The 139448-nt window shown below is 39.3% G+C and overlaps 18 protein-coding genes across 34 annotated transcripts in view; 7 read left to right on the top strand and 11 right to left on the bottom strand.

Annotated features, from left to right (window-relative positions):
- LOC113503510 (bumetanide-sensitive sodium-(potassium)-chloride cotransporter) overlaps positions 1–2105 on the bottom strand; it is a 27419-nt gene extending 25314 nt beyond the window's left edge. Inside the window, exon 1 of the mRNA XM_026885533.1 lies at positions 1284–2105. Within this exon, the coding sequence (XP_026741334.1) occupies positions 1284–1673 (390 nt within the window). The 5' untranslated portion in view covers positions 1674–2105. The remainder of the gene's footprint in view (positions 1–1283) is intronic.
- Positions 2106–7834: 5729 nt separating this feature from the next.
- Positions 7835–15060, top strand: LOC113503511 (arrestin domain-containing protein 17-like). Of its 2 annotated transcripts, none has more exons than XM_026885535.1 (8): positions 7835–7909; positions 10763–10915; positions 11199–11413; positions 11717–11899; positions 12195–12380; positions 12649–13419; positions 13567–13627; positions 13869–15060. In XM_026885535.1, the coding sequence occupies exons 2-8, from the start codon at positions 10777–10779 to the stop codon at positions 13952–13954; spliced, it is 1641 nt and encodes a 546-aa protein (XP_026741336.1). In that variant the 5' UTR covers positions 7835–7909; positions 10763–10776; the 3' UTR covers positions 13955–15060. The 2 variants fall into 2 exon arrangements, with proteins under 2 accessions (XP_026741336.1, XP_026741335.1); XM_026885534.1 differs by lacking the exon at positions 7835–7909 and adding an exon at positions 8425–8618.
- A 4032-nt stretch (positions 15061–19092) lies between these two features.
- On the bottom strand, positions 19093–24136 carry LOC113503508 (arrestin domain-containing protein 2-like). The gene is made up of 6 exons (XM_026885528.1): positions 23732–24136; positions 22618–22767; positions 22101–22315; positions 21642–21827; positions 20445–20633; positions 19093–20203 (listed from the first exon to the last, which is right to left on the bottom strand). The coding sequence occupies exons 1-6, from the start codon at positions 23853–23855 to the stop codon at positions 19652–19654; spliced, it is 1416 nt and encodes a 471-aa protein (XP_026741329.1). The 5' UTR covers positions 23856–24136; the 3' UTR covers positions 19093–19651.
- A 330-nt stretch (positions 24137–24466) lies between these two features.
- LOC113503504 (serine/threonine-protein kinase RIO2) lies at positions 24467–28724 on the top strand. Its single transcript, XM_026885515.1, has 8 exons — positions 24467–24623; positions 24708–24849; positions 25339–25507; positions 26344–26553; positions 26821–27012; positions 27598–27769; positions 27972–28091; positions 28254–28724. Exons 1-8 carry the CDS (start codon positions 24558–24560, stop codon positions 28704–28706), a joined length of 1524 nt encoding a protein of 507 aa, XP_026741316.1. The 5' UTR covers positions 24467–24557; the 3' UTR covers positions 28707–28724.
- On the bottom strand, positions 28717–33004 carry LOC113503505. Of its 8 annotated transcripts, XM_026885521.1 has the most exons (4): positions 31768–31908; positions 30625–30726; positions 28972–30499; positions 28717–28934 (listed from the first exon to the last, which is right to left on the bottom strand). In XM_026885521.1, exon 3 carries the CDS (start codon positions 30459–30461, stop codon positions 29007–29009), a length of 1455 nt encoding a protein of 484 aa, XP_026741322.1. In that variant the 5' UTR covers positions 30462–30499; positions 30625–30726; positions 31768–31908; the 3' UTR covers positions 28717–28934; positions 28972–29006. The 8 variants fall into 8 exon arrangements, with proteins under 8 accessions (XP_026741322.1, XP_026741320.1, XP_026741319.1 ...); XM_026885519.1 differs by lacking the exon at positions 31768–31908 and adding an exon at positions 32984–33004 and having other exon boundaries at positions 28717–30499; XM_026885518.1 differs by lacking the exon at positions 31768–31908 and adding an exon at positions 32894–32967 and having other exon boundaries at positions 28717–30499.
- Positions 33005–33083: 79 nt separating this feature from the next.
- LOC113503503 lies at positions 33084–35816 on the top strand. Its single transcript, XM_026885514.1, has 4 exons — positions 33084–33397; positions 33478–33862; positions 34152–34364; positions 34449–35816. The coding sequence occupies exons 1-4, from the start codon at positions 33362–33364 to the stop codon at positions 35774–35776; spliced, it is 1962 nt and encodes a 653-aa protein (XP_026741315.1). The 5' UTR covers positions 33084–33361; the 3' UTR covers positions 35777–35816.
- Positions 35786–39890, bottom strand: LOC113503506 (mitochondrial import inner membrane translocase subunit TIM50-C-like). Of its 3 annotated transcripts, none has more exons than XM_026885527.1 (8): positions 39667–39890; positions 38976–39150; positions 38415–38586; positions 38120–38253; positions 37779–38004; positions 37506–37629; positions 37061–37261; positions 35786–36688 (listed from the first exon to the last, which is right to left on the bottom strand). In XM_026885527.1, exons 1-7 carry the CDS (start codon positions 39803–39805, stop codon positions 37071–37073), a joined length of 1161 nt encoding a protein of 386 aa, XP_026741328.1. In that variant the 5' UTR covers positions 39806–39890; the 3' UTR covers positions 35786–36688; positions 37061–37070. The 3 variants fall into 3 exon arrangements, with proteins under 3 accessions (XP_026741328.1, XP_026741327.1, XP_026741326.1); XM_026885526.1 differs by having other exon boundaries at positions 35786–36143; XM_026885525.1 differs by having other exon boundaries at positions 35786–37261.
- Positions 39891–40272: 382 nt separating this feature from the next.
- LOC113503569 (Bloom syndrome protein homolog) lies at positions 40273–59765 on the top strand. Its single transcript, XM_026885598.1, has 21 exons — positions 40273–40582; positions 41665–41741; positions 41818–41870; positions 42134–42277; positions 42837–43100; positions 43359–44478; positions 44605–44760; positions 44986–45098; positions 45334–45512; positions 46205–46495; positions 46825–46984; positions 47833–48025; positions 48469–48665; positions 49381–49538; positions 50034–50168; positions 50740–50901; positions 51255–51288; positions 56334–56514; positions 57048–57234; positions 59009–59085; positions 59174–59765. Exons 1-21 carry the CDS (start codon positions 40503–40505, stop codon positions 59326–59328), a joined length of 4116 nt encoding a protein of 1371 aa, XP_026741399.1. The 5' UTR covers positions 40273–40502; the 3' UTR covers positions 59329–59765.
- Positions 59619–63932, bottom strand: LOC113503502 (sorbitol dehydrogenase-like). The gene is made up of 9 exons (XM_026885513.1): positions 63683–63932; positions 63547–63607; positions 63058–63091; positions 62790–62923; positions 62374–62564; positions 61902–62086; positions 61191–61369; positions 60454–60575; positions 59619–60119 (listed from the first exon to the last, which is right to left on the bottom strand). The coding sequence occupies exons 1-9, from the start codon at positions 63700–63702 to the stop codon at positions 59975–59977; spliced, it is 1071 nt and encodes a 356-aa protein (XP_026741314.1). The 5' UTR covers positions 63703–63932; the 3' UTR covers positions 59619–59974.
- Positions 63933–65691: 1759 nt separating this feature from the next.
- LOC113503578 (sorbitol dehydrogenase-like) lies at positions 65692–74987 on the bottom strand. The gene is made up of 8 exons (XM_026885617.1): positions 74863–74987; positions 73593–73626; positions 72974–73107; positions 67946–68136; positions 67540–67724; positions 67012–67190; positions 66502–66623; positions 65692–66240 (listed from the first exon to the last, which is right to left on the bottom strand). Exons 1-8 carry the CDS (start codon positions 74914–74916, stop codon positions 66063–66065), a joined length of 1077 nt encoding a protein of 358 aa, XP_026741418.1. The 5' UTR covers positions 74917–74987; the 3' UTR covers positions 65692–66062.
- Positions 74988–75340: 353 nt separating this feature from the next.
- LOC113503579 lies at positions 75341–79522 on the top strand. Its single transcript, XM_026885618.1, has 4 exons — positions 75341–77870; positions 78283–78425; positions 78784–78937; positions 79066–79522. The coding sequence occupies exons 1-4, from the start codon at positions 77568–77570 to the stop codon at positions 79195–79197; spliced, it is 732 nt and encodes a 243-aa protein (XP_026741419.1). The 5' UTR covers positions 75341–77567; the 3' UTR covers positions 79198–79522.
- A 77-nt stretch (positions 79523–79599) lies between these two features.
- LOC113503576 lies at positions 79600–86465 on the bottom strand. Its single transcript, XM_026885609.1, has 7 exons — positions 86125–86465; positions 84970–85941; positions 83846–84896; positions 82155–83347; positions 81872–81989; positions 81656–81789; positions 79600–81566 (listed from the first exon to the last, which is right to left on the bottom strand). Exons 1-7 carry the CDS (start codon positions 86267–86269, stop codon positions 79606–79608), a joined length of 5574 nt encoding a protein of 1857 aa, XP_026741410.1. The 5' UTR covers positions 86270–86465; the 3' UTR covers positions 79600–79605.
- Positions 86466–87024: 559 nt separating this feature from the next.
- LOC113503577 (ral GTPase-activating protein subunit beta) lies at positions 87025–107999 on the bottom strand. Of its 6 annotated transcripts, XM_026885613.1 has the most exons (29): positions 107681–107994; positions 106552–106710; positions 106064–106301; positions 105404–105638; positions 104617–104777; positions 104201–104343; positions 103726–103846; positions 102141–102314; positions 101386–101475; positions 101139–101264; positions 100803–100880; positions 100236–100401; positions 99783–99992; positions 99478–99683; positions 98030–98140; positions 97046–97180; positions 96254–96475; positions 95720–95826; positions 95476–95644; positions 94884–95058; positions 94457–94586; positions 94269–94370; positions 93767–93972; positions 93266–93398; positions 92881–93011; positions 92293–92474; positions 91941–92027; positions 91528–91747; positions 87025–87868 (listed from the first exon to the last, which is right to left on the bottom strand). In XM_026885613.1, the coding sequence occupies exons 1-29, from the start codon at positions 107714–107716 to the stop codon at positions 87754–87756; spliced, it is 4368 nt and encodes a 1455-aa protein (XP_026741414.1). In that variant the 5' UTR covers positions 107717–107994; the 3' UTR covers positions 87025–87753. The 6 variants fall into 6 exon arrangements, with proteins under 6 accessions (XP_026741414.1, XP_026741412.1, XP_026741411.1 ...); XM_026885611.1 differs by having other exon boundaries at positions 95476–95826; positions 101139–101261; positions 107681–107999; XM_026885610.1 differs by having other exon boundaries at positions 95476–95826; positions 107681–107998.
- A 663-nt stretch (positions 108000–108662) lies between these two features.
- LOC113503602 (B-cell receptor-associated protein 31-like) lies at positions 108663–110178 on the bottom strand. Its single transcript, XM_026885652.1, has one exon. The coding sequence runs from the start codon at positions 109939–109941 to the stop codon at positions 109300–109302; it is 642 nt and encodes a 213-aa protein (XP_026741453.1). The 5' UTR covers positions 109942–110178; the 3' UTR covers positions 108663–109299.
- Positions 110179–110663: 485 nt separating this feature from the next.
- On the top strand, positions 110664–115576 carry LOC113503601 (metaxin-1). Of its 2 annotated transcripts, none has more exons than XM_026885650.1 (6): positions 110664–110844; positions 110927–111073; positions 111376–111645; positions 111943–112177; positions 112372–112526; positions 114737–115576. In XM_026885650.1, the coding sequence occupies exons 1-6, from the start codon at positions 110767–110769 to the stop codon at positions 114860–114862; spliced, it is 1011 nt and encodes a 336-aa protein (XP_026741451.1). In that variant the 5' UTR covers positions 110664–110766; the 3' UTR covers positions 114863–115576. The 2 variants fall into 2 exon arrangements, with proteins under 2 accessions (XP_026741451.1, XP_026741452.1); XM_026885651.1 differs by lacking the exon at positions 114737–115576 and adding an exon at positions 113071–114291 and having other exon boundaries at positions 110667–110844.
- A 4-nt stretch (positions 115577–115580) lies between these two features.
- Positions 115581–131353, bottom strand: LOC113503600 (myotubularin-related protein 10-B). The gene is made up of 12 exons (XM_026885649.1): positions 130907–131353; positions 130534–130588; positions 126072–126208; positions 124498–124656; positions 122838–123293; positions 122132–122299; positions 121406–121535; positions 121040–121175; positions 120555–120795; positions 120199–120322; positions 119059–119237; positions 115581–118870 (listed from the first exon to the last, which is right to left on the bottom strand). The coding sequence occupies exons 1-12, from the start codon at positions 130961–130963 to the stop codon at positions 118652–118654; spliced, it is 2061 nt and encodes a 686-aa protein (XP_026741450.1). The 5' UTR covers positions 130964–131353; the 3' UTR covers positions 115581–118651.
- A 402-nt stretch (positions 131354–131755) lies between these two features.
- LOC113503324 (E3 ubiquitin-protein ligase RNF115-like) lies at positions 131756–137222 on the top strand. The gene is made up of 6 exons (XM_026885181.1): positions 131756–131997; positions 132635–132814; positions 134874–134929; positions 135944–136083; positions 136441–136602; positions 136710–137222. The coding sequence occupies exons 1-6, from the start codon at positions 131914–131916 to the stop codon at positions 136877–136879; spliced, it is 792 nt and encodes a 263-aa protein (XP_026740982.1). The 5' UTR covers positions 131756–131913; the 3' UTR covers positions 136880–137222.
- Positions 137223–138962: 1740 nt separating this feature from the next.
- The window catches only part of LOC113503567, a 25889-nt gene continuing 25403 nt past the window's right edge, over positions 138963–139448 (bottom strand). Inside the window, exon 4 of the mRNA XM_026885597.1 lies at positions 138963–139054. Coding sequence (XP_026741398.1) covers positions 138963–139054 — 92 coding nt within the window. The remainder of the gene's footprint in view (positions 139055–139448) is intronic.

The following is a 139448-nucleotide window of genomic DNA, read 5'->3' as shown; positions in this document are numbered from 1 at the left end:
TCCAATTTGCCGCTATTATGATTTATTGGTAGCGTACAAGTAGGCGCCTATGACCTAGACCGACAGCTTCTCGACGGCCTGATCTGTTCAATAAGACATTACCAAGACATAATTTAATGTTATTCCTTTTGGTTAGACTGTTACAATTCAAATTTTGTGGTCATACAGATTTGTTGCGATTGCCGCTTACTACGGCAGCTACATCATTACTTTCAAAAAGGTAACGACGAAATATTTGTTTTCGACAGTTACTAGTTAAAACCACTAGAGTCCAGATAATTTGGTGATGTATGAGATAAAATCTCAATAGATCTCGTGTTTTCCTTTTTCGGGATACCCAAAATAATCGCGGGCGAAATTTTAAATAACAGTTAGTTAGTGAAAGAACTGCTTTAATAGTTATTTGTGTCAAAATGCAGGGTGCCTGTAGCAATTAGCAGAAGACAGAAAGTATAAGAAGAGGATGAGGAGGTCTTGCCCAACAGTGGGATCTTTAACTGGCTGGTTAAAAAGACAATATATATTTATAGCTTGTGTTCATTTATTTATAGTTATCTGATAACTAGAGCTGATACGATACAAAGTTAAATAATAGCTTTGAGCACAAACTACAGATTACACTATGGTATCGTTTCAAAATATTGTGGTATTTGTGGCCCCATTGTCACCATATCAGTACTATCTTGTTTGAATGGGTCATTCATGGCTTATTCCTGTGTTCCGCTTGCCATACATACAGACCCATACATGAATTATTCATAAAGACAAATGAATACCACTCACATGGAGTGGTATGTGTCACTAATTGGATGATAAAATAAAATGTTTTGATTTAACGCACATTTAATGTTAATACTGTATTGTATTGAATAGACAATTAATAATAAATTGATGATTTATTCTTTTTTCCTTCGGGTTAATTAGCAGAGTCTGCAATACATATGAATTATGTAGTAATGCAATATATAATTGTGTGTGCTAGGAAACATTTACCTCACTATGATGGAAAGAAACCATTTTTTTTTATGTATGTGGTATTATTAAACATTAATTTCATTAGAAAAAAAAGAATAGATAAAGATAAAGACTTTATACTTTGATCCAAAATATTTTCATAGCTAGTAAGGAACTTAGTTTTTAAGGTGTAGTGAAATTAATTAACTCTTAAACAGATAAACATGTTTAGTTAAATACATTGCAACGCAACGCAAGTTTTACGCAACGTAAAACTTTGGCGGGAACCAGGAAGTAAGTATGGTTAATCTAGAAAAATCGAAGTTCACCTGAAATCTCGTGGCAGATGGTTGATCCTTGAACCGGGAGGGTTTCTCAACGTCGCGGAAGCTGCTCTTCGTGACCGGCGACCGCGAGTGTACGGCTATCGTACCGTTCGTAACAGAGTCCGGCAGCAGCCGGTCTTTCTCACCCGACTCTTTCGTCCTAAACTGGATGCCAGACTCAGGGTCATCGCTTCTTGCCGGAATATCAGTAGGATACTGAATATTCCCGTTCGTCGCTGCCATAGACTTAGCCGAACTTATCTTCCTAAATCTGCCGATAATCACATCTTCTTCATCGTTTACCGGCGGCACATTTAACTTTTCCCCAGCAGAGCTGGTGTTAGCCTCAGGCTTCACCGGGCTCAGCTCTATATCTTTCTGTGGCGAACCCATATTTTGCAACCGTTTTAAAAAAATATGTAAATGTACATACACATATTTTAAATTTTATAGTCCGGTTCTTATAAATACACAAGAGTACGATAGCGATCAACGTCAGAAAACGCGGAGTATAATTGTAAAACAAAATGTTTTAATTTAGATTTCAGAGCAAAATAATATGGTTTTCTGTTAGAAATATAAGAAAATATGCAGGAGTATTAAAAACACGCGGTAAGCGCGATGGGACTATTTTAAACAAACGCCCGCTTTGCCATCCGTTTGACAACTGAATGACAGAATGATAGAAGCGCTTGCGTGTGCTATCAATAACCTTGACAACCAATCTTTTACAATTTGAGTTTTTGGATACGGACCCTTTGAATCTGTACCTTTGTCGCGTACCGTATATTTAAAATCACTCAGTTGGTACGTTTTTATTTAAATAGACACTTATTCAGATTTTGAGTCAGTCAGTAAATTTTATTTCTTGAAAAATATCGCCTTTTGCCTTACTACAGTACTGCTTGCATCATGCATGGCTTTGTGTTTTTTAACGGTACCGTTGAAAACTCACATTCATTGATTGATTCAATAAAAAAACGTGAGTAATATAGTAATTAGCCATAGTTCTACGTTTTCAGGTAAAATCGCATTTTAAATTCACTAGTTTGCACTGTCAAGTACATAATTTTATTACAGACAGTCTGTGGTGAGCGAATGAACTTATAAAGCTGTGTAGGAAAGACTAACCGATAAAAGTCGAGTATTATTCCTATTTTGAATTTATTTTTATCCCCTTTGATTTAATTAATGTTGAGTATAAGATGGTGTGTTGTATTGGGATCGGTTAGAAGCTAAGGAAAATAGATAGGACAATTTTATGAAATTGAAGAACTAAAGTCAATTTTGTATACTGGTAACTTGGTGTGAAATGTCAAAAATTGGATGAAACAATCATTCGTGTTGAAAAGCGCGGGAAACTTTCAAACTTGGCGGACGCGGTTTTTTGGTTTCTTGGGAAAAAAAAAAATTTTTTAGTATTTTAATCATTTTAATCATCAATAGTAGTAAGTTTATGTACATATTCTTTTCTTCTTAGTGTAAATATACTTTTCCCTTCCATTGGTAAGTCATTTTTAACTAATTACTTAAGATTACAATGAACGACCCGCCTGACCCGGGGGACTTTGTTCCCCCGGCAGGTAATTTTGTGACCATCCAGTCCAATGAGTCTGGAATGGAAACTGATGGGTCCACATCGACCCGGAGTCTAAAAAGACGTATGCATGTGTGCAAACACTGCAATAAGCGTCGTCGGAGGCACATTGGCACTGATTCGGTTGGCTGCGGATGTCAAGATCCCCAAAGTTTTTCCGAGAACATAAGTAATAATACTCCAAAGAACCCAGTTCCGGTTACTCCTCAAACATCCATAGGCAGAAAAAACTACGAAAAAACAGATAGTGCACCATATGTGATACATGTTCAAAAAGAAGTTACATCACCTAACGACGGTACCACATTGCATCCTATCACCTTCGGCAAATTTTTTAAAAAAACATTCTTTCACTAACATAATTAATGGTAGCGTTAAGCGGATAGGGCGAAACAAAATTTCCATGGCTTTTTCCAACCACACAGACGCTAATAATTTTCTTACTAATAAGAGTTTAGAGGCACAGAATTTAAAAGCCTACATTCCGACATTTAATGTCACAAGGATGGGCTTAGTTCGAGGGGTCCCTGCAGAATGGTCTCCAGAGGAAATCGGTGAAAATATTTCAGTACCTTTAGGTTGTGGTCCTATAATTAAAGTTAGGCGCATAAATTTTAAAACATTCATAGATGGCGCTATTACCTGGAAACCTACACAATCCGTAGTTGTCACATTTGATGGACAAATTCTACCGAAACGCATTTTTATTTGCTACAATAGTTTACCTGTAGATTTATATATTTTTCCCACAATACAATGCTACAACTGTTGCCGGTATGGTCATACAAAACTGCAGTGCAGGTCAAAGCCCAGGTGCTTTAAATGTGGCCAGGGCCACACAGGGGACAGCTGTGATGTCGATGAAGACCATGCATCATGTGTTCGGGATATCATTTTGCATCCAACAAATCTTGCCCTGAATTTGATAGGCAAAAAAAAATTAAAACTTACATGGCCCAAAATTCTGTTTCATATGCTGAAGCCATGAAAGTACATCCACCAGTAGGCAGAACTTATGCAGAAACGCTTTTATCCTCTCCGTCAAAAAATTTTTCAAACAAGCCTGTAGTTATTTCTAATCGTATACCTAATACCACCACAAGCTATAAAAAAACAATTTTTATGAAACCCCGATCGCCACCTAAAACCACCCAAGGTTATGACATTGAAGCACACAAAAATATTATTAAAGATTTTCAAGAACCACAGCCATCAAATGGGTGTGCTTTAACAATAAATGAAAATAAGAATAAAAATGAAACTAATAGTAACATGTCTATAAATGATTTCATTACAGCTTTCTTACAACTCCTTTCTCAATTTAATATTTCACCGTCCAACGCTGCCTCTTTTCTTAATACTTTTACCCTTCCCACCAATCATGGACTGCATAATACAGTGGAATTGTCGCAGCCTATTGAGCAAAAAAAGTGACATAATTTATTTACTTAATAGATATAAGCCTTCAGTTTTTGCTTTAGCAGAAACTTGGCTGAAGCCACATAATGTTTTTAAAATTAAAAACTATTTAATTATTAGAGATGATAGACTTGATGGGTATGGTGGAGTAGCCATACTTATCAAGAATTCTATCCCCTTTTCTATCATTTCCTTCCCACCACATAGTGAGGACATTTCAATTGTTGCTATTAAAGTATACAATCTTTGCCTTGTCTCTATTTATGTTCCTCACCCTTCTTCTTCTTTACTTCTTGAGATCAACCATCTCTTCTCTATTCTTCCAAGACCTTTAATTATAATGGGAGATTTAAATTGCCACCACCAATGTTGGGGCTGCTCAATTTCAAGCAACTATGGGCAGGACTTACTTGACATAATAGACCAACATAATCTATGCATATTAAATACAGGTATCGCCACTCGGCGGTCAGCCCCTAATCAGAATAACAGTGCTGTGGATCTATCCATTTGTTCTCCTAACCTAGCTTCTTCACTAACCTGGAATACCCTTTCTTCTACATATTTATTTATTTATTTTATTTATTTATTTAATAATCACACTAATCTACCATTACAGGTTACTTAACCTAATGCGGTAGCTAGGACTAAACAAAGGTCTAAGTATTTATGTGAACTAGGGTTTCAAAGATTCAATTATTATGCACATCGTTGCAGGTGTAGATTCCAGCGACTGTTTTAATATGTAATCTTCTGATATTTCTGATATGCATAGGCAATAAGTTAGCCTGATACACATGCCCATCATTGCTCCTCCTGGAGTTGCTTGTTGCTTCATCCACTTTTCTCCTAGATATGGCAGTGACCATTTCCCAATAGTTATTTCCAGCCCATTCTCTATGCCAACTATTTCAAAGAGACGATCAAACCTGAAACATAAACTGCCTGATAGGAATAGCATTCATTGGGAAAAGTATAGAAGTAGTGCTGACACACAGTTGTCTACTCTCCCGCCTATTTCAGATGGCAATGAAAATGCATGTGCTAATGCTTTAGTTAGGTTAATAATAACTGCAGCTAATGAAACTTTTCGTACTAAAAGTGAAAATGTTACTTTAATTCCTAAACCCCCGTGGTGGGACTCAGAGTGTACAGAGGCTGTTAAAAAACGTAAACAAGCTGAACTTAATTATAATCGTGATATGTCTGATATTAACTTTGAGGCACTGACTAATGTTATTACAGACACCAGACAACTTTTAAAGAAAAAAAAATATACAGGTTGGCAGAGTTTCTGCTCAACAATTTCCCCAAATACCCACCCTACTATAGTTTGGCAAAATATTCGTAAATTCAGGTCCGTTTTTACACAGCCGACGCCTGCTATTCCTGATTCTTTAGTCTCTGACTTCCTGGATCATTTGGCTCCACCATGGGTTCCTCAGAACATTTGTTGTGCACCGTGCGGAACTAATGCCGATAGTTCGAAACAGTCTACAACTAATACATTACACCTCCCGTTCTCCCTAAGTGAATTAAAGGGGATTGTGCAAAATACTGTAGATTCCGCTCCTGGTCTAGATGGCATTCCATACTCATTTTTTGTACATCTGAGTGATAATATTCTTAATTACTATTTGGAGTTGATTAATACCGTAATGACAACAGGAAACATCCCTGAAGAATGGAAACGTCAAATGGTGTTGCCATTCTTAAAACCAAACAAAGCGCCTTCTGATATTTCCTCGTACCGCCCAATAGTACTGTCCTCAGTATTAATCAAATTAGCTGAAAATCTAATTAAAAATCGTCTAGAATGGTACATCGAAAGTGAAGACCTTCTATCCTCTTCACAATATGGTTTTAGAAAAGGTAAAAGTACTATGGACTGTTTAAGTATTTTAACAACTGATATCCGTTTATCTTTTTCTAATAACCAGTCTACAGCAGCTGTTTTCTTAGATATAAATGCAGCCTATGATAATGTCCTAGTATCCGTATTACATACTAAACTAAGTGAGCTTCGAGTACCATTGAATCTTTGTAATTTTATTATTAACATTTTATCTGATCGTTCCATAGATATGCCTTTAGCTGATCATAAATTATCCCGTAAGGTTTGGAGAGGCCTTCCTCAGGGATCTGTATTAAGTCCCCTTTTATATAATATTTATACATATGACCTGGATAAATCCGTAAACAACGGAGTCAAAGTACTGCAGTATGCCGATGATTTATTATTTTATAGTTCAAGTCATTCCGTGGAAAAAGCCTGTTCGGATATTACTTCGGCTTTGACATCATTATCCTCATGGTTACAGTTGAACGGTTTGGAATTGTCTACTTCTAAAAGCGCAAGTGTCATTTTTACACGTAAAAGAAATATTCCTCAATGTACCATTTCCTATAACGGAAATCCTATTCCTTTCAAAGACTATTTTAAATATCTGGGCGTCATTTTAGACTATAAGCTTAGTGGTGTTCAACATTGCGAACATATTATTAATAAATGTGAAAAACATTTAAATATGCTTAGGTGCTTATCCGGAGTTTGGTGGGGCGCTCATCCTTTCTCATTAAAGTTAATTTATAACGCAATAATTAGAAGTGTTTTAGATTATGGTTTGTTTACCCTTGTACCTGGAAGTATTATGGCTTTCAAAAAATTAGACTTAATTCAATCTAAGGCCCTCCGGATTATTTCTGGTGCCATGAAATCTAGTCCGATAAATGCCCTTCAAGTGGAGTGTGGTGAAACTCCGTTACACCTTAGGAGACAATTTCTGTCAGATAATTTTTTCTTCAGGATCCTTCAGTTCTCTGCTCATCCCCTTATTCCTAAACTACACCTTTTAATGTCTCAAGTCCAATCATCCAGCTACTGGTCTCATAAAACTGTTCCCTGTTTGGTCATTAGTTATCAGAAATTCTTATCCCTTAGTTCCCCTACACATCGGTCTAACAAACTCCCGTTATTTAGTGTTAGCTATGATAGCCTACACTTCTCACCTTATGTAGTACACGACTTAATTAGTAAATCTGATCCCTGTCCCCAGTCGAAATTTAATAAGTTGCTCGCAGAACAATTTCATAATTTTCACCACTTATTCTCTGATGCAGCTAAGCCCTCTTCAACCGACTGCGTTGGTGTAGGGGTATACCACTCACAATACAATGTAGTGCAGAAAATTAGGCTTCCCCCAGAGACTTCGGTTTTCACGGGGGAATGCTTTGGAATTTTCAAAGCACTTGAATATATAAAAATATTTAAACTAAAAAATTCTATAATCTTTACAGACTCCCTGAGCGCTCTTCAAGGTATTCAAAAATTTCCATTTCAACACAAAATTCAACTTCCAATCATTTTTCAAATTAATGAGCTGACGTATAAACTTAACGCTAACAATTATAATCTGCAATTCGCTTGGATCCCAGCCCACTCTGGAATTCGAGGCAACGAATTTGCTGACAAATTGGCAGCTGATGCGGTGCAATGTGGTGACTTGTTTCCTTACAAAAACTTTTGCCAAGACCTTCTGTCTTTACCGAAGGCCTTTCTATTAAAATCATGGAAAGCTGAGTGGGACTCCAGTAGCAAACTTAAGGGAAAATGGTACGCATCAGTTCAATCCAATGTCACACTAAAACCATGGCTTTTTAGAGCCAAGTTTGGCAAGATGGAGACATCGACATTAGTCCGGATGCGCCTGGGACATTGCAGCTGTCCCATCCATCTGGTCAGATTAAAAATTATGTCCGACCCGACTTGCGGGTGTGGCAAAGATGTGGGTGATCTTAACCATATATTCTTCTCCTGTCCTCTCTATGACCATAGTTCCTTTGTAAATAGCTTAGTATCCATTAATATTCCTCTTCCTTCTTCCATCCTGTCCTTACTTCATTCTAATAACTTTCATGTATATAAATGTATAGCGTCATTCATTTCTTCGAATACCATAAAATTGTAATTTAATTTTTCAATTTGTCGCTCCAAATTTATCGTCCTTTTATATATTCCTAAGTTTCCCTACCTTTTGTAAATGTTGTCATTGGCCAACACTAACCGTGAAGAGCCAGAAAAAAAAAAAAAAAAAAAATCATTCGTGTTCATATTTTTTTCATTCGTTCAATAAGGCGCGGGCGATCGGCAGGGCAACCTGCCGAACAGACTTTTTTTTCTTTTGCTACAAAGTAACGAATTTCCAAGATGGGATTCGATGAAGGTCAGATAATTTTAGACAGTGATAATGGTGCTTATTTTGCCGGTCAAACTGTTCACGGTCGTGTCGTATTTGATCAACAAAAAGTCAAAACAATACATGGTAAGTGTTTTATAAATAAACTCTCTTGAAAAAAGTATGTACTGATAGAGAATGCAGGAGGCAGAATGTTATGCAGTGCAAAATAACTTGATCGGGTCTCAAATAAATTGGCTATGAATGAAAGTAAACTTTTCGTGTTTTGATTACTAATGTTCCCCCCAAAATAGCTTCTTCATACTACTTCATAGTAATGATACTAAAAAAAATGTATGTTCCGGTATAGTTTTATATATGTGAGAACTTTAGTATGAATCGACATAATATTATTTGCACCAATAATTCATAATGTATAGGTGGTATAATGCATAAGTAAACAAATAGAATTTGTAATAATATTAACTAACTAAGATGATCTACCACCAGCTTTTAAAAATAAAAGTTGCAGCTGTACAAGGGAAAAAATATTCTACACAACATATAGGTTTGTCTCTCTTCAGCAACTCTACCAGTTAATGTTAGATTTGGTGAGTGAGATGAGGAGAGACTCATAAACTTTAAATATTTTTATCTTAAGGCACTAAACAAAGTAAATTATTACAGACTTATCGAAAAGTGACCTCGCTATTGACCTTGATACCAGATCTACGGATTTAAATTTTATTGGTACCCATTGTTCAATCTCATTTGTTTGATAGATAGAAATTACTTGACTGCAAAATTCACTCAGTATTTGTCATTTTTTATATTTAGTTATAAGTCAAATAAATAAATAAAAGTTATAAAAGCCCTATACTGAAAAAGACAACTAAATGAACTTGTGTGTTTTTCATTTCAAATGGAATACCAAAATTCAAATTACTTTAGTATTAAATACATGTGCATAAATGTAATAACACTAAAAGCAATTCTAATTAACTATTATAATCAAGTGTTGTTTGTCTAGAATTTGCAACTCCATAGTAGATTGAATATATACTCTCATATTGTGCTGTTTTTTAGGTTGCCCACTTAATGATTTTATTATCCATTTAGCCTTGAGGCGTAGCAACATGTGAGATGTGTTCACATATACATAGATATATCTAAAAGCATTGAATGTTTGACATTGGGTCTTTGTCTGTATGTCTATAAAACTTTTTATATTATTTGTACATTATAAAAAAATTGGAACAGTTTGTTGGTCTGTTTATTTTGTTACTAAATTATTATTAAGCTTTCAACTGCTGATTTAAAAATTTTTGTACTAAAAAGGAATCCTTTTGTTCTATTAGGCTGTTTTTACAGACTTGTTGACCTTAAGGAACTGAGCAAACACTAGGTTAAGACTAGTAAATCTTTTCTGAACCAATTTGTGCTCAAAACTGTAGTTAATATTTATGCTTTGTTGCATGTAGGAACAACTTGGGGGAAAGCCTAAGTTCACTTTGATAGGCTGAATTGATTCATAGATTAACAAAAAAAATACTTATCCATAAAGTACTATAGTGCAATATTACACTCACTCTAAATACTATAGTAAATAGACAGAAAATATTTTATAAAACATGCAATAACAGTATAATAAAATGCAGTTTATCACATGTTGATAGTATTATATGGATGGGACCATATGAATAATCTGCTGTGAGATAAATAGAAAAATGATTCTTATGTTCACTGCATTTTACACTCATACCAGACAGACTTGTTATGTAATCAAAACAACATTAAACCAAACAATAAAGAATTCATTCACTAACTAATCAACCAAAATCAAAACAGAGGAAATCTAAATTTCAAAATTTAAGTGCTGAACTTTATTGAAAGCATTTGTAATTTGAATTAACCATAATTATTACTACTTGTTTATGTCGACAATTTGATGCATTTATGTTTACTCAATATAATTATTCTGCTCGTAATATAATGACTATAATTATCATGAAAATACCGATCAGAACAACAGATCTCATCTGATGATATGGAGTATAATTATTGTTTTGGTAGCATGTGATATGATTTTATTTGTAATGTTATAACTTGCTTGTCTCTGCTAGCCAGATGCTGTTATAATATCTATGTACATGTGAACATGCGGTAATGGAAAATATGGAATGCATGGAAGCTTAGGAGTGTACCAGACCCCTATTGGCTAAAATCACCGGCATCGGCATGCTTCTCCGTTCTCTTTTTTCTTTCCGTTCTATTTATTTATTTATTTTCAGGTATTTATGTGGATATGAAAGGATTTTGCAAAGTTCACTGGACGACATCGGAATCACGCCGAGTTAACAACCGCACACAGTTCCACACTGTGAACCACGATTCTTACGAGGAATATTTCAACAACAAAGTCTTCATTTTTGGTGACAATAATGGTAAAGCAAATAATACATTTATTCTAAACGCGATCTTACGATCTACGTTGAAACTTAGGAAATAATGCAAACATAAGTAACTGTAACTTTGACTGTAACAATATAAAAATAAAGTCAGAGAAGTTGGTAACAAAAAATGTTATACATGCGCTTGTATAAAAAAAGATTCGAGGATTAGTCATCCTCCTCCCTAGTACTAGGATGGCGCAAGGCATGCGCATTTAAAATTAACAAACATTACTTTCATACTTATAATATCTGATTTTTCCCCCTCTCTTTTTAGGTGAACACCACCTGCAGCCAGGTACTCATGACTTCAAATTCCAGTGCCACATCCCAGCTAACTGTCCGTCGTCTTACGAAGGCGAACACGGACACATTCGATACCGCATCAAGGTTGTCATGGTTACCTCTGGAATGTTCTCCTTAAATAAGGAAAAGAAGGTTGCCGTGAGAGTTCACGCGCCTTTAGACCTTAACCTCAACCCGTACTGCAAGGTTAGTTGAAATATTATATAGATCTTAGTGAAAACACTGTGATACATAACAAATTCATTCATCATATGTATAACTTAAGTTGAGCCTTATATAACGCGTACGAGATGGGTGTACGCAATAGCCCGCGTGCAGTATCCAAATACCACACGATGTTATGAACATTGATAAAATATAATTCTTAGCACCCCTTATAATACAAAAGGAGCAATAGGTTTTGCCGTTTCATTATCAATGGCTCTAAAAACCACGTCAATAGACCTTCTTATAAACATGACTGCTGTAATTAGAGTCCTGCCTCCTCAGGAACCGTTGGAGTACGAGCTACTGAGTTCCTTCTGCTGCTGGTGCATGAGCGCGGGCTCTGCCGAGGTGCGCGTGCGCCTGCCCGTGTCCGGGTACTGTCCCGGGCAAGTCATGCCCATGGAGGTCAACTGCAAGAACCCCAGCAGTGTCGATATCGATAAAATTAAGTTTGCTATTAAAAAGGTAGGTAAACCTAATCACTTTTTCCTTGAGCCTTAGATAGAAAGATGAAATAGTTTATTGTTTATGTCATTATAATATTTTTTAACCTTTCCGTAAGTGATATTTTCTAACGCCACGCTTAAAAGAAAGTGCGAAACAAAATCAGAGGCCATTGCCTCTTTTAAGTCCCGAAAAGCCCTTAGCTGCTATAGGGCAATAGCCTTTACAATTCTTCCATTTATCCTGCTCTATTGCAAACACAGCCAGTTTAGTGAGAAAGTTTTCGTCTTATTATCACAAAAATAATAAAATTCAGGACATAACATTCACCGCTACATCGGTAGCCGGGACGAGGTACGACCACGACACAGTAGCGGAGATCACGAAGGGCCCCGTCCCCGCCGGCACCACCCGCAACTGGACCGTCGAGATGGAAGTGCCCTCCATGGACGTGTACAACGTCGACGCCTGCCGATTTATCGATATCACTTATACTTTAAAGGTAATCCATGTTTAATGAACATTATACAATGTTGAGAGAAGAAGAAATAAGTTCTTCATTCCGAATCTTTATTAAGAATAAAGTTCATGAAATTGGAAGGAAATAAAAGTATGAAGTACAGTCATAACAATTATGGTAGCAAGTTCTTTCCCGTTATTGTTAAAACCGAAATATTCTGTCAACTACTTCTGATAGGTAATCGTGTAACACTGGACCTATTGTAATCTAAGAAGTGATAAATGATTAAACAATTGTGCCTATTTTCTAGATTTCCACTGAAGCCGATGGCTGCCATGAAAACTCTGAAGACATCCGCCCTATAATATTCGGCACAGTACCTCTAGTGGGCTACCAAGACAATGTGCAGAATCCCCTGCATGACCAGCTCCCAAACCCTATAGGGATGCAAAATGTACCGGCAGTGAACTGCTACCCTCCTCCGCCGATCATGAACCAGCCGTTATCAAACTCGCCTTACCCTAACCCTCCTTACCAGAACGCATCTCCTTACCCCACCGCAAACCCGCCTTACCCCACGCCTCCAGGAAATCTGGGCATGCCTAACGTCTCACCATACCCGTCAAATACTCCGTACTCAACAACACCCAATCTTGATAGAAAATCACCTTATCCGGGTGTTTCGCCGTACCCGGCTGCAAACCCGCCTTATCCTGTGACGCCTAATCAAGGCACTAATCCTCCTTACCCAGTGACTTCCCCTAATCAAAGTGCGAATACTCCTTACCCGGGTGCAAACCCTCCATACCCAAATAATACTCCTAACCCGGGAGTTAATCCTCCTTATCCAGTAACAAGTCCTGTGGCAAACCCTCCCTACCCAGTTTCGAGTCCTGCTGCAAATTCTCCCTACCCTCCTTCTAATTCGCCTTACCCGCCTGCCAGTACTCCATACAATACGGATATGACGTCTCCCGCTTCCTTCAAAACAGGCACGTTAGGGTTCACGGTCAGTCCGCTGCAGAAGAGCAATGATCCAGCCAGCGTGCCGTTGTTACCGCCAGGGGCTAATCCGCCATATGTAAGTATATACTTTATCATTTTAAGCTTGTTATCAACAACAACTTATGTAGATCAAGTACACTTTTCCATAGCAGTTTGAAAAAAACTGACTAAAGTACCATTAATTTCGAATTATTTTCACATAATATATTGCGTTATTTTTCAGCCTTCCAATCCTTACGCGTCTGCGTCTGCGCCTGAGCCGTCAACACCAGGCAGTGATCAAAGTTAGTAGTAGAAAATATACCATTTATTTCCTATCTAAGTATGCAGTCCACATACCTATGCCTGATAAATAATTATTTTAAGAGTCTACGACAAAATAGGGATGTTGTTATAAATTAGTGTTTTACAGTTTTTGATTGCCAAACTGAAAAGCAGTTCAGATTTGTTATTTGTTTTACTTAGCATTGCAATTATTTACCAAATCTTTTATGTCAATATAACATGGCTTCTTATTTGTTACAGAAACATTGAATGATTCGTCTGGCGGGAACGATAACTCACCGTACAACCCATCATTTATACCCGAAAAGCAAGAAAACCATAACTAAAGACCTATTGTTACGTAAGTCGCCATTTACATAATAAATGTAAAAGTACAGTGTCATAAAACTTATGAAAGTTCGAGCGAGATGTAAGTACACTTAAGCGGTATGTTAGAAAAAGATGGTGATAGCGTGCTCTAAACAGCGCCAAGTAACACTTTAGTATTTTATAAGCACAAAAAATATAAATGTTTTCTGTCTATTAAAGTAGTCAATATGCGATATTTTTCTAATGAAAAGTAGTATTTTATGGTACTTACTTTTTCGTACAAAAGAAGATATTTACAATTAGTACTTGTAGGAAATATCAATATGTCAATGTTTTATAAAAAAAATATACGGCCTACTTGATGATCCTCTTTTGGGAAACCCGAATAAGTTCGGTTTCCGGATTCCGAAGGGATAAGTTGTGGTCACAGTCTTCTAGACAATGGCTGGTCGTTAACAATTAACCCTGTATAAATGATAGCATTTCCTCTGGATCGCCAGACCACTAAATAAGAAATACTACTTTTATTTCAGTAAGTTTCGAATAGAAATAAAGACAACCAGTTGCATAAAAAGTACACTTAACTACAAAAGACTTTAAATAATCTCGTTAACTTCTTATACAATCAGTTTTTAGCTATTATAACGTACATCTATATTATTATGTAGTTTTAAATGTTACGTCAATAATATACAATTTTTGAAGTACCTATTTTTCGTCCGTGTATCTTTAAAGTGAATTCTTCTATGAGCCTTTTAGATTTTACAATATGACTTGAAAGTAGGTTTATACTGATAAATATTTCTCTAAAATGTTATTAAGATAACTAGATGTAGTTTTGCTATTGAATATATTTTTTGCTTATGAAATGTGTGCTTTATGAAGTAGCCTTAAAAGTGCATAGCACTGCTGTATTGATGCAATCTATAATCGCCTTTGTGTTGTTAGCAGTAAGGGTTTTTTTACAACACATGAACAGATATAATAAATTTTTGGAAAGTTTCAACCCTAATGCTAACAACTTAAAGGCGATTTTAGTTTATTCTATTTTGTATTAATGAAAGTAGGTACACTAAGTTCCGGTTTCTCAAACCTATTATACTAATAATTTACTAAAGCAAAATATGTATGCATTGCATGATCAACACATGAGCTTCGAAAGCTAGTGTTTCTCGTATTAAGGCCATAATAACATAGCAATACATGATTTTCACGTGACTACTTTTTGTGAAATGTGAAAGAAAACAACATTTACATGAGTGCAATTAAATGTAAACTGTACTTAGCTAAGTTTTATTAAAAGTTGCGATTTTATGAATATACAATAAAAGATGTTGCATTTATATTGCTAAAATTATTATATAAATCAATATAAAGCTTGTCAAAATATCGCTTCTCTTCCGTCTACGTATGGTGCTTAAACACAATTTGATATAACTTTTATTTTTTATATTTTTTTACTCATTTGATTTTATATGTTTGTTTTGTAATAGATCTAAGAATATATATATGTTACCTTCGTGGAAATTTGAATGTAATCCTAGTCGTATAGAATGCAATTGTTATAAAATAACTCTTGTGCAAATACTTGTAGAAGTTATTATATAGTCTTCATCGAGTTGCTTGTACGTATAATATTTGAAAAACACATCTCAAAATAAATAGAAGAGCTTGTATAATCTCAAATTCAGTGCCATTCTTAAAGCAGTTCTGTTGCTATTGTAAAAACGACGTGAAACTAAGTTTTGGAAACTTTCTTATTTTATTTGCAACAAAAAGAATACTAGAATGAAACTACTTTTACGGATTTTATCGCGGTTTAATTTTTGATTTAAGTTCCCATTTTAGTAGATAAAATCCGTAAAAGTAGTTTCATTTCAATGTATAACATTCGCGTAAACCTAAGAAACCACTATAAAAAGAATACTGGCAACATCAGTGTCCGCAAAATTCCAGGCGAAATTAACGATTGCTGTTAATTTTCTTCCTATGTTTCTAATAAATGACACTTTGCCAATACCTCAAATGAATATTATCTTAATATACAGTATACTGTATATAGTCCAGCAGTGGACTGCGGTAGGCTGATGATGATGATGATGATGATGATGATACGGTATACTTAAGTAAGGAACTGAGAAATACTTTATACTTCTCATATTTTATACTCTTACATATTATTATAATATACTTGTTGATAAGTAAACGCATTTATTGATATTTTATGAGTATGGCTCAGGGTCCTTTTATTCTCAGATGTATTTCTACAATATGAATGTTATAAATATAAAATGTTATATGGTAAAGACAGTGTGATATGAAGCTTTGATGTGTAATGTAAAAAAGATAATCTATCTGCTTTTACCTCAAATATTTTATGAAATTTACAAAGTTCAATAAATATGTGTTATAGAAACAGTTGTTTCACTATCATTATTTATAAAAAATCGGCTTAAATACTTATTTAAAATTTGCAATTAAATAGAAATAATCCTATCTCCTAGCTAACCTACCTACCTAGCCTCCTGGCTAAACGCACCAGTCACTATACTAAGCTTCCGAGGTCACTCACCAAGAGCCCGCATTTGTCCATGGTGGCTACGTCTCATGGCAGGCTTTCCCAAAATTGTATAGCGCCAGTACTGCCTTTTTTATAGTCTGCTCAAAGCAATAAGCCAGTGATCAACATAAACGAAAACAGCTACTCGAAGCCGTTGAACTGCTAGAGAGGTTCAGTGTATGACTACGGTAAGAGCAAAAAATATGTACTTAAATAGTTGAAATTGTCGATTTCCTTGGCAAATAATTTCTGCCGTTATAGAAGATTTCTTAATGTTTACGACACCAAAAATATTAACTTAATAAATCTATTTAGCTCATGACTACATAATTCGAGTTACTATGCGAGCGCAGTCCGAAGCAGTCCCGTTTGTTTCGCCTAAAATGTAAACTATAGAATGTTTACTCTAAACTTAGCATCTATCAATTCACATACAAACGCTAACTGAATAATAATTCTGAGTTTGAGTGTTAGGCAAACATAAATAAGACAAACCTTCATGATAACATTTCGTATATTTATTATCAGAAATAAACATGTCAAAATTTGTGCATAAGAAAAATTAATAAAAAATATAAGTATTAATATCAAAATAGAAGCTTAATAACTAAGTTGGATGGCGCCGAATATAACTTAAAGTTTCGAAAAGATACACACAGTTACACCTTTAGGGGGTATAGAAACACCTTTTTTAGTAACAATATAGCAATTGAAGAGGGATTTCTTTTAGCAAACCATCACGCTTTTACCCCAGAACCAGACTTACTATTAAAGGTGGATGCAGGCTCCTCAGTTTCATTAATCATTCAAGTTTTCATTCACATAATTAACGCTAAGCGTTTTTACCGTGCGACTAGACCGAAAGTAAATTCAGCACCACATAAAAAAAACATACTAAACTTAATTATTATAACCTACACATAAGTACGTGTGACGAATAGTACGAAAATCATTTAGAGGCAATTTTAATATCATAAAACAAACTTATACAAAAATAAAAATTTACTTCAACACCAACAAAACTTTTATCTTAATATCATAATTTGCAAGGGCACCTTAATATAGTAGGAAACCCTTATTTTATCGTCTTTTGTTTAGGCACATTCAAGCAGCAACAGCGGGTTCACACATGATCCCAGGTGTATAGGTCCCTTGTATTGGATAGATACTCGTTCAACAGACTTTTTTCACAGAATACTTACAGTTTCATTTCTATGTTTATACTTGCTCATGAAACTTCATAAGCCATTAATTAATAAAACAAACGCGTATCCGATAAAACGGGACAGTAAAACATGTATGAACCGGATGTACGATATTATAAAAATGTAAGGCACGAGGAAAAATGTCAACAATATCCAGAATTAGCAGCAACGTGTATATATTTGTACTCATATTATTCTTAAATTCAAGTAAAACTATTTACTAACCGGCTATTCGATAACAGTAGAATATATTATGGCACTCTTTTTCTAATATTCGCATAATTCAGATATCATTAATAACTCTGTCGATAACACGTATATTTAGACGGAAGCTTAAAATTCGATAAACATTATTTTGGAGTTATAACAAGAGTAAAGATAGTTCACTTATTTGGATATTAATGGTCTGTAACAAAGGCTATCGAAGTCTAAATGTTGATATTTAAATCTATTCAACCGTTTTCTATCGTTTTGTAATACAAAATATAAACTGATTGGTTTTAACTATTGAGATTCAGTTCAACTCTTATAGCTTATGAATTAATAATACAGCACTATCAAAACTGCCATACTAACATTGTCCAACAATTAAATAAAATCAGTATAAAAATTGTAATCATCATAATTAACAAACGGGCAAGTATTTTATACTTACACGCTTATATAAATATCAAAAGAAAAAATACAAAAACTAGTATCCACCATTTACAATATCACAATAAATGTTTATCGCGAGAGTACAGTATAAATGCTAGATACATCTCTTTTCATTCACGGGCTAACTTCATGAGAAGAGACCCGGTCCTTTTTAAAGGCTTGAACGGGGACACAGGTCCAACGCACAGAGGCCTTCTTGAGAACTTTAATATACAATGTGATGGGGCATCTACTAGGGATAATTCACCTCCGCTCTATGGGAGAACAGAGATGAAGAATCCAAAGTAGATGCAAAACTATTGCAATATGTATGTAAAACTAAATAGGCTATTATATAAATGAGACATGTTAAGTGGACCAGTTCCTTAAAATGATTCGGAGAACTATGACACCTGCCTTTTTCCACATGGTAATGCAAACAATTAGGCAGGCGGTGACTCGCCGCTCACTAGATGGGCCCCCTATAATACCGTCACGATTGACAGCAGGTGGGCAACACCAGTGCGAGCGGCTAGGGGTGTAGAGAGGTGCGACACCGATTTCACCATCGCGGGTCACAGACCCGGAGCGGGTTTCCTCGTTATTACGCCATTAGACACTTCCACCCCCGAGCATATAGCTCTAGCGACCCCTCTCTAGCCAGCCAGTTAAGGCAAGAAAGAGCTGGGCGTCCCCATAAAGAGTGACCCCCTGGGGTATTCAGGTTCCATTGTGTCGCTACTCACAAACAGCTCGCCACAAGCTGCCCTGCGGATGTATGCTCCTACATAGACCTTCAGATACATTTTTTATTTATATCTCAAGGTTTGGAAAAGCATACTAATGTACCCTCTGGGCATGCGTTATTCCCATGGAGAGAGAGAACGACTAGCCCCGAGGGGGTAGATACTAGATACATTATTATTAAGTACAACAGTACGGTATAAATTGTATATCGTTAAAAACAAAATTGCGCGAAACTCTACAGTAAACATTCATATTAAATAATTATATGCCTCTTAAGATAGTAGTAACTTGATTGTAATGTTGTAGTTACCACATAATATTTTTACTTACATTGTCTTTAAACGGGTATTCTTATATTCTTTATTATTGAAATAAGCGTCCGTAGACTAATGCTACGTTTATATCCATTAACAGTATTCGGGGTGAATACGAAACTTGTACAAATGCTTGTCAAAAACGTACGTATTAGACGACTACGACTTTCGATTACAAATAGGTATTTATGTTATAGTGAATACTTAGCTTAAGACTTACATACCAGAAGGCCTCATGTTAATAAGTACATATTAGTCGGTAGGGGGAGGTGCGGAGGGCACGAAGCCGCCCTGCGTGTGTGGCGGCAGGCCGTTGTTCCCGGCCGCCATGTTTGTCGGGTAAGGGGCGGGGCCCCCTGCCACAGCGGTCTGCGAGGCGTACGGATTAGGAAACATCGGAGTGTATGGAACATTGCCCACAGGAACCGTAGGCGCCTTAAAACCAATCTGATAATCAGACCCTGGTTTCGGCTTCATTTCTATTGATTCGGCAGATTGGAACGTATCCTGTGAGAGATAAGGCACATTCCCGCTTGGATAGGGTGGTGGGTTACTAGGATACGCAGATGTTACGGCATTGTACTGGAGACGCTGGAGGCTGGAAGTAGAGCCATTTAGACCGACGGCGGCGGGCGGAGGCAGCAACTCAGTTGCTGCGGCCACGGGGATGGGTCCCTTAGGAAGCCGGTTGGCTAGTGGATGCGTATACTCGCCTTCTAAGAACCCACTCACGGGCACTAAGCCTAAACAAATTTCCGCCTCGTCATCCAAATCGTCAGTACATCCGGATAGTTTTATTGTGATCTGAAAAAAAAACAACATTACATACAAGACTCCCGAAACTTAAATGTTGAATATTACTTAGAAACTAAACTGTTAATCGATACCATGCCCAATGAATGGAATCATTTAAAATGCAGATCGATTTAGGAAAAATGAATAGATACGACTGGCAAGAGCCTGGCTAGGTGCATGAAAAAAGAGACCAGCACTCAGCAGTCTAGTTTATACAGGGTGTAAGTTAATTATTTTCCGTAAGACTCACCCGAAAGAAGTATCCGACATCGATGATAGTACAGTTCTCAAGATAAGGCGCTATAAAGTGAGGGACTTTCAGGTTGTATGTAAAATTGCGCTTGCTGTGACCCATGACGGGGCCGCTCTTAGCGGACACCAGAAACTTCTCCGGAAGCACGTACTCTGACGCCGGGTGGATGCTGCGGTATAACTCTTTCTGTAGACAATAAAGTTACATAATTCGTTTTTAGACAACAATGAAATCAAATTCGTTTGTAAAATATGAATCGTCATTTATGAATTTTACAAGAATCGTTTTAAAACGTTTCGTTGCCTATAATGTTGTCCTAGTTACCTACATCTATTCGTCAGAGATCATACATTGACCTTTGACCACCGTCAATTAAGTCTTCTTGGATACGGATTATGGGATATTGCGGGTATGAACCTGTGAATTAATGCTCGAGGTCGAACAAGCAAGACATACATGTGAAATACTGGTGGTTCACTGAATACCGATGGCAATATGAATAGAAAAATGAGATGTTATGTAACTCTAGGTATCAAAAAGAAATATAAATTGCTTGTTTGTAAAGTTTTTCGAAGTACCTAAAAATTTGTTCCGTGCCAAAATATTTGATTTTAATAAAAACAAATTACAATAGTAGGTAGATACACATATGGATCGGGATTACACACTTCGGCCCACGCTGCAAACTTCCCATTTAGCGGCCTTGATAAAAATACGGCTACTTCAACAATTATAAAATTAATCGACGGAGATAATCCGTCAGAGTAGTATTAAAACGATTGCGTTTTAGTCTGTGTGAATGTTTGACATTCAAAGATGATTGCTATTTTTTAGAAACTACATAATGTATGCTTTTTATTCATTGTTTGAATTCTGTTTTGATATAACTCCTTATAAGTTATTAAAATTATTAGGTAAATCTACATGCTGGTATATATGTTTTTCGACATATCTACAATTAGGTAAATAGAAAACAAAAACAGCCTATTTTTTTTTTCTGAACACATACTATCTATTTGTAGAACGGTCGCTGTTTAATACTGTTCTGTGGAGATGAGTCTAATGTGTACCTAATGATCATTAACCACCAATTCCACCAAACCGATAATTCGTCGATTTGTTAACAGTGTTAACACACCTTAGATACCCTAAAACGTTCAAGACTATTCTTTAAACTCAGAACAAATAACTCACAGAAACAAGCTGGAATTTCATTTTGGTGATCTCCACATTGCTCTCGTTATCGACTTCGACGGCCACCGGAATGGTTTGTCCGGGGCAGTACCCAGATAACGGGAGTCGTATGCGGACCGTCACAGGGTCCGGGTTGCAGAAACACCCGCAGCCGTGCAACTCCTCAAACTCCAGGTCAATTGGTTCCTATGCATTAAATAAATCATATTCGCAAATCAGAAGATGTGAAGGTTTCAATAGATTGATTGATTAATACGTAACACAGGACGTCACAGACCGTTTCCCGTGCAGGGAAGTAGAATATACTATGGGTAAAGTTTTTACAGAGTAAACTTGCAAATTCATAAAAAATGTGGATGTTGCTAACATTCTAAATCGCGCAAAATGAAAGTATTCACTATACAACATTCTGACTCTGCATAGTATCGATTAGTAATAAAAAGCAACAAAAAAACTCACTCTGATCCTAGGGCTTCCCAAATTTAAATCAAATGGAGCAACAACTTCGATTTCTTTATTCAAGTCTTCCTTGGTTACCCCATCAGGGTACATTAGGTAAGCAGTGAGAGAGTAAGTGATGTGACCCTTCTCTCCTACGAAAGTAGATGGCGCAGTGATCGGTATTTGGAACTTAAAGGGGAGATTGTGACTACCAACTGGTAGCTGTGCTGGACCTGGAATAAATGTATTTTGTTACTAACTTTGAAATATCAATATCAAATTGTTCTTTTAACTGCTTGGTCTTGTGTGAAAATAAAGTATTGAATAGAATAAAAAAGTTTAATAACATTTTATAGACTTCAACTTGTGATAATTAAGCAACTCATCAGCTATTATAAGATTTTTTAGGACTAAATCTTTTTAGATATAAAAGAAATGTTTGTAGTTTTGAAAATCAATAGTAATTTTTTTAAATGTAATTTGGTTTTTAGTATCTAAGTAGTTTAAAGTTTACAAACAAGTCATGATACATTACCTGCCCCTCCTGCCAATGGTTGTGTAAGGTTAACATATTCTTCACGGCCCAAATAATCGACCCTCTTCTCATTCTCAACACCATTTATTCTTTCAGTTTCAATCTCTATCCAGGATACATTTGCTTCACCAAGAAACTGTATATAAAGAACTGCGAAAAAACAAATGTAGTCAATGGCATGTCATTCCTTTTTAATGCATTTAGAAATATAAGCCTTGAAAAGTTCAAACTGTAATTTTCAATTGGCTATATGGTATAAATACTTATATTTTCAGTTATCTATACATATACTTATAACTATACATTTAAGATAGGTTTAATGTTTATCTCTCTTCCTGTGGCTGTCATGCTGGAAAATCCACATGGCCTTACAACATATCTATGGCTATGACTAAGAATCAATACTTGCAAAAATATTCTATACAAGTACTGAAATAATAAATAATATAAATCATTATATTATGGCCTCTGCACATTGGACCTGTGACGCCATGCACGCCATGCACACCTTTAAAAAGGACCGAACTCTTCTCATGAAGTTAGCCCGTGAATGAAAAAAGATACAAATAATATAAATCGCACTTATTTATAAAAAAATATTCCTGTACATCTAAAAAAAATGTTGTTATAGAAAAGGCAATTTGACACTAAAAACTCCATGATATTCTGCTGTTTCCAGCTCACAAATAATTTACAAAAACTAAAGCTGTAAAATTAGGCACCTTTTGTCCTCTATGAAGTTGTGTCTTAAATAAATAAGAAGTTATGAATTACTAATTTAATTGTGTTATGTGTAAATTAGTGGACTAATATTATGGTATGCATAATTGCTTAAATGCCTACCATTAGTTTAATTACCCAAAGTTTTGAGTACTTTCAAAAGATGCATTAAATGCTTTTCAATTATGCCCCCAGTGTTTAGAAACAAGGCGAAAATCCAAAAGCGAATTGGAAATGCCTTTGGTCGGTTAGTATTATTTTTTTAAGTTCCCATTGTATTTGATAGATATAGGTATTTTAATAGAGCAGTAAAATTAAAAATGAGTATTGCGAACATTATCTCAGAGATATTTAAATCTTAGTCCAAGTTAAAATATTTTAGATATATACGTACCCGAAAAGTTTAGCGGTTGCTCGAGGTCAAAAAAAACTGAGCCAGATACAACCTGCCCGGAATAATAAACAGCCGGGTCAGCGTCTACATTTATAGCTCCCTTATAAAAACCACTCACTGCCATTGCTAATATTTCCAAGCACTAATTATCACAAAACACTGCACATTCAGAAAAAAAACTGTATAATACAATTTATTATGTACTAAAACGCTGCAAAAAACACTAATTTATAGATAATATTCATTATTATTCATAGTAAGTTACGTATTCCACTACTACTAAAGCATTCATAGCTCATAAAAGAATGGCTAATGGCTATGGATGGTGGAACATAAAAATATAGGACACCCAATAAAATTGTGAATTTGGGCAACGCCAAAGCAAAGAATAAAATATAATTGAGACAGCAATCAGAATAGACTTTTGTCAAGTGCCTAAACAAGTTATAGATGTTTACAATTTAAAACTTTGCGTGAATCACATAAAGTCCTATTTTGCATGCTATTTGAGTTTCTACAATTTTGATTAAATTGACATAGTCGGCTCAGTGTGACCATCAAATTAAAATCATTTGAAGTTATTTTGTATCACGTTTAATATTGGTTTTTGGATATTTAAATATTTGCTAACCTTTAAGTAAAATTGTTGCATTAATTTATTCTCATTTGTTTTGATCAACAACAAACTCACTGTCATGTGGCTACTGTGTGATTTTTATGGTCCATTATTCCATTTTCTGACACTAAATGTCAGTGTCAAGTATAGAGATCCACGTTTTCTTACTATAGTAAACAATAAAATCGAAAATAAAACAACAATTTCACCATGGGGAAGCTGGACGTTGCAATTTTACGGTATTTAACGGGAGAGGATTTTCGGGTATTAACTGCAGTGAGTAATTATTGCTTAAGTTTAATGTATTTAATTTACAGTAACCTAAAACTTATTTAATTTACTAATATTATGCTTTTGCAGGTGGAAATGGGTATGAAAAATCATGAGTTAGTGCCAGGTTCCCTCGTCGCATCAATAGCAAACTTACGCCACGGCGGAGTACACAAACTGATGAAGGAACTCTGTAAACATAGATTGTTGACATATGAACGTGGAAAACATTGTAAGTAAGGTTTGCAAAATTTCCCACTATTCTCACGGGATAGGGTGATAAATTTCTGGACTATCTCTACGAATCGTCACAGATAAGTTCCACGCTACTAGTAAATATGTTGTTTTGAATGTAGTATAAGTAGGCATGTAAAATTCATAATTCATGGGATTGAAATGTAAAAATAACGAGTTACATATCAACATTAAATAAAATACTCTTTACAAAAGATTCTTTGGTATTAGTGTGTGATATTCCACATCAATACACAATTTGTTAAGGGGAGGGTACTATATTAATACCTATATATCTACCTACTATATTAATATTAATACATTTGAGTAGCCACCTTAGTTTTGATTATTTTTAATTTGTCAAGCTCTCCAATTTTTTCAGTTATTCATGTTTTTTTTTATTACTACCACAGTACAATACAGTCTACTCAATACTCAAATATTTTATGACTCTACAATCTACTTAAGTTTATTTATAAATTTTCAGATGATGGATACAGGCTCACAAATGCTGGTTATGACTACTTAGCCCTGAAGGCCCTGACTAACAGGAAGGTGATAGCTTCCTTTGGAAACCAGATTGGAGTGGGGAAGGAGTCTAATATTTACACAGTAGCTGATGAGGATCGCAACCCTTTGTGTTTGAAGCTGCATAGGTAAGTTTTTTTTTTTAATATTGCTATAGTTACGTTTTTAACTCTTTTATCCACATATTTGAAGAGTTTTTATTTTTATTCAACCACTAACATTGAATTCTGAATGGAAAAGTATTTTCTTTGTTTCATTCATCTACCTTGTCTTTGCATAATTTGAATAATCATCATTATGTTCTATCAACTTACCATCTGTTTCAAATGAGTTGATAACTATAGTGTTCCTAACATATTAGGGTGGGAGACGCTGACGACTGTGACACAGTTCGTACTAGGACAGTCGTCAACGTAATCTCTTAAAGATGTACTATTGTTTTAGTTATTATACTTAGATTATAAGAGAAATTTGTAAATCTTAGGGCCGATTTTTCAATCGCCAGATAATTTTTATTTGATGAATATGTTTGACGTTTTGACAGCTTTTGTATAGAAAATATGTCAAACGGCCATATTTATTCCTCAGATAATAGTTATCTGACGATTGAAAAATCGGGCCAAGGTGAAATAAACTTATATCACTATTAAAAAAAAAACTGTCGTCATGACACTTCAATTTGAAAACGATTATTATACTAATTTAGTATCTTTAAACAATTTCCACAGTAAGGTATTTTATCTATGTCGCCAAGAGTATCACATCATTCAAGGCACATACATGATAACAGAACTGGTCCCTACATGTGGTGGTTGGTAGGCTCCCTTTTCCGCTTAATGGCTCCATGTCGGCCCATTTTTGCGTCGGGTGGATACCATGCGCTCAGTAGGTGTAATGTGGTGACCTCTGCCAATCGCACCTTGACTATCCATACAGTCATAATAAATGGATATATTTGTCTAAGGCTCGGCCGCACCTGCTTCCGCAACATTAAGAGCAAACGAGATTACCACGCTCACCGCAACAATGCCTCCTGGCTCTACCTATCCCGCATTTCGGCGACCAAGGAATTTGCTTACATGAAGGCGCTGTACGACAGAGACTTCCCCGTCCCCAAGCCCATTGACTTCAACAGGCACTGTGTTGTTATGCAACTGGTGAATGGAGGGCCATTGTAAGTATAATCATTTATTTGCCTATATCATTTTCATATTTCATTTCATGTTTGGCTTACGTTATTTTGGTTTATTATTAGAGGACATTAAAGAGAATTAGCACACCTGAGAATTTTTTAAAGGTGTGGTAATACCGCATTAGGGGTCAACCTTTTGATAACCGCATCAGGGGCCTGTTAGTTTAAGCACTCTTGACTTCAGACAGAACATTAACCATGAGAAAAAAAAAACTTGGGCTTAAGACTATTCTTATAATCCATTTTCAGAACACACGTCACAGCAGTAGAAGACCCTGGAGCGTTGTACGATGAGCTGATGAACCTGATAGTACGTCTCGGCAACTGCGGCGTCATCCACGGCGATTTCAACGAGTTCAACATCATGATTGACGAGGACAACCATCCCATCATCATAGACTTCCCGCAAATGGTCTCCACCTCACATTCTAATGCCGAACTGTGAGTACTTTTTTTATTTAGATATCTTATATAACATCACTAAAGGTCCAAAGCAATCTTCAGTTTAATTGTATGTAGATGGGACAAATAAATATACCATAAGTGATTTTAATTTCACTGACTGCCTAGTCAGAAGATTTGAATAGAGGGATTTTTCTTAAAAAAATAATATTAAATTTACAAGATACTAGCTGTTGCCCGCGACTTCGTCCCCGTGGGTAGAAGATATAAGTTATGATTTATGCCTGCCCTGATTTTTTCACATTTTCCATAGTATCTTCGCTTCTATTAGTCGCAGCGTGATGGTTTAAAGCCTAAAGCCTTCATCGATGAATTTTTTAATTTGGTCCAGTAGTTCCTGAGATTAGCGCGTTCAAACAAACAAACTCTTCAGCTTTATATATTAGTATAGATTTAAACCTCATTAGTGCGCTGAAAAGGTGAGGTGGCAAGGCATATGCTCAATGATGGGCCCAAGAATGTTTTGGACGGTATCCTCAAACACATACTTGTCGTTATGTATTATTAATGACAGCTAGGCCACTGGACCCCACATTTTTTATTGTTGACTTTTTATTGCTTCAGTTACTTCGACCGCGACGTGCGTTGCGTCCGCGAGTTCTTTAAGAAGCGCTTCGGCTACGAGTCAGACCTGTACCCCAAGTTCAGTGAGCTGGAGCGTGATGACGTATTAGACACGGAAGTCGCTTGCTCCGGCTACAAGCGCACCAAGGACGTTGATAACGACCTGCTTGAGGTAATTAAAAATAAAGGATCGTGAACATTTATCAAAGACATCGTGTTTATAAACTGCCGCTCAAAGGTAGCGTTCCTGTGTCGGCGTATGGTTTTTTTTTTAAGAAAACCTTAACTAAATGTATAACCTTGGAATGAACCACAATTGTTTACTGACGAGTTTCCCTAATATTAAAAGTTCACCGAAATTATATCATTTGCAGGAAATGGGCATCGGCCTTGAAGTAAGCGATGATGAGGCTGACTCCGAAGACGATGACCAGGATGCGGCAGAGAGCGCTAACAAGTACACAGAACAGGACCTCGATGAACTCAGGAAAGAGGTATTTAGGCTATTTTTGTAGTCTCATCATCAGTCTAGAATAATATCACATTGCTGGGAATAGGCCTCCATTGATTTAGGCCATTCTACTCTATCTATTGCCCTTCGTATTCATCCTATTTTTCCTTCCATTTATTTAACGAAATTAATATTACCCTTCTAGGTGGATGCCTCCATAAAGAATGATGAAACCGTTATAAATCAAATCACTGAAATAACAGTAAACTTTACCATATCTGAGAAAGTCCCTGAACATACAAAAGAAATTAACAGCAAAGAGGATAAAAAACAAATCAACGAAGAAGATGATGAAGTACCAACTTTAGTGCAAGCAGAAGAAAATGGCGACTTGGATAAAAACTCCCAGAAATACAGACTCGCTATGATAGAAAAGGCGTTATCAGATGTTAGGTCTATGAGGACTTATACGTCTGCTAGTACGATAGCCCCAGAAGTAGTTAAGCAACAAGTGAAGAAGAATCTAGAAATAAGACAGAAGAAAATGGATAGGAAGAAGGCTATCGCGAAAGGTGAGGCGAGCGCTGTCACCCGGCACCGCAGGGATAACAGGGAAACTATTAGGGAGAGCCACGGGCTGTGGGGCTGGGATGAATAAAACTTGTATGTATTTAAATCTTCTTTTATTTTTATCTTTAACTATAATGGTACAGTTATATGAAAAAATGCTCATAGTACACTTTTATTGTAGGTTAAAGTAAACATAAAATAGAGGCTGATTTGTTGCCAGAACGAGTGTCTGAGATTACATTTCGAATGCACTCGTGAAGTTTCTTGCCAACTGGCTAACGGGACATAAACATTTTCGTCATCTATTAATTAATCAGAATATAAAAATAATTTATATTCTGATAATATTTACATAACTTACATTTTTAAGCTTATGTCTAATTCTCTACTAACCATAATTCAAATTAATTAATCCACAAGCAACTACTACAATCTCGTCGAGAACAGGCAGAAAATTGTTATCAAAACACATTGGTAGCAATAGATTAAACTCTCTTATTCTACTTCTTATTCGATCTACGTGATAACGTATCTGCTTTATGTTTTCATTTTGGCCTATATTTCTTTTTAAAATTGAATGGACAGTTATAAGAGAACATTTCTTGCCTTCAAACAACCTTGAGATACCCTCAAATTTTTTGTTCGCCACGACCGCTTTGTTAGGAGGTACGTGATCTAGAATGCGACTCTCTTCCACTATACTAACGTCTGAAGTTCCTCCCCCGTACCCTTGGGATACGAAACTTATAAGGCCGTCTGGAGTGTAAGAAATTAAATACTTTACAACGTGGCACTTTTTATTATGAGACCAACTAAGCGATGGATTGTCTGCGTCGAACGGTTTATCAATCTCAATTTCCAGACATTCTAATATTGAAACAACATTCGAATATCTAGCCATAAAGGATAATGGTAGTTTTTCACATATCTTTAATGATGTCGGCCACTTAATTAACTCTTTCATTTTTTCTGCTAAACACACTACACTTTTTGTAATAATTCTACTGATTGTGATCTCTTTGCATCCAAACTGTAATGCCAACAAACCAAGCTTTTCATTTAATCTGATTTTTTTTATTGTTATTAAAATATTTATATTTGGCAAGGCGAGATCTTCACTCAGTTCATTTAAAAAATGCATTGATTTTTGTGATAAGCCTAGTAGCGTTTTGTATTCCCTCTCTAAGATAGAAAAAGTTGTAATGCGCGCTATTTCTTTGAATGCGATTTCATAGTCACCATTTTCATCCTGTATGCGGCCGGTTTGTTCATTGTATGTAATATGATGTTTTACTGGTAAAAGACTAGGGTCGGATTCACAATGTATGTTATCTTCTGAATCTAAAACATCCAAGTGAGATAATGATCTAGTGTAGTCAATTTTAAATCGCTTTTCAACTTTAGTATCTATGTATCTAACCGAAGTAGAAATATTAGTTTCAGTGTCTATCGTGTTTTCCGAAGTTGCAATGTCCGTAAGTGCAGCTGCTGCGGCAGTGGAACTAAATTCTTCGTCAATGTTAATTTCAGAACCTGCACGGTTTGTATGAGATGTTTCTACACTAGAATCAGAATCATATTCTGTTTTAATCCCGGAATCTGGGCTATCCAAGGAGGAAATGGTTTGGCTAGAGGTGGCATTGCAGTCGATTATATTCTCAAGAGTTAGGGCGTCCGTTTGAGGTGGTTCTATTCCAGAGTCAGGAGATTCATAGGCTGAAGATGCATCATCAGACTGCGCACCATTACTCTTAGACAATAGGTTGTTAACGCGACGTTCAAATTTGTTCGGTATACGTTTCTTCAAACGCACTGCTACTTTCCTCCAAGTATGTATCGGCATTACTTTATATTTGATATAGTTGTATATATTTTTTCAATCTGAAAACAAGATATTACAGAAATTAAGCAAACTTAAATAAACATGTTTGAATGTTTAAATTAATAACAAGGTAAAATAATTCAATAATTCGTTGAGAAATTGCTTTTAATGAAAAGTGACATACTATGATCCCTTTCCGCACTCAATGCTCCCCTCACTCGATGGAAGACGATAATGGAGACCGAATTGTGAAGAGTTTGCGGATAAATAAATGATGGCGTACCCACTGCGAAATGATTTAATTCAATTAATTTATTAAATACTTTGGAAATTAAAAAGTTAACAACCACACAACAATTTCCGAATGTTTCTCTAAAGCAATCATCAAAATCGATTCGCAAACGATAAAGTTATCTTTAGACACTCATAAAAAATAGATTTGGAAACATTCGTCAATGTCCGGTAAAAAATAATAATTGTTATATAGTTGTCTCTGCTACTCCTTAACATTTGGCTAAACTGGTTTTGATAAAACTTCGTAATAAATTATTCTTTGGGATTTGAGAAGGAAGATGAAAGTTGTCACAACTGTTTCCCACTGATATGAAGATGATTGTCATATTGGTGGTCACCGAAACCACTAGCAGAATTTGTAACAAAGATTGGGACCAAACCGCAACCTTGTCAACCTCCTGAGCGTATGCTCAGGAGGTTGACAAGGTTGCGGTCGCTGGTCTTCAAGTATTTGAAGACCAGCGAGTTTGCAGGCTTTGTTACGTCGTAAACAGACTAGATAGGATGATGCAATGTAGTGGAACTAGTGCTACATTTCATCTTCTGGTGATGTTAAAGTATCTTATTAACTCTATCTCTCATATATCTCTATTTATCTCTCTCTATCTCTCGTATCTTATCAATCAGTTCTGGCATACCACGAGCCCATATCGGAAAAATCGGGAAATACATACACCCACCTGCTACACACTTAGAGCAAGCCTTATTTTAATTACCGAGGCTCGTTGATTCAACACAGAGCATGTGCAAATTATCCTGTAATTTATTATCCTGCGGTTTCATCGAGAGCAAGGGCGGGGGAACAGAACCGAACCGTTTTATTTACTACAAATTCGACAAGCGGATATCGATGACTGTTATCGCCATTTGGCCCTCGTAGTAAGTAAAATAAACATTAGACTTTCACCTCGACAGCAAAAAAAAGTTAAAAGTCATCCTGTCATCATAATTACGCTTCGTAACCGTCGTACTATCAATTTATGATAAAATGTAACTTTACTATAGATTAATTGTTAAGAAAATACAGACATACTTGCTTGCGAGGATGTTAAGACATGCTGGTACCCACTACTATTATTACACTGACTGATCTACTCAATCGTTTTAAACAATAACAACAATAAAAACGTTTGTGTACTCTAAGTTTGAAACGAAGAGTAACAAGCAAATATGTTACTTACATTTTTTATTATCCTTATCTGTAGCCCGAAAAATAAATGTAATGGTGAATGAGTGTTAAGTACCTATAAACAATTAAAGACCAGATATTTTGTTGCAGCTCTTCGATACATAGATACGATTTTATTAATAGTTATCTTAGATAAATAATATTGATAAAGTTTCTGTGAAAATATATCCAATGTAGGTATGCTATTCTGCCTCTCTATCTTATCAATTAAATTAAAAATATGAATAAAACGTAGGTACGTACATACCATAACGTAGCCGTAGGTACCTACGCATACCGGTTACGTGGATAGGTTTTTTTTTTATATTCACAATAATTTATTGGTATATTTGGTAGGTAATTGTAGGTCCCCAGGTAAGTACCTGATACCTACTTGCCGCGACGTCCTCATTAAGACTATTCCAATTATGAAAATGATTATCTAACCTAGACGAGATGAGTAGGTAGCGAAGAATGTGAGAATAACCAATACTATCCACAGGATACTATCGCCCCATAAACCAGTAAAGCGCAGTCGTAGCTCAGGGAGCCAATCCCGCTATTTCCGCCGATAATTGAATGGAAATTGGATTAAAACGACACTATTCGTAATCTTTCGTAAAATTAGGGCCCAGACTGGATGCGGAGGGTGGAGGACCGGCTGATGTGTCGCAATTTGGGATAAGCTGAGTTGATTTATTGAATGGCGTTTCCTGAGTAACAGCGGTTCGTATGACGACTGCGTGATCTCACTTTCCTCTATAACCGCCACATAAGTAGCGGCATTTGTATTACGTTAGCCTAGCGTATATTTATTTAAGAATCAACCTTGGCTCAGCCTTTGTAAGCATTTCGGTCAGTAAGCAAACTGCAAACAATAGCAGTAAGTAAAAGTAATATGTACTTTTATATTCAAATAGACTAGTGGTCGCCCGCGGCTCTGCCCGCGTGGGATATCGCTGTGAAGCATAATTCTTTTTTTTATACATACCCTATGTTACTTCCAATATTTCCAAGACGATGTCAAAAGTTTGATGATGATTGGTTAAGTATTTTTTGTGTGAAAACGTGACAAACTTACATTCACAATAATTATAATATATTATTTTAAGGACTAAGTGATTTTTCGTCCTGGGTGTCCCAGCATTTTCTTCTTGACTTAGTTGTACAAAAAATAACAACTGTAGTTGCAATTTTAACATTGTGTATAATATGGAGTCTACAACTCATTTTTATTCCGTCCGTAAATTCTGTCAACGAACTATTCATAAATCCAAAAACTAAGATCCCAAAAAGACTACCGAACTGTTATCGCATCTGTCACATCACATTTTGACATTGACATTAAACCAATGTTTTGTGCGCGAGCTGCGGCCCGCGAGCGCGATTTCTGTTCGCAATCTATACATAAAGTAAAGTAAATAAACGACATAAGTATTTAACGAAAATAGCATAAAAAATGGCCAATGACGATAGTAAGATTGACGTAATAAAGGTTTGTAACTGTTTGTAAGTAACCAATAACCAGGTTATTAAGTAAGGTTCCATAAAAATATACGAAACTACTTCTTTCAGAAAAAGAAAAATGCCACTTTCATAGCAAGCAGTTTAGACAACACCGCTTCAGCGGAGAAAATTATTGAATATCTGCAGGCGAATAATAAAAAGAAATCCAAGGTGTACACATTGTACAGTCAAACTGTGAGGCAGAGGAGAACTACTGCAGGGAAGTACCTGGTCAGTAAGCACTTCCAGCTGGCCGGCCACCCACTGAACATGTTTAGTGAAGACTGGGACGGAGGGCTCAACTCCGGGTACTTTGAAACATTCCCACACAAGAGTATGCTACCAAAAATGATATCAAAATTAAAGAACATGGATAAGAAAGACCCAGTCACAGAGTACATGAAGGTGAAAGCAATTTGGCAAGACACCTTGACTGATTATAAAAGGATTATGAGTAAGTTTTGCACATATTCTGAAAATTAGAAAACACACTTTACACCCAATATTTGCAAGTTACTTCACACATGGTGTATGTACAAGTTGCTACCTGTTCAATAAGTATTTATTCGTAGCAAGCATGAGTTTCACCAAACATTTAACTGTGATAAACAAGCTGAATATTAGCCTGGGGCCAGTTCTCCAGTTGTCCATAGTATTGTTGCTTCTTTCAAGGCCTCCAGATATAAAAAAAATGTAGCTTTTGCATACAAAAATGTATTTTCTTTTGTTTATTAATTACCTAGGTCTAATGAGCAAGAGGCATAAATATGAATGGATAAATGATGAACTACTGCACTGCCCCAAGCAGTTGGTGGAAATAGCAGCTCATTTTGAACAGAATCCAGATCCCTACTTTGAGAGTAGCTACAACTGGTACTACGCCGGCCATGGGAACATTCTCCAGATATGTATTGGAGGATTTGATTATTTGGTACACAGTGTATTTAGTTGTGTGTGTAAGTAAAATATTTTATACTTGGATTTTCTAACTGTCTTAAGTTCAGTGAATAAGCATAACATGTTATTATTTGATTTTTCAGATATATCATATTTTTCGAAGTATAGTTTGGCATTAGAAAGTGACTGTGTGGCTAAGTTTGACTGTGGAGAAACCCTAACCATACTTGAAACAGTAGAATCTCAAAATATCCTTGCTTTGAGAACTAAACACAAAATATATGTTCTAAAAATCCTTGAGTCTGGTGTCAGTATAGAGATAGAGAAAATAAAAGAAATGGAATCTAAACTACCTTTCACAGGCATATCATTTGATGAGTATCACAAAAATATATTGTATGTTACAACATTAGATTTTAACCTGACTATAGTAAACATAGATAGAATGACTGGAAGGAGTAGACAACTTCGAGGGAATGTGAAGAGTTTAGTAGATAACTGGAGTAGAGTCATTGGATCTGAAAGAGGTTACTTTACACATATTTCTAAGAATTCTATTACCCTCTATGATAAAAGAATGAACTCCGCCTTCCAACGATGGCGGAATCTCAGAAATATAACTGACGATGTGGCGTGTAACGATATTAGCGCCGCGTGCCATGCTACAGACAAACGCTTGTTGTACTTAGGCACTGATCACCATCTGTTCCTTATGGACTTACGCTATAATAAAAAAGAAAGGAACAAATTAAAAGCAGTACAGAGATGGACACATGGTATGCAATGTTTACCAACCTACATGACAGTTTGCAAATTTGAATACGACAAAGAACTAGTTTGTATGAGCAGTCAGTGGTGTGAGGATATGTGTGTCGTCAGTAACTATGCCGACAGACTTACCCGGCACTCGGACATAAGTAGTGTTACCATTCCGTACCGACCTCCAAGTATATTGCAAACTTTACATGAGGCGAAAGAAAAAATGCTTTGCTGTGATTTACAGAACCCTATAGACAACAGATTGTGCAGTTCGATTACTGGTTTGTCTGTCCTGGAACAAGATGATAAGTATCAAATACTCATGCAGAACTCTCTAGGAGATGTCTCATGTCACACTTTGTGCCCACAGTACATGGCAGACTTCTTTGTTGACACCAGCACAGATCTACTAAATGAGTGGAGTCAGTCTTATAAACGGGAGCCAAAGGAGCTAGAAGTGTCAGCAGTTGTAGATATTAGTAATATTTGGAAACAGTTAAAGAATATACCAGACGATTATGAATTTGGCAACAATCGGTTTGAGAAAAAGGTATGCAAATTCAATGAACAAGAAATATATGATTCATTTGCTAAGGAACAACTCGAGACTGGACTTCTGGATGTATGGACGAAGCAAAATGAGACCACAAAGAATGAATCGAACTTCAGCTTGTTCTTCTGTGAGGATGATGATGATGATGATGAAAAATAAAACAATTACTTTAATTATAAACAACTATATTTCCTACCTATATGACTGCGTTTTTACAAACACCCTCACACACTTCAAATCAACATACAAACATATACACATTAAAATTAATTCATAACATGGCGCCATGTAATGTTAAACCTTTGCATATTCGCAATATAGATACAGAGAGTTTAATACTACGCAGGCGAAGAAACTAGTTGGGAACTATCAACCATTCATACTAACAATTTAACATGTGTTTCAATAAGCAAAGACTACTTACAATGCACATAAATGCAAAGGTGTTAAAGCTTAGCTTTGTAAGAAATAACGTCAGAAGATATCCCATGGAGGTAATTCATTCAGAGTTCGGGCATCCTCGAAACTGGAAAAATAAAGACACAGTTGATATCTCCCAACTATAACATACGTTATGTAACGACTACTAGGAATACTTGTTTAATTTTCACACTTTTAACCAAGTATTTGGATTGGTAGGATTTTGTATAGGTAGACAAAAAATAACCAATTAAAATTAAAACATGAGTATAATTTGACTACAAGGTGTACGCAAGGAATATTCAATTTGTGCGTCGTATATAGCCCACCATACACAAAAGTACATTAAAAATTTTACTAGGAGACTATGTAAAATAGAGCCTTCAAGAATTCGATAATGTTGGGATTAGAAAAAAAACTGAAGAACGTCATTAACAAATAAATATTTTATTTATAGAATAACAAATAAAACTTTGTACAAAATAATCAATCAGGTGGTTCTTTAATGGCTCCATTTCACTACTGTTTATATTAATATTTAATGTTTATTCGCTGGGTGTAGATTGTGGAGTATCAGAGTGTCATATACAGGGGTTACAAAACTCGCCGCGTCACTAGCGCCGCGGATGTATCGGGAAACTCGGGTGCCCTCTGTCGGAGAAAGGCAGAACATGTCATTGTATAACAATAAGTATCTTTGCATAAAATACCATATCTACACCCAGCTAAATACCTTATAAACATCAAATTAAAATGTATTTAAACTATTCTATACATAGATATTAACATTCATGATTTCTATGGTTATTGCATTTTAATATAAAAGGTCAAACTTATGACTACCAGCGCGTTTTCAGAGACGAATAAAACCTCATTTTTCAAAAGAGACTCAGATTGAAGACTTGTATCGGTACTGAAACTTCCCCAGACCACAAATGAATATAGACGGAAGTCCAACATTAGACAGTGATATAGTCCGATTAAAAGTTGATATTCAGAGTTTACTAAAAGGGGTATGTATACCTCAAATGTCCTAACGCCTTGTGAAAGTCCGCAGCCAGTTTCTGGTGAGTGGCTGGTCCGGCCCCTTGTTCTCGCGCTCCTTCTCCTCGAGCTGCTCCATCAGCTTGCGCTGGTTCTCGCGGAAGGCCGCGATGGGGTCGTCGAACTGGCTGTAGTACGTCAACACCTCGCGCACGTCGATTACGTCTGACATCGCTATCGCTGTAGATTAGAAAATATAATTAAATATCATGCGAAAAAAAATACTTATTCACAATGAGAGCTAGTTGAAATATTGAAATCATGCTGATGCACTCCAGAAATGGAATGTTCTTTCCAAGAAGTAAAAGTGACGTAATCACATCTTTTACTTTAAAATGTCAACTGTGGGCCTTATAAATGCCTTATTTGCAGAACTTGCTGAGGTTTGAGTTAGTAAGGTAATAAGGTTAGTGAATATTTTTACTCTGCAGTAAGTTCGCGAGGTCTAGGAGCGCTGTGTCGTCGTCCGCGCCCTTCCACTTCTTTAGGATTAGCGAGTTCTGCGGGTGGAACTTCGTAGCTGCCTTGTTCCAGTCGATCACTATAACCTGAAACGAATCGCAAACTTATACCAAAACAAGGAAGGATCAGCTGACTGGTTTATAGCAAGACGAAAATAAATAAAAGAGAAATTGAAGATCGTAGTGAGCGTCAATATCGTATTAAAAAGAAAGCTACAGTAGATATATTTGCGTACCTTGGAAAGATCCCGATTGAGTCCTTCAAGGTTCTTTACGTGAACGCCGTCAATGAAATGCGTTGAGTCTCTGAAAAGTCTGTATGTGATGAACTTGTTCTCTGGGTCCAGCTTGTCTAGAACCGGCCAGATCATGAACGCGTTCTCCGAGGTAAAGATCACCACTTCATAGTTAGAACTGGCCACTGTCTGCAAGAACTGGTCGACACCTGGACGCTTCTTGAACCTAAAAAATTAAGTTATATTGATCAAAGTTTTTGCATCAGCTTTATAAACCTAGAAATTTCATATTTTTTGGGTTTACTGTATTTTTTTACGTATGTTATTACTAGTGTTTATACCTCCAGCCAGTCTGGTAGGACCAGTCAGGATGTACCAGGACATCAGTGAACTCAAGAACTAGTGTGTAGGTGGGCTGGTACGGCGGCGGCAGCGGGTCTGGCAGCAGTTTCTCACGTGATGGCTCTTTTATCATCTGTAATACAAATATCGGATTTTTTTAGGTATTATGACAGACTCGCCTTCTTGACTGACCCTTCATGAAAAATGTTTTTGTTCTGAAATTAGGTGGCTGGGCTCTTATTGTTAAAAATTACCAATCTTGCACACATACACATAGCAATGCGGCTTCCTAACCTTCTCATAGAATGTGAGTTCTTTCCATGTGCGTCGTAAGTACTGGAGGACTACGGGCATGTGTGAGAACTCATCCTCGATTAATTCTCCGTTGTCCCCGCGACGTGGTGCGCCCATCTCAACCACTAAACAGCCACCCATGACTGTTAGAGCACCACCAAACACAGCAAAACTAAGGAAAAAATTGTATTTTTTTTTTTTAATCAAAATCACTGTAAGATTGATTTTTATACAAATACATAATAGAAAAAATGTTAAGCACATGGATTGCCATATTTGTCATGTCATTGGAGATTTAGAAAGGTCAGGGTGAGAGATATCATGAGAGGATTCATGGATTAGAAATGCCACAAGTTGTATAAACTTTACTTATAGGATTTAGTTGCCAAGCTTTTGGCATGGGCTTTAGATCCACCAGTGATGGCAATTATGTTCTTATCTAGAATCTAGCTTTTTGAACTTAGACATAAAGGCAATCCTTTACATTATAGATTACATGGCTAGATTTCAGTGCCTTTATCCAGTAGTAGAATAAATAGTGCAGGAAAAAAAGCCACATACCCCATCTTCATCCTTCTCCAACTCTTCTCATTTTCTTCTGACTTTTCTTTATTCTCTTTCTCAAAGGATTCTTGTTCCTTCTTGATGGCTTGAGCATCATCGGCAGTTAAAGGACTCTGAGGGAAAAATCTTCCCAAAATGTCTGGTTTCTCAACCTTTGCTTCTTTGGTTTTGTCTGTAAATAATATATTTGTAACTGTTTTCAAAACAATAATCTCAGGCAGAGTTGTGTCAATTAATTAGCAAATAGTAGTAAGAAGTAGTAGAAATAGTAGTTTTTTTTAGTGTTTTGGATAATGGCGATAGAAGCGAAACAAAGGACAAGCTTTACATTCCAAGCTATGGCTTAATATATTTTATCATAACTGACTATGCACATACACTTAAGTTCTCATGACAGTCTTACCATAATGCGATTTTACTGATATCCAACATAAATGCAGCAGAAAAGTAAGGATACAATATTTAATCTATCATTTTTAATATATTAATTGAATCATGTCAGGAACCTGGTGGTATTTCGGGCACCGAAATAGCAGATATTTTATAAATTTATAGATAGGACCGTATAAATAGCAGGGGCTTAAAGAATAATTATAAATCGTTCTAAAACATGTTTATCATTTTAATTCAAATAAATAAAACGTAATTTCAACATTTCCTAGGCAAAAATGGAAAATTAAATACTAACCTATATTTTCGGTTGCGTATAATCTGGGCGAGTTCGTGGTGAGTAACCATATTTTCTGCCTAGAAAAATTGTTTGAACGTATATCTGCAATTCTACAACATGCAGTTCTTGTTAGAAAAAGAACTTTTCTTAAAGACATTCTTTCATTTAAAAATCACATTCACAACAAATGAAGAAACGTCATTGAAGATAGATCTGTCCTGTCAGTCAGTCGGTCGTACAAAATATCGTGCAAGTTATCAATTAGTGATGCTGCTGCAACACGAACACTATTCCCGAATTAAAAATGTTGTATGCAAGTTACTAAACTACCGACTAAAACTAAACCAAACGGATCTCGACTTTAAGTCATATAGTACACTGTGAAACTATTATTTTATAAAATTTTAAAAAATCTTCAAATGATATCTGATGGACAAAAAATGTTACAAAAATTATCCTACAATATTGTGGTCTCTTAATTTTGGAAGCTTAATCATAAAACTATTAGCTATAAGTGAGTAATAATTAAATGAATTTACAAAAATTTTCTCGTGAGAATCGTAAACTATTGTAATGACTATTTTTTGATAATTTAAACCCCAAGTGAAAACGGCGGGCAAAAGATTGTCACAGTTGTCACACCAATGTTTTGACATAAAAGGTACTAATTATCAAAATAGTGTCATTTCTTCTCGTAAATATAGGCACGCGAAGTTCGAAGAGAAATATGAAACTGAATTAGAATATAACGCGAAGCAATGAGATTAATTAATAAACGACGCAAGAAACGATATAGTAAATTTAATATTGATAAGTAGAAACTACTCACACATTTCTTTAATAAAATAATAACGATGTCATCGCAAAGCAAGCAATCGTCTTTAATGCAGTTTATTAAGAAAACCAATGGACATTCGAATTCAAATACCGTCAGGTATGTAGTTTCCAGTATTTTCTGGCTCCCATTTTGATATAAAACTTTTAAAACAATAACGTTACTCTCAACAAAACAAAGAAAATAACAAGATCCTCACTAAAGTGAGGGTATCGATGGTAAATTTAATGTAATCGTTAATTTTAGGAATCATTTTGTTTAGATAATCATAATTTAACAAATAGTGTGTATGGGTTATAGTCTTTTGTAAAAGTTTTGACTCATTTTTTCCTGTTATCTATACTAATACATAAAGCTGAAGAGTTAGTTTGTTTGTTTGAACGCGCAAATCTCAGGAACTACTGGTTCAAATTGAAACATCCTTTTTGTGTTCAATAGACCATCCATCGAGTAAGGTTTTAGGCTATATACCATCACACTGCGACTAATAGGAGCGAAGAAAAAATCATAACTTATATCTTCTAACCACGCGGACGAAGTCGCGGGCAACAGTAGTTTGCACTAGTTTTAACTAGAGTTTTTATAAAATTGCATGTATTTACAAAAGCCACCAATGTTATCAAATAGAGATCATAAAGTGTCTGAGTCTGAGAGTGACATTTTGAATTATAAGACTTTTTTGTTTCTTTAATTATTCTTAATTTTTTTTATTAGAACAAATAATTGGCCCAAATGTTTTATTCACTAAACCACTTTTTCCACAAATAATCATATTTTCAACCACATAAACTGCCCATCGCTTGGTAGATCAAACCATAATCATTAATCAGGGGCTATAAATCTCTTTTTAGCAATAAAAAAAATAAGAGTAAGTAATTGATTTATCCATTTATTTGTTGACCAAATACAACTAAAATTTCAGGATATAGTTCTTAGCAATAATTTGAATATGATATACGGCATCCTGAAATTTTACTTTAAGGAATCTGCATCAATAGCATGTAGAGAATAGTGTTTGAAGCCACCTCACTAAACCCATTGCTATATGTTCAATCCCCAAGTAGCACACACGCATTTGTGTGAATCACAAATGCTGATTGTCTTTCTGCATGTCAGTTGAATATTTCTGAAACTCCTTGCAACCTAAAGGACTAAATTTTATAGTTATAATGTTCTTTCAGTGATTCGAAAAATGAGCAGGCCTCAGAAAAGAGATCAAAGTTTGTATTCAAGTCAAAGTCAACTAATTCGGGTAACTGTAAGTATTAATATTAGAATAATTATGAATGAAATATTCTTTCAATTTTGTTTTATTTTATTTTTTGTATTTTCAGGGACACCACCATTTAAAACACCTACAAATACAGTGCAGTCCCCTGTTGTAACTGCAAGTATAATTATCTGTTTTAATTTTATTGTAACAATGAAATTGTTGCTTTAGTTGTTTAAATATAAACACGCTTATGTGTATGAAAAATTTTAATTTTCATGTTAACTACAGTCTATATCTATTACCTACTAACATTTAGTTATTAACTATACAACATGCTTTATATTTTATCTCTACATTAATGTGAGTCACACATCTATATGTATACTTATGATGTCAAAACAGCTAAACAAGCTATTTTATTAATATTAACATTTCAGAGCTTTAATAATTCGAATAGTATTGACAAGTCACCTTCAATCCTGCCGACTAATAAAGTGTTGAAAGATGCGGCGCTCAGAGCTGCGCTTGACACCTACAAAACAGATGACAATCAAAGTAACGACCTGTTTGATATGGAAGTGGTGAGTGTGTTCTAAGAAATATATGACAGTTGACACAAGATAAATACACCCTGAACATGTTCTTGAACAACAGCCTCTTCTCAAAGTGAATTAAATGAAACATCAATCTTGTCCAACTACTAACTAATAATATAATTGTAGGGATGCTGCTAATGCAGCGATTTATTATGTATAGCATGTTGATAATAATGCGACGTTCAGTTCGCTCCCGACAATTGCACTGAACAAACGTGTGTATTTTTGTAATTGTTATTCCAGTTAATTTTCGCATTATTGAAGATGTGCATTTATTAAATAATTTAAATGAATATTCCCCGAAATAATAAACTCAATACATCATTAGCTTTATTACTCAAATGCAATTCTGGTAGAGACAAAAAACAAGAAATGAATAACCAAATGATAGCCAAAGAGAGATTCTCAGTAAGTCCTGATAGTTCTTTGTGTGGCCCTTCCAAATTTGGGGAGATGACGTTATTAATGAAGCATTGTGTTTTTAATCGCGAATGGAGCGTAATCATCGAACATCGCATTTAAGGAGAGGATTCCATTGTTGCAGGACGATTTCCCAGCAGCATTTGGTACGGAATGCAAAACTAATACTCCAGTAAAGATGAACGAAAGTATTAGAATAAGTGAAAGCCCTACCCCACCGAAGACCAAAGTAGATTCTCCTGCGAAACATAAGATTCTTAAGACCCCGGTGAAGAGGAGCCCTAGCCAGGATAAGGACAAGGATCCCTTGAAGAATTTGAAGTTAGATCAGTCATTGACGAAGTTATTATCCAATATCTCCAAACATCCTGCCTTGGCGAAAAATGGGGTAAGCAATTTTGGTTTTGTTCTTTGTTAGCTATTGCGTCATCATGGAAATAGAAAAATATTTAATTTAAAATATCCAACTGATAACGAAAAATATTACATGTGTCTTCATATTATGACTGTTACGAATGTTCCTGAAATAAAAACATTTATTATTATTATTTAAATATTAACCAATATTTTGTTACGTCGGCATTTCTTTCTAGTGCTCATATTTCTAAGCTAAGTTTTAACATTTAACATTTTAATGAAATTCTAGAACAGTGTAACTCAAGAAAACAGGGAGCAATGTAAAGAATATTATATACACTTACTTGAAAAGGTATTTGATGCTTTTGACAGAATACCAAATTGTATAAGAGAAAAATTTCCTGGATATGAGAAACAAACTTATGCGAAAATAAAACAATTAAAATCGAAACTAAAAAAAATATTTACTCAATCTGATAGTATAAGTACACAAATATCACAACTTTCACCCAACTGCAAAAAACAACTCGGTCGATATGATGACGACATTGATGATTTTGATCTACAGTCCAGTGGAGTAATAAATAAAAAAAGTATTGATAATATTCCAACGATTGTCAAAAATGTAGGTGTTTCAACGTCTACACCAGATTTCGCAAATAAAGTTCCAACGAAAACTATATACACTGAGCAACAAGCTAAAAAATCTTTATCGTTTGATGGATGTTCACCACTCAACAAACCACATGAACCGATAGTAAATTGTCAAAGAGAAAGTATCGATACAAGTTCCTCTGAAAGTTTAAACAAAAGTAAAGGGAAGTTTGTGTTCAAAAAGCCGTCGAGGCTTAGTATGGAAGAAACCAAGCTACCAATTAGAGATATTGTCTCATCTACGGCGGAAAGGATACGGAATGCATCGGAAAGGTTGAAGCCGATGGAGACATCTGTACCGACAAAGTGTGCCCCTGTAGCCAGCAGCTCAGTGGCCTTCCAACCGCCACAGTTCTGTAAAAGCTCCATGTTGAACAGATTCAGTGCTGAATCTCCTAAAGAAAGTGAAGAAGAGAGCGAACAGGTCGATGACTACCAAGTGCCCATCGACATGGATGATGACACAGATATACTGCCGACCTATGAAGATGAAGTCGTAAATATTAGCGATTCTGTGGCAAGCGCCGGCAATGCAGTCACGATGACTACTCCTGATATAACTCTTGATGAAGATGGCTGGCAACAGTACAACCCGGAAGACTTCAACGATAATATTGAACCAAGTCAGGAAACAAGTAATCATCAGCCAGAAGTCGTCAATCTGATGGAAGATAGTATGCTTAAAGACAGTACCACTGCGAAATATGAAGGGATAGGAGATTTCCATGCAGGCACCCCAAACGATGGGATCACGGGTATGTATACATTTATAACTACCATCACTAGTCCTCCTATAAATATTTAGCATTTAACAAGCTCTTTGAATGATGATCTCTATTTCAATCTCCTACGATTGAATAACAATTGACTATATATTGTAGGTGAATTTGACGGCATGGACTACCCTCACACGGTGCCGATGATGGAGGTTTTCAGCGAGAAGTTCGGGCTGAAGTCGTTCCGGCCCAACCAGCTGCAGGTCATCAACGCCATGCTACTGGGACACGACTGCTTCGTGCTCATGCCCACCGGCGGCGGTAACTAACTCTAACCCCCAAATATCAGAGCACATAATTTATACCTTTTTTTTAGAACCTTACTCCGCCACGCTGACTGCATTGTTGGTCCTCACACAGTGAATCAAATCTTAACATGTAGTACAAATAGACCAAAAAGTATTCCCTCAACATTAAGTCACAATTAAGTTTTATTTTGTCTCGAATTTTAGACCAAAAAAATAATTATTTCCTTCTTGTCTGCAGGTAAATCACTCTGTTACCAACTGCCTGCGATATTGACGCCCGGCGTTACAATAGTCATTTCACCGCTCAAGTCACTCATATTGGACCAAGTCAACAAACTGTTGTCGCTTGATGTAAGTTATTATAACTTAATCTTTTGATCCTCCCGATTCAATTATTAGTCCATTCAGCCAAAGTGATAAGTCGAAGATCAGAAAGGGTTTTTGACATCTTTTCTTATACAACATTCACTTTACTTAGGCGTCAAAGCATGCGGGCGATACCCATAGTTACGCGAGAGTATTCCGTTTCACCAAAGGATGTTAGTGAAGTTCTTAGGCTGTATAATGAGCGGTCCATATCCGCTAGATCCCGGCGGCGCACCTGTCGGGCGACGTGTCGGCGGCGGCGTGTGACGAGATCTACCACAAGCTGTCCCTGCGCGAGCCTCCCATCAAGCTGCTGTACGTCACGCCGGAGAAGATCAGCAGCTCGCAGAAGTTCCAGTCCACGCTCACTGCGCTCTACTCACGAGACAAACTGGCCAGGTAACACTGACTGGCCTGTTGGTCTAGTGGTTAGAGACCCTGACTGCTATACCGAAGGTCGTGAGTTCGGTTTCCACCCAGGACAAATGTTTGTGTGATGAGCACGATCATTTGTTCTGTGCCTGAGAGTAATTTCTCTACATTATTATGTATGTATTTAGAAATTTATCAGTATGTTTATCGGTTGTCTATTGATCAAAATACAAGCTTTGTTTAGTTTTATAACACTGTTTGTAAAATGATATTTTGCCAAACGTTTTTTGTTTAACAATAGTAAACCAGTACGTGACACTCAGCTAATTCTAAGGCAAACAAATAGAGCTTATCTACCTTGACTTCATCTATGTTTGTACTAGACATGCTTATGTACAAAATACGTGAAATGATGATGAATAATGTTTATGACTTCACACCACACATTTATTAAATGAATTTTAAATCCTTTCACACTTACGTTTACTATAAAGATTGTGTGTGTTCGTGTTTGTTGCACACTTATAAGGCCAATTTTGATAAAATATGGTAGTGAGATATTTGACAACTCGGATTAATGTAGGCTGCTTTTTATTTGCCGATAAAACTGCGGAGTCTTAATTTTATAAATGTTGCTGCTCACAGCGCACATTGTTTGATCATGATCATCATTTTAAAACAACACTCGTATATGAGACTTAGGGCGTGCGTCTGCCCAGGTTTGTGATAGACGAGGCCCACTGCGTGTCCCAGTGGGGCCACGACTTCCGGCCGGACTACAAGCGGCTGAGCGTGCTGCGCGAGCAGTTCCCGCGCACGCGCGTGGTGGCGCTGACGGCCACGGCCACGCCGCGCGTGCGCATGGACATCCTGCACCAGCTGCACGTCGCCAGCTGCAAGTGGTTCCTCAGCAGCTTCAACCGCCCCAACCTCGCCTACAGGATATTCGAGAAGAAACCCAAGTCCATCAACCAGGAGATTGCCACCATGATCAAGCAGAAGTTTTTCAGGTTTGTTCAACCTAACTTAATATCACTAATTATTTTTGAATAGTTTTAAATATGTACCCCTTTTTCTGCCTTTTCTTTTCCTACTACTGAATCTAACAGACTGCTTTATATGCATGGGCTCAACTGCCAGTTTAAATTTGTGTATAGATTTAACTAGCCAGTATTTTTAGCTCCTATTTCATTTGTAATAGATTATTAGTTTGCTGGATATGGTTAGACGAGGAACACGTAGATCAGAAAAACAATAGCAAAGCAAAAGTTTAGGTTATTAGGGCTATGTCAACCAGCGACTTCAGTCTAATATGGTGCGTTGATGTAATATAATACAGATCATCGGGCATAGTGTACTGCTTGTCGCGCAAGGAGTGTGAGAGCGTGTCGGCGGACCTGCGCAAGGCGGGCATCCAGTCCGCGCCCTACCACGCCGGGCTCAGCGACAAGAAGCGCGAGGAAGTGCAGTCCGCCTGGGTCGCCGACCGGTACCACGTGGTCAGTTACCGCTGACTAGACACTAAACATAATTACAAGTTTTAATTTCAAATAGGTAGAGGAGACACTTTGAAAACATAGTCCCAAAATGGCATAGCAATGGACAAGAACTGGAAACTCCATAAGATACTCTTTAAAAAATACATTATTACAGTAGATTATATTTTTATGTATTTTTGCAAAAACAGTGTAAAATAACAAAACTTATATCAGTATTAGTACCCCATATGCTCCCATATACTTCAGTTGCCTTAATTCAATTCAATTCGTTATTGCATTCCACAATGTAGGCTTAGGTGGTAAACATTTTTTGATAGGTAACAATCGTGGACCCTGTCGGGCACAGCAAAGATAAAAATTATAAATGTGAGTGACTTATCATTTAAGAAATATAATTAATTTAACTTATTTTAAGGATACAGACATTAGTATTAACATTAGATAAAATGAAAATTATAGGTACATTACTATTTTTCTAGTTTTAAACATTTATCATTTAAGTAAGTAAGTAAATCTTTATTGCATACCATAATGTTACATAGGCGGTAAATTATAACCTTATATAAATTATAGCCTTATAGAACACAACAGCATTTTTGTAACTAGTGTATGACTCTGTGACATCAATTATATTTTATAATGTTATTCTGATATTTCAATAACGGGAGAAGTTCATAATAGTAGTCTTACGTACATTTTCATTAAAATGACTATATCTCTTTACTTTCAATTTGACTTCATCAAAAACAGTATGCAACTGCAAAGCACAGCATTCTTTCACGATTATGTCGTTCGGCTAATATTGTATCCAATTTTTTATCGGAGATATAAAAGTGTCTGTACACCAGATCTGCGCTACGATAGCGTTCGGCATGGGCGTGGACAAGGCGGACGTGCGCTTCGTGATCCACCACAGCCTGCCCAAGTCCCTGGAGGGCTACTACCAGGAGGCGGGCCGCGCGGGCCGCGACGGGGACCCCGCCGACTGCCTGCTCTACTACTCCTACTCCGACGTCGTGCGGTATCGACGCCTGCTCGACAGTATGTGCTACACACTATATGATATTAATAATTAACATTATTACTAGCCTGGAATGTCCCATTGCAGGGCAAAGGCCTCCCCACTCTCTTCCACTTATCTCGGATTCGTGTGGTTCGATCCCCTGTCGGGTCAATGTAAAAATTCTTATTTCTACATTGTCTCGGGTTGGGTGTTTGTGGTACCTTTGTTGTTTGTGGTATCTGAATTCCATAACACAAGAGCATGAGCAACTTACATTGGGTTCAGAACAATGTATGTGATGTTGTCCGCATTATTTATTTATTATTTCAAAAATACAACTTGAGAAATAAAAATATTATCTCCATTCCCCTCTATTCTCCTCGCTTAAAATATGGAGATTTTGTTTGTTTTTTTCTTATCTCCTTTTCAATGTCCCTTTCTACTTGAAAAACTGTAACATTACCATTAATACTCTTCGCAGTGGAACGAAACACGACGGCAGAATCGAAACGCGTCCACGTAGAGAACCTCCTTCGTATGGTGGAGCTGTGTGAGAGCGTGACGGAGTGTCGCCGCGCGCACGTGTTGTCGTACCTCGGCGAGAGGTTCCAGCGGGAGCAGTGTCTCAGGAACACACGCACCGCCTGCGACAACTGCCTCAACGCACAAGACCACAAGGTAACACACATTAACTAAAACCTCCTTCTTTTTATTTGCGTGCCTGCCAACTTGCTACATATAGGTATATATATGATGTTATTTTAGCCAAACCAATGCCTCCAGAAGCTATGACGGTATATGATTTTGTGAGTGATTATTTTCTCGTGACTTGTATGAATAATATCAGGGTATTATGGAATCAATATTAATATTACAAACATAAATATTTTGTTGAAAGTTCCTTTAAATAAATAAAGAAAATGAAAAACAGTATTAAGTGCCCGTAGTCCTGACCAGCAAGCATCCAAGACCAGCTAGCGTAGGCTTCAGATTATAGTCTTGACTGTTTTTCCTGTTTTTTAGTTTTGGCATTGTTTACAGTTTGTTCTTTTTGTTCTATGTTCTTTTTAAAAAACGACTCCCGCAGTAAGGAATTTAATCCTTGTGTCCCAGGATATTATTATTATTATGTTATACTTGAAAAAAAACCATGTATATTAATTATGCTTTGTACCTACTTTGTGTTAAATTAAATTGTAGTGGTCAACTAATACAGGAAGTACTAATATGTAACTAACAACAATTTCCTTGAATATTTAGATAAGTGATTGTATATGTAATTTTAATATGTAATAATAAGTAATTTTAACATGTATGAACCGCCTGAAAGAGGTTTACTTAAATTAAAACTTTAGATTTATATTTTGACTGACTTGAAAAAACCTCCTTGCAGTTGGTTGACGTCACAGAGGAATGTAAGATAATTGTTCGTTGCGTGCGAGAGAAGAATAACGAGCGATGTTCGTTCACACTATTGCACATGGCGGACGCCCTGCGCGGGTCCATGCAGCAGCGACTGCAAGGACTGCAGAAGGATCCTATTCATGGACGGTAAGAATAGGGATGATGACACTTTTTTCAGTGCCCGTCTTGTAGTTTAATGCGTAATAATGGATTCGTGTCTTCTTTCTTTTGACCCGCGAATATAGTTATACCCGCGTATATTTTACCATATTGTTACGTCACAAACCTCTCTCCAAAATTTTAAAGCAGTTTATTTTTATCTTTTTTAGTTCTTTTTGTTTATGTAAGTGAGGGTTGAGGTTTTTTACTTTTTATACCAAGTCGTCTACCTTTTTTACGAAACCGTCAAAGATTTACTCATCCTAAATAAATTCTTTTCTGCGAGTTTAGGAATGGAAGTAGTGTATTGATTTTGGGGAGGTATTCGCCCCGATTTGTTTCACCGTACCATTAAGAAATATCATTATATAATGCTTGTTGGAATTTACTGTACAATCAAAATGTCTAACATTATTTGTTGACACATACTCGTAGTTTGTGATGTTTCTGCTACTGGTGCTACATGTAGTGTGTCGTACGTAGCTGCAAGTCGTGGCACCGCGGCGACCCCATGCGCCTGCTGCGGCAGCTGGTCGTGCGCGGCCTGCTCGCTGAGAAACTCGTCGTCAACAACGACATCGCCAGCGCGTACGTCGTGCTGGGACCCAATGTCGATAAGTACGAACTATACTGCTCATCTATACTAATATATAAAGCTGAAGAGTTTGTTTGTTTGTGTGAACGCGCTAATCTCAGGAACTCCTCTTCCAAATTGAAAAATTATTTTTGTGTTAAATAGACCATTCATCGAGGAAGGCTTTAGGCTATAAACCATCACGCTGCGACTAATAGGAGCTAAGATATAATGGAAAGTGTGAAAAAAACCGGGCAGGTATACCTAAATCATAACTTATATCTTCTACCCACGGGGACGAAGTCGCGGGCAACAGCTAGTTAATTATTATTGCTGGAATTAATGACATGTTTGAACGAGCGTCGACACTCGTCGGTATATTGGCCATCGTTAAAAATACAAGAACAAAAATATTGCTTATAATTTTTATAAACATAGTGGAGAACTGTAAAGTGTCTCAAAAGTGAATTTACTGATATTAACTGGAGTACCTTATTTTCAGCTAAAGGAAACTAAGTAGGTTAAAAAAATTGAAAGTTTAATACTGTTTTAATCCTTACGTACTTCATTATCTTTTTTAATATCAAATATTTCAAATTGTTTTTATGCGATCAGGTTAATGTGTGGCGGGCTTCGCATTGTGTTCCCCATGAAGGTGGAACGCAAGGCGAGCCTGGTCGCGCCGGCGGCGGCCGCGGATACACCCGACACGCCTATAGCCGCGCTACTGAAGCAGCTCGAAGAACGCTGCTACGCCGATTTAGTTGAGGCTTGCCGGTATGTAAAGATAAAAGTCGTTTGTGCATTGCACAAGCGAGCTGTGCATTGAACCAAAAAAATGTCTCATCTGCGCAGTGCACTAGAGAAGCGTCATTTGGTAAGACTAAAAACACAGTCGTGATAACAGAAATGTTTGAGTGTGAGTGTCTAAACGTTACCTGTACGGATGTGTCGGATAAAATTAAAATCAAAACCAAAAGTCATTTATTCAAATTAGGCTACTAGGCGGCACTTTTTGAAATTTATTTTACATTGGGCAGCACCTAGTTTTGCCCACCGCTTCCTAAGTGCTTGTCAGTTGTGCGCAACCGCAGCTGTGCAGCGAGTGTGTGACGTGTGTGTCTGGGCAGGGAGATGGCGGCGGCGCGCGGGCAGTCGCTGTCGGCGGTGCTCCCGCAGGCGGCGCTGCGCGGCATGTCGCGGCGCCTGCCCGAGCGTGTAGCTGTGTGTAGCGAGTGTGTGACGTGTGTGTCTGGGCAGGGAGATGGCGGCGGCGCGCGGGCAGTCGCTGTCGGCGGTGCTCCCGCAGGCGGCGCTGCGCGGCATGTCGCGGCGCCTGCCCGAGCGTGTAGCTGTGTGTAGCGAGTGTGTGACGTGTGTGTCTGGGCAGGGAGATGGCGGCGGCGCGCGGGCAGTCGCTGTCGGCGGTGCTCCCGCAGGCGGCGCTGCGCGGCATGTCGCGGCGCCTGCCCGAGCGTGTAGCTGTGTGTAGCGAGTGTGTGACGTGTGTGTCTGGGCAGGGAGATGGCGGCGGCGCGCGGGCAGTCGCTGTCGGCGGTGCTCCCGCAGGCGGCGCTGCGCGGCATGTCGCGGCGCCTGCCCGAGCGTGTAGCTGTGTGTAGCGAGTGTGTGACGTGTGTGTCTGGGCAGGGAGATGGCGGCGGCGCGCGGGCAGTCGCTGTCGGCGGTGCTCCCGCAGGCGGCGCTGCGCGGCATGTCGCGGCGCCTGCCCGAGCGTGTAGCTGTGTGTAGCGAGTGTGTGACGTGTGTGTCTGGGCAGGGAGATGGCGGCGGCGCGCGGGCAGTCGCTGTCGGCGGTGCTCCCGCAGGCGGCGCTGCGCGGCATGTCGCGGCGCCTGCCCGAGCGTGTAGCTGTGTGTAGCGAGTGTGTGACGTGTGTGTCTGGGCAGGGAGATGGCGGCGGCGCGCGGGCAGTCGCTGTCGGCGGTGCTCCCGCAGGCGGCGCTGCGCGGCATGTCGCGGCGCCTGCCCGAGCGTGTAGCTGTGTGTAGCGAGTGTGTGACGTGTGTGTCTGGGCAGGGAGATGGCGGCGGCGCGCGGGCAGTCGCTGTCGGCGGTGCTCCCGCAGGCGGCGCTGCGCGGCATGTCGCGGCGCCTGCCCGAGCGTGTAGCTGTGTGTAGCGAGTGTGTGACGTGTGTGTCTGGGCAGGGAGATGGCGGCGGCGCGCGGGCAGTCGCTGTCGGCGGTGCTCCCGCAGGCGGCGCTGCGCGGCATGTCGCGGCGCCTGCCCGAGCGTGTAGCTGTGTGTAGCGAGTGTGTGACGTGTGTGTCTGGGCAGGGAGATGGCGGCGGCGCGCGGGCAGTCGCTGTCGGCGGTGCTCCCGCAGGCGGCGCTGCGCGGCATGTCGCGGCGCCTGCCCGAGCGTGTAGCTGTGTGTAGCGAGTGTGTGACGTGTGTGTCTGGGCAGGGAGATGGCGGCGGCGCGCGGGCAGTCGCTGTCGGCGGTGCTCCCGCAGGCGGCGCTGCGCGGCATGTCGCGGCGCCTGCCCGAGCGTGTAGCTGTGTGTAGCGAGTGTGTGACGTGTGTGTCTGGGCAGGGAGATGGCGGCGGCGCGCGGGCAGTCGCTGTCGGCGGTGCTCCCGCAGGCGGCGCTGCGCGGCATGTCGCGGCGCCTGCCCGAGCGTGTAGCTGTGTGTAGCGAGTGTGTGACGTGTGTGTCTGGGCAGGGAGATGGCGGCGGCGCGCGGGCAGTCGCTGTCGGCGGTGCTCCCGCAGGCGGCGCTGCGCGGCATGTCGCGGCGCCTGCCCGAGCGTGTAGCTGTGTGTAGCGAGTGTGTGACGTGTGTGTCTGGGCAGGGAGATGGCGGCGGCGCGCGGGCAGTCGCTGTCGGCGGTGCTCCCGCAGGCGGCGCTGCGCGGCATGTCGCGGCGCCTGCCCGAGCGTGTAGCTGTGTGTAGCGAGTGTGTGACGTGTGTGTCTGGGCAGGGAGATGGCGGCGGCGCGCGGGCAGTCGCTGTCGGCGGTGCTCCCGCAGGCGGCGCTGCGCGGCATGTCGCGGCGCCTGCCCGAGCGTGTAGCTGTGTGTAGCGAGTGTGTGACGTGTGTGTCTGGGCAGGGAGATGGCGGCGGCGCGCGGGCAGTCGCTGTCGGCGGTGCTCCCGCAGGCGGCGCTGCGCGGCATGTCGCGGCGCCTGCCCGAGCGTGTAGCTGTGTGTAGCGAGTGTGTGACGTGTGTGTCTGGGCAGGGAGATGGCGGCGGCGCGCGGGCAGTCGCTGTCGGCGGTGCTCCCGCAGGCGGCGCTGCGCGGCATGTCGCGGCGCCTGCCCGAGCGTGTAGCTGTGTGTAGCGAGTGTGTGACGTGTGTGTCTGGGCAGGGAGATGGCGGCGGCGCGCGGGCAGTCGCTGTCGGCGGTGCTCCCGCAGGCGGCGCTGCGCGGCATGTCGCGGCGCCTGCCCGAGCGTGTAGCTGTGTGTAGCGAGTGTGTGACGTGTGTGTCTGGGCAGGGAGATGGCGGCGGCGCGCGGGCAGTCGCTGTCGGCGGTGCTCCCGCAGGCGGCGCTGCGCGGCATGTCGCGGCGCCTGCCCGAGCGTGTAGCTGTGTGTAGCGAGTGTGTGACGTGTGTGTCTGGGCAGGGAGATGGCGGCGGCGCGCGGGCAGTCGCTGTCGGCGGTGCTCCCGCAGGCGGCGCTGCGCGGCATGTCGCGGCGCCTGCCCGAGCGTGTAGCTGTGTGTAGCGAGTGTGTGACGTGTGTGTCTGGGCAGGGAGATGGCGGCGGCGCGCGGGCAGTCGCTGTCGGCGGTGCTCCCGCAGGCGGCGCTGCGCGGCATGTCGCGGCGCCTGCCCGAGCGTGTAGCTGTGTGTAGCGAGTGTGTGACGTGTGTGTCTGGGCAGGGAGATGGCGGCGGCGCGCGGGCAGTCGCTGTCGGCGGTGCTCCCGCAGGCGGCGCTGCGCGGCATGTCGCGGCGCCTGCCCGAGCGTGTAGCTGTGTGTAGCGAGTGTGTGACGTGTGTGTCTGGGCAGGGAGATGGCGGCGGCGCGCGGGCAGTCGCTGTCGGCGGTGCTCCCGCAGGCGGCGCTGCGCGGCATGTCGCGGCGCCTGCCCGAGCGTGTAGCTGTGTGTAGCGAGTGTGTGACGTGTGTGTCTGGGCAGGGAGATGGCGGCGGCGCGCGGGCAGTCGCTGTCGGCGGTGCTCCCGCAGGCGGCGCTGCGCGGCATGTCGCGGCGCCTGCCCGAGCGTGTAGCTGTGTGTAGCGAGTGTGTGACGTGTGTGTCTGGGCAGGGAGATGGCGGCGGCGCGCGGGCAGTCGCTGTCGGCGGTGCTCCCGCAGGCGGCGCTGCGCGGCATGTCGCGGCGCCTGCCCGAGCGTGTAGCTGTGTGTAGCGAGTGTGTGACGTGTGTGTCTGGGCAGGGAGATGGCGGCGGCGCGCGGGCAGTCGCTGTCGGCGGTGCTCCCGCAGGCGGCGCTGCGCGGCATGTCGCGGCGCCTGCCCGAGCGTGTAGCTGTGTGTAGCGAGTGTGTGACGTGTGTGTCTGGGCAGGGAGATGGCGGCGGCGCGCGGGCAGTCGCTGTCGGCGGTGCTCCCGCAGGCGGCGCTGCGCGGCATGTCGCGGCGCCTGCCCGAGCGTGTAGCTGTGTGTAGCGAGTGTGTGACGTGTGTGTCTGGGCAGGGAGATGGCGGCGGCGCGCGGGCAGTCGCTGTCGGCGGTGCTCCCGCAGGCGGCGCTGCGCGGCATGTCGCGGCGCCTGCCCGAGCGTGTAGCTGTGTGTAGCGAGTGTGTGACGTGTGTGTCTGGGCAGGGAGATGGCGGCGGCGCGCGGGCAGTCGCTGTCGGCGGTGCTCCCGCAGGCGGCGCTGCGCGGCATGTCGCGGCGCCTGCCCGAGCGTGTAGCTGTGTGTAGCGAGTGTGTGACGTGTGTGTCTGGGCAGGGAGATGGCGGCGGCGCGCGGGCAGTCGCTGTCGGCGGTGCTCCCGCAGGCGGCGCTGCGCGGCATGTCGCGGCGCCTGCCCGAGCGTGTAGCTGTGTGTAGCGAGTGTGTGACGTGTGTGTCTGGGCAGGGAGATGGCGGCGGCGCGCGGGCAGTCGCTGTCGGCGGTGCTCCCGCAGGCGGCGCTGCGCGGCATGTCGCGGCGCCTGCCCGAGCGTGTAGCTGTGTGTAGCGAGTGTGTGACGTGTGTGTCTGGGCAGGGAGATGGCGGCGGCGCGCGGGCAGTCGCTGTCGGCGGTGCTCCCGCAGGCGGCGCTGCGCGGCATGTCGCGGCGCCTGCCCGAGCGTGTAGCTGTGTGTAGCGAGTGTGTGACGTGTGTGTCTGGGCAGGGAGATGGCGGCGGCGCGCGGGCAGTCGCTGTCGGCGGTGCTCCCGCAGGCGGCGCTGCGCGGCATGTCGCGGCGCCTGCCCGAGCGTGTAGCTGTGTGTAGCGAGTGTGTGACGTGTGTGTCTGGGCAGGGAGATGGCGGCGGCGCGCGGGCAGTCGCTGTCGGCGGTGCTCCGCAGGCGGCGCTGCGCGGCATGTCGCGGCGCCTGCCCGAGCGTGTAGCTGTGTGTAGCGAGTGTGTGACGTGTGTGTCTGGGCAGGGAGATGGCGGCGGCGCGCGGGCAGTCGCTGTCGGCGGTGCTCCCGCAGGCGGCGCTGCGCGGCATGTCGCGGCGCCTGCCCGAGCGTGTAGCTGTGTGTAGCGAGTGTGTGACGTGTGTGTCTGGGCAGGGAGATGGCGGCGGCGCGCGGGCAGTCGCTGTCGGCGGTGCTCCCGCAGGCGGCGCTGCGCGGCATGTCGCGGCGCCTGCCCGAGCGTGTAGCTGTGTGTAGCGAGTGTGTGACGTGTGTGTCTGGGCAGGGAGATGGCGGCGGCGCGCGGGCAGTCGCTGTCGGCGGTGCTCCCGCAGGCGGCGCTGCGCGGCATGTCGCGGCGCCTGCCCGAGCGTGTAGCTGTGTGTAGCGAGTGTGTGACGTGTGTGTCTGGGCAGGGAGATGGCGGCGGCGCGCGGGCAGTCGCTGTCGGCGGTGCTCCCGCAGGCGGCGCTGCGCGGCATGTCGCGGCGCCTGCCCGAGCGTGTAGCTGTGTGTAGCGAGTGTGTGACGTGTGTGTCTGGGCAGGGAGATGGCGGCGGCGCGCGGGCAGTCGCTGTCGGCGGTGCTCCCGCAGGCGGCGCTGCGCGGCATGTCGCGGCGCCTGCCCGAGCGTGTAGCTGTGTGTAGCGAGTGTGTGACGTGTGTGTCTGGGCAGGGAGATGGCGGCGGCGCGCGGGCAGTCGCTGTCGGCGGTGCTCCCGCAGGCGGCGCTGCGCGGCATGTCGCGGCGCCTGCCCGAGCGCGAGGCGGAGCTGCTGGCGCTGCCCTACGTCACGCGCGCCAACTACCACAAGTACGGCGCGCAGCTGCTCAGCATCACCGCCGCATACGCCGTCGAAAAGATGGGTACGTACTCAGTACACGAGCGGGGCCGGAACAAAGGAGTGGGGGCCCCCTTGGTTCAAGTTATTTTCATTCAGTGAAAAATTTATCGACCTTTTTTAGATGCATAGTGTCAAAAATGTGGGCTTCTACCGTGGTGTCATATATTTTTTTTATTTCATCGGGAGTGCTGGGCCCCTAGTCATAATGGTGGACCCCTAGACACTGGCGTAAAGTGCTTATGGATAATACGGGACTGTTAACACGAGCGGAATCTACTCACTACTTGTATTAATTCCTAGTACTTGAGGAAAAGTAGCTTGTTTAAGATATCGTCAAAAATTTTGGAAGTGTAGTTGAATCTGGAACATTTGACAGGCTTTTGAAAGGAAACACAGTACACCGAGCGTACTTGCCAGAAACAAAAAACTCATTCATACGAATGTTGTAGTTAGCTCTAACTTCGATAACGTGATCCTAGCATGTTGACCTTTTCCATTATTGTTTCGTTGATTAATCACCAGCATCTTATTTTTTGTGACTGCTTTTTTGTGTAGGCTTGCTGATGCAGTACCAGGATGAGTTAGAAGCGACGCAAGAGAAGACAGCGGCTGCGGCAGACAACTCTGACTCGGACACGGACTGGTCGCGCCTGGCGCGGCAGGCCGCCAGCGAGGAGGGCGCGGGGGGCGGGCGCGGGGGCAGGCGCGCGGGCGGGCCGCGACGCGGGGGCGTTAGGAAAAGGTAACTACAGTTACTATACTACTAACGGCCGTTCCCAATAACTTATCTATCACCAGTTTTGGCCTACTGAAGATAGAAAATTCTATCTATCATCGGTTTTGATGTCCCAATATAATACTGATGGTTATGAAAACTAATCGCCATACGCTATCTATCGTTGGGAGGGTCTATCTCTTAACGCAGATAGACATTTCTATGAAATTGCAACATTTTGCGTCCCAATATCCTTTTGATAGGTATCTTTCAGTGATGTCAATACTAGAGATAACCAAATTTGTCAATCCGTCAAATTGCAGGGATAAGCATTGTCTATCGTAAACTATCTTTCAAATACATTCGTAGAAGTGCAGTATTTCTAGTAATGTCCGAGTCTAGTGCAAGTGATTTATCCATGTTAATGGAATTATCTGATTGGGACAGTGATTTTGAAGAAGAATCCCGTAAAAACTACAAGACCCGCAAAACCATACGAACTGATTATGTTTGCAGCGTTTGTAGCCTTGCTTGTTATCACGATACTAGCTGTTGCCCCCGATTTCGTCCGCGTGGTTAGAATATATAAGTAAGGAATTTTTCAACGGAAGCCCTCGATGATGAAGATGAGAACGAAATAAATATTAAATACAGTTTTGAATTTTTGATCCTAATCTTCTTCTAATATATAAAACTAGCTGTTGCCCGCGACTTCGTTCCCGCGGGTAGAAGTTATAAGTTTTGATTTATACCTGACCTGTTTTTTCACATTTTTCATTGTACCTATCTTCTCTCTTACTAGTCGCAGCGGGATGGTTTATATCCTATAGCATGGTATATATAAAATATTTTTTCAATTTGGACCAGTAGTTCCTGAGAGCGCGTTAAAACAAACAAACTCTTCAGCTTTATATATTAGTATGGATTCCCGTGTCACGATGTTAGTTACCGTACTCCTCCGAAACGGTTCGACCGATTTTTATGTAATTTTGTTTACATATTGGGTAGGTCTGAGAATAGAACAACATCTATTTTTCATACCCCTAAGTTATAAGGGTGGCTCACACAAAAAAAAAATATTTTGTTTGTGTTTATTTTTTTTATAATGTGGCATTAAAATTACGTACAACTAGAAAAAAAATCACTAAAACGACGTTTGCTGGGACAGCTAGTTATATGTAAAGAAAGACAAAAAAGGAAATATATAAAAATGTCTGATTATACTTACAGTACTCATTATAATGTAAAAAAAACACAAACTTGATAACACACAACAATAAGAGCGGTAGCGTTGAAAATTTTAAACTTGAATAGTTAAGTTGACACTTGACTACGTTTCGTACTTCCTTTTTACGCGCCAAATATGTGTTTGATAAAATAATGAAAATGAAACATAACTATGATGAAAAATCATATATTAGCATAAAAAAATCTCCAATGCTTTAATTCGATCAATTTGTATTGTTTTACGAAAAAGTTTTTTTTTCGACGTTGCTTTTTTTTGTAGCTTTTGTAGTAACAAAACGTATAGGAGGGCTGGATAGTTGAGCTTATCTACCGATGTCGATGTCTCGATAGACGTTATCGTCACTTGTGGGACGTAAAGTAAGGATAGATAGAAGTCTACTACTTATCGTTCGTAACAAGATATCGCTTACTGAGGATAGGTTATTGGGAACGGCCGTTAATCAGTACAGCTTATCAGGCTTTATTTGGCCAGCTTTCCCACGAACTCGGGAAACGATATATGTGATTTTATTTTTTCGTGTAAATCTCAATATTTTCTGATTGTTTCGGTCAGGTATAAGCGAAAGGTGACGTCATCGGCAAAAAAGAAGGCTGCTCGAGGCGCGTATGCTGCGCGTGGCCGGGGCAACGGTCAGTGCATATATTATTCTGTCAAAGTTGCCGGCATTTTGAAAGATGAGGCTATTATTGTACAATTATGTTATATAACTGTTTCCAGTGAGTACAGGGTCTAGAGGTGCGGGGTCATCCCGGGGCAGGGGCTCGTTCCCGGGCGCAGGCTCTGCCCTGGGCAGCATGCCGGTCCCGCGCAATGCGACCACGCTCAACACTCGCCCCGGCGTCTTCAACCCTGGGAAGCTCAACCTCTTGTAAACCCCGGACACAACACCTGTGGAAATCTACCTTAGAATGAGTCTTACTAAACATTCTGGAAGACTGCTATATACGACTTATCTTAGTATTCATAGCTCTTTCTACGCGTTAGGATTTTGTCAGATATTATACTTAATTTATCGAGGTAAAGTTTTTAGTATGGTGAAATAACTCGTATGTGATTTCGTCTTGTGTATATTAATATTATAGATTGATTGACTGGTTTATCAGTTCGGCCTAACTAGATGTTTCCTGTTCATTGTAAATGTTTCAAAATAAATACACATAAATTTTGCTGTTCTTGTTCAAAGTGATTATAATTCAATTCACGTTTATCCATTACATCAATTACAAAGAAATGCAGTTATTAAGTAAATTATCTTGTAATTAAATTCAATTTGTCTGTTATTGTAAATAAATGTTCTTATGTTTTATAACTTAAGTTTTTTTTTGTATTGAGTTCAAAAAACTTGTCTCATGTACGGATTTCTATACTGGCTTACAATCTTACATGGATATGATAACTAAGTAGTGTAGTCAAAATGACTGAAATCCAGAGTTCGATATAAAAGTTTTGTGATGAAACACTGTGCTGCCATCTATAGCGTAAACTTTGCGTGTATATTAGGGAAACTTCTGCACAGTCCTATATATGTATAATGATTTTCATAGCGTCACCGGACTTGGCTAGCTCGAGCGCTTCTTTTGTCTTCTGAAGCGGGTAATGATGTGTGATAAACTTCTTAAGCGGGATCGCACCACTCGATACAGCCGCTATCGCTGGTGGATACCTGCACAATAATATAAAACTTAAGATTATATGTGACGACTGTACAGTAAGCCGGGTTTTTGAGTTATCACGCCAAACAATCATTTGTGTGATCCACGAATGCTTGTTTGTAAACTACTAAATGCCGGAGTCGTTAAAAAAAATCATGATGAAGGTTAAAAAAACATGTTTAAAAAAGGAATTAAATAAAAAGAATGGCGAGTGAAAGCACTATAATTGGAACTTACTTTGGTGTTTCGAGTTTGTATTGTATTAGAAGGATCTTCTAGCACCGAATACCCTTGTTTGGTATACTAGTTGAAGAAATGTAATTAGTAGTTGTTTGCAAGACTTACGTATTAGCAATCCTGAAGGACCCTCGTATGTCGACCTCCCGCAGCAGCGCCTGCGTCAGCGGCACCTCCACTTTGGTGGCCCCTATCCCCACCACTAGCACCACACCCCCTGTCTTGGTCACCTGAAGTTTAGATTTTTTTTTAATGTGGCAAAATTGAGTACCATTATGGTTTCTTAGGTTTACGCGAATGTTAGACATTGAAATGAAACTACTTTTACGGATTTTATCGCGGTTTAATTTTAGATTTTAGTTCCCGACGTTTCGACACCTTTGCAGGTATCGTGGTCACGGGCAGACTGTAGCCGTAAAATTAGTTTCATTTTAATGAGTACCATTACTTTTTAAGCCTTTACTGTCCCACTGCTGGGCTAAAGTCTGTCCCGTAGGTTTCGAACTCTGGTGTCAAGGGCCGGATAGAGGAGATCCCATCTAGCCTTAATCCATGAATCTTTGCTCCGATTCTGCTATCCGATGAATGAACGGCAATTGAATTAAGCTCCTCCCATTCTCTTAACCATTTTGCCAACACAATAATTGGGAAATCATTGTATTGGTCGTGAGTGTTCCGCCCTGTACTTCAGAATTTCCAATTATTGTGTTGGAAAAATAATATGAAAAATTTAATCCAACTTTCATTTATTCATCGGCAAATATGATGATGATGTAAATAGCAGAATTGACCAATATTAACCAATTCAGCCCATAATTATTCCACATAACCACGTATAAAAGTACCATCATAGCAATCCTCTGCGCCGAGGCGTATCCACAAGCATCGATGGTGACGTCAGGCGGGCTGCCCAGCTGTGCTACGATGTCGTCCACTACGTCCTGGTCGGGGGCCTCTCTCTCGATCAGCACTGTGCAGTCAGCCCCCAGCTCCCGAGCTGTATCCAGTCTAGACTGCATGACGTCTGCATATGAGGATAGACCGTGGCAAATATGAGTAAGTGAGTATCTAAGAAATAATATCTTATCAATGCATTAGTCCGGTAAGGTGTAGGTAGCTTTTTAATTTTCTAAAATTACAGTGTGCTACGAATACCACGTATGCTACGGTTGCATCTTGATTTTGCTATGAATGTCGAGTTCTGTTGCATCGAATGCCGATAATGCTACGGTTGTAATTTCGACTTTGCTAGGAACATCGCGTCCCATTGACTACGAATATCGAGGCTCATTGGCTACGAAGGTCGAGCGCGCTGCGGATGTAAAGCTATGATTATGCTTATCCTTCGATAGAAATTTAAAATAGCATATGCTACGAATGTCGATTAAAATTGATAACATTCAAGAACTCGAAGATGTTAATTACGTATGTAAATAACGACGGATGACATTACATAGGGCTCTCGATTCAACATTATTTATTTTGTCAAACCACAAGACCTAAAAGCACGGTATCTAAGACTTGTTGATATTATTAGTATGGATTACACGAATTACCAGTAATGAGTATCTTGCTGGCTCCCATGGCCCGGGCGGTCATGGCGCAGAGGATTCCAATGGGCCCCGCGCCGAGGATTGTCACCGTCTGTCCGAGGCAGATGCCGGCGCGGTTGCACGCATGCATGGCGATAGCTAGAGGCTGCACAGCTGCACCTTCGTCCATGCTCATGTCGTCCGGCATCCTAATGATGTGTTTAGTTCGAATATCACATAGCAAAGACACTTACATAAATAAATAGTCAATTTTAAGATGGACCCACAGTGAGTAACAAGTGAGAGCGGGGTTATTACTCTATATCAACACAAAGAGCGCGAGTGTTCCAATAAGTCCTACGAACATTAATGTTTTGGGATGTTTTTGGTGACTTCTGTGTATGATGTGATGCTCTAAGGACGGTATTTTTTGTGCTTCTTTTGGTACCTTCCCGACTACGGGTTCTTCCGACACTGTGTAAATGTTAAACCTTACTTATGGCAGAAATCTGCAACGTGTTTGTAGTAGCGACAGAGATTGCCCGGAGCGGTCATTGTGGAGCAGTAGTGTGGCTTCACACACAGGTTGTACCGTCCTAGCTTGCAGTACTGGCACGCGCGGCAGGGCTGCGTCGGTTCTATAGACACGCGGTCACCCACCGCCAACGATTTCACTGCCTTACCAACCTGCCAAACGTTTTAGCATTTTAAGTTAGAAGTTTATAATCAGCATTCCAAAGTTAACATGTATTTCTTATCTTACACTTAAAAGCTTGATTGATATCTAAATAAATAATGTGGTTTGCTGCAGCAAACTATCGGCAAAGCACACATTTTTACTACAAACAACTTTGCTATTTAGATTAAACTGCTTATCTATCCTTGAAAAGCTAACTACTAAGGGTTCTCTACCTTGACAACTACGCCAGCGCCCTCGTGCCCGAGTACCATGGGGTCTTTGACCATTTCTGCTCCGCAGATACCGGTGGTGTACAATTTAACATCGGATCCACAAATGCCGATGCTATGCATCTCGATTAACACTTCTGTAACAAACGTCGTTTAATTTGTAATGATTACTAGTAGTAATCATTTCAACAGTTCACGAAATCTTTGCTACATAGATAATAAAAACTGGTCATTAATTAAAACACGTCTTGAATTAAATTGGATAACTTACCATCTTCGCCAATATCAGGTATCGGCAAGTCTTCCTGTAAAACATAATTTAAAGTAAGTCACGTTTGGGTACATAAGAAATTCGAAGATGAGTCTAGATAAGCTTTAAGAGGTTATCGAGACTGTAAATAATGCAAGTAGTTTTTGTTATTTATCACATAGGAAATTTACAAGACCACTATGTCAATTTGTACAAATATCCGTCACAAAAGGTTCACAGGGTTGGTCTTTTAAGGGACAAAACACAATCTTTAAATTTAGTTTTATGATAAACAGACTGGTTTTGGTAAGTATGAATCTTAACCGCCCTTTAAACTTTTGGATTAGACACCTACAAAAAAGGAATTTAGCTAAAACACGGTTACTGCATTAGCATGAAGATGATAAGAGATCGTTTTTCCATCACAGATAACTGGCACAAACAACGATGAGTTTGATCATGGATGGGTATTTCACAAGGCTTGCATAGGCTTCGTAAAACAATACTTACAATTCTTACGTCGTATGGTGCATATAGGACCGCGGTGTAGTTATCAGCCATTTTCAACGGGCTACGGAGAAACAGTGGCGTGAACGCGGACTCAACACGTATTTATTATCGTAATGACAACGTTCTTAATACGTACTTGTTTCGTAATATAAACATTTTTATTAGTGCCTAAAAACTGTTGTGATGTATAATTGTATGTTTTATAGATATTATTCCTAGTTTGAAATTTGATTGAATCATAATATATTATGGTTGAATGTCGTCAAAACAGACCCTATATAGTCTATTATAATAATAAAATTATAATAAAACTTTCATTCATTAGAAAACACACTAGAGAAAAAGTGTACATCTGAACTGCACATCTAGAGAAAAAGTAGTGGAGGGATTTTGATTTTTTTAATGTGTTTATTTATTTTTCGTCATCATTAAGGTTGACTGGTAGATAATGCCTTGCGGCATTAAGTCCGCCCTATATACCACAATTGTATCTACATGGAAGTTTTATTAAATAAATAAATAAATTATTCTGCAGCCTTTAGGTTAAGATAAACCACATAATTAATATCTGTATGATGCGAAGATTGAGAAATTGAGAAATTCAGGAATAGGAGTAGTTTGGAGTCTGTAATACCTTTTCAAAGTTTGACTGCAGTAATTTCACGTACCAACTGTGGGTACCACACTAATGTTATAAATGTAATGTGATAACCTTGTTTGTAGGTACGTTTGTTACGTCTTAAAGGGCTGGACTGATGTCGATGATAGTTGGTATTTTGGTAGCAACTAGTTAGTACTAATAGCCACTTTGGATTTGCGTTAAAAGAGGTTAATGATTTTGCAGATAAACCCTGGTGTAAATCTAACTGTGTACCAAGTTTAGTCTAAATCCGTTCAGTGGTTTTTGGAACAAACATCCATACATCCATGCATACAAACTTTCGGTTTCATAATATGAGTAGGATTCTTGTAGGTACTAGCGACCTAAAATACCAACGTGTCTAGAGTATCTACGTTTAGTGATAAAACTGTTCTTTTTTATTAAATATGACGATGTCGCGGGAGCATCGAGTATATAATGGGGGTCATCGCCTTTCTGTTTATTATCAAATCAAAAATGTACACATTGTTCATCTATTGTTCAGCTTCAATCTTATCGCGTTTAAACTTTTAGTACCTATGTTCAATGGGTGGAAAAAGTAACGAGCTATTTTTATAATTAAAGTTTTATTTTAAACAACAGCTTATCTTTTAACAAATAAATTAGCTGTCCCGGCGAACTACGAAGCGCCTAGCAGTCGATAATGAGAATTTATTGCCGTTTAAATCTACCCTGTACTTACTCAATCTTTACGACTTACTTAATCAATTACTCACGAATATTTCAAGACAAAAATAATTAAAATCGAATCAGTCGTTCTCGAGTTTTAGCGAGACTAAGGAACAGTAATTCATTTTTATATATAGGTAAATAACATGAAGAGAAGAAGAAGGTATTGTTAATACGAATCGAAATAACCAAACCACATGCTTGTTGAACTCGGAACTCCAATTTTCAAGCTTTTTAGCCCCATGTTATCATAAAATTCAAAATTTAATCACAACTTTTGTATGTTTTTCGCTAAATATTTTAAACTGTTAATTATAGAACAATTTAGAGCAATTAATACATAATTAGATATTGACGCATATGAATACCTGCCCTTATTTTAAATTGGCTCCAATTAGTATTTTGATAAGGCATGAAATATGTGTTTTCATTTTATCTGACAGTCATTTAGATTATTTAATTAGAATCCTTTTTCTGTAGTTAATTAGCGCAGGAGCTTGTAGATTGTAAGAGCTACATTGCTATGCATTGCCACGAATCAAACGTTTATGTCCCATGCACAAGGACCCTCAGACTCAGGCTAACAAGTATGGATCACGCAAACACTTGTCCTGCGCGGGAATCGAGCCCGCGACACGACGCGCTCAGTGGGTTGGCCGTGGTGACCTCAACCACTCAGCTATCCGTGCAATCTACACGCTTCCTCCCCGGGGGTTATGTCCATCGGGATTATTTATCGTATGAAGGGAGGAAAAAACAAATTGTAGGAAACATAACATTTAATTCATAATTTTATAATATAAAAATATTATCATAATTTTATTTCCACATATTGTACTTATACTTTACAGTTCAATAAACATTTATTTACATTTTTTGAAAATAATAGTTTTAAAATATTAAAATAACGCTAATCGCGCTAGTTAGGCTTAAAAGGCCTGTCTAACAAAATCCTGCGGATGTTTTAAAATATTTGACATTTGATGAGGCGCTTATCTTATGATCATCGTAAAATGTAACAATGAAAATCGTATAATCTACGTTCTTTTAAAAGATAATTAACAAACATTTTGAACAATGCACAAATTAGGAAAATACCCTAATTTACAGAAGAATATACTCAAACTTTAACCACGTAAGCGCTCTTTATCGCCGTCTGGAACATTCTGGAAACTTCTAGTCGTATTTAGAACTTCTTGGGGTTGTTAGTATCGCGGGGCTGCACATGGATCATGACCTTGATGCCGGCTCCCTGGCGCGCGACCTCGTAAGCCTCGACCGTCTCCTCCATGCTGAAGTGGTGCGTCACTAACGGCTTCACGTTGATCTTACCGCTGGCTACCATCGACAGGGCGATCGGGTACCTGGAGGAATGAGGAATGATAATAATGAGCAATTTGAGGCCATTTCGGCATCAAGATACCGGAATTATTTTTACAAGTTTTAAGCTAATCTAATACTGTATACTCAATTTTGTTAAAGAGGTACGTAAGTTCAATTCTTCAAAAAAGTACTTGCTCAATTTACAGTTTTGTGTTTTATAGTTTTCTTGCATTCTTGCAGGGTTTTTTAATCATATGTATTTAAAGCATTCTTATTTAACAATTGCTGGATATAACACGTACTCGTTGACGTATCGGAAGATGCCACGGATGTCGACCTCCCGCGACAACGCGGATGACAGCGGCACGCTCTGTTCGGGCGCGCCCATACCCACCAGCACCGCCACGCCACCAGATTTCGTCGCCTGCGGACAAAACACAACATTTAATCCTCATCGGCTTTACTGGTATTGCCGCGTTAATGATATCTTGGAGACGGCTAAACAAATTAGGGTCTGGTTGCAGACATTCTGTTAAGAATAGAAGGCATTTTTGACCCTCGACACTAAAAGGCTTTTCCGGCTTCAGCTCTCAGCTTCGGCTCATCAGCTTCGGCTCATCTTCAGCTTTTCCAAGCACGTACTAACTACATGAAAATTGTATATCCTATGGTGAGTTTTAATTGAGGTACAATCTCCAGTAGAAAATTGCTTGATTTTCCCGTTAGTTCATACAGGGATTTTTTACGGTTTTACTTCTGTCGAGCCTGTAACTTTATTATTTTACAATTGAAGAGGAAAAATTGGCGCTTACCAGTAATGACATTCTGACGGTGGCCGTAGCTCCGCTGGCGTCAAACGACACGTCAGGGTGGTCCCCAAGGAGTGACAGTATGCTCTTCAAGACATCTTCCTCTTTTGACTCTCTGGTAACAAGCAGGGTGTGGTCGGCACCCAACTCTTTTGCAAAGTCCAACCGGGATTGTAGGACATCTGAAAAATACCATGGGAGTGGTTATTTTTTGTTATCTTGAGCTTTCAATGCAGTTTCCTTGAATATAAATTCTTTTTCAACTTTTTGAATATGTAATACATATTATATACCCTCAGTTTAATGGGTAGCCTACCAGTATTTAGTACATAATCTATGGGGTAGCCAGCCAAAACCTGTAGTCTGGCTGTATGTTTCTGTAGCTATATAAATGGTTCGAAATAAATTTTGTACGCGCAATGGTTTTATACATTCTATAGCCATTTGCTTTTTTTCGCTTCTTTTCAGCTTACGTCGGAACAGACAAGACAAATACTTAAACAATCATCTTTTACAAGTAGACAGTCTTACCTGTGATGAGTACTGTGCTGGCTCCCATGGCCTTAGCGGAGAGCATGGTGAGCAGGCCGATGGGTCCAGCTCCCAGCACCAGCACCGTGTGTCCGCCCGTGAGACCGGCGCGCCGACACGCGTGTATACCTACTGATAGGGGTTCAAGGAGAGCGCCCTCTTCCATCGTAACGTGGTCGGGCAGTCTGAAATAAAGTAAGTTGAATTAAAAAATATAATTTCAAATTAATGTGTTTCTTCTTGACATGGATAACCTTGCTTACTTAATTACGCTTACTATATTTAGAGTAAGTTAAAGTTGTCACTGATTTATGAAACTTGAAATATGAAAACTTGTTCTGCATTGGACTACTAATCATCCAAACATATTTGTTAAACTAAAAGAAAAAATCAGCACATAACATACTTGTAGCAGAAGTCAGCAGCGTGTTTGTAGTATCTGACGAGGTTGCCGTGCACGGGCGGCGTGGCGCAGAACTTCATGTCGGGGCAGAGGTGGTAGCGGCCAGTCTTGCAGAACTCGCAGTAGCGGCACGGCACGCCCGGCTCGATGGCCACGCGGTCGCCTACTACCAGGTTCTTTACTTTGGGTCCCACCTGATGAAAACAACTTTGATTAGGGTAATGTAACAATTTAGCTAAAACCAAAAAAACTTCGCGCGAAAGTATCTCTTTTTCTCTCGCTCTGCCTTGAGTAAAAAAGAGACTATCGGGGCATTGCATCCCTGTCCTTTTTTGTTTTCTTGGATGAAACTTGACTTTAAATCACGTCGAGGGCATGGCGTGAGGATATGTTAGTCTTCCAACCACTAAAAACACCCCAGGGTTCTATTGCTAAAGCCAGAGTCACGGGATAAAATCATCATATCGTACGTAGAGGACTATAATAATACCATGTTATCGTCGGGAGCCATCAAAATCTTTAGAGGCAGTTTTTTTTTTATATATACAATAGCCGAATTATTAATTTGACAATATTCGTACTTATTCTCCGAAGTGTTTTGCCAACACAATAGTTCGAAATTCATTATATTGACCATGACTGGTCCGCCCTGTAGGTACTGAATTATTAAAATTATAATCCTATCTTCATTCATTCATCGGCCATTATAAATAGCTGAATTAGGGTCCTGTTCGCTGACTAGGAGACCCTTTTCTTGATATATGTATGCGTAGCTAATTTAACTACTGCATAGTGATTCGGCCTTGCTCTATTGTTGACTAACAGGCTGTAATTTGTTCGCGACGCCTATTTAAGTCGCTGCAATGAAATTGTGTATTTACGTTGATTGCGTGGAGGAACTCGTGCGCGATTTCGATCAGAACCATATCGCTAATGTTGTTTATCTAATACTTACGTAGGATACTAATAATGTAAAAATATTGTCGAAAGATAACAGAGCAATTCAAAGTCATTGTTTTAGTGACTTATCTAAATATTACGTAAAGCTGTTTGTGATGTAGTTATTTTATTCGTTTTTAGTTAACTCTTTTTAATTATTTTTATTTAATAATCCTGAGACTATATTAGGTATTGTGATTCTTATCTATTGTAGTACAACTTTAAACTTACTTATTATTTTATGTTTACTACTTAGCTGACACATTCCTACTTACATTTACAAAATGTACGAATCAATTATTTTTTTTCGAGATTTTTTCTTATACGTAACTAGCTTTATAGTCGATGATGAAGTCGAATCCTTTTGAATTTGAGACAGTGTAACTAGCCTTACTTTATACATACTCTATACATACATCTAATCTATACTTCTATACTAATATATAAAGCTGAAGAGTTTGTTTGTTTGTTTGTTTGTTTGTTTGAACGCGCTAATCTCAGGAACTACTGGTCCAAATTGAAAAATTCTTTTTGTGTTGAATAGACCTTTCATCGAGGAAGGCTTTAGGATATGACATACAATGGAAAAAAGCAGGGCAGGTATAAATCATTACTTATATCTTACACACGGGGACGAAGTCGCGGGCCACAGCTAGTTATAATATAAATATTTGCGGTAAGAACGGTAAAGAGAGCGAAAGCAAAAAAAAGAGTAGATCAGTTCAGATTCTCTTTTCTACTGATCGTCGAACATAAGCTATTATATAAGAATGAAGAGATGAGGGCCCCAATTCTGCAATTTACAATGGCCTATGAATTAATGAAATTAGGCTTAAAAAGTCAATTTTCGTATTCTCTTAAGAATTTTTCTACACAATAACTGGAAATTCAATAAGGGATGGTACATTCAAGGTCAATACAATTAACTTCCAATTAATGTATTGGCAAAATGCTTAATAGAATAGGAATAATTTCAAATTTAATCCAACTGCAATTCATTCATCGGAAGTCGTAAATAGCAGAATCGGAGCCCTGAAATCGCAACTAATTGACTTATTATTTACCCTGAGATGTTATTCATATCACAGTCTTTCCTCACAACATAATAATTATTACTCTTATCGACACTAGTCTTATCTATGGTGAATATTTGTACTATTCGTATCATCTCATATATCATGCAACATACCTACTTCTTATTTATTATGTAGTAGGTATATGCACAGCTGTAAAACCATAAACGTGTTTGTTAATAACGCTAGGAAAAATAAATACGACTTGAAACAGTTTCATTCTGCACGACAAACATAATTGTAAAATAGGTAAGGCAAGATTTTCTTATTTGCTTTACTCAATTTTCGATTTTAACTGTTTTGCTGAAGGTATAAAATCCATTAAATAAATATATGGACCACATAAGGCCCGCTATAAGTCATTGAGGGTGGAATTTTTTACTTTTTTACGTTTAGCATGTTATTTTGTCATTCGGTACATTAATTGTAATTCCCTCTTGTGATAACTATAAGCAGAAAGAACAATAGCAATATCAAAGTGATAAATAAAATTTAATTGTTTCATTAATTCAGAATAAATTGGACTTATCTACATATTTTATGATAACGCAATACAGTGCTAATAATCTTTGTTTATTGCGACTAATCCATAGATTGCAAAGGAAGGGGTCGTCAGTATCTGTATGATTGAAAGGCGCTATATCTTCTTATCAAATAAGGTATCTATTGATAAAAATATATTCAGACATTATTGCAAGTAGCTCATGAGACTGCATGTTTGGGCACACGTTCGTAATTTCTAATGTAACTCTAAACCCACTCATGGTTTATATACCGAGTGGTTGTGGTCACCACGCCAAACCCACAGAGCGCGTCATTTCGCGGGTTCGATCGACTTGTCCTGAGTCTGGTTGTCTTTGTGCATGTGACTTGAATGTTTGTGAACCCCCGTGACACAAGAAATTCATACCTTAGTGCTGGAACGCTTAAAAAAAATGGCCCTGACATTCTGAGGTCGTGCAAACTTTATCGTACAACAAGTTGCCCCTGACATTGGAATTTAAGGTCTATGTCCTGTAGATTTAGTATTTAATTGGGTTGCTTATCCACACGCCTTTATCGCTAGCATAGGTTACATGGGTCACGTGACGATAAAAGGTCGCTTCGCAGTGAGAACTTCTATGCGAAGAACTCGAAAGGTTTTTGTGGAAAATTTTATAGATTTACAAGCCACATGTATGGCAAGAATGTAGAAAATTTCGATGGCAGGGGATCGTAAGGAAGGGTCTCGCTTACATACTAGGGAGTAGTAGGGATGACAACTTGGTAATAAAGTAAAAATCGGCTAAATCCCACAAAAATATAGCTAAAAAAAATTGTTGCGTATTTATGCCTTTATCTAAACAATGAGAAATGACAAAGACAAACTGTTTAATGGTATAAGAGAGGGGCTGGTGACGTAACTATTTAGAAAATAACCAAAACCAAATAAGAACATTAAAAAGGTGTCTGTATCCCTATTGTAAGTTTAACTTTAAAAGTTTGTGTTACATTCTGCCATTAAAATTGAAGAAAACAGCATATCGCATCGACGCCAAGTGGGATCCTATCTAAAAATTATTACAGGATAAAGAAGCGTGCGTGAACGTAAGACCATTTCACGTCTAGACAGAATCAGGCATTGCGTGACAACAAATATTTTGCTTGGAATCAGCTCTATATTTACCTATATGCAAATTCGGCCGTAATTAACAGGTGACATATTAAAGTTTAAGCGACTGACGCGCGCAAAGTCAATACGTCGAATTGCGTCACACCTCTACCGGCTAAGAATAAATTGGTACCTAAAGGCCATAGGATTAAAAATCATTGAAATATCTCTTGAAAACTTTTCTAACAACTACCGGAAGCAGTTAATAGGAAAAAACTTAGCGGATAGGTAAACAAGCAACTGAATTAAATTACTCTTATTGAGTTGAAGGTTGAAGCTTCAAAAATAGCTACGCTGCAAACCCCTAGTAAACTGAAACAAATAGTAGATATAGTTACTACTACTTAGGAATACCTCTGATGATCACAGCGAGACGCCTCAAATTTAGTACAACAAAATTCCAAGAGTGCAAGATATCTTAACCCAACAAAAGTCTTTTTGATTAACATTCGTTGCTGTCCGCGTCTCTATCATCACATAAATGCAAACCGCAGAATATACGCAGCATTTGACACATTCACAACAACCAGACGATGTCGAGTGTTTTAGTGAATGTCACGGTCAACTCGGTGATTATCGACGCGGCGTGAGTTGTGGGTGTGTGCCGTGACGCAGCACACCCCTGACCGACAGACAGATACGGTATCATTTTACCTGATCATGAGGCAGAAACGTATTGCGATATTTTTCGGGCAAACCCACGCAGGTGTATCTCTTATTATGCATTTAATTCAGACAACCTTTGTAGTCGCAGCACTCGGAAAGTACCCAGTAGATCGATTTATTGATTTGAAATTTAAATTGCACTTTACATTTCGATGTATTACACATGTCTGTATTTGTTTGTCAGATCAAGTTCGACAGAGCTGCAAGCTAAAAAACACGTTTCTTTTTCATATTTATCATATGTGTCAAAAAAATATTCTTATTTAAAGGGGGTGTGGCGTTACTTGGGAGATATAAACTAAAATCAAATACGGTATTTCAGTTTCGTCCTCAGAATCTATTTTTGTTCGACGTCACGGTAGAATATATTATTGAGAGGTTTTGCGCATACATATTGATTAATTAGCAAAACTGGACTCAAACTGGATATGAAATATCAAACAACCGGATCCTTGGCATGTAGGTGACCTTGTGTTAAACTAAATGTAAGATCTACATGTATTGTTTTCAAAACAGATAATAAGAATAATTTGATTTAAAATTACGAAAAAATATCAAATAAACGAATTGGTTCAACATTTTGGAAAAACGTCCATTGAAATAGCGACTTTTTACGGGAAATCGTAACAGTATTCTTCAAAGTTCTCCTACACGAGTACAGCACATATTACGCAATATTTTAGACTTTTATTTCTCTAATACCTTGGCAACAACTCCGGACGCCTCGTGACCCATGATCATGGGCTCGTGAAGCACGAAAGGCCCGCAGGCGCCGCTCTGCCAGTAGTGCACGTCCGAGCCGCAGATGCCCACGCAGTCCATGCGGAGTAAGACCTCTGGGGGGACAAAAAATAATGGTAATGTCGATTCTATAGAGTTTGGACAGAAAAAGTTTGAAGCTAATAAGACGGGTCTGTGTGAAAAAAACATGTTTTAATGCCCATCATTTTCACTAGTACACTTTAAATTGGACACTGTGTCACACTTAAAAGTGCACTTAAATTAAGTAATACGGAAAAATTGTTTCAATGGGAAGGGAAGTGTCGAACACGTGCGAAGCGTTCTGAGCAGTATTTGGTAAAGTAGTATCTAAGAGTACGGTAAGAAGGAACTGTTCTAGAAAAAAAGTAGTTATATAAGTTCACTAAAAAGGCAGACTCGCATCCACGACTGAAATAGTTTTTTTTTAGCGGTAGGCCCTCTGCATGTTTCTATGGGAGATTGAAGTTTAGAACTTCCATGAGTGGCAGTACTTTGACTATAGTAAGAATAAAGCTGATGTGGAGAAAAGTTTCTTGCTTAGGCAGATATTGGAACTTACCATCATCGGCAATTGTCGGGATCGGCGTTTGTATCTGCAAAATTATGTACAAATTAGGTCAGGACATAGATGATAAGTCGAACCATTATCTACGGATGGGAATGAACATGTTGGACTGCTATGGTTCTGTTTTAGCGGTTGCCCGCGACTCGGTCCGCGTGTATTTTTATTTACAGTGCGGGGAAGTTTCCGTGAGATTACCGGGGTAAAACGTAACCTTGACCCCCCACAATTGCATACATTTTATAATAAAAATGTATAGGCCAAATTTTCAATGCGTATTCCAATCCAAAATGTCTTTCTTCCGGCTCTAGACTATCACCGTACCAAATTGAATTACAATCGGTTCAGCAATTTTGGCGTTACAGATAGACAGAGATACTTTCGCGTTCATAATATTAGTACGTATGGCGTATTTTCATACTCTTTTGTTTTTGCTATTATCAGCTGTTTAGTTGCCACTACGTTATCATTATGGTTTCGGCATACTGAAAACTTAGTGTTATCTAATTACCTACGAATTATGGCTTTATGATCTGAGATATTTCTTAGAGTGCTTGTACTAACATAATTAATGTTTTTATCTAAATAATTTTATATCGTACGATTAATTGAGTTACTTAAATGTGATGAGGTAATGGATTATTTTATTTGATGGTAGGTTATAATATCTCACACTGCAGCAATAATGTTAAAATTAATAATATCTACACAGAAAAAAACTGAATATATACTTACAAGTGGTTTATTAATTTACTAAAGGTACATAAGTATTAGTATTACTTTTATCAGTACATAAGTTACAATAAACACGTTTTTTATGAAGCTGCTACATAGTATTTTATTGCAATATTTAGTCTATGAGAATTTGTTACATTTCTGTAGAAACGATGGCAAATAAATGTTTAGTAGTAACATAGTCTGGTAGTTAAAACCGTAAAACATCTGCTTAAAATTACTTCGACGGATAGTTACTCTATAAATTAAATAATATTATTATAGTAACACCGTCTCTTTAGATTTCAGTTCATGGACATTGCGACAGGTCTTGTCGAGAGTATTGATCGTGACCTAACCTCAAGCTGAACGATAAAAACTTAGCTGTTAATCAATTATTAAATAAAATTGTCCACTACAAATGTACAGCCACATATTTACAAATTCAAATTGGTTTAAATTCGTCTGGAACGCTTGGTATTTAACTTAGTCTTACAATAAATAAATCACCTTTAAACTACAATTATTTTTAAGTAAATTTTTGTGTACTTACCAGCTGCAAATCCTTGGTTTTGTTGAGCATAGCAGTCAAGTTATCGGTGGCCATGTTGACGTGTGTTCCGTTCGCTATTCACTTTACAACTGATGGAGTAGAGAGGTCACAGCCGTGCATTGACGAAGCTGAATGAGCCGGCGAGCCGCGAACATGCCGCTACTAATATACATGCGCGGCGAGGAGGTGTGTCCGTCTGTGTGTCACGTAAATGTATATAGTAAACGCGTACGTACATGTTGTACGATCAAGGTCACACACATTTACGTCACAGTTCGACGCACTTTACTAATTTGGTTACGATTATTTATGATCGATTTTATTTGCGTATTTTGGAAATTAGGTTTAATTTTTTAAATTTAATTGTTTGCTTTCTCTATGCTTTAAGGCATTACCTACATAATGAACTTTGTTTCCTATTACATACTTGATTAGTGTTAGTAGATAATTAAAAATATTGAAAACATAAGTCTTTCAGAGCTCACAAAAAACTTTTAAGATTCACACGCTTTATTACGTATTGTTTTTTTTTTGCCAAATGCAAATGGGTATTTTAAATACAAAATAAATTAGGTCGATGATGACATTTGTAGTCCGACACCGAGTAGGTAAACATGTGTTGAATAAAAAGTCACTTCACTGAGGGTTTGGCACAAGTAGTCTAAAGAGAAACAAAAATTGGTCACCCATATGTTTTTACTGTACCAATCGTTGCTTACCTCGATTTTCATTTTAACTAAAAAATATTCAGCTGTTTAGCTCGAGTTTTTGAGATACAGACCGTTGCAGTCGGCAGACAGACGAGCAAACGGACAGAGAGCAGAGAAGCTCCACCCATGTAATAGGTTCTTTGAGTACAGAACCCCAAAAATGACCAAACTACATTCTACTTGTCATTTTGTTTTTGGGACGTTTTAAATTCATCATTTACGGTTGTATTTAATAAACGTACCTACGTATTCTAACGGTATGTACATCGGCACACATAGTACTTAATGCTAAACAATACATTTGATCAAAAAATAAATTGGATGAGGTAGAATTTTGCGATTATTTTTTTAAAACGAAAGCTTTTGTTTCGAATAGGCCATATTCCAAACGTTACAGTATTGACTCTAGGTGAACGGGTAAAGGGTATCCACCCTGGGCTTAGAGAAACTTCCCGGATTGGAGGAAGACGATTCCTTTCGATCATTCCAAATTTCTCATAAACAGAAATCTATAAAGATTCGCCGATTTATAAAGAAATCATATTTTCCGAAGTTTACCCAAACGATTAAAATAAGCCTACCCTATATACCTTGGAATAAGTTAAATTCTAGTCACCATAAATGCATGAGGATTATGCCGTCTACTATTGTTTTTCAATGGCTTAATACCACTTCTCTCTATCTTTCTTTCTTCTTCCTCCTTTTTCTAATTTGGATCTGCAATAGTTCATAGAGACGCCGCTCTACGCTGTCTAGTCGGTCTCGCTTCCATTTCAACAGTTTATAAAACAAATGTAGTTAAATAAATAAAAGACCTAAAAAGTTATAAGAAATGGTGGCAGTCCCGCCCCTCCACTGCGCTTATTCTCATTTATTAAATATTTTATCCACAGAGAGTCAAACATTTTCGTTTGAGGCCATTCAACATGACATCATTCCAACAATTCAACCTATCCAGCACCACTGCTAGACACGGGCCTCCCTGAAGTTGCGCCACATCATGAAACGCAATAAATACCTCAGATTGATTTCTATCACATCTGTCACGCTTATCATATTATAAACAAATGGATTTAGCTATCTCCGGCTATCGTCAAATTTAATGCTGAGTGAGTAACTTTCCGCCACTATTATCATTGATAATTTGTGACGCAACTACACATATCTTAGCAATTGTTTTTGCTTACTTTATATAACAAGAACTGTTTCATTAATAGGTACTTAGTTGAAGAAAATATTTTTAATTTGTAAGTATAGGATCAGAATCAAAAGTTCCAAAATTTCATTCCTATTAGAATTTCTTGTTATTTTTTGTTTAGCTGCTGCCACTTCATTTCGAGAATGATCCCACCGGACAGTAAAATCAGGATCAAAACCTGTGTTAATTCCGTTCTGTGGTGTTTGCTTGAAAGAGGAACAAATATCCATACCTACAAATTTTCACGTTTATAATAGTAGGATGTTTGCAGAGCGGGTCGATATCATTTTCTACTTGCTTTAAAATAAATAATATATTCTTTGGTACCGAGCATCATACATTATTGGTAATCCTCTCATTACAATCGCATTACCCACAATATGCCAAGTGATAAGATCAACAATGCTAAACTCTATTTATGTATGTGCTTATATAACATTCGTGCTTTCAGCTGATAGACTTTGTTAGTCTATTAGCCATATAAGGGAGAAAGAGATGGATGGAAATCACTACACCAATAAGTGTCCAGAACTAAAATTTTGAACACCTAAGTAACACAATCTACTTAAAAACCTACATAGTACAGACTTAGGTGCAATAATATAGACTTGTGAAAGAACATAGTTATGAAAATTTGAATTTAATTTAAACAACAGAACAACACAATGGACATTATTCACCTAAAATATAAGACTTAAGTATCTTTCGAATTGTAGGACATCATGTATAGCAAGCCTTAATGATCTGCAGCCGAGTGAGTTAGTTAGTGATTACCAAATAGGCTCTAAACGACCCTAATGTACTTATTCTATCATCAGCAAACGACATGCAATCTACATATCTGTAAACATAACAATGTAGGTATCTTTATTATTGCGGTCATGAATTACCCATCATTCTATTTCCTAACATTGATGGCATTAGTTCAGAGTCCGTCTGCCCCCACGCACCTGCTGGTAACAAGGGCGGGACCCTGCAGTAACTCCGGCAAAACCACCATCACTGTGTCAGAGCTTAGTCTGACCATGCGGACATACGACTCGTTGGTCAGCGGCGTCATGAACATATCTGAAGACTTGGATAACGGCTGGTATATTAAGGTGCAACATGTTTACAATTATTATTACATGGAAATATATTAGTCAGGTATACCTGAACCCCAATTCCAAAACAATAATTGACTGTCAGTGTTCCGCCCCGTGCTGAATTTCCAATTATTGTGTTGAAAAAATACTTAGAATGATAGGAGTAACGCCAATGTAATCCAATCTCCATTCATTCGTTGATATACGTTATTTAAGTTAAATAGCAGAATTGGGGCCCAGTTAGACTGAAACTAATCACACATCTCCCGACCATCAGTGTAATCTTGGACAGAGACGTGAAAGACAGTGTCTTTAACTATACATTGGGTTCTAACAGTGTTCTGATTCTCGTTAATATTACACGTGTAATCCTAATGATAACTTAAGGCAAAGGCAGTAAGGTAATATATTGCTTCCTGGCTAGTAGGCGACGATGCAGAAGTGCGTGGACATCCGCAACATAGACACTTGCGACTTCTTCAAGTCGTTCTCCGTGGTGAAGAGCGGCTGTGTGGATGAAGACGAGATGGAAAACGTATACAGCCTGCTGTTCCACTACTCCGAACCAAGGTAAAGCCAGTATAGAGTGATAAATTCCACACATGAGCTGTCATTATAACTCTTATCTAAATAAATAAATATTTGTTGTAACTCGAGATACTCAAAGACCTTTGTATCGAAATCTTTGACAGAAAACAGAATAACAAATCAACTTATAAGATAATTAACATTTTGTTTATAGATTCAGTTGACCCGGAGTTATCATAATTGTTGCGTTTCGATAGAGTTAACCGCTGTCATTGAAATATTATTTCAACAAATTCAATTACTATTATAAGCTGAAATCATTTTATGTAGATGTGTACTAAAGTAAAAAAAAGAAAAGAATCCACTACGAATTATGGAAAGATAACACTGACTTACACAGGTTGGAATGCCCCTTGCAAGCAGGCGAATACAATATCCTGAACTACCCGCTCTTCACTGAAGACAACTACTTGGCAGTTTACGAATCTAAAATATCTACGAGTGTCTTTGGCTACACGTTACGATTGGATGGATTTTCTGAGGACCACCGAAAGGTAAATAAGCTTTTACACCGATTGTGCCACCGACCCGATAAAAAAAATTGAGATCAAAGGAGAATTGGACAATAATTTGTTTGTATCAAAATCTTCCACTTTATACCAGATAATTTTTTGTTTTTTAGATACTTTGCATCGAAGCTTACTTGCAGCTTGTATACATGAGAATACATGAGTGGGTGCAGACTGAAGATGCTCCGGAAACGACTTTAGGTCCAAATAAGGAGGAAGAACAAAGCGAAGAAGAATTAATATGAATATCACTCATTTTCATTATTTTACCTCTATTACGACTGCAATTGTCTCTAGTTAACACCTTTATGCGATGATATGGGCATGTTTGTTACGTGGTGTAAAAAAAGAACCAAATCAATTTTAAAACTTATATATTTAAATAAATAAAACATATCAAATAATTTTCACAAACAATAAATTTAGCAGTATAGAGCAGTTTAGATTACGACAAACAATAATTCTAAAGTAGAACATTCTTAGCTTAGGGCACACCCGCAAACTTCGAAGGATATTTGCATAATAAATAGAAAATCAGGACACGTAACAGGTTCATCAAATTCGTCTGCATTCCCAATACTTATTGATAGGCGTTGAGAAAGATGCGTGCGATTTCAACAAACAGGTAGTTACAGTAAGGTTATACGTATGATCTATATTATGAGACTCTCACAAACATGGAATAGCCTTTCGGGGAACGACAAAGCAGCAAATACAGTAAACACCAAAATTGAGTAAACTGTTACCAGAATATCTCTCTTCACTTTCATAATCGGAAGGAACTCAGATTTCAGCCGATATCTGGTCTTAGTAATTTTCACACTCTTTTGAATTCTGTCGGTTTGAAAGGATTCGATTTTCTTTCTGTATGAGTTATTTTCATTCGATTGTTCAATAGTTCGGTTAACTTCGCAAATGGAAACAGAGTGGTTTGATTCAGTTGTAATTGTAACTTGTGGAATCTCTATAACGCTGCTGTGTTCCACTGATGAGACGGAGGAAAATGCAGAGTGGTATTCGGCAAACGAGAACATTGACTGCGTGGAGGGCTCGCTGAGTACGCCCATCAAAGAACTGGTCATGTTGGTACTGTGGTTGATGCTTATCGGGAAAATCTGAGAAGGAGTGTCCGTAAAACTATGTACCAACTCTTTCTCAACGAGATCGACGTTCACTTCTTTGTCAGCGTAAATTGGCTTAGGACTAAATGGTACTATTTCTGGGGGAAAAATAAATTTGCTAGCTTTAGTCTTGTTGCTTATATCAGACCCTTCATAATCAGATAAGTAATACGAGAAAATACTCTGATTAGACTCCAGTTGACGTAATTTATCCAAAGACGTGAAAGAGATCATCTCGCAAGGACTGCTCTTTATAGAATTTTCTAGTTCAGCTGCTTTATTCAAAATGGTTTCCAGTTCAAGTTTACTTCCATCATTTACGTCGTTGTTTTTATCACTGTTAGTAATTTCAGTTTGACAAGTAGTAATTTTCTGAATTTCATTTAAAAGTCCTACTAGTATATCCAAAGACGTTGTATATTCAATGTCGTCAGGATTTCCTAGTTCAGAACCGTTTTCCTTCATTTTATTTGAAATTTCGCTAGGTGACTGATTCCTATCAAATAATTTCTCTACAGTTATTTTATCATCACAGAAGTCTTTTAATGCATGCTTATTTTCTACTTTGGTTTCATCACACTTCGTTGCAGTTAGGTCAATTTCTTTTTCTGGATTTAGTACATGAGTACTTTTTTCTGCAGTCATTAAAGCAGACACATCAACCTGCGCAGCTTGCTCTGACTTGGGCTGAAATTGAGCACCCTTAAAACATTGACTGTCCTTATCTGTCTTATTGTTTTTTTTATGGTATACTATTTCGTCGTCTGAACTTTTCGAAACTTCATCAAATAATTTGACTAAGGAATTAGAACCACATTGGATTGATTTATATTCAGGAAAAGAATACCCGACAGTTGCAAGTTGCATAGGAAAATTAGCAAAACTCCAGTCTAAATGAGATTTAGATAAAACAGGTAAAGTTGTGAAATCTGTCAAGTTTTCTGTTTTTGTTTTACTTAAGTTGGAAGCTATAGAGGCCTTAACAAAAAGAGAACCTGCGTCTCCCGACTGTAGAACAAATACTTGTTTCATAGATTGCTTTGGTGTCAAAGTTAGATTTTTAATTCTTAATCTCTTTTGAAAGGTGCCTACCGAGATACGGCGACAAAGAGCATTTTCTAATTTTTCCAATTCAGTAACTGATTTGAAAGGTTGTACATCGTATTTCAAAGCATTTTCTTCAACTACACTTATTTCTTCTTGTTCGTCTTTGGTGGCCTTATCAAAAGCTTCAACGGTCGTTACTACATTTTTATCGTTTAAAACATCCACGGCGTAGTCGGAGTCACACGACACTCGTTCGGATCTGGACAAGTTTTCCACAAGTGAAAAGTCGTCCAAATTTTCTCTACTTTTATCAGAGTTGCTTTCTTGGCATTCAGTCAGAACCTCTAAACCTTGTGAAGTACTTTTAATCATGGTATTAATAATGTTATGCAGCCTGCTTCCTAACTCGGTAGACTCCTCTGCTGTAGGAGTTGATGTCGAAGACTCTAATTAAAAAAAAAACAATCAGTCATATACGTGTCAATAGCTTATATTAATTACAAATAATAATTACGTATTAAATAATACTTCATACCTAGATCGATGTCGTTCGGTAAGAGCGGGACCCGCGACTTTTGGACACTTTGAGGTTCGTTCACGGCTGCCGTAGATGTGGCGCGTCCATAATGATTTTTTACGTACGATTCAACAGCCACCATCTTTTTCTTTCTGTGTGTTAAGGCACATAGTGATAAATGAGTTGAACGGAAATCATAAAACAAAAATTTTGACTGCAATGCGTAAGACTCACAATGTTTCGGGCGTTTCAGGCACGGTAATTTGTTTGTAGGACGACCCCACCCCTTGGCACAGCCTTTCTTTTCCTTCGGGACTGTTGCTGGTCGAGTGTCGAGTTCTTGCTGGTCGCTCTAAACAAAAACATATAGCTATTTGATTTCAGTAATAAAACAACGCATGCTGCACATTTGTTTCATATTTTATTTGGTGCACTTAAGATTATTGAAATAGTTTTGTCAATATTATAAACTGACGTCATCATTCTAAGATAAGAAGCCAAATTCACCTTTACACACCTAAAGATGGCACAGACGGCGGTGTCAGTTTCACAGATACAGCGGAAAGGGCCTCAGTGCCACTTCGTTTTCCTTTACTTCTAGAATTCGCAGACCCAGTATTTCTATCTGAAGCCAAAGGTGTTTGAGCTGCAGCTAATCTTTGCAGTCTATCTGCCATTAGATTTTTTCCATACTTAGTCTGGTACTCTTCACTGTGAGCCTGAACGTACGTCCTCTTAGGCTGTGCTAGTGAGTTTAATCTAGATGTTAACTTAGACGGTCCTCGAACTGCTTCGCCTCTAGCTTCTTTAGCTTCATCTAACATATCCGTTAGTTTCTTTTTTGGGGCGGTGACGTGTTTTTCGTCGACAGGGCTTTGTTGATACGGGATTTTTGGTAAATCCATTGTTGGAAAAGATCTGTTCTTTTTATCCTTGGGTGTAACGACCCTAACGCATCTTTCAGTCTGAGCATCATTATGTTGATCCAGTCGTGAGCGTCTTTTCAAAGAATTTTGTCGTGAAATACTTTTTCCTTCAGATGTTACAACTTCCAGTGGTTTCTTTGACGGCCTTGATTCAGTTGCTGGTTTTTGTCTATTTTTTTGTACATTTTCAAACTCATGCAATAGTTGCGATATAGCTCTCAATGGGTTCTCCGGCACTTTAATAATAGGACTAGCAATTGACTTCCTTCGATCTTTCTTATTTCTGTCTGAATCACTCTTTGGTGTCTGTGATGACATTTTGGAACTAATGATTACTTTAGGAACGACAGCTGCGGGGCTGCCTGGTTTTCGATTATAATTATTGTTACATTTTAAAGCTTCACAATTACTTTTCTCAAAACTAAAGCAACTAGGATTAGAGGATGTTAAGTGATGTTTAAGGCTAGTTCCACTGTCACTGCCTTGAAAAGTGGAACTTTCTCTGCCTCCATTGCCATCACCAGTGTGACTAGAATAGTATTTACTTTTGGAGGACTTGCTTTCAGTATCTTGAGACTTTCCAAACTTCTTCATCAATGTGTAAATTTTATCTATACTTTTTCTGCATTCGACGGTGGAAGTGGGAGTCTTCTTCGGATCAGTCTTATCTTGTTCAACTTTTGGGGAATTCGACGGTACTGCGTGGAGTGCACTCTTATTTGTAAGCAATTCCTTAACTGAATTCCCATCGACGCTTCCATCGGCATTCGCTGTCTCCTCCAACCTACACAATAATCACAAGCTTACAAAAATATAGTCGGTTTTATTTAATCTAAAATTGTAGATTAAACTACCTAAACTCCCGGTTTAACACCATACCTTTTTTTTCAATTTTATATGCAACAATGTAAGTAATTATCTATACTAATATATAAACCTGAAGAGTTTGTTTGTTTGTTTGTTTGTTTGTTTGAACGCGCTAATCTCAGGAACTACTGGTCCAAATTGAAAAATTCTTTTTGTGTTGAGTAGACAATTAATCGAGGAAGGCTTTAGGCTATAAACCATCACGCTGCGACTAATAGGAGCGAAGATACGATGGAAAATGTGAGAAAAAACAGGACGGGTATAAATCATAACTTACATCTTCTTCTACCCACGGGAACGAAGTCGCGGGCAACAGCTAGTATTAAATATTAACGCTACCGCTCTGTTACTTACAGTATTTAGATTACTATGCCTACTTCGAGGTCTACCAACAAAAGTATACAATTTCACTCACACTTGTGTGTTATCATCACCGGTCAGTTCGTCGTCAGCAATATTTATTTCAGATTCAGAAGGTCCTATAAGCTGTGAAAGTAAATTCAAATTGTTATGGAAATCATTTGATATAACTGAGGTAGAAGTAGAACATAATTCTTTCCCATCTCCTTCTTTGCGCTTCATGTTCATGTACATCATTTCTGTAACGGCATCATCCAAGTAGTAGCTCCTATTGATGTATTTCTTGCTGTTCTTCACCGGCGATAGCAGAGTCACCTCATGTTCGCCGCCAAACCCCTCACTTGTAGCATCAACTACTTCTCGCTTTGCTCCCTTGCGGTTTCTCCCTTTTGTTTGTTTGCAATCCACATTAGCACTTTGCCCATAAATAGAGTTGTAAAAGGACTTATTAGATATTGATAATTTTGTAACAGAGCTAGCAGACTGAGGCATTATTGCTCCCTTTCCATATTTATGTTTGGTAATTTTGCAGTTTTCTGCTAATGCCATTTTCTTCCTTTCACGTCTCTCTCGTATTTCTAACAGCTTTCTTCGTTTCTTCTCTTCCATGATAAACGATTGATTCTCGTATGGCGATTTTATTCTGACGCGCGTCGGCGATTTCTTCTTATTCACTGTAGATAAGGACATGTCTTCACCACTTTCTTCTGTTAAAGCACTTTGCATAGTCAGTTTTTGTATTGTCAAACGTAAGTCGTCCGCGAACTTAACATCAGCGGCTGCATCTTGCTGAGCATGTTTAAATTTTTTCTGCAATACTTCCCTTAATGCATCACTAGACTCGCTTGACTCTTGAAACGTTGAATTTTTCAAAGATGCACACCCATCATCACTGCACGCATAATCAATACTGTCAATCACATTGTCGCCACGAGCACTGCAACGAGAATCAGGAGACCCCTCTCTTGTTTTTTCTTCAGTCGTACAGGCAATGGGTTCTAGTTCTATTATTTTGACACTACTTTTAGGAGAATTCGTTTCATTGTTTAATTCTTTATACGGCAAAGGTAAGGCGACAGGTAAGCAGCTCACCGCTTCTCTTGGATCTGAAAGATAATTGAAAAGTAAATATTTGACACAATGCATTTCTAAGGAATTTAAATGACTTTAAATTGTTACCACATGACATCGGAGCAGTTTGTAGAATCATAATTGAGCTGATGTTACTCATAACTTGTCCAGTCTCAGAACGTTTCAGTTGAAACACGACGTCAACGCGTGACTCTCCCGATGTTTCGTTTTCAGGCCGCTTTTCTTTCTTACAACTTATTATTACATTATCCGCACAGCATTTACTCAAAAGCTTATAAGACCCACAGAGAAGTTTTGGAACTTCAACGATGATTTTCTTTTCAAGTATTTTTGATAGAGATCTAATATCTACTGCTGAATGAACTATATCATCCCATGTAGATTTTTTCCCCCCAACCTTACGCTCCACATGCAGTGGTATGCTAGTGGATGTCGCGAGGACCTTAGTATTACTTAAACGATCATCTTCGGCAGAATTATCCACTTCCCGCCACTTTTCTTTAGCTTTCTCAGTTAGATAATCACCGTTGCTGATTCGTTTCAATTGTTCGATAGTATGTTTAACATATCTTATTATATTTTCCATATAAAAGTTATAATTATCTTCTAACCGTTTGCAGCAAATATAATCTAATAGCGAAGCTGGGAGTACTGCGCCTTCAACCTCCGTAGAGTTGCTCTTTAATTTTAAGCATTTAAGCTGTTCTTCTATGTACGGGTCTTTGAATAAAAAATGTTTATCATATGTGGTGGTAAGGTCAGAGGTTTGTAACTCAACGTTTCCGAATTTGTGGCAAAGAGTGTTTTCTACTGAAGAGGGCGCGTTCAGGAGGTCCAGCCTCTCCTTGTTGATGAGGAACACGTTGGTGAGGTCCTCGCTGCTGTAGATGTCGCTGACGTCCGACGCGTCCGACTCGGGCTCGTCGTTGTACACGACGGTCTCCACGCGCTGGTTCGGCCTCCTGTGCTTCAGTTCGTTGGCGTTCGACATAAGCTTCGTACCCAAGTCGATATTCTTATACAGTAGAACCAAGTCTCTGGTTGTCAGTGTATCAACATCTGTGTCAAACGTGTAAAGTGTTGTGATTAATTATAATTATTCATTCATGCTACCTCAATTCTTTCGAATCAGATTTCACTATTTCCATACATATAGTTTTTTCCTATAGAATGCACTTACTAGTACCGTATTGGTTCAATCAGCTAGTTCTACAAAGAATAAATAGTAATCACTCTACTTACTGCTTGTGTCAAAATTCTGGTTCTTTGCCATCAGTTCAAACAGCTCGTTAGCTGTCTGGTAGTCGTGAGAGTTGGTCTCATCGCTGGAGACTTCGTTACTCTCGCCCTTACCCCCATCGCTGTCCGGAACTTTACTTATCAACATGCCTGCTACCACATAGATTTAGATTCTTACACCTGGACTAACAAAATTACAAACTGCTTCAAAATATATACGGTATACAATATAATAATGCCTACAAAAACACAAGTGACAAAATCGTTTTTATTGTAAATTTTTGGTGAACATTTTCAAAATATACGAATCGGAAAAGAATTTGTGTCATTTATTTTAAATTTGGAATACCTTTACATAACAATGTCAATGTTTATGGCCAGTTGAACGACAGGAAAGAGGTAAGGTTTATGTATTATGTAACATGTTCTATACAGACTGATTGGCGTTTTGATCTAAAATGTTTAGAGTCCCCTATACCAGAGATCGTGGCTTCCATTCCCACTTAGGAAAAATCTTTGTATAATGAATATGATTGTTTGTTCAGCCTGGGTGTATTTTATCTACATTATGTACGAACTCACTTTGATCGAAGCCAGGAGGCCGAGAAGTGATCATTTAGTTAGTATTTAGAAATATATAAGTATGGTTTATCAGTTGTCTAGTACTCATAAATACAAGCTTTGCTTATTTAGAGACTAGATGGCGTTGTGTGGAATTATTAGTACATAATAAACTATTTTTAGGAAACTCATTCAGAATCAGGTAGGTTCAGAGAGTTTGTATACAATCTACTTAAATGGGATAACTAATAATAACTTCGTAATTTCTAGTCTTTCAACAGCTAAATATTTTAGATAATTCTAAAAAAATGTATATTCATTGTTAAATAAAACAAAAAAACATTAGTATTGATAAGAAAATAACATTTTATTATAATATAACAATAAAATTAAGTACATTACGCAAATAAATACTGCATTAGAAATCGGAATGTTAACATAATTTATGAGTACAATTCATTGGTTTATGCATTTCATCAGTCTTAATGAATAAATAACAGTAAAAGCGTTTATTATAATTAATAATACATTGATCGAATAATTCGAGAGCTCAACAACTGCAGAGCTATTGCATGCCGCCTCATTTAAAACAAATTAATTTATTTTTGTGTAATAAGACTCACGCAGTTATTTTAAAACGTGACGTGTTCGAATAAAAATCATAAGATACGTAGGCACGTTACAATTTTATATTACGCGTGCATAAAATATATATTCGGTTGGACCGTACCATGCCTGAAGAAAACAATTGAAGCACGGTCATATACTAAAATGTATTTACTTTTTTTTAAGAAATAAGATTAAGATAATTGGTTAAAAATTATATTACATTGAGTAATTCTTTTGAGTTACTCAAATACATATTCAACAAACAATGTTCATGTATAATGTTTGCTTATAAAACTGGTTTGGCCCACGCTTGGGTTTTGTAGCCCAATTTTTGCCCACCAAGAATGTTAAATTATTGGGCAGACATCTAAAGCCAATAAGTTTTGATGCAAAGCTGGAATATAAATATCTTGTTTGATGAAATTGTGATATTAAGGAATATGTTAGAAGTTAAAGTTATGTCTAGGACGGTGCTCTGAACAATGACTCCAAAAGTTCTGGTTCAGTTAAATCTTTTTTGTATTGTTGTGCTAACTCTTGAATGAGGTGGCGCCGGCGGACGTGAGGCGGCTGATACCTGTAAAATATTTTGAATAAGTTGAATGTATCGAAGCCACCATCTTGGCTATATCGCAATGGGTTTAGAAAGACAGGTAAATCTATATTTTGAGCACGGCGATATCATCGGAGATAGTTGCTGATTTTGGTACCTGTTTAAATCTATATTACATGCACCTAATTGAACTGCCGATGAAGTGCTGGTACAACACCTTGTTGCGTAATCGCGGAGAATGCGTTGCGAGTCGCGAGGTCGAATGGCACCCTTGTGGGGACAGCATCCGGTGTCAGATTCGACGCCGTCGCCTCAGTCGTGGAGGTAGTCCGTCTGTCAGTGTGTGCAGTACTCACAGGTCGGTGTGGAGGCGGGTGCGGCGCGCGGCGTCGAGCGCGGCGCGGCGCAGACAGTCGGGCAGCAGGCGCGGCGCCAGCACTCCGCAGGTGGTGTGTGCAGTGCTACGCGGACGATACCCTAATTTTAGCCTCGGGTTCTGACCCCCGGGAATGCATCCGGCGTGCGACCTGCGGCGTCCAGGTGGTTGTAGGTCGCATCCGGATGCTCGGCTTGGACGTGGCTCTGGGGAAAACCGAAGCTCTGATGTTGCACGGCCCCCGGAGCCAACCCCAGATGGACACGTGCCTGACAGTGGAGGACGCAAGGATCCCACTGTCGGGCACGATGAAGTATCTCGGCCTGGTCCTTGACGGACGGATGAGCTTCCGGGAGCATTTTAAGCGGCTGGCACCAAGGCTCCAAGTCGCCGCAGCCGCTCTCGGAAGGCTCCTGCCGAACGTCGGGGGCCCAGACGTTGGGTGTCGCCGGCTTTACGCAGGGGTCATTAGGTCGATGGCCCTGTACGGCGCACCCATATGGTGCGGTAGTTTAACGCCTAGGAACAGGGCGGTTCTGCTTGGTGCACAGCGGGTGGTTACCAACAGGATCGTCCGGGCCTACCGCACCGTCGGACGAGAGGCATCGTGCGCCTTGGCGGGAATCCCGCCCTGGGATTTGGATGCGAGTGTGCTAGCGGACCTATACACCCGCTGCACTGCGCTCCGGTCTCGGGGCATCGAACCCTCGCCGGGGCAGCGTGAGACCTGGCGCAGACAAGCCCGCCTCGTCGTATTCCGAAATTGGGAACTAAGGCTCGCCAATCCGACGGCGGGGCGGGCTACGGTGGAGGCAATCCGCCCACATCTCCAACAGTGGGTGGAGAGGCGGTACGGTGTTTTGACGTACCGCCTCACGCAGATGCTGACCGGACACGGTGCCTTCGGGCACTACCTGTTTCGGGTGGCCCGAAGGGAGGTCACCACAGTGTGTCATCAGTGCGGTGACGCGGATGACACCGCACTTCACACACTGGCCGCATGTCCAGTCTTTGCGGAGCCTCGCGCCGAACTTGTGTCTGCGCTGGGTGGAGTGGACGTCGCCGAGTTGTCGGCTGTCATCGCTGCAGCGATCGGCAGCCGGGCGGCGTGGGATGCATTGGCCTCCTTCTGTGAAACAGTGATGTCACAGAAGGAGGCGGCGGAGCGCGTTCGGGAAACTGACCCCAGCGCGCCCGCCATACGCCGACGTCGAGTGGGGCGGCGCAGAGCCGCGCATGAGCGCGCTCTCCCGCCCTAACTAGGGTTCTGGGCGACGGCACGGGGGTGTCTGTCGTCCGAGTATATTACCCACGGCGGGGGGCCACATTCGGTGCTATGGATGAGGTCCCAATATGAGGCGAGGAGGCCGACGCTCTTTACACTTCGGCCTCCACACAACACAAGAAAGTGACCTACCGGCCCACACTACTGGCCGGTGGAAGCCCGCGGTCGGTGTATGAAGGATTGCAACGCATTGCCATACACCGACACAAAAACGCGGATGACGTAGCACGGCGGTTCAGGTTTAGTCAGTAAAAGTCTGACACTACCCATTTCCTCCCCCGAGGGAGTGGGTGTCCATGAGGATTCCCCCGCCCAAAAAAAAAAAAAAAAAAAAAAAGGTGGTGTGTGCAGTACTCACAGGTCGGTGTGGAGGCGGGTGCGGCGCGCGGCGTCGAGCGCGGCGCGGCGCAGACAGTCGGGCAGCAGGCGCGGCGCCAGCAGCGCGCCCGCCGCCAGCACTCCGCAGGTGGTGTGTGCAGTACTCACAGGTCGGTGTGGAGGCGGGTGCGGCGCGCGGCGTCGAGCGCGGCGCGGCGCAGACAGTCGGGCAGCAGGCGCGGCGCCAGCAGCGCGCCCGCCGCCAGCACTCCGCAGGTGGTGTGTGCAGTACTCACAGGTCGGTGTGGAGGCGGGTGCGGCGCGCGGCGTCGAGCGCGGCGCGGCGCAGACAGTCGGGCAGCAGGCGCGGCGCCAGCAGCGCGCCCGCCGCCAGCACTCCGCAGGTGGTGTGTGCAGTACTCACAGGTCGGTGTGGAGGCGGGTGCGGCGCGCGGCGTCGAGCGCGGCGCGGCGCAGACAGTCGGGCAGCAGGCGCGGCGCCAGCAGCGCGCCCGCCGCCAGCACTCCGCAGGTGGTGTGTGCAGTACTCACAGGTCGGTGTGGAGGCGGGTGCGGCGCGCGGCGTCGAGCGCGGCGCGGCGCAGACAGTCGGGCAGCAGGCGCGGCGCCAGCAGCGCGCCCGCCGCCAGCACTCCGCAGGTGGTGTGTGCAGTACTCACAGGTCGGTGTGGAGGCGGGTGCGGCGCGCGGCGTCGAGCGCGGCGCGGCGCAGACAGTCGGGCAGCAGGCGCGGCGCCAGCAGCGCGCCCGCCGCCAGCACTCCGCAGGTGGTGTGTGCAGTACTCACAGGTCGGTGTGGAGGCGGGTGCGGCGCGCGGCGTCGAGCGCGGCGCGGCGCAGACAGTCGGGCAGCAGGCGCGGCGCCAGCAGCGCGCCCGCCGCCAGCACTCCGCAGGTGGTGTGTGCAGTACTCACAGGTCGGTGTGGAGGCGGGTGCGGCGCGCGGCGTCGAGCGCGGCGCGGCGCAGACAGTCGGGCAGCAGGCGCGGCGCCAGCAGCGCGCCCGCCGCCAGCACTCCGCAGGTGGTGTGTGCAGTACTCACAGGTCGGTGTGGAGGCGGGTGCGGCGCGCGGCGTCGAGCGCGGCGCGGCGCAGACAGTCGGGCAGCAGGCGCGGCGCCAGCAGCGCGCCCGCCGCCAGCACTCCGCAGGTGGTGTGTGCAGTACTCACAGGTCGGTGTGGAGGCGGGTGCGGCGCGCGGCGTCGAGCGCGGCGCGGCGCAGACAGTCGGGCAGCAGGCGCGGCGCCAGCAGCGCGCCCGCCGCCAGCACTCCGCAGGTGGTGTGTGCAGTACTCACAGGTCGGTGTGGAGGCGGGTGCGGCGCGCGGCGTCGAGCGCGGCGCGGCGCAGACAGTCGGGCAGCAGGCGCGGCGCCAGCAGCGCGCCCGCCGCCAGCACTCCGCAGGTGGTGTGTGCAGTACTCACAGGTCGGTGTGGAGGCGGGTGCGGCGCGCGGCGTCGAGCGCGGCGCGGCGCAGACAGTCGGGCAGCAGGCGCGGCGCCAGCAGCGCGCCCGCCGCCAGCACTCCGCAGGTGGTGTGTGCAGTACTCACAGGTCGGTGTGGAGGCGGGTGCGGCGCGCGGCGTCGAGCGCGGCGCGGCGCAGACAGTCGGGCAGCAGGCGCGGCGCCAGCAGCGCGCCCGCCGCCAGCACTCCGCAGGTGGTGTGTGCAGTACTCACAGGTCGGTGTGGAGGCGGGTGCGGCGCGCGGCGTCGAGCGCGGCGCGGCGCAGACAGTCGGGCAGCAGGCGCGGCGCCAGCAGCGCGCCCGCCGCCAGCACTCCGCCGGGCGCCGCGCTCGCTACTCTCACGAGTCCACATCGTCGCGCGCTCACGCACAGCGTCACCACCTCGTGCCGCCGCCACGGCAAGCCCGTCTCGCAGTACGACAGTAAGTCATCTTAAACAAAACACGATTATTCAGATCATCAAGAAAAATTAAGGACAAGACACTCCCCCTCTCGCCCCCCTTGCCTTTTGCGGTTAGAAAACCTCAATCCTCTCGACTCTTCTAGGCACCTTCCTGAGGCAAAAAAATGCAATCCCCTCCCGTTTTCCCAAACACTGATGCGGTCAACCGGTCGATTACTTACCAATTGGTAAGTTGAGATGATCTTCAAAGTCCTCCAACCAAATGATAAGAATTTTCGTCGTGAAATCTCTGTTACGTCTTCCGCTACCTAAAAGAAAACAATATAAAAAGGTTATATTAACTTCAGTCCTTAGAACACTAAATCTTAAACGACTAAATCAGAAATTAAAGTTACAAGAAAAGTTTAACGTACTTGATATCTACGGAACGTATCGTAAAAAAAACATGTTGGAAACCAAATATTGCATATCCTAACCTAAACCTTGCGAAATAAACCTAAAATGAAGTCGACTTTAAATACTAATTAAAACTTGTAATAAAAGTAATAACTCAGGCATAAATGGAACACTTACCAGTAAGTTGCGACTGTGGCTGCTTGTCCAGGTCGAGAGACAGCGCCCTCAGTTTGTCGCTCAGCTTGCCGGTGGCTCGGTCGCCGCTCGCGCGCTCCGACTCGCTAACACTCCGCTCGTAAGACGCCGCGCCCGAACTGCCGCTGGACACGTCCCAACACGACCCCGCTGCCTTCTCAGAGCTTTTGGGGAAATAGGATTATGTGCAAAGAATGTGAATCAATAAATATTTTCTTAAATAAAATTAGCTTTTTTTCATGTTTTTGATAGTATTTTTGAAACATTTGGTAATTAAGAGATTTGAAAAAAAAAGATTGTACGAAACTTTTGAGGCTGTCAACTGCATTCAAATTTACAGATGAATTGCAGTTGAAATGCGGTCCTTCTGTCTAGAAACTAATGGCATATAATAATTAGAAAAGAATGAATATCGAAAAGCAAAACGATCAAATCCTCCGCCAGAAGCTAGAAGTGACTACTCAAGATTATGTCCTTTTCGCTCCATTAAAGAGAACTTGGAATCACAAAAGAAAGACCTACATGCTCATTTCATTTCATTACATACAAGAGCAATATACCAAAACTAACCTGTTTGACAAGCAGGATCCGTCGACATCAGACTTCATACTATCGTTCTGCCGGTCTTCGCTTTCCGACACTTCGCGGCCAGAGGGCACCACGAACGCGATCTCGTTCGTAGAGTCCGACCAATAGAGGACCTGTCCAACATAATTATCACTTTTTGTAACGAGGGCCCCGATTCAGATCCAGCGAAAGGAAATAAGATTAAATTTGACATTATTCGTATTCTCTTCAAACAGCCGCCGCATGTAAAGCGTCTCCTAAGCCAACACTTCCATGTCCCATACAGTTTCGCCTTCTTCGGGGCTAACGAAGTTCAAAAGGATTTTACCGTAGACACAAAATTCAAATTGTAGGTTCTTTAACACTGGTACGATGATGTTATCCGTACCTGTTCCCTTGCATCGTACATAGCAGGCGCGGGTTCTCTCTGCGTGGTCTGCGGCGGCGTGCGGGCGTCGTAGCTCGTGTCCACGTGACCCGTCCAGCCGGGATGCCCGCGGACTGACACAGGGGTGCCTAGCCTGGATACAACAGTGGTTGTTGGTGAAGATATAAGTGAGTTTTGTAAACTGTTGTCCATAGGAGTGTCGAGAGTTAAAGGATTTGGTACGGACTCAGCTTCCAGATTTACCTCCACAAACTCAAAACCTTAAACAGGCTAGTGATCGTTCAATTACTTTATTTTCACACAACGACATCTAGTCTCAAACAAAGCAAAGCTTCTATCATGAGTACTAGGCAACTGGCAGACCTACTTAAATATTTCTATATACACTCATATTACATAATTGACACCCAGATACAGAACAAATAATCGTGCTCATCACACAAACATTTGTCCTGGGTGGGTATCGAACAGTATTAATAATTGATGTCACAACAGTCTCACCCGCGCAGCATCCTGACAAAGGCGGGCGGCACAGTGCTGAGACTGGCCGCGTTGGCCACTATGTCGCTGGCGCGCAGCTGCCCCGCGCGCGCGCAGAACACGTGCACGGTGGTGGGGGCGCGCGCGCCGCACGCGTCCACGCGCCGCAGCGCCGCCGCGAACCCCGCGCGGGACGACTCCAGCGCCACCAGGCGACCCGCCGCGCCCTGGGTGTACAACATAGTAGACACGTGCACGTTTCGGATAAACGTATCTCTTCAGAAGGCTTTAATTTTGATTTTTAGCTTTATGTTTAGCTGGGCTCTTGGAACATACCGTAAAAGTAAGACTTTCAGTTTTAAAAGAAGGTCAGCATTCTCCACCGTGTAATGCGATCTCTCATTTTCGATAGAGACCACCTTCTACCACGTGAAGTGCACTGTCTGGTTTCACAACGCCAAGTTTTACTTTAACTAGTAGTTGGTAGAGGAATGAGAAGCTTATTGTGTCAGGAGAAAATTACCTTTTTATCGCCTCCTATGTTCAAGTAACCAAAATGTGAGAGGAAAAGTCTCGCAGTCTGGAATTCTGTGACTGGCTCTGGAGGAACGTACTCTTCAGGTACCTGTGACCAAAAAATAAAGGATTTATTTTCCAATTATAATAATTGTTGAATAATTCATACAATGTTTTTATTCGAATAATACATACGACATTATCTTCACTCTCCCGCACCCGCTTTTCAATGGCTGCTTGCTGTTCCAATAGTTTGAAAAGTGTTGGAGCTTCGGGGTCGTTCAGTTGACGCACTACAGATTCCAGAGTCGGGAATGCCGAATCACTGAGGCAAAGTAAGCAAAAATTATGATTTTATTTTCCTTTAAAATTGAAACAGGTAATTTTGGAAATTCTTGGATTAACATAAAATTTATAAAAGCTAACGCGTGGCTAAAATAAATGTAACTTGAAGACAATTTGAACATCTCCGAGAGCGAACGGTATTAGATCGCTTATTATATTACAATGGCAAGTTAAAGTCCCGTCACTTTTTGAAGATGAATGTTATTTGCAGTTAGTAGTAAACTTATATTAGTATTTCGTGTTATGTTGTTAAGTGTTGTTGTGTGTATGTACGCACAGCGCGCAGGGCGGCGCGGGCGGCAGCGGGCGGCAGACGGGCGGCTGCGCGGGGCGCGGGTCGCGCATGTCCACGGGGCGCGCGCAGGCGCCGCCGCAGCCGCGCGTGGCCGAGCGCGCCGCGCCGCGGCTGCTCAGCGACCACGCGTAGCGGCCCCAGCCGCAGCGGATTATCACTGCACAGGCACACCACACACATCAAGCTATACGATACAGTACCACGTCAGCGGGCTGCTGGCAGAGTAGGCTAGAGTGGTGGGGGTAAAAATTAGGGGGGTGGAAAGCGGCGGCGCATTTAAAGGTGCTTTATATGAGACTTATGTCGATTCGGTTCATACCATAATTTTACATAGGTGGTCAATTTATTACTTATTACTGTCGGGCACAGGAAAAATAAGGAAAGAGGAGGAATATACTAATTAATATCAAAATATCCCCGTATATAACACGGTATTATAAAGTTACGTTCACAAACAAAAATAATATTTCATGACACAAAACTTCACGTCTCTGTTCCACTCGCTGAATACACAAACTAAATGACTTCTTAGCGATATCCTAGGAAAACCTTTCGCTTTTTCATCTTTACTTACCTATAAGAGTAGGTTGTGGCTCCTGGCTGTTGCTAAGCGGTTCTTCAAGCAGAGACAGCAATATATTGCCGTCTGCTACGAAGTGCCGAAGTTGGCCGTGCCCGAGCGCCGCCAGCCAGCGCTCATCCAAACGACACCATGACGATCCGTGACCACCGTTACCAATTTGCTGAGACAAAAGAATCAAGTCAATTTCTGTTTTAAAGTTACCTTTTATGGAAAAAAGCTTTAGTATTTTTGATACCTGTTCCAAAATCAACATTAGTAACGATTCAGCAGCATCGCGAACTCTCATGGAGACAGGCTTCAGTTCTTTCTCATCCTTCATTTTTGGTGGTTCACCGGGTTTCCCTGTAAATAAAAGATAATTTGTACAAGACCGTCCTGTGTACGACTACAGGTAATATCGATACAACAAAATTAGTAATTTATTATTGAGATCAAAATGGGATCAGCTCAAGTAGTCAGAAAAAAACATGTACAAAATAAATAACAAAAATGTTTTATTACATCAAGGCCTTTTTCAGTTTCTTTGAAAATTCAGCAAATCATTTGAAAAAATTTTCTATAATCAAAATCATGGATGCAGGTAGCAATGAACAGGTCGGGCTGGAGAACGAACGACGAGGCCTATGTCCAACAGTGAAAAGCTAAAGGCTGAGATAATGATGATGAATCAAAATAAAAATATTGTATTGCATCTAAGCTTTTCAGGTTCTTCAAACAAAAATCTTCAAGCTCATTTAAAAATAAATCAGTAATATAAGTAAGAATTAACCTTGACTCTTGCTGCCGGAGATACCAAGCTCGACGACCTCCAACAGCGTGGCGATGCAGTCGGAGTCGGCCAGCAGCGCGGGGCACAGCCAGGCGGCCAGGCACGAGTAGGCGGCCACCACGCACGAGTGCAGGTCGCGCGAGTGCGCCTGCGGGGGCCGGCTGCACTGCACTGTGATGTAGTCGCAGATCCAACGCACCGCGCGCTTGCGTTCTATAGCCTCTGCAGTCGAAATAGAGGTTAGGTATTACTTTAATAGGTTCAATATGAAGAGGGTTATAGATATGAGTTAAAAAAATAAAATAGAGAAATACTCTTGTTTCTACTTTTTTTAAGGAACCCCGCTTTAAAAATGTAATACTTGTGTTGTAGGGCATTAAAGTCACTTGCACAAAGGCACCTAGAATCAGAACAAGCATTTATGTATTACACAAACGCTTGTCCTATGCGGGGATCTAACCCACGACACATCGCTTTCATTTGGTTCGGAAATTTTCGGTGTATTTAAACATGACAAGTATGGAAAATATCTAGAATAGATCAACCACAAAAACTCATACAAGGACTTACCGATAATAAATTCTAGTTTGCATGCAAAACACAATATAATACATTAAACACACATTTGTGGACATCACAATAAAGTATAGGAATTAGAAAACATAGAAATTAAAAAGATAGAGGAGGATTTTTCATTCATATCATTAACATATAGATTATAGACACACATACATCCAAGCTAACTAACAAATCGATTCATTATTTATGTATAAAAATACTTAAGTATCGTACCTGGCTTCGAAGAATGTAGCTTGGCAAGTCCTGACAGCAGTTCCAAGGCTGCCAGTGAGACCTGCAAATCTCCCTTCCACGAGGATATGAGCCGGTGACACACGAGGTAAGTAGCTCGCACCACCAGCGCAGCACCTGGTATAACTCACACTTGCTAGATAGAACACAAATGTATGGAGCTACATACAACATGGATATAGCTCTTTAGCCATCAGTACGATGGCAAAACATTAATAACGGCAGTTTGTAACTTGTCTAAAGTAAAAGAAAAAGGAAGGTTGCAAAAAACAATCAAAGAATTAAGAAGGAACTAATTTTCAGACAGAGGAAATGTAACAGTAAATCAACATACTTCTTTTCTGTGTTTCGGCTAAAAAGTTAAAGTAATTATCTCATTAATAAAAGAATAGTGATCAAAATGAAATGAAATGAAAAATTACGACAAACAAAACTGCAAGCAAACATTGAGAGATATAAACAACCAAGCATTGATGTGAACACTGCAAGATTTCTAATCCTTATACTCACCATTGCTCGCATTAAATAAAAACCTGTTACTTTCTTGAAGAAATATCAAATGTTTTAGACTTACAGTGTTCTTACAAAGTGGGCAATGTATAGACATAATAATAACAAAGTGCTATCTTATAACATAGCATATACCTCCCAAAACAACGTTTCAATTAATTGACGGTAATTAAATACAGCCGGAAAAGAAAACTTTGCAACTTTTTACTCATTATGCGTATTTATTGGAATTGCCCGACTAGTTTCGGACCAAATCAGCGTCCGAAACTAGTCGGATGAATATACCGAGGAAACTGTTTATTTAAATATTAGAAACATATATTTTATTTGTTAAACATAAGTGATACACATACAGATCTGGGCGCTATGTCACTATTTCTAGGAGCTATGTCTTAGAACACTATTATAACCAATACGTTGCCCCTTTGTACAGCAAATAAAAACGTGTGTAATTACCGAAAACAGGCGAGGATGGGTCTAGCTCCCTAACGTCAGCCGCGAAGTCGTCGAGCGAGTGCCCCTCGGCGCTCCCCTCGGCGCTGCCGCTGTCCGACCGCGCTACAACACCCGCACAGCGGCGCACGCGGTTACATCATCATATAGTTACCGGCACGGATCTTGAGCGCTCGGCGGAAGAGTGGGGATCGCTTTGCGCATCGTAATATAAAACGCCAATCAATTGTGCATACTCGTCGTCTTTTGGTGTATGCAACTGCATTAAAGAACAAATCACTCATGACGACTATGACGCGATGCGCTGCGGGCCAATCAGTGCACTTTAGTCTACCCCGTGCCTCACTTCATACCGCAAAAGGGACCCAAAAATCACTTCTGCGCAGGTGAAGGTCAGAGCTCAAGATCCGTGCCAGTAACTATACTATTGTATATACTATCTCGTTTGTTCAGGTTATTATCCTTCAGTATATCCTTTTGGTTATTGCTATTATCCTGTTTTTTGTTGCCTCTTTCCTATTCGTTATTTTCGCTATCATGTTAGTGTTGGCTATCACTTGTTAGTTAAAGTTCTTAAAAGTGTTGTTTTTTTTAAATACAGCTAATTATTAAATACAATATTTTCCGCACCAATAAATTGTGTTTGGGTGTTTTCTACTTCCGATATTAAATAAAAAAGTGTCTAGATTAACCAGTAAGGTTAATTTTTTATGTAAAATATTTAATTTTGAGACTTGCTCTCTAAATAAGGTTACAGCATTTCTGGCGTAGCAAAATAAATGTAGCGTGTATGTGTGAACTTTTATAAGTGTTTGTGATGGCAGTGGGTTAGCGTCACGTCACGAAGCTTCGAATACTAGTGATAGTCAACTGTCATGGTGTCGAACAAAATATAATGAGGGACATATAATCAGATATTATGAAGGGTGTAGTGAAGGAGTTTATATACCAAAAAGCATTAACAGGGGCGGTCAAAACGACTTAGAGCAATATTAATACAGTTGTGGAAGAGTGAGTGTGACAGCGCACTACATGAGAAGTGGCGTCTCCCTTTCACAACGGCACAACATAATATTAGTTTATGAGGTGATACTCTCTGAACTGTTAAGTTAATGATTCTACGAAATGATTGTATGCTCCTCATTCGTTAATGGACAACTTCATAGTAAACCATGGACAATGTTTATTCAAATAGCCAATGAATGGTCAATACTTAGGCTAGCGTTTAATTAAGGCTTTACCATGCGCTCACAAATCCCTGTTCACTCAACATTTGTGAGTACACTGCTTGCTGTGAGTACTTTATAATTAGTCCGATCTAAAATGTTGTATTTAGCGCGCAATGGTTTACACTCAAATTAAAATCGAGATTCCAGAAAGTGTATCACGAGGTCGTGGTAAAGCCTTATTTAAGAAAATCTGTATAAATAGCTGAACGGGTAAAAAGTTACCTTTATAATCCGTGCTATGTGACATGGTGGACCCCGGGGGGGCGCTGTGGGCCTTCCCCGGGCCTACATACGCGTTATGCCGCACGCACAGGTACAACGCGCTCAGTAACGGCACGGCCAGAGCGTCTGTAGTCTCCACTTGTACCGCAGACACGCATATCAAGGATATTTTACCGCGAGTATAGTCACCGAGCGTCATGCCAGCGCTGCAATGAGAATTGAAGCTTAGTTTGTTTAAGGTTCATTCTTGTTTGACAACTTACAATTGTGGTTTGAAACTTAAATAATAAATATTGTTCACTTACTATTCGTTGCACCCAGGGAACTCAGGAACTGGCAGTCCCTTATAATGGTAAGGGAAGGCGACCAATGATAGTAGAGCACTAATGGCCGCTTTTCGTAATTCTCTCTTGTCTATGGACCCGCATTCTAGTTTTGGTTCTCTCTCTGATAAAATCTGGTCTAAAGCTGTCACGAAGTCTGGTACCAAGACTAAAACGCCGTCTAGATCCAATCTAAGGAAATGAACAGATTTATAGTAATTCTTGAACTATGTGTCATCATACAAAAGAAAACTGAAAATTACTTAAAATTACTTTGGTCGTTTTGTAATATCTTTATTGAAAACCGAACACATTGTTTCACTCGAACAATTCAATTCAATTTATAAAACTATTTTGATTGTAAATATTTTTTCTCCATAGTCGCGTTTCAAACGTTTCGATCCTTTCGAAGACTTATCTAGTCTGCTAACGTACCGGAAGAGGTCCGGCGCGTTGAGCACGACGGCGGCGGCGGTGGCGGGGTCGCGCAGCCCGCGCGCCAGGGCCGCGTAGCAGCGCGCCAGGTAGGGCGCCAGCACCTCCTCGCGGCACTGCTTGCTGCACAACACGCGGCACAGCGTGCCCAGCGCTTCTGCGCGACCTGGGCGCAGTCAACAACACATTTTTACCCTCTTTTTTGGTACGGCGGGGGAATCCTCATAGACTCTCGTTCCCCCAAGGGAGGACTCAATTGTACCCTATTACGTTTTTATAGACGCTTAATATTATTAGCGAGCTGCGTCGAAACAAATTTTGTACCTTATTGTTAGGAAATGCATTCATTAAGTGTAAATATTTTCATTTTAAATAAATTTGATTCTGGTGAAAATAATTAAAATTATATTTTTTTTTAACTCGTTGTCTAATTTGCTATAGTGATTCAATTACCTGGAGTTGAGGACGTGGATGGGTACAAGCATATACAGTATATCAATGCGCCTTTTTTAATTTTCGACATTAATCTCCATCAAAAAAATATAAGACAATAAATTGAACACTTACCTGGCTGATAGCTAAGCATGTTCAGTTTGAACGTGGAATCTGACAGCGATGGCGGCGGCGGCGTGCCCTCCGCACGTTCTAAAAGAAATTATATTTTTTTCAATCAAATAATAAAAACACATAAAGCTCCCATAATTCTTCTTAAAAAATGGTTTTTAAATTAAGAATAACATTCAGTACAACCTTAGTTAAGCAGCATTTCTTTTCTACAAAATTTTATTTTGCTTTACGGCTTATCTGTCTCATGACGTTATACCTACTCCTAAAAGATCTTAGGAAAACTGGCAACAACACTACTTACATATTACATACTTATAAATAATGTTCAATACTCACGTTGGTTAGTATAGGCGGGCGTAGTGCCGATGAGAGCGGCCTCAAATAGCCACTCGCCGAACAAATGTAGGATAGAGTTCACCTTCGGGCGAAGCGGAGTCAACGGCGGCTTCTCAGACTCACCTACTGAATATAAAGGAACGAGTTTAAATGTGATCTGCCAGAAAACAATGTGAAACTAGTTGTTTTTTTTTTAATTTTAATTTAAACGCTTTAATTTAAAAAGTTTTTTCTACAATTCGAATACCTTGCGATGAAATAGAGTTGGGTGGAGTCGTGGGTACGACACTGGGCGGTCGACTGCTGGTCAGACCGATCAACGAGGTTCGCGGGGTACCTGTATGTATAACGTATATAAGAAAACTATAGACAAATATATATACAATAGAACATTAAACATGTATTGAACAATACGTTTACTACAAGTCTAAGTACGTTCACTATAAAAACAAAAGTGCACCAAATAAATGAGAATATCAAATTGGCAACAGCCGAATGTACAACAATTCATATATAAAGTGAATAAAAAAACTAAAGAAAAAAGCAATAGAAATCACCAAACTTCACACAGGCAAAAATAACAAAACACACCAAATAAAAAGTGCTAAAATTTCACAAGTGCTGAATCTACACTAATACTTACATGTATCTACATCTTTGTATTTAACAGACACAATACAAAACTAAAATACAAACATAAACATTCAAATTAATAAGAACTACGATAGGTCACACAATATTTAATCCAAATAAGTTTTATTATTTTCAATGTATAGATTGAACAATCCGAGAGGAGCACATGAAACGAGTAAAGACGAAAGCGTTAAAGTAAAAATACTTTAACGCTCTTTGGAATAGTTAGTGGGTCAATAAAATGGCGAGGATGTCAAAAAAGGAAAAAAATGAATATTTGTACCACAATTCGATTTTTAACTAATGTTGGTACTCGACAAATACAATTTATCATTTGGTTTAGATATGGTGTTCCTGTGTGCGTCTTACTTCGTTCAGGCAGCTTGTCGCGCGGCCTGGCGGCGGACACGCTGAAGGACTTGGCGAGGCGGCGGTGCGCGGGCGGCGTGAGCTCGGCGTCGTCCGCGCCCTCGGCCGCGCCCGCGCCGCCGCCCGCGCCCCCCGCGCCCCCGTCCCGCGCCCACCAGCGCTCGCTGCCGCGCCCTGACCCCCAACCCACAAGCCAATACTACTATGGTACACTAGTCATACCTTGCACAACTTATCGATTAAACTTGATTCGATATCGCTATACCATCGATAATTACTCAATTTACAAGGAAGTCACTGGATGACCTCAAGTCTATACTTTTATGAAATAGTATCGAATTAATTTATTCGATTACTGAATCATCCCGATAGATAAGAAAACGGAATAGCAATCGAATGGAGTGCTAGAAAACGTACTATTAATTATGTTTTTTAAAGCACTGTCATCGATTACTTTTTCGTGGACTAGGCAAGGGTGTACTCAAGTATTCGTGTATAATATTATTATAGATATGAATGTCTTTTATTATTTATAAACTTTGTAACTTCATGTCGCCTTTATACTGAATAAAAAATACGTGGGAAAAGATTAAGATTACTTATTAAGTGATCAAGTTAAAATGGCATAGGCAAATCCGAAGTAATCAGTTCCGGGCAATTTGGAAGCTATCAAGAGAATAAAAGTTTAAAGCAAAATCTCAATAAGCGTCATTTCAAACGTGTGAAGAGAAACAATCACCCTGAACTCAACGCTTCCCCGTGTATAACTCAACCAGACTGCTTTTGGGCACAGATTACTAGTAACTCAAATCATTTAGACTATTACTTGGCATTGAAAGTAAGTTTAAAATCGTACACATATTAAACTTCATATAACGGCCTAAAAGCAGGGTATTGTCAACAGTGCCTACAAGGCTTAAGTGCAAAATTGTAATCTCTAAAGAAGAGCATAAACCAAGGTGTAACTAAAACAATCAATGAAAAATCTTTGTATTATTTATCAGCAAAATTCTTGACAAATGATAATCAGCCCATGTCAAGTTCATTGCTGATAATTATACTATCAAATGGCATGCATGTGATCTATTAAAGATTAAATATAAGTTGGAAAATATTTTAACATCCTTTAATATCGCAGTATCACGCGGAATCATTTTTAATATTTGCGACTACTTTAGCAAAAGACTATCTATTTAGGAAATGTTTAGTTAAGTAAGTTTAGTATAAGAACAGAAACATAGCAAATCAATATCTTCAAAATTCTTAAACGCATTACATTACATAAAGTCTTATTTACGTCGCGGAATAAATATATTTCTATAGCTAAGGTTAACTAGACAGACATAATAATATGTCTTTTTAATAAGATACTGCAAGTAAATTTACAAGCAAATTTGCTGCAAGATTTTTGTTTTTGACTGTTTTTGTTGGATATTTTCCTGAATTAAATATTGTACAATGTGCCTTAGAAACTAACAAATGAATAAATAATAATAAAAAAACAGTCTTTAAAGATCACATGTCATGTAAGTAAAGTGTTAGATAAGCCACGCCCATCACACCACTACGACTACTGCGTACGTACCGAGGAAGGCGTCGACGTGTGCGGCGATGCCCTTCATGGCCTTGTGGAAGATGGACGGCAAGGCCTGCAGGCAGGGATGCTGGCTCGGGTCGCGAGAACCTTCCTCTTGTGTTATCGAGTACTGTAGGGGGTTTATTTAATGTTTTGTGTTCAAGTAAAAACTGATAGAAAATTGGGAAGGTATCTACCCAATGTAGGGTCAATCCAGATTATATGTGATGATGCTGATGGCACTGTAATAAGTGTTTCGATAGTTTGATTTTTTGCATTGATGTGAACTATACGAGACTCGTTCAAGTCTAATCTCAATAAAATAATTCAATATTTGATAGAATAATAATTCCCCAATGAATCCCATTCCCCGAAATTATAACAATAATAAAAAAAGCGAAATCGACCTGACTCCATTACGATAAAGTTGTTTTTTACTTCACCACTACTGTTTACAGTAAGTGAGTATTTTTTTTAATGTTACCTGCAAGAAATCAGGCGTCTGACTGATGACGTGCGGCCGGCAGAGGTCGACGGGGTTCCCGATGGTGTGCAGGATGCGGTACCAGCTCTGCATGACCGCCTCCGCGCTCATGTCCGCCGGGATGAGGTTCGCGTCTTCCTCGCCTGAATGTTATACATTGCGGATAATGTCAGTTATCATTGATGATACCTTAGTTTTTAAACAGCAATGTACGTTAAACTGGGTTGTTGATTGTTTATTGGCATTGTGTAAGACATATTGACGCGTAAATATTTTGAAATATTTAAGGCATGTGCAGAATTTTTAAGTTTTAATTAGTATGAATACATTTCTTTCTCTTTGCACGTTTCGTTTCTTTACTTGAACTGTAAGAAAAATTGGTTTTAAGGCATATTAACGTAATGAATCCTACTTACTGATTGGCATAACGGGGAAGAGCGGCCCGTACATGTGCTTGAGCAGCCTGGCGGTGAGGCAGAGCGAGGCGCGCGTCCACTGCTCGGTGAGCGGCGCGCGGTGGCGCCAGCGGATGCACTGCTCGCGCAGCGTGCGCCACAGCGGCGGCGCGGGGAAACATCTGGACTCATACATACTGTACTCAATATCGACTGCGCGGATAGCCGAATGGTTGAAGTCCCCACATCGGAAAAATGTTGGCGTGATCCGTGAATGCGTATCCTGAGTCTGGGTGTCATTGTGCATGTGACTTGTATGAGTTGTATGTTTGAGAACCCCATGCGACAGAAGGGTTAAACTCTAAAGTGCGGAAGAAGAGATTAAATTCTGTTGTCTGGAATGAACTAAGTTGATAAAAGATTTATTTTAATCCAGAATATCAGCTTCCTCCCGGATCCAGCCCAGGCTAGCGTGGGAAGGTATCAAACATGCAAACAAATATTCATCTTTTTAACATTAGAGTGAAATATGTTGCCGTACAACATATATTTCTAGATTTATTCAAATCACGTTTGTAAACTGTTTATTTCGATTGTTTTGAAATATGATCTTATCGGAAGGTAACCATCTGTTTTTGATATCACCCGTACATAATTATCCTAGTTGCCCACTTACGCACTGTGGAACGCATGTAGAATTTATCACGTATTTTTTTTTGTAATTACTTTGCTTTTTCATGCATGGATATTGGCCCATAATTCATCTTCCATGGGCGGGGTTGTCATTCCTGGTGACATTGTTGCATACCTGTGGCAGGCGAGTATCCAGACCTCGAAGAGCACGCAGAGCACCCGCTCGCAGAGCTGGTCGGCGGCGGAGTGGTGCGGCGCGGGCGGCGACAGCAGCGCGGACGCGGCCGCCAGCACCAGCAGCAGCAGCGCGCGCCACTCGCGCCCGCCCAGCGCGCCGCCCGCCGCCAGCGCGCGCGACAGCCGCAGCACGCGGTGGCACAACACCGCCTGCTTGCTCATCAGGTCCACGCCTGGACACCGCCGCACAACATTATATCATATCTTTATTGCGGTTCCCTCAATAGATATTAAACATACATATGTACCTACGTATTTGAGTGCCCTTTTGGGTGTGCACATAGAGTTAATCATAATCCGATCAGGCAGAAATGGTGATATTGGCCAATATGATCGATAAGAGATGAGGGGCAGTAATTATCTAATCATAACTAACACTCTTGAGCTCTACAGATATTCTTTATTAAATTGTGTATTCAAAATTCTAGCTTATCTTAATTTTACTTTAATTTGGAAACTTACCAATATCCATTTGATATATGAATGCGAGTGCTTGCAAAAGAGATATATTTCACATAGCATACCGAAAATAACATATGCATATATACAAACGACAAGTGCATCAAAGACGTAGCTAGGATGTAGTAAGTAGACTCACTCTCATTAGGCCTGGGCACGAAGAGGTTCTGCAGGTGTCTGAGTATCCGGCGCGCGTACTTGTGCGGCGCGGCGGCGACGGGCGGCGGCAGCGCGGGCGGCGGCGGCATGGCGGGCGGCGCGGGCGGCAGCAGCGGCGCCAGCCACGCGCAGCACACGCGCACGCAGTCGCGCAGGGCCTCGTGCTCCTGCAGCGGCAGCGACAGACCGAAGCGGATCACCTCCAGCACCCACTCCACCTTCACACAAACATTACAAACATATTACTCAGTACTGCTTAGAAAAATATTGATGGTATATTATCATCAACATATATTATGATGTGTCTTGTGTCTTAAGTGCTCCTGATCTAAATAGTTCAAGTAAACTAAGCTACATCATATTAACCCAATACTATCCAAGATACCACTTTTAAATACCTACATCTTATTTCTGGTAAGTATATTCAATTCCTAACTTCTGTATTCATTATACATAATTACGACAAACCTCAGCATCAGTAGTAAGCGGGCTGGGCTCGTGCGAGGCTAGCTGTTTGACGACAGCGAGCACGACGTCGCGGCCGCCGACCGCGCCCAGCACGCCGCGCCCCCCGCCCTCCAGCGGCAATGAACTCCATTCTGAATACATGCCGCCACTGTCTTTGCTCTGTGAAAGCAATTATTAGGTACTTATTGAAATAAAATGATACAAACAATAATTATACCACTCAAAGTTATAATAAAGAGTAATCTAAGTAGTGTGGTCACTATGTATATAAAATATATGAAATTTGTTCCTCACAGCTAAATATGTATTTCTACTGAATTAGAAGAACATTTTAAAATAAAATTTAATTTAATACATCATAAGTTTGAAGCACTTTTACACCAAATGCAATTTTATGAATAATATATGCTTAGATAGCATGGATTAATCAAACCTGATAGTGATATAAACATAGATGACACACAGAAAAAGTACTTGAAAGTATCTAGTTTATAGAAATTTATTTGGCTATATTAAAGGCAGGCCACCAACACAAGAATAAAAAGTATTCACAAGATATTTTCCCATGTTTCCTTAACTCTTCACTATTATCCTTACATATCTGGTCAAACTGGCTCTACAGTAAACACGAAGAAAGCAATTATGTTTCTAAACATGCAACATATTAACTGAATTCACTCTTAAAATCTGCTCTAAATAATATCAAAAAACCTATAATCCATTAAATTGGCTCCCACTAATTTTTAAAATTGACACCCAGTAATGAGATCTGTTTTTTACCTGCAGAAACAACAAGAGTGTCACAAACAAAGTATGATATACAACAAGTCCTATGTTGATAAACCTCTCTACATCAACTATAAATATTTATGCTTTAACTATAATTGTTGTTAATTTGAAAGATTGTAATAGCAAAATATTTGCAGATCGTGAAAGAGTTTGTAAATACTTCCTAGTCTCATGATGAATAGCTAAAAGTTTCTCTATTTAATCAAAAAGATAATCAGAAACTTTCAGTAGGAAATTAAAATGCTATGGAGAAACAAAGATTCCAAAATAAGGATTAGAGAGAGGTGTGAATACTTCATACCAAAAAATATGTTATAGAAGTGTTTACAAGTAAACTTACCTGGTTGTTGACTCTATTGAAGATGGTTACATTCATAAATAACACTTAACGGTAACTACTATAACGGGTCACTAGTTTCTGTTGTAGTACTTTACAAACACATTATAGCCTAGCACACAATTTTATAAAAAGACGAAACCCACGTACGAGTTCATTATTATTAAAATCTCATTTATTTATCCTTACTTTCAGCAAACTATGTTATTTCGTTATTTCTAACTAAAACGTCAATTAATATAATGTGAAAGCAAAGTATACGATAGTAGTAAGTGGAACAGAGACAGAAAAACGAATAACTTAACTTCCATACGTCATCTGTCAAAAAATCAGTCACAGCTGACTGACAGTTCGTGTAGTTTACAAAGTAAGCTTTAAAGCATAAACTTGAATGTTTTTATGCAAAACACATTATTTTATCATAATAATTCCTTAAAAATAGTTTCCATTACGAGAGCGTTTATATAACGATCATAGTTTTCGAATGCTTGTCCTCACCGACTTGCATTTTGAGTTGTCTAATCGATATCTATTAGCACTCAGTATAATTATATTTTGCGGAATTTAATCTATTCTATTCATATGAATCGGTAACTTACCGCTGACAGGATCTTCTTCAAAGTTCTCCAGAGATGGTCGTGACTACCTTGTCTGTTACTTCAGACAAGGCAGTCACGACCATCTCTGAAGATTCAATTTAAGTTTATATTTCTTCTTAACTTTTTCATCCTTAAAATAAGTAAAAAAGAACAAGTATTTTTATATTTTTTGTGTTTATTGTAAAAAAATTTAGCCAGCTTAATATATAAATTAAATAAAGTTACATGATCAAACCGATATAAAAGTAATAGTTGCGATATTCAAAGGTTATGACCAGACTAACTCCATATTTCTAACTAAATGCCAAACATTAAACCTAAATACTTATTGCTTTTACTTTTACAGAAAGTATCACAGTCCAACCTTTGATTATTTAAAACTTTAATTTTCAACTACAGATTTATATAACTTACTATTAAAATCAACAATTGCTTCTAGAACATTCATTACTCAATGCATTTGTTGATAAAATATAGTTAAGTATGTTTTAACAAGACTAGAAATCAATAAACTATCATAATATTAGTAAAATAGTAATGATATAGTTTCTAAATATACAAGATCTCAAAGCACCAGCATGTTATGATCAAAAATATTCTCAATTTTTAACAAGTCTCTAAAACAGTCATGTTTAAGTACTAGTTTCAAAGTTTAAATTTTTCTATAACTTGAATACATTATTTTTATATGTTTTTTTTCTTGTTACATTACCATTGCCCCTTGCCCCTCAGGGGTCTTAAATTAACCATAAAATAGGAAGAATGTTAATATATACAAATAATCTCCATAGACATCTTAAACAAGGTAATGATAAAGTTAGAAAAAGTAAATGCATTTAACATATTACATAAAGGGTATTTAAAGTTACATCAAATTTAATCAACAAGATCTCATATCATACTCATATAGTAGTAATCATGATTAGTCAAAGATTAGTCACCCAGCACAACATAAATGTTACTTAGAAATTATTTGTTTACTTTTGTTCATCAAATAACTTAGTTACAACTTAATTGCAATGTTCATTCATCTCCTTTCCCTAAACTTGCAGTAGCAGCAATGGCTTCTTCATACTTTAATTTCCAAGTCTTAGCTTCTTCCTCCAAGTCTTTGACTTTAGATTTCTCCTCATTCAGGTGTTTCTCAGTCTCTTCCAGTTGGTTCTTTATTTCGTCGTAATTATTTTGTTCAGAAGCCTGCAGTGTGTTAGCTAACACTGTGGTTTTAGCCAACTTTACTGTGGCCTCTGCCTCCCTTATTATGTTTTCAGCTTTCTTGCTCAGTTCATCTTGAATAATGAGCATTGTTACCAATCTTCGAATAACAAAGGTAAGGAAAATAGCAAACCCAGTTATGTAGAAATTTCTCTGTGCTCTAAATAACTTAACATTCCCTTTCATTTCATTTGAAAGGTGCGTGTGCGAAGCCGCATCCATGCTGTGTGAATATTTCCGCATTTCTCTTATAGCATCAAATAAAAATAGACTTAGTACTCCTAGAAATACGTAAAAGTATACTGCGGCATGTTGTTGAAACATGGAAAACAAACGTGACTTGAAGAATTGATTCCATCTTCTAGGACTAAATATGGGCAGTACCATAATAATGACGACAGCTACCTCGAAGTAGAGGTATCCAGCAATGAAAGTCCATTGTATAGACATTTTTCTTGATATTAATAGCCAGCCGGTGTCTTTAAAACCGTATGCTACGTAAAGTTTCGATGATTAGTCACTTACAACAGAACACAGGGCACTATGATTCAACACTGAAATGGTTTTTTAGAGATTTCAAGGTGCCGAAAGTATTCTTTTAAACTTTGCTGTCGAACAAAATATAAAATAAACGTCAGTCAATAGACTCAATACTACTTGGCTTGAATTTGACAGCACAAAAATAATCAAAAACATCAGAAAGTTCAAAACCACAGATTAACATACAGCCACACAGCTGACCCTAACAACCTAATGTTTATAAAATTGATGCAATGACTGGACTGGATATTTTTGCCAAAGTATTTATAATCCAACTATTCCAAGTATGTGCATTTTGTATACTCCGTTTTGATATATTAAGCGTCCTTTTTGTGTAAAAGAGATGGCTGCATCACTGTTCGTTGATTCATGGTAGGTTGATTGGTTTGTTTCATTACAGCTTCCCCTACAGACAATCGACAAGTCAGTACAATAATAAACTTTCAAAAAGAAAGGTCCACCCATTGGACCACGTATTTTATTTATATACGATTGATGATGAATCTGATACATTGGTACCTGTGATTCGTAATAAAAAAAAAGATGATTCAAAGTGCAGGCAAATCAAAACGGATTCGATTAAATGTAATAGTCGACTACATCACACTAAATGTATGGTGGTGGTGTTGTAAGAAAAGAAAAAAAATAAAAATGATCTGTCTGTCATGCATGTCATTTGATCAATGTTAGGAAAATTGATAGGGAATATTATTTGTTTCAAGATTCAATAAAATAATGGCTAGTATAGAGCTAGATATATGGCGAGGAGAATGGGGTCTCGCCTCCATCGATTTAGAATGTCTCAAAGTTTTAGTACGTCATTTTCTAAATAACCTATAACCGTTTATTGTGCCGGTACCTCTTTGGTATTTATTCTTTATTTCATTATTCGCAGACGTATATGAAATTTATCGGAGTGCCAGTAAGAGTTCGAGAAGCTAACAATCCATTTTTCACGCCAAAGGGACGGCTCCCTGTTATGAGGGACGGTCGCAAGCTACTTACAAATTTTGAGGAAGTGGTTGAGCATCTAAAATCTCTGGTAATGTTCTTATTGATATATTCACCTTCATGTGTATGAAAGTTGATCTTGTTTTACGCTTCATTTGTTATTTCAATGAGTATCATGTTATACCACATGGCAGGATTTTTTAAGGTGATGAAACTACATTAGCCTTTTTGCAACATGCTATATAAGTGTATTTATGTTAAATGTATTGGATATTCATCATATTATGAATTTCAATGAAGGTACCTGTCATATAAGATTACTATTTTGTACACCATTATAATGAATCAACATAATCTGTAATATTTTCTCATGCACCCATTTTTTTTTTACAGCATTATAGTACGGATGTACACCTAAACACGAAACAGGCAGCTGAAGCTAGTGCATTTACACAATACTTACGAGAGAAGCTGTACCCTGCATATCAGTATGCATGGTGGGTGGATGAGAAAAATTACAGTGACCTTACAAGGCCGACATATGCCAAAGCACTCTGTATTCCATTCAACTTTTACTACCCATCACGCTATCAGAATGCAGCTAAAGAAATGATAGACGCACTGTATGGAGAACACACAGATTTAAGGGAAATTGAGAAAACTGTAAGTAATGACTATTGTTCTAAGGCCAGGAACTATGTTGTTTTAAATTAATATTATTGGACTTTGAACTTAACATAAAATACTAATTGTTAATAGTTGCGTAACATCAAGCATATTCTCTTGTTCCTTAAGTCATCAAGGTTATGAGTAACTAATATTTTTGGTAAACATTACCCAGTTTTGTAATGCAACCTGATTGTATTACCTTAAAACTTATTTACAAGGGAAACTTTGTGGTTGAAAGCATATTATTATACATTTTGTACATGAATAAATTAATGGCTAAATATTTTTCAGTTGTACAATGAAGCAGAGAAGTGTCTTAAAACACTATCGGATAGGCTAGGAGAGAGTGAATACTTCTTTGGAAACAGGCCCTCTTCATTTGACGCGACAGTGTTTGCATACCTCGCACCATTGGCCAAAGCACCATTCCCCAACTCCACTCTAGCAAATCACGTCAAAGGCATTGCAAACCTCACCAGATTTGTTGCCAGGATTAACCAGAAAAATTTCAGGCATGTTACAGATGGTAAGTTTTGTTATGATAACTATACAATACATGTTTTATAAAAGCTGTAGGGACATACACGATTGTTCATATTATCTTTAACTTTCAACAATGGTCATTCATCTTGGAAACAAACTGTTATTACTTTTCATTAATCTATACCTAAAACTTTACTATTTGATTTTATACCAGCTAACTGTTGCGCGATGTTTCAGAATACAACAGACAAAATGCCAAGAAGCACTCAACGGGCACACAGTCGGAGCGCGAGGCTGCCAACTTCCCCAACCAGACACGCAACAAGATCCTCGCAGCACTGTTCGCAGCCATAGCCATGACCGGCTATGCTGTCGCCAATGGCATGTTCCAGGTTCGTACTACTTATTCACGAATTTAGTTTGATGGTAGATGGCGCCACCAGCACTTAAGTGCTGGTGGCTTTACAAACAGTGATTTGAATTCAGTCAGCTAATGGTTCCAATAATACCCAGTGTTAGAATGGCGCCATCTTTTATTAAACTTTCTTAAAGCTATTTAGTAAATTAAATGTATAATATAACTTATCTTTGCATCCTCATTGCCTTGTAATTTTTTAGACTTAGTCCTGTAAGAGTCATTAGAATGCATTTGATTTGTGGGGTAGATTTGTTTGCATGATAACTTACATTTATTTAGTTTGAGGGCTCGTAAGTGGTTATAATAGTATTAGTTGTTTTAGTGAATACTATAATAACTAATACATATTATAGTATTATCATGGGATAATAGTTTTATTTATTTGAAACATACACTCTCTTTAGGTGAAAAAGAGGATGGTTTAGTATTGTTAGCTGTCCCCTATTTCACGTCATAGAACACTAGCCGCAAGTTGTATTCTTATTCATTCTCACAACATATCATTTTGTTTTGTTCAGGACCTCAAAGATTATGAACACTCGCGAGAGTACAACGACATGTTTGAGAATGACGAGGACGACAACTGACGCTGACTGCGGGTCGGCAGCGCACCCTCGCACCGCGGCGGCGTGGCCCGCCCGGCAACCAGCCGCCAACCACCCGGCAACCCCCCGCGACCACCCGGCAACCCCCCGCGACCACCCGGCAACCGCCCGCGACCACCCGCAACCCGCGCTCACACACACGCCTCTGCCGGGGTGCCGCTGCACCTCCCGTCCAAACCCGAGACATGACCGTCACAGAACATTAAATAAATAAGATTGCTTGTCTCGAATTTGGATAGGACGTCGCGCACATGCGTCCATGCATTTACCAGTAGTAGAGTCAGAATAGATAGCAGGTAGTTTTACGATTCAAGTCGGATGCTGTTTATGCACTTACAAAATGTTCCTAGGAGACTTTTCAAGTTCCCTACGTGTCTATATGTATATGTGTCTTACAATAAGGTTGCGAGTTGCAGTTATTATATAATTCTAAACGTGTTGGTGGTTAATAACTTTTGATATAGACTAGACTAGACTAGTCTAGCATTAGACGTGGCTTTTTAGTGACTTGTAGATGCTGCATTTTGTTCCTATTGTGTAGAAGAACTGCCTCACTTCATTGTTAAAAAAAAAAGAGTGAATTGCCTTTGATTGCTAAAGCATGGCGATATAATAATAGCTTCAAGTCACTAAACGCCATGGTAGTCGCAGAAATGTTTTAATACATATCTGTTGAATAAAGCACTGAGTCCATAGGATGTATTTTAAAGACGCCAATGTCTAGATATTTGATTATGCCTTAAAACTGTTATAGGTCCCTTATCTTTTGATCAATCATCGTATCTTCGAAATCAATCATTCTAAAATCCGAAGTTGACACTGAAAAATATAAAAGACGGATTATTTATACTTTAGGCTCCCATCGAAGGTTCGGGGATTGATAAAAATGTAGGGTAACGTTTTTGAAACAAAATATATTGGTACTTATAGCAATGGGAATAGAGAGTATTTTGCTATGGACATAGAATTTCCTGAAGTGTTTGAGGCAGAACAAATATACGAGACATAAGTCCACTAAGCTTCGGCTCTGTTTGTAGTGAGCGGTTCAGTAGTAATTTTGGTTTTATGAATGAGAATTTATTTGTTGGTTGTTAACTTATTCCGTGAAGCGTGAATAAAATGTGGTTCGTTAATGTTGCATGTTTTATTTTAAGTTTAAGACCTTCGTAGCCGAGCAGGATTAAAAACAAGGGGCCTGTTTTAATGAATTTGAGACCTAAAGATTAAGAACAGATAGATAAAACAAAATAATATTTCCTTTTTTATGTCTCAGGAGGTTCTACATATATAATTATAGCACTTGCTGTGTTTAGAAGTTTTATTAAAACATTAAGTGCGTGGGCACGTAAGAAGTGCTTTTAATCTGCACAGGAAACTAAGGCAACGTTTTTATGAGATTCAACACAAATAGTTGCTATTTTCAATTGTGAATCCAAATTATCATTAATGAAAATGACCTCCAAACCTAGGTTCAAAATATCTGTTTATATCCTTTTTTTTGCGACTACTTGTTTTAACTAGGTACCTATCTTTTAATTGAGAACCTATCAACTTTGTTGACAAGTTATAAATTCAACAGCGCTGGGCATCGTGGAGTTGGCATAGAACCATGCTCATCAACCGCATCAGAATCGTGAAGAAACACTTTGATAAGATCAACAGACTAAAGGCGGCGAAAGCGGCTGAGGAGGTGAAACCAGCTTAGTCTTACGTGTTGGTGGCATTCACTTATTGGTGAATGGTAATGGTAATATTACCTCTTTCGTAATGTATGTTAGCTGATTTATGGAGGTTTATATGAGTTAATAATAATAAGTATCTGGACTATAAAAAGGGTGTACTTACATTATTTTACTGTAGTTGTAAAACGAATAAAATAGGCCAGTAATCGGTAGCAAACAGAATTTCCTACCAAGAAATTGTACCTTTTATGTACAGAAATCAAGAGTTTCTTTGTTTTGGTACAAATGAAACTTGCATTATTTTATTTTTATAATAACTAACGCATTATTTTGATTATTTCCCTATCGGTTATACGATGTATACGTATACTTATTATCTTATGATGATACACAAATATGTAAAAGACAAATTAACATTGTGTGTGTTCTAGACTGTGTATGTGACATAATTGTCTTTTAGTAATAAATGGATGTTATTTATAAATATGAATTAACCAAAGTGATTCTAATATACAATTATTAGTTTTAAAAAGCCTTTTTATGATATATTTTTTATTTCACATAATTGCGTTTTTTGAATATGCCAAAGATATATTATTTTTGAAAGCATACAAACAGTATTTAATGTTTTATAAAGACCTTTTAATAACTCTTATAAATTTAGGGGTAAAATATTTTTATCTAAGACAATGTTTGTCGTGAGTGTTATATTGGGAATAAAATATAAATAAAACAGACATGTCTCGTAACTCCTTTATTCCTCACATTTGAACATTTCGTGTATTACCTTGTCAGGTACACTAACATAATTTGGTACGAATCATTTCAACATACAATTTGGACTGCACTGGGCTACATGATCATTAATATTCTCTTCTTACTTTTGATACATGGTGAGAAAATGAGATGGCACTAATATCGGGCTTAAGTAGACAGAGGCTTTAATGAATGTTACTTGACAACAACAAAAACGTGTATTTAGGAGGCTAAATGAAACTTATACTACGTTACAAAAGTTTACTAATTTGCTGCTGCTAAAATCGACTAAACTAAAATGTAACAGGCCTGACCCATCTCTAATACAAAATTTCCCGCCCATGCAACAATGACAGTGACATTAGAAACTTGAAAGACATAAGCATACAATCTTTTGTATTAATCAGTTATAACAGTTCGTAAACTTATAAATTATATAAATATTTGCAACTACATGATAAAAATAGTTATACTTACAATGTTACAACAACACTGCTTGTTTCCCAACATGTAGGTTCAATAAAACAGCAGAGCTGGCACGAATGGCTTTACCGTTACAAGTCGTTACATAGAATAACGTCAGTTAAAACTAAAATTACAATCGTGATATGATAAAAAATGATGCATTAATGATTTTACATAAATAATTTGGCATCTTAACGAAATGTAACGCTGATGCCTTTCATGCCAGCTGTACTGGCAGTTTATATTTATAAGGTAACAAGAGGACACGGGAATGTGTCAAACGTGACGTCAGTAGCGACATCTATGTGCAGCAATGTTCATGAAACACCTGCGTATTGCGTTTCAGTAAGTGCTAACACCAGGGTATATTATAACAGTAGCAACTTTTCAGTCTTTTGCTACCAGTCGTTTATACTTTAAAGTTTAACAAAGCAGTTGCCGTACAAGGGTCAACTGTCATTATAGTTATTTTTCAAGTACATTCGAATTCGGTACTTGCGGAGTTTGAGTTCGATGTCAGTTATTTTGGTAAATATCAAAATAAGTTTTAACCGTATATAAATATTATATTTGCCACCTTTTTAATTTGTTCATGAACAAGTGTCTCCTGCAGTCTATAAAACTATTTATGAAGGGGTGAAATTGTTATTGATGGCGCCACTAGCGAAATATTCCGAATACTTAGGACGTATTTGATTCTAAGAATGTTTTTTAAATTTTTAATGTAAGTTGGCGCCAGCGTTTGTTTTATGGCTGACTCTTTACCTAAAGAGCCCCGATATATACTTGTACTATTTAATTTTAACTGAATACACTGTATTCAACTTCCATGACTCAACTTAGTTAGTAATATTATTTAGTGGACAATGATAAAGTACATATTAATATTAACATATCAGTTCAACACAATAGTTGTACGAATATATTCAATAAATGATAATTACAGTAAAATTACGGTCAAATAAATAAGATAATAACAAAGTACTTAAGTAAGCATTGAAGCTGCCATATTTACAACATAATCATTCAACATTCAGTTATATTTTGTATGAATAATATCTGATCAATCTTTATAAAATCATGCGGTTGTTTCTCAAGCGAAATAGTATCTTTAGATTCTGTAGAGTAGTATTAATAAGGATTAGTATTGGTAACAAAATTAGGTACTTATTTATATGTTAACGTTTGACAGTAAGCTCGACATCAAGCAGACATTGAAAGATAATAAATTTGAAATACTGGAATAATTTAGGAATGGCCCGGACGTGTCTACCTATTACCGCATAGACTGAATATTTTCATTTAATTTCAATGGTCACACCATAAAACGATCGTTTATAAAAATATAACTATCATTTCAAAATGGAATATACATTTTTAATCAATTCCTTGTTACAGGGAACTTAAAAATACTTTTATTTATTACAGAAAACGACGCTATATCACGACTATATACAACTTAATTATTATGTACGTCTTAATTGTAACGCGAATATATTAAAATCTAATTTACCTAATACTCCATAATGGCTTCGGCGTAAAACATGAGCCTTGTTCGAGAGACTTGTTCTTGATAAACACTCGGCGGAAGGTTTATTGTCTACCTGTTATTTGGTACAAGGAAATAATAATATCGGGATACGAAAACTGGAAGACTACTATCTTGCTATGAAAACTTCAAGGATAAAATCAAATAACAGTCATCTATATACAAAATAATTGACTAAAATCAACGGACGCGAACTTGATATGAAAACAAGTCATAACATTCACATTTACTCTAATCATTATAATTAAGAATAATCTTCCAGGTAATTAAACATACGTAACAAATATTAGGACGACAACAAACTGTTTAACCTAAGGCGCGGAACACATGGAAGCGACTTGAATAACAGACTTTAAACTTATTGTTTTAGGCTGAAGTGTTAAAATCGCTTGCGACAATTTTCTACATTATTTGATTCCGATTTTAAACTGCTGATTTTGTCATAAAATCGATATGCACACACAATTTCTTTACGTAGTTTTTAAGTGATACTTCGTTTCTTTTTATCAATTTAAATATTAGGCTTCGATTTATCTAAATACTGCCAAACAGGTAAACACAATTAAAAGTAAAAATGTTTAAAATGATAACCGTAGCATTGTTTATGTTTCATATATTTTGTTAACAAAAACTGTCAAATGTCTTGTCCTAATTCAATCAACGGAATTATTACTGCATTTTACATATTCATAAAAAAAAACCAAATTGAACATTTGTTTCTACGGTACAGTAACGGTTATAGTAGTCTATATTTTTGTCTGTAGCTCATTTCGTTGCTACCAAGGTACACTGACCGTACTGCGCGTTTTATTTTTATTATTGGATATTGGTAAAATAAAATGTGTTTTATTTAGTATTAAATTTGTTTGTTTGTATCCGGAGCAGTTACCAATGCCCGAACCATGAACTCTTGAAGCAGGACTGGAGCTGTCGTGGAAGTGAGACGCCGCTACGGGCCTGTGTGTCATCTCGCTTTCACATACGTGGAGTCTTGTTTCAGGTGGTCATAGTAAGTAGGCTGGTAGCTTGCAGCTGCTGTACCTTAGTCGGGCGCGTTGAGTAGGGACTGTGAGTCGAGGAGTTGACTAGCGTCGATGAGGCTGACTTGCATGGCGTCCAGGTCGGGAGCGGCCTCCGCGCGGCTCACGCTGAACGGGAAGAAGCGAGGGACCGCCCACACGCGCGGGGCCGGGCCAGAGCCGTTGGACTGCCGGCTCGACAGGATCGACAGGGACGACAGCTTCTCGTTCAGCTGGTGGATCTGATGCAAATAATAGTGGGGTTTGTAATGACATTGGCGTGTTTGATTCAGTAAAACTTTCTAGAGGCATATTAACCTTAATGCGGTGTCTAGAATAGGCTAGTCGGTGTTAATAAAATATAAGCGTTGGTTAGTACGTATGTGTGATTTTTGCGTCGTGTTTGCTTGCTGTGTGTGTGTGTGTGTACCTGCGCGCGCGCGTGGTAGTTGTGCAGCTGGTACTGCACGGGCCCGGCGGCGGGCGCGTCCAGCGGCGGCAGCCAGCGCTCGTAGCACTGCGCCCACAGCTCCACGCCCGCCACCACGCGACACGGCTGCAGGCGGGACTGGCACGGGCCCGCACTGCCCGTGCCTAGAGACGATTGAGCTAATGGACAAACAAAACATTTTAATTTTTATTTGTCGACAAATAAGGATACCGAACACCACGCTGCGTTCCAAAATTGGCCTTATAGAGGTCGGTAAAAAGTCTGCCAGCCCAAAATGGGATTGGTCGTGTCACGTCAGTGGCATGGACAGCGGTCGTTGGGCCAAACTCACCACACTATGGGAGCCAGCGGATGGACGGCGTCGCCGTGGGTGGCCTAGGAAGCGGTGGTAAGACGACCTTAACGCTTACCACGCGGGCTGGTTCCATGAGGCCCAGAATAGAGAATCGTGGAAGGATTTGGAGTAGGCCTTTGCCCAGCAGTGGGACGCAGTGGGCTAGATAAATTGGTCTACATCTTTCTTTTTATCTCATCGATTGATTGAATACTTATCCCAGCAATAATAATTTCAGAAGAAACGACGTCTATGACATAGCTGACGCTTAAGTCATCTATCTATCTATATATATAAAAATGAATTGCTGTTCGTTAGTCTCGCTAAAACTCGAGAACGGCTGAACCGTTTTTTTAGTCTTCAAATATTCTTCAAAATAATAAGAAAAAATTGCGACAAACTCGGAAAAAAAATGACAAATTTAATTTACTAAGGTGTAGGCACCATATTCCGATGTATTTAAAAGAACGATGTTCCCGGCTGTGTCTCTAAATATCGCCGTGGGGCATGCCGGACCTATGATTGACTGCGTTACATATTCCGCTTCAAATATGGTTCAAAATTGTACATATTGTAAAGCTGTCAATTGGCAAAAAGAAAAACACGGTATGTGCGGCTCAGGAGGGAAGGTACATATTGAAATGTTTCAAAAATCTTTCAGAAATATTAAGATCTAAACTAAACTAAGCAGTGACCATTCACAGTCAAAACATTTCTTAAATAAATAAAAGACGAAGTCGAGAGCAACAGCTAATACAAAATATAATTTCAATCAATATACTTACATAGCCTTTGTGATTGCGTGGTACTGGCGGGTTTGGTGCCCATGTACAACGGGTTGTAGAACAACGCCTTGTCCTGCTCTGAGAACTGTTCGCCCCAATCCCATACTGGCCTCTGAACGAAGTTCTAAGGGAAAAAGAAGTAATATAATATAATTATCGTTTTCAATAATATGTCATTTCAAACAGGGTCATGGAGAGTTTAATAACTACACTGAATCTTTTTATTGAAACCTTTTTGTTTCACGACTACTTCAGCCTCTCATTTCGATTTTGCTGTTACCTCTTGTTTAGCATTGGGAACCTTGTAAATTTGTAATATATTCGTTTAGTTTAGAACAACAAAACACCCAGCTCACCTTAGCCACAGCTAGATCGCGATCCCTCGCGCAGTTGAACAGGAAGGTGTCGAAGATATGGTTGTGCGCGGCGTCCCAGAGCGTGGTGAGGTAGGTCTCGGAGTACTGGAAGGCGGCCGGGAACTGCTGCAGCAGCTGCCAGGCGCAGTCCAGGAACAGCAGCAGCACGGGCGCCGCCTGCGCCGCCGCCGCCGCGCCCTTCACCTGCTCCTTGGGGCTGCCCGGCCGCGGGAGACCGAACCTGGGGGGGGACTTACTGTATGCAAACCTGTTTCATGTATTCTCATTGGCCTGCTTGGTATCACTTATCTCATACTCCAGTTATAAACTTATGGACAACAATATATCACAAAACTAAAAGTAAAATTCTGACGTGAATAGTGGTTAAATAAAATGTTCTTTACGAAGTAATTTTATATGATGACTTGTTAACTAAGTCACTCTCATAAAAGATAGACAAATGCAAAAAAAACTATATATCACACCTATCACAGAAGGGGTGTCCGAGCGCGATCCATTCCTTTTGTATGAGCGACTGGAATCCCGATATCGTTCGGAAGTAAGGGTCCACCAGCAGCTGAGTGAGGCACGATACCACCGCACAGTAGTCCACGCCATCACCTTAAATAAAATAATACTTCAGCAAAATACAACAGGTGATTCTCTATATAAATAGAAGTTGGATAAAGGATGTCCAACAAAACAAGCACCATTTAAGACTGGCTCGGTTGTGGCTGATTCCGGATTAAAATGGCATTAATTACTCAAAACAATGATTAAGTATCTTACAAGTACAAAGCGGTACCACTTTGCAGTTATAGTTCTCAACTACAATAGTTTGGGTAAGTTACCTTCTTGTAAGACAACAGTGACGTTATTGGCGAGTTGTTGCGCGGCGTCGTCCGCGAAGGCGATGCAGTTGGCCACGTAGCGGAGCCACCGGCTCTCGTCCAGGATCGTGTAGTACTGCGAGTCTTGGTTCTGCCAAAGTAAAATATATTGTATTTAAGAGATTATTAAGCTTATTTTTGCTTGTTAAACTATACTTTTTGCCTTAGACTATAAGGTATTTTTAACTTATTTATAGATGAAAAGACACAAAGTTTTTGTTTTGAGCACCATTGTTGTGATATTATAGCATTTCCCATGAAGAAATATTTCTAATAAAATATTTGTACTAAACAATCAGAATATAGGCTAACAAAGGTAGTCTGTAAACAATTGTCCCATATTGTTTATTATTGTATCAAGTAGTGAAGGAATTTCTGAAGTTCATTCACAACGCGATAATAACAGGAAAATTGAATTGTTTCTTATGGACTAGCAACATAAACCACAGCGTGTAGAATGTTTACCTACAACAAGTTTTCTTAGAATGTGTACTTTGCGGGCATTCCCTTGAAAGATAAGGTTCAAGCAAGTTATATAGTCCTTCACATATCTTTAAATTAATAAATTAGAAGTCACGTTGTTCGACTTCTAAACAACTCAATCCAATTGAATCAAAGTTGCACACTGTGTGCCGTTTGATCCAACTGTTTGAAAAATAGATACGTTTATATGTTTATTTAACTTACCCAGAATTGTCGTAACGTGGTCGGTGTACATAATTCAACGAGTTTCTTATAGGAGGTCTGTAGCGTGGTCAGAGGGGGCAGTACGTTGGCCCCGCTGGTATTCGTGAACGTGTTGCCGCACAGGTAGATCACGTGGGGCGGCGTCAGCTTCGGGTGGGAGCGACGCACCTGCGAATATACACTCTATATGTGAGCATTAAGGTTGATATTTGGTTGATAAAATAGGTTACATAAGATAGATAGATTTTTAAGTCAGGAAGTTACCCTTAACTGTGATGTAACTGTTGTAAGACAAAAACATGGTTGCTTATATATAGGAATCGAACCCAACGCTCCGTCTATGGCAGTGAGGGCCATTAACGACTAGACCAACAGGTCAGTCAAATGTACAGACTGTGAAGGTACATAGTAGTCTCTACACAATAATTAAATTTATTAGTAACTAGTTATCACAAGTATGACAACAGCAAATGTAAAGTGTCATGACCTATTTCATTTTCCTCATGACGTAAGCCTATGATGCCTATGTTTTACGTACTTTATGACGTGGATATTGGGGAAACTCGACATATGACGAAACCTGTCATGTATTCTATACCAAAAGGGTTTAGTTTTTTTGTCAATCTTCTAACAAGGAAATACGAAAATGAACCTTTTTCGTTTGGAATAAGGATGATAAATCAATATTACAACGATATAAGCATACCTGTTCTAAAAGCACGCTCTCCGCGGTGGCCGACTGTTCAGTTGACAGTAGTTCTCCGCTTCTCAGTAAGGCAGCGCCTTCAGGCCTGCCCCACACCCATATCGGGACCCTTCCCGACCGAAAGTGGCGCGCCGACTCCATTAGATTATAATCAAGTACTGAACTGGGAACTATGAGTGTTTCCCCTGCAGTCAACATGAAAGCGTCCGATGTTCCGTTTATGCAGGTTATCCTCCAGTGCGGGCACTCGCACCGCTCTAGTTCCCGCTTCCAGTCGCCGGGCCTGTGGAACATGTTCATGTCGGAGGGGAGCGTCGGGTAGTACGGCTCTCTGTACTCGAACGCGAACAGGAGGTCGTGTCTCTTTGGGAATGCGTGGTGCATTAGAGCTAGTGCTATTTTGCGGCCGTTGTCGATTGGGGAGTTCGCAAAGCTGAACGTAAGGACTTTCATGTTCTGTAAGGAAACGTTTTAAATTGTTATTGTTGTGCACGATACATAATACGAATTTCAGTAAAATATATTTTGTTGCTTATGCATTTATAGCTTTATTCAGCACAGGTCAGGATGGTTAAATAGTTCAAGGTTAAATGAATATGGTATTCATTATTTGTTTTTAAATATTTTGCCCCAATCATAAAGACTTTACTTTAAAAAGTTTTTATTCATTCATTAAAAATATAATATTTTCCTAGCCGTTCATACTGAGTCACTTATGACTCACATTTATAAATTACATTAAAAGTTTAAAACCTATGCGATAACTTAAACTGAATGGATTACAAATCTAAACGGTTCTAATATCTGTTTTATAGAGTGTACTCGATAGCCATGTGACAGTGAGTCAACGCTAATCAGATTAGATAAGCGGCGAACAGATTGGCGGGCATCTGTATGTCTTGTGTGTGTGGTGTATGGAACGTATTTGATAGCTATGTCAATATTGATGAATAACTGGCTGGTTTTCACGTTCCTAAATAGTTTTTGGGTGCTTGTTTTTTTTTTAAGACATCTGCCTGGCATCTGATTTTGTTGATTTACGGTTTCCAATGTTATTAGTATATTTGTATTCTAAGTTTTTGTTTTGTTTTCACTTGATCTATTTGTTACTGGAAGTGAAATTTAATTCTATTTTTATTCATGATTCAGCTGGCATACCTTCCTTTAAAACTTAATCATACTCAAATTATGGATAGCGTGCTTTTTTTTAATTCCTATTTATACCGCTTAAGTCATTCTCAGACTTATTAGCTAATGACATGAATCATGATGTGCGGTTAAATAAAAAATGTTCGCCAACAATCTAACAAGATATGTGGATGTTGTTCATTTCTACCGCATTCGCACTCAAATACAATATTCTTAATCAAAACATCGTTATCTTTGTAAATAAATTTGGTGTGAGTAAAATATTTTGTTTTAAGGCAAAAATATGGGTAATCTTGTAAACATAAGGAATATAATAGATTAAGAGCATTTGAGGCAAAATCCCAAGATTACTCTGGAATACCCGAATTTTGCTAATTACTTCAGGGCCAAAGGATTGGCGAGTCATTCTAGTCGACGGAGACTATCAAATAATGTAGTACCAAAAGAAAGATTATCATCATATTATCCATTTAAAATATATGACGCTTTCTGTAGTTTATCTGTGTCTTACCTTACAAACAACCTGCAGACCCTTGACCTTGGCGGGCATGTCCCCGTAAGGCATGAGTCTCCGCCGGCGTATAGGGCCGCCATCAGTCAGCCACACAGCGCCGACACCGGTCAGGGGCACGTCGAACGCGCCCAGCAGGAAGTTGCGCTGGCAGTACTCCTGAATAACCGTCAAAAGAATTTCGGTTTTTATACTACTGAAAAGGACAGCACGAATAACCGAGTGATATAAGTAACCACGCCAACTGAGCAGTAGACATGTTGAGGGTTCGATCCCGTGTACAAGTATTTGTGTGAAGCACAAAAGCTATTTCTGAGTCGGGGTGTCTTTTGCATGTGACTTGAATGTTAGTGAAAGCCCCCGCGAAACAAGTCTTTGTGTATTAAATAATGCAATGGCTTCTTGTAAATAAATAAATGAAGTTAAGCTTAACTATGCTTAGTACCTAATGAGGCAGCGGGATTGTCCAAAAGGGTTGACAGAACACGATGGGCAAAAGTAGGACTAGAAACATATGTGGATTTTAGTGAGTAGGAGTCTGACACTCCCTTCCGTCTAACCCAAAGCGGAAGGAGACATTTGATGATATCCCATCCGAAAAGTACTTTGCTTAGGCTAACTTTTTACATCAACCTTTTCAACTAATGTGCAAAGCGCTAAAATATTTTATTAGGTCATCGACCACCGCCAAGATAATTAAACTATCTATTTGTGTCCATACCGTTTGCAGCTGGACAAATATACAATATTCACATGCAAATATATAAATTAAAGGAGTCTTTTTTTCATCAAGTTCCGAAACTAAATCATACAAAAAAACTAAAACTGTTAATGATAAAACTTCTTACCTAAAATAACATAAGAGATATAAATACAATTAGTTAATTAATATTATTCTCGTATCAACTTAATGACAGTTTTAATTACCTCGCTATCAACTAAGAAATTAACGAGCGGATTTAAAAGAATATCCTTTAGAAAGTCGAGCATTGTTATGAGAGAAAGAAAGGTGTAACAATGGCGCGAGGAATGATGAACCGGCGACGGTTTTTACACGACTTACAATAGTTTGAATAACTATTAAAAATTGCGCCGAGATAAATGAGGTGTCTGGATCATGGCACTATTATGGTTATTATGGGCCTGTGACGAAACTGGATCGAGTAACCGCAGCTTTAAGATATTTCCGGCGTGATTGTATTTGAATAGGGTATTTAACATAATCTTATAATAAAAATGACTATAGTCCGTCACACAGATTTTCAAGAAATGAATACATATTTTTCATTTTATCGCATCATTTAAAAGAATGAAGATACAAAGCACTTAAATTTGGTGGGGGCTAAAACCATCGCTTGCTAGAAAAAGCCTAGTAAGTGACGGCACACGAGATTCTAAATCACTTTATTACCGTATTTTTTTGTTTCCGAGATAAAAGAAAAAACACGTTTACAATATTTTTTGGAAATCTATCGGACGGACTAAACAGATCTTTTTTTTTCAAATACCCTATTCAGCTTTTCCCAATTTGGTAAAATATCAGGTTCAGCAAATCATAAGTATGATGTACTTACATCAGTTGTTGAGTTCTCCAGGGGAACGAAGGAAAGCTTGTAGTTGGTGACGAAGAGTGACCCGAAGCGGCCGCGGTCCCATTCGCTGAGCGGCGTCAGCATCACCACGCTGTGCGCGGCGCCTGTCACCAGCTCCCCTAGGAAAACGAGTAACTTAACTCAATCACAAGCAAAAGGACGTTAGTTCCCTAAGTATCGGTAAAGGTTCATAATATTTCACGACTACTTTGAGGTAGAAAGCCGGCAGACACTACGGTGGTCGTGTTTAGTGGATATTTCTCTCGAGAGCAGTTAATTTACATATTACTCATAGCAAAAGCTATTTTCCTCCTCGTAGTAAAATTAATTAATTCGCTTGACCCGTGTTCAACTGGTTCGGGCTACATTCATAATTTTGTTGGTTTCCGTTTCTATGTTTACTTTAGCGCTAAGTGTTAGGCTATAAATAATCTCTTGAGAAATTAAATTATTAAACCTCTATTTCTTAGATGAAAATCACGTGTGTACCACTCACTCGGCAAGTATTGACATCCATTTGGATGCAATACTTGTTTTACCCCATGTTTTTCAAAGCAGACTTTTCGTAAAATGAGTATTTGCATACTTTAAACGTAGTGAAAATGGCCTATACAAATAATATACGATATAATTATTTATCTAAACTAAATATGTGTGAAGGTGTGACTACAGACGTAGTATATGTAGTTTACAGCAAATATGTAAAAGGGGAATTTCACGATCACCTCATCACAAAGCGGGTGGGTTTTTATTTCGTAACTTAAGACCGCGTCATGACGCATTTTCTCGAGATGACGCAAAGCGTTCCTACGTTAGATTTGCACATGAATGACATAATTGCACATCGCGGGGTTTCACCCACAAATGTTTCATTAAGAAACTCATTTACAAGAGAATAACGACTAGACAAGGCAAATGATAGTAAGTATGTGATTGAAGAGAAAAGATAAACTTTTTATGCAATTAACGATGATCTACGTTTCTTATATAATGGAAGGATACACTGGCAATTAAATAGAGCAAAATGCTTGACGATAATGGTTACCCTTGAAATGAACGATTAGTAATGATTAAGTACACTATTCTGCGTGTAATCATACATGTTTGTACTACTAGGAGTTACGAGCAAAACTGATAACTTTAATTGTATAATACGTTTCTGGATTGATAAGATAAAACTATAGCCAATATGTGTTTAGGTTGGTCATTATTGAAAGAAAACGGAACAAAACCTTAGCTAGCTTCTAAAGTGAAGCGAATGCGTGCGCAACTTTGTTCTAGCAATTCAATAATTAAAATATCATCACAATACCCGTTTTAGCTTGCAAATATTTTTTATTATATCTATATACGGCAACGACCTCCACGCACATTATATGAGTCATTAGCAAATTATAAATATTGTGTTACGTAAATCGCGCTCTGATTAACACTGTAACAATTCTTATCAAATGAAGTATTGTTATAAATTAATTAGCATTTACAATTAGAAACATGTTGCGTATTATTTACTAACATTGGTTTAAGTTTGGACATTTCAAGATCACAGTTACGTTGTGTTGTGTTGAAGTTTTGTTATGACTTGAACTTGAAAGATGATATCTTCACATCGTTTAACTAACATTGAAACATTTATTCCTGCAGTGTTAATGAAAGTAGCAATTGCTGTACAACATGTTCCCGTATCAATTAAAACTATTTTCAGAAATAGATAGAAAAAAAACGTCATTTCCAAGTCAGTTCGTAAAAAAGAAAGCGCATTAATGAATTAAGTTATGCGCATGAAAAATCTGTAAATAATCATAAAAATTATAAATAAAACTAAAATTACTGTTCGCAAATAGAGCGCAACCATGAAAATTGTATTTGGAAACTATTTTAAAATATGTACGATTAGTAAAGCTTACTGGAGCGAGGAAAACAAGTCATTCTGGAGCTTGGTAAAATTGTGTCTTATTAGTTAGTGTTCGCAAGCCTGTCTGTACAAAGTGACACGTAGCCCGTAATTATAGTGTCATTGCACTTTCTATTGATACCGCTATATCTTCGAAATCTGTAGATAACCGTCGAAAGAAAAAAAACTCCGTGTCGAATCACATCTGGAACGTCGAATTACTCGGATTTTATGAAGTAACAGGTCAACATGGCACAAAGGATCGTAAAACTAAAGTTGTTTGTCAATAATATGACTGATAAGTTACCATAAAATAATAAATAATTGTCCAGGTTTGAGTTTGTATTGTGACTTTGTTATAATTTAGTTCCAGTACGTCACAGTGATACACTTAAGCATTTTAATGATCGATCTACACCGTAATTAAAGATGACATTACAGACGGGTGATAAACCTTTCATTATGGTTATTTTTTAATTACAATTAACATTTTATCATATGACACCAACACATTTATAATTTGACTATTTATTAAACTCTTAATAAATAAAAGCATCTTTAATCTATTAATTTGCGGTGTTTTTTAGACAGACCCTGATAGGAAGTACCAGGCGCTCATAGCACCGGAGAGTTTTGTTAGATGCGACGATGGAAAGTGCCAAACATTTTACACTAAAACAACTGTTCGGCCTTCGCAGTCAGCGATCTGGACCATACTTTTTATCGCGATTTGTCGAAGGAAATAAGAACAGTTTACGCAAGACACGTGACCTTCAATGTTGTCTTTGACTCATGCGGTATCGAGCCGCGAAAATATTTAAGGCGAATTCCGGAGGCCAGTTGTGAGCTGCGCTGTTATTGCAAATCTTTCGGCCTTTAATAAGAATTTGTTTTTCATTGTTTTGGTTATTTAATCGAGTTTATTCACAATTTCAAGAAAATTGATGCATTAATCCTCTTTACGACACTGTGTTTTTTGTTCAAATTGGTTTTAAGTTCCAAAGAAGATTGTCTAAACTGTGAAACTCATTTACAGCACATAAATGGGCAATGGGCATTCACTTCATCATAATATTTACAGAATACGCTGAAAATCTACATGACAATCTACAACATGTACTTTCGGAATGATACATTACATAGATATGCTTTAAAGAAGGTCACAGATAGCAGTAAATTTGCATTTTTTTTCAAATTTCGTTCTTTAATTAGGACGACATGCAAAAATACAGTTTGATAGGTATTTAAAGGGCAGCACTGCACCTACCTTTCCTGAGAACACCCATTGCGATTCACAATACACTATCAAATGGTCAATGGTGTATAGGACACCACTTCCTCCTGCCATTACCATAGGTTAAGTTACCAGGCATTCATAAAAGGCGATACAGTTACGTATACGCAATGCATACGTAATCATTATTATTGTAATTTGCATCGCGCCTGTGTCGGGTGAAATAAAATGTTGTGGAATAAACACAGGTTTCATTGTTTTGCCCTTGGATGGTTTGTAATTAAACGAAATTGTAATATGTCACTGACCTGACGTATATCGTACGACAACGTGTGTTACGGTATATTCTCCGAAAAAAATTATACATCATTATTTATTCATAAAACAAATTTTATGGATTCACATTTTGAACGCGAAAATATTAATAAGGATGTTTTTCCTTTTGTAATAATTAATTTGTTCTATAATTTGAGTTGTTTGTTTCCAAATTTTTGTTGATAAAGAATGGTTTTTCTATTACACTTCAAGAATTTCGTAAACTTTTTTCGAAAAAACAAAATATTTGTTATGTAAATTTCTTACAGTTATAACTGAAAATGCAACAAAAAATGTTATTATTGCAATTATAGAGGCCATAAGGATTTATCTGTAGAAATTTTTCTGGTAGTTTTTGTATAAAATTCTATATTGCTATACATCTCATTGCTATAAATGTGACATCTTCTTGTTGATTCCAGTTACAAAACTTGTGACTGCTTACAATTATTGATAGCGCTTTGTGACTTTACTTTATTAGGAGTTCTAGGTTCTAATCAATCATTGTAGCGAAGGTCACTTAGAGTATTATTTAGCTTTTAGTTTTATAATGGATTGGAAAATTTACAATTTAGGAGGAACAGCCCTTTTAATAAATTCAATTAACCAGCCTGTGTATTTATAATAATTTAACCTTAAATTATTGATACCTCAGTGCCAGAAGAATTAAAAAATATATTAGTGCAACAATTGCATTATTTAGCATATCATCCACAACTAATTTAATTTTATAAAAATTATATGATATTGCTGAAAAGATTCAAATCTACCTAACCTGAAGTCTATACACATTTTGCTAAGTAAAAGCAAATTCAAATCATTGTCTTATCAGCCTGTAGCTATTTACCGATGAAGGACTGATTGAAGGTCCTGGGCTTTTAATATTATTTATATTAAAAGCAAGACCTTCAATGATTTGAATTGCTTTACACTAGTATTGTTTCTTAAAACTTTAATTTACAAGGGTTTATTTTATTAAAAAATATATCTCTCACACTTACCATTTAATAGTTTGGGCTTTATTTCTTGTAATGAACCATTTTTTTCTCCTTTACTCTGCAAATAAATTAATGACAGTTTTAATTAATCTTCCAGATATTGTTTTGCTAATTTGCATCATACTTTACAAATAACATTCATTTTGTTTGTTTTCTTGCTGCTTGGCATCAATCCTTCTTTTAAAAATTGTAGGACAAATTACTCACTTAAGGTAGGAATTAACAGAATGGGTTATTTTTACTATAAACTACGTTTGTATTACATTACGTCGACTTTCTAACCTCCCTCAATCAAACTTCATGATAATAACTATGTTTTACTTTGAGAATAGTGATAAAAATTAAAGAAGTAGCATAAAATACATGCAATTCTTACCAGCGGAGATACGTTAATGTAACTCTTGAAGTTTTGAACCAACTTTTTCTCATTCATTGTAATCAAATAATACCAACTCTGCGTTGACCCACTTAGACCGATTTCAACTTTGTGTTTTTGTTTCAATGTATAAATAGATCCCTATATTAGGTTAAACGGAAGGTGATAGTTGATTAAATTAACAATTATCAACATGATTTTTCTTATTTTACATATTTTTGATAACAATCATTTGCACAAACACTGTACTATCTGGATACAATTTATTCATTAGCACTTTGGTATATCTTCATTAAAACAGCAAGTCTCGGTAAATTAATCATAATGAATACTAAAAATAGTACAAGACATGATGATACTCATGATGAAGGCAATATTTTTGTAATTTTATAATAAAAATGACCAACAGCAAACACGCAAACGACTAACGACAGATGACTGTTGGTATTGTAAGCATGAAATTATAAAAAAATAACAATATTCTCATTTGCAACTATAACAAAAAGTCATTAAAGTTAAAACTGTTGTTTGTTTAGATAAGCAAGCAAAATAAGAATAATTATACCCTGAGAAATTTTGCAATTGTTTCTGTTTGCTCGTTCCAGCATTAAGCAACCTAACTAAAGTCTTTACTACTGAATTGAATCCTTTGGTTATCAGGAAAATGAGATATTTGTATGGTTTTTTTTATGCCTTATATGTTTAAATCATTAATCATTAAAGAATTTAATTTGAAATGAAGAACCATACTTTCTTTAACTCATTGAATGCTTTTCATGGGATTGTTTAATTCATAGAGCATAGACTATCAACCCAGTCTCTATAATGGTCTGTGGCATTGCAGCATCTGTGATTTTTTTAGAAAAAAGTCATACCATAGATTGTGCATGTCTTATAAAAAAATGGCGATTGTTAAATTTTTGTTGAGAGTTTGAAAGCACAATCCTCAAGCACATATTTAAAACTTTAAATATCTGTTGGTGAAACTGTGAATATATATTCTTAAAATGGCTGACGCTTTGGTTGAGCGGAGACCCACCGCTCGGTTTTTCTGCCACAGGTGTAACATAGAATTCGAAGATGTTTTGCAGGTAAAAATCAATAGTTTTGGTTATTTTAGCTATTATTGGATCAGTTGTGAAGTGTTCACCACGTTTACTTTATGAAGAGGTCCTCCTGGATGCATTGGATCTAATTTACATAGGCTTATACTGAGGGACTACATTTCCGTGGCTAATTTCCATTAAGGCTATTGGTGCAGCCGGTTCACAATACTGCGTGACATTTCTTTAGAAAATAGTCCAGGGGTCAGAATTGACGGGAAATTGCTTATTTCACACAGTTACATCATACACATTATATGATGTTTTCCATTGCGACATTGGAACATTTTTTGTGTACTCAGTAAATCTACTTCCACTATCCAACAATAGGTATAGGAATGTTATTGATGTCAATAGAAATGTCTGCTCTATAATACTTAGTTAGGAAGATCATAAGTTATTGAGGTATAGAATATTTTGGAGTGATATTCTCTACATATTGTAATATATATTAATATTCTGATTGTTTCCCTCAGCCCAACTCTCCTTCAACTCTTCAAGTTTTATTTAATGGTTTTTTGTTCATATTATTTTTCAATTTTAAGCTCTTGAATGGAGCTTTATTAAATAATAACATTAAAATTATAATTATTCAATATTTAATTGTTCCCTCTAAATGTTTCAGGATTATACATGTCCATATTGTGCCAGCGGTTTCATTGAACAACTTGAAAATGAGACCGAAGGCCTGGCGCTGTCTGGTGACGACTTCAGTGATGCTGACATGAGCAATATTGATGATATGAGCAATATAGATGACATGAGCAATCTGGATGACTCAGATGAAATACACCACTTGTCACAAGTAAGGTTTTAAATACTTCTGAATTGTGATATATGAACTATTTATGTATAGTTGTTACATAAACTAAGGCCTTCAATTGTCCAACCACAAGTTATTTTTAAATATCACAGATGGTAGGACATAGTGAGGTATTTAGTATATATTTATATTCTGAAGTAGTTATCTTGTAGTTTAAGTAATGTAAAAATGTACTTAATTCTTTATTTCCAATCAGATGTTTTGTCAATGTAAAGGGAGCCAATGAACTGTAAACAAGTAATAATGTAATTTGTGAATCATCACAATTGTTTACATTGTAATATGTCTTCAATGGTATTTTAGTTCAAACAGTAATTTATCCTTAAAACTGTGATAAGGACAACAAGTTTATTCAAGACTGGTATTATCTTGTACTTCATAGTTAGATGATAACATACCTGGTATAGGTCTGTGGTATAGGTTTATAGACCAATATTGTGCAGGAACAAAGCAATAACAAAAATAAACTTAATATTAAAGAACAAATTTCTATAATATGTACTGTACTATGTGCGTGGTGAATGTAATAAAAGATTAATTTGTTTATTTACATGTTCAGCAGACAGTACTATAAAATTATTTTCTTTCCTTTTCTTATTTTTTTTATAATACCTGTGTAGTAAATATGGTTTCACAATTTTTGGGCCTTTCACAAAGAGATCTTATTTGAATGAATATACAACCAAATGTAATATTGACACATGTTGTAACTGCTGTAAGTGTGTCAGGACTCCCTGGGGACATAGGTGTTCTAATTTGACGTAGGTGTTGTTATCGCTGCGGTCGCGTGAGGCGGCGGCGGCGGTCTCGTCGACACGTGACGTGGCCGCCGCGTCGCGATAACAAATGTTTTGAAGTTTCCACTGGCGTTTATGTTCGCAGCCACGGCTTGACAATCCCACGTGGCCGCCGCGCGATACTTATTTATAGATAAGATCGATTATGCGCATTTGCTACACGCTGCTGATGTTTATCATGTCTTATTACCTCGCCGAAATACTGATAACACTTTTATACCGATTTTCGCTAATGTTCTCGAACTTGTTTTGGTTACTGATTGTTTATTCATATCATATGTTTACAAAACATTTGTATTATGATAAAACAACAGTTATACATTTTAAAATGTTTAAAATTATTGACCTAGAGCTGTTTCTTAGCATCCGCATAAACAGACAAGAAGTAAAATATGTTTCTGATATTAAGGAATTTTCGGACTTTGTAAACTGGTGATGAATTTATCAATAATTATACTTAGCATATTTGAATATCACAATGATTCGCATTTATGCACGTCATAATTAAATAACACCGCGATAGTTACAATGAGTCCGTAGTTCTTAAGATATTGTATGGTGTATGTAAATTGCAAACGTCAATGGCAGTGTCCTTTCAATTGGATGATGTCATGTTTTATTTTGGAATTGCAAGTGGTGGCGTGGTGGCCCAGAGGTTTACGCACCGGCGTCAAACGCACAAGGTTGCTGGTTCAATCCCAGGCAAGTACCAATGTGACTTTTTCAATGTCATATGTACTGTTGTATGCTCTGTATTATGTAGCTGTTCTTATTCATCGCTGAGGAAAGGAAAAATGTCTAAAATTTGCACTTACTATTGATGCGGGTCTTATGCCGTCGTGTAAGCAAGACGCTCTCATATCTATGAAGAGCGCCGTCTTGCTTTCTAGGTACCTAGGTACCTTGCTTTCTAGGTCTATTGCCGCACAGGTACCTGCACCAGGTACCTGTGCGGCAATAGACCTGTTACGTACCTTAGTACTAGTTACTAATTCCCTATCCATATGGAAAGTGACCTTTATCTCAGACTGACTTGCACACATGATGTCTAAATGATTATCAGTCTAGTAGATGCTCGTTCTATAGAAAGAGAACGAGTAGAGCAAACTGTTATTTTATAGTATAGAATCTGAATACTTTTGTCCCAGATTACATTGACTCAACTCAAATACCATTGTTACCGATCGCCATAACGAGCTACGCATTCAAACATAATATTATTATAATCTATTCGTTTATTTCAGGGCACCCCGCCAATGCTGAACGATCTAGCATTCCTAATGTCGGGCAGTCGGCTGCGGTAAGTTATTTTATTGTCTGCCATATCTAAGGAGCATGCATTTAAAAACAAACAACATTGTAGTCTATTAGATAATAGGGATGATGACAATTTTTTTTTGCAGTGCCCGTCTTTTTTGTATAATAATGGATACGAATTTTTTAATTTGTCCCGCAAACATATATTGACCAAATTACAGTGAATGTAACTTACGCGTGACGTCACGATTGAGTATAAATTTTACTCTATCGTTACGTCACAAGCCCCCTCTCCTAAACATTAAAGCAGTCAATTCTAGTTTTTCTGAAAAAGGAACAAATACGTGTCTCATACTTTTCAATTATCTAACTGAGGGACTAATGAGATTTTTTCTTTTTATACCCAGTCATCATCCCTATTATTATTCAAGCATCTTATTTAACTTTAACATTACTTGGAATTAAATCTGATATGACCTTAAATAGAAATAGTCTTTGTATCACGCAATTTTCAAAGTACGGATGTTGACGTAGAACCGGTAGAACACACCTATAACGCTCATGCGTGTGAAACGGGTCCCATTTATGTAGTCTGATGACGATCCAAAGAGGGTTTTATTGCTGTGTATGCGCATCATTGTATACCGCACCTACACTCGTACGTAGTTTGTTGTACCTATCACAGAATGACGCTTGTCGAATATCTGAGTAACGCACGAATGAGATCGTATTGATGACGTCGATAAAACATTTGGCTGCTCACACCTTACACGTCTCGTGTGCCGGTTGTTTCTATGTAAATAAATATGCTAGGTTATTAAAAGTGTATAGGTGACGAGTTAAAGATCTTAGGTGACATTTTTACACATTGTTAAATGTTATAATTGTAATATATGAGGAAATGTTCCTCTTGGTATCTGTCTCTTAGCATCACATTTTTATTCTGGCCTGTTTGGCTTCGATTACTTGGTTTTCAAGCTGTGATTTAAATACCACACCGACTACAAATAATTTTATCCAGCAAAATAACAATTAATTGTTAATTTGTGTGTCACAGCGGGGCGGGTCGGCGTGAGACGCTGATGGAGCAGCTGGTGTGGATGATAGGCGGCGCGCGGCCCGCCACCGGCGCGGTCACGGCCGGCGCGCCCTTCGTGCTCGTGGGCGCGCCCGGGGACTACGTGTTCGGCGGAGAAGGTACGCAGCCCGGGAGCGAACCTGGCTCCATTAGCCCAGGAGACATGCTGATGACACTTTATTGAGTCCTAAAATATTTTAAAAGCGTCTTCGATACCCAAACCTTCCTAAATGGAAACAATGATTTGAGCTAGTATAATGTTTAGACACATTTCCAAATCTATAGAAACCGCTATGAGTTATTTGAAATTTTAATGTAAACAATCTATGTCACGTGTTGGGGTGCGTTTGGGGATTCTGTTCAAGATTTAGTATACTATTGACCTAAATCTATGCGCATCCATTATAGATTGATACCCAAATTTGATTCTTATTGCATTTTCACAATTTTTAAAACAACCGTTATGATGTTTTCAGGTCTGGACGCAGTAGTGACTCAGTTATTAGGCCAGCTAGAGAATGCAGGCCCGCCGCCGCTACCTCGCGAGCAAATCGCCGCGCTGCCATCCGAGCTCGTGAGCGAGGAGCAAGCCGCCGCCAACACGTCCTGCTCCGTCTGCTGGGAGAACTTCCAGTCCGGTATGACGACCTCCTGCGGGCTGTACCAGCCTAGTACCGCGGCTGCATGCTGTTAAATAATAATCTTTGTTGAGCACTCTTTAACGTGTACCCGTCCGCGCTGGCAGGCGAGACGGTGTCGCGGCTGGAGTGCGACCACATCTTCCACTCGTCGTGCATCTCGCCGTGGCTGCAGCTGCACGCCACGTGCCCCATCTGCCGCCGCTCGCTGCTGGGCGAGGCGGGCGCGGGCGCGGGCGAGGCGGGCGCGGCGGGCGCGGGCCAGTACCGTGAGTAGCGTCCTGCTGCAGCGTGTGTGCCGGGGCCCGTGTGTGACCGTGTGCTTGCCGCAGCGTCGCTGTCGGAGCTGCTGGTGCGGCGCCTGCCGCGCGCGGGCTGGGCGGAGTCCAGCAGCTCGTCGGGCAGCATGTCCACGTCGTCGGCGGGGCTGTGGGCGGCCGAGCGCGAGGCCACCAACTCCAGCAGCTCGGACTCGTCGTCGTCGCTCACGTCGGCCGAGCGCGAGCAGCGCCACTACAACATGGACATAGACTTCGACTAAGCGCTCGGGACTCGCTCTCGCGCCGCGCGGTGGACTCGCCTCGACGATGGTTGTGTTGGTGCAGTGTTCAGTTGTGATGTGTTCGTGATACGACGTTGTTGGACAGTAAGTTAAAACGTTTATTTTTTTATTTATGTCAAATTGATAATATTTTTCATATTGTATCACATGAATGCGACCATTGTACGAGCGTCTAAAAATATATAGTTGATACCTAAACTTAAAGTTCTTACTTTATAGAAAATAGTTGATCATTTAAAGGAACTGTTGGAGTTGTGTGCCTTTGATTTGTATTGCAGTGTAGTGAACACAAGGTAACATGGTCATGTATTCCAAATGCCACATTCTAATTGTCCAAATGCTTGAACCGCGACCCTTGACGGTTCGGAATGCCGTGCATTTGAGATGTATAGTGACTCAGAGAAAATTATTTTGCTACTGTGAGAATAACTGGTAACAGTGTTGTCTGCAAAATATGTATTACATAAAATTTTTACTATGTACAAAATTTTCTGAGTGAATAATAATTGAATGTTTGTTGTATACAATTTTCTTATAGCATTGATATTTTTTTTCTTTTGTAAATTTTGTAAATATGCATGTAAGTTTAAGAATTTTGCTATAAGCTGTAGTATATTGAATACTCAGACAAATAGCTGGATATATATTTCGAAAAGAAGTAATTTTAAATTGGGTTTTATTATTAATAAGGGGATCCTTTTACTACGTGTTTGTTTAATCATTTAATGATTTAAAGCCTATAACGTGTAACGACTTTTAATCTGTGTTGACAATGCAAGAATCATTAAATTGATGAAATATTTTTTTGTATATAGTGAATGAGTTAAAAGAATGCCTACTTATTATTTTCTGCTTTTCGAGAACCAGTTTTGTTTTGTATTGATAGCCATTTTACAATCTGTTTTCTATTTTGTGTGGGGAAATACTCACTGTAGGATTTTTACAAAGGGTTTAGTGAGTGACTACATGTAACAGTGATGTTATAGAGAATACATAATATTGGTATGATTGTGGAGTAGGTGTGCTGGAGCCACACTTGTACAAACACTTGAGGAATGACTGAGAGTCGCGAGAGTGCCTGAGCGCGCTACACTGACAGTGAATGGACTAGCTATTGTTAGTGAACAACTAAAATAATTTATTTTATGATATGATACCTTATTTTGCCAGAGTGCTGTATATTCTTCTGTTGGTGGTTTGCTCAACTGTACAATGTAAACAATGGGATTGAAGATATCATTAGACTACTAACAGTGATGTGTGCGTCCAGGCTTATTAATTGATTTATTTCTGATTTCAACACAATCATACTTGTAATATTACTGTAAGGTGAATATTTCGTGTGAACATGTGTGATCTAATGAACTTGTAGACTTTTTGTCATCTTATTATTTTTGTAATCCACATCTGACAGGGACATTCCCGTTTGAGTTTATGATAATTTTGACGGATTCTACAATATTATGTCTGGGGAGTTCTATCAGGTAGTTGTAAACTGTAGTGACCGGCTGGTTGTAATATTGTAGTAGACACTTGAAGGGGTTCAGAGTGTATTTGTAAATAGCAGGCCACGGGCTCGAGCCTTGCCATGTCCGGCTGTTCAGACGCATGGACAGCTAGACACGGCATTGACAGCTGACCAGGCACGAAAGCCAGGCCTACTGCTGCCTCTCGAGACCATGACCTCGTAGGAGATTATGAATGTAAGTAAAACTTAACAGGTCATAATGAGACACCATCAACATTTCTATATAGCTGGTAACGTTACTCGATGTTCCTATCCAACGTAGGTTACGTACTAGTGTTGATTAGGCAAATGCCTCGCCAGAGCAAAGTGACGAAATGGTTTTAACTTGCGCTTTAATTTCTTCTGCTTCATATGATACCATACTGTATAATATTCAATAAGGTAATATAATATGTATAATGACTTGTCTAGTTACTGTTCTAAGGTAGATAGATATCATAAACATATTCATAAGCTCTCGGTGACTCATGTTGTCTCAAAATATGCATTTCAAATTTTAGATCTAGAACATTCTGGGTCTTAAGACTGATCTCTTAAGTGATAATACTTAAGGTAAATAAAATTTGAAATTGTATTTTTGTATAATCATCACTTATTCGTAGATTAGGCCTAAAACTGGGATCTTAAGTGAATGAGGACTTGTCGGTATACTACCTATACTTACCTCATTCGGGTCTAGTGAAAATCGACGATAGGCACATAACTTATATTGTATTTCCATCCGGTTCGTATTTATTAGTAGTGAGAACGGAATAC

This window comes from Trichoplusia ni, chromosome 19 (assembly GCF_003590095.1).
Source record: "Trichoplusia ni isolate ovarian cell line Hi5 chromosome 19, tn1, whole genome shotgun sequence".
In the NCBI taxonomy this organism is placed as follows: domain Eukaryota; kingdom Metazoa; phylum Arthropoda; class Insecta; order Lepidoptera; family Noctuidae; genus Trichoplusia; species Trichoplusia ni.
This window is presented reverse-complemented; position numbering and strand designations above follow the sequence as displayed.

Excerpts from the sequence above, each read along its gene's own strand:
- LOC113503511 (XM_026885534.1), top strand. The coding sequence starts at position 8,504 with ATGGGATTCGATGAAGGTCAGATAATTTTAGACAGTGATAATGGTGCT. Across the intron at positions 12,381-12,648 it reads ATATCACTTATACTTTAAAG|ATTTCCACTGAAGCCGATGG; the intron begins GTAATCCATGTT and ends CCTATTTTCTAG. Across the intron at positions 13,628-13,868 it reads AACACCAGGCAGTGATCAAA|AAACATTGAATGATTCGTCT; the intron begins GTTAGTAGTAGA and ends TATTTGTTACAG.
- LOC113503508 (XM_026885528.1), bottom strand. The coding sequence starts at position 23,855 with ATGGCAGTGAGTGGTTTTTATAAGGGAGCTATAAATGTAGACGCTGAC. Across the intron at positions 22,768-23,731 it reads GCAACCGCTAAACTTTTCGG|TTCTTTATATACAGTTTCTT; the intron begins GTACGTATATAT and ends GTTTTTTCGCAG. Across the intron at positions 21,828-22,100 it reads TGGGAAGCCCTAGGATCAGA|GAACCAATTGACCTGGAGTT; the intron begins GTGAGTTTTTTT and ends TTTAATGCATAG.
- LOC113503504 (XM_026885515.1), top strand. The coding sequence starts at position 24,558 with ATGGGGAAGCTGGACGTTGCAATTTTACGGTATTTAACGGGAGAGGAT. Across the intron at positions 25,508-26,343 it reads TTGTGTTTGAAGCTGCATAG|GCTCGGCCGCACCTGCTTCC; the intron begins GTAAGTTTTTTT and ends TATTTGTCTAAG. Across the intron at positions 28,092-28,253 it reads TCGATGAACTCAGGAAAGAG|GTGGATGCCTCCATAAAGAA; the intron begins GTATTTAGGCTA and ends TTACCCTTCTAG.
- LOC113503505 (XM_026885519.1), bottom strand. The coding sequence starts at position 30,461 with ATGCCGATACATACTTGGAGGAAAGTAGCAGTGCGTTTGAAGAAACGT.
- LOC113503503 (XM_026885514.1), top strand. The coding sequence starts at position 33,362 with ATGGCCAATGACGATAGTAAGATTGACGTAATAAAG. Across the intron at positions 33,398-33,477 it reads GTAAGATTGACGTAATAAAG|AAAAAGAAAAATGCCACTTT; the intron begins GTTTGTAACTGT and ends TACTTCTTTCAG. Across the intron at positions 34,365-34,448 it reads CAGTGTATTTAGTTGTGTGT|ATATATCATATTTTTCGAAG; the intron begins GTAAGTAAAATA and ends TTGATTTTTCAG.
- LOC113503506 (XM_026885525.1), bottom strand. The coding sequence starts at position 39,805 with ATGTCTTTAAGAAAAGTTCTTTTTCTAACAAGAACTGCATGTTGTAGA. Across the intron at positions 38,587-38,975 it reads TGGAGAAGGATGAAGATGGG|TTTTGCTGTGTTTGGTGGTG; the intron begins GTATGTGGCTTT and ends TTTTTTCCTTAG. Across the intron at positions 38,005-38,119 it reads TCCTACCAGACTGGCTGGAG|GTTCAAGAAGCGTCCAGGTG; the intron begins GTATAAACACTA and ends TTAATTTTTTAG.
- LOC113503569 (XM_026885598.1), top strand. The coding sequence starts at position 40,503 with ATGTCATCGCAAAGCAAGCAATCGTCTTTAATGCAGTTTATTAAGAAA. Across the intron at positions 46,496-46,824 it reads ATCAAGCAGAAGTTTTTCAG|ATCATCGGGCATAGTGTACT; the intron begins GTTTGTTCAACC and ends AATATAATACAG. Across the intron at positions 50,902-51,254 it reads GATTTAGTTGAGGCTTGCCG|GGAGATGGCGGCGGCGCGCG; the intron begins GTATGTAAAGAT and ends GTGTCTGGGCAG.
- LOC113503502 (XM_026885513.1), bottom strand. The coding sequence starts at position 63,702 with ATGTTTATATTACGAAACAA. Across the intron at positions 63,092-63,546 it reads CACCATACGACGTAAGAATT|GAAGACTTGCCGATACCTGA; the intron begins GTAAGTATTGTT and ends TATGTTTTACAG. Across the intron at positions 60,576-61,190 it reads CGCAGAGGATTGCTATGATG|GTGACCAAGACAGGGGGTGT; the intron begins GTACTTTTATAC and ends TCTAAACTTCAG.
- LOC113503578 (XM_026885617.1), bottom strand. The coding sequence starts at position 74,916 with ATGGCCACCGATAACTTGACTGCTATGCTCAACAAAACCAAGGATTTG. Across the intron at positions 73,627-74,862 it reads AAACCAAGGATTTGCAGCTG|ATACAAACGCCGATCCCGAC; the intron begins GTAAGTACACAA and ends ATAATTTTGCAG. Across the intron at positions 68,137-72,973 it reads CGTCCGGAGTTGTTGCCAAG|GTGGGACCCAAAGTAAAGAA; the intron begins GTATTAGAGAAA and ends TGTTTTCATCAG.
- LOC113503579 (XM_026885618.1), top strand. The coding sequence starts at position 77,568 with ATGTACTTATTCTATCATCAGCAAACGACATGCAATCTACATATCTGT. Across the intron at positions 77,871-78,282 it reads ATAACGGCTGGTATATTAAG|GCGACGATGCAGAAGTGCGT; the intron begins GTGCAACATGTT and ends CCTGGCTAGTAG. Across the intron at positions 78,426-78,783 it reads TTCCACTACTCCGAACCAAG|GTTGGAATGCCCCTTGCAAG; the intron begins GTAAAGCCAGTA and ends TGACTTACACAG.
- LOC113503576 (XM_026885609.1), bottom strand. The coding sequence starts at position 86,269 with ATGTTGATAAGTAAAGTTCCGGACAGCGATGGGGGTAAGGGCGAGAGT. Across the intron at positions 81,990-82,154 it reads GCCGTCTGTGCCATCTTTAG|AGCGACCAGCAAGAACTCGA; the intron begins GTGTGTAAAGGT and ends GTTTTTGTTTAG. Across the intron at positions 81,567-81,655 it reads ACCGAACGACATCGATCTAG|AGTCTTCGACATCAACTCCT; the intron begins GTATGAAGTATT and ends TTTTTTAATTAG.
- LOC113503577 (XM_026885610.1), bottom strand. The coding sequence starts at position 107,716 with ATGAATGTAACCATCTTCAATAGAGTCAACAACCAG. Across the intron at positions 103,847-104,200 it reads AGACGCCTGATTTCTTGCAG|TACTCGATAACACAAGAGGA; the intron begins GTAACATTAAAA and ends AACCCCCTACAG. Across the intron at positions 99,993-100,235 it reads AACGCGCCGGACCTCTTCCG|ATTGGATCTAGACGGCGTTT; the intron begins GTACGTTAGCAG and ends TCATTTCCTTAG.
- LOC113503602 (XM_026885652.1), bottom strand. The coding sequence starts at position 109,941 with ATGTCTATACAATGGACTTTCATTGCTGGATACCTCTACTTCGAGGTA.
- LOC113503601 (XM_026885650.1), top strand. The coding sequence starts at position 110,767 with ATGGCTAGTATAGAGCTAGATATATGGCGAGGAGAATGGGGTCTCGCC. Across the intron at positions 111,074-111,375 it reads TTGAGCATCTAAAATCTCTG|CATTATAGTACGGATGTACA; the intron begins GTAATGTTCTTA and ends TTTTTTTTACAG. Across the intron at positions 111,646-111,942 it reads TAAGGGAAATTGAGAAAACT|TTGTACAATGAAGCAGAGAA; the intron begins GTAAGTAATGAC and ends AATATTTTTCAG.
- LOC113503600 (XM_026885649.1), bottom strand. The coding sequence starts at position 130,963 with ATGAATGAGAAAAAGTTGGTTCAAAACTTCAAGAGTTACATTAACGTA. Across the intron at positions 124,657-126,071 it reads TGGAGAACTCAACAACTGAT|GAGTACTGCCAGCGCAACTT; the intron begins GTAAGTACATCA and ends ACGGTTATTCAG. Across the intron at positions 120,796-121,039 it reads GGACACCCCTTCTGTGATAG|GTTCGGTCTCCCGCGGCCGG; the intron begins GTGTGATATATA and ends GTCCCCCCCCAG.
- LOC113503324 (XM_026885181.1), top strand. The coding sequence starts at position 131,914 with ATGGCTGACGCTTTGGTTGAGCGGAGACCCACCGCTCGGTTTTTCTGC. Across the intron at positions 132,815-134,873 it reads AAATACACCACTTGTCACAA|GGCACCCCGCCAATGCTGAA; the intron begins GTAAGGTTTTAA and ends CGTTTATTTCAG. Across the intron at positions 136,084-136,440 it reads CTACGTGTTCGGCGGAGAAG|GTCTGGACGCAGTAGTGACT; the intron begins GTACGCAGCCCG and ends TGATGTTTTCAG.